The following is a 134,686-nucleotide window of genomic DNA, read 5'->3' as shown; positions in this document are numbered from 1 at the left end:
TCAAGACGTTTATATTATATTACAAAATAATGGTGAATAATAACATTTAAACCTTTGATCTTCTTTTTAATTCTTCATTTATTCTGCGTCCATGTTTTAGATGGAATAGGGAAAATATTTAAGGTAAAATTTTATTTGTTTCTCAAAATTAAGACCTTCAGAAAAAGTAGACACAAAAGAACAGAACATTTCTCTGAATTGCAAGGATGTGCTTGTATTCCTTTCCCTCACATTTGAATCCACTTGCTGAGGTGTCAGACTGGAAAAAGGAAGAAAACATGCTCCAATGACCACGTTAGGATAAAATAAAAGAAAGAAACCCCCTAGTCACAACAAACTTTCAGTTATTATTATTTCAATTATTGATAAACTTCTGTACTTCTTAGTCCAGGATGTTCAGAGCTCTTTATTTAATATATGTCTCCTTAAGGCCAATAATACATACAGATATATTAACTTTGCTAATAGATACCAAAGGGATTCTCAAAAACAAATTGACCTGCATTTTGATCACAAGCTCTAATAGTCTTATAAACAAGAACAGATAATAAGAACCCAGATGCTTGGTATTAACCGTGTAATTTCCATGTGATTATCCCCTTCTTTCTTTCTGCTTTTCTCACACCAGCAACTGACCCAAGTGAAGTTTAAGCAATATTTGCACCAGTTATGTCACAGCTTTCAGAAAAGCGCTCCTTTGCCCGAAAGCACTTGTCGCAAAATGCTAGAGTGCTTCATTGCAGTCTGGTCAGGGAGTTGCGTTTGCTCGGGCTTCATTTTGCAACATTTTGGACAAAACGTTACCTTTAAAAGCTGTTCCACCACAGTTACTTTACATTCTACTAATGGTTATAATGTAATTTCAGTAGGGTTTTTTTTATTATTATTCTTTTCTTTGCGTTGGCAACCAAAACCCGAGAGCTGAAGGCAGAGAAAAGGAACATTTCCCATCCTCCCACCCCATCCAAGTTCTGAATTACCGTTAAGTGAATTTTGCTAAGCCATTCGTTGGGGCTAGAAATAATTAAGACAAACAATTTAATCAATCAAGGTTTTCAGATCTTACAGCCTGTTTTAGCAGTACTTTAAAAACCATTCTGTGATAAAAAGACCTTTTCTGAAGTATATCAAGAACTAGATTACAGAAATCTTTATTGGAGTTGTTCTTGTTACCACTAATTGTACAGTCACGCTAATATATAGCAGTGAACTCCATGTGCAGAAAACCAAAGCAAATATTGAACCTTCCTTAGTACAAATTCAGAGACCCAGATCCAGGAGGCTTTAATCAAAATTCCAATTAACTTCAAAGAGTTTTACTTGAGTAAAAATTGCAAGCAGAATCTAGTACAGAAAAAAAATTACCATTTTAATTGCTGCTAGCCTGATTAAGTGATTCAGCTTTCAGTTGATACAAGCACTTACATTAACACTAAAAATTTATTAATGGTCATTTATATTCTACAAAGCCTAATCCTGCCAAAGATTTTTTTTTTTTTTCCCAGAAGACTGCAGCAAAGATCAGCATAGTTTCAAAACCACCCAGCACATCCCGAAGAACGCTGCTTGGTGAAGCTTCAAGAAACGACCTTGCAGCAGAAGCCAGCCCTGGCAGCCTCCGTAATGTCCCGGAGCTGGCAGCCCTGAGGAGCCGGACTGTCGGTGCCGGGTGCAAGGTATCGCTGAGCCGGGGGTGAACCGGCCTCTCGCACTGCGGTGCTGCGTGTCTCATTAGCAGCAGATGGCTCTCACCCTGCTGCCCTGCAAGTACAGGTCCGGTTCATTTGCACACTGCCGTTTCGGCAGGCAGCCTCCGAGCACATCTCGGGAGTAAAGAGCAGTAAACCGGCACAGTCGGTGTTGCCTGGCCCCGGGGAGCAGCCCTGTCTGCCCCATGGAAGTCGCACGCAGGATGCACTGGGTATCAGTGCAATCAAGCCCAAGGGCACCAGAAAAACTACCCTGTCGGTATGCTCACATCAATTAGTGTTTTTAATGTTAGATTCTTAAAACGCGTGGAAGGAATGCAGCCGCCCCCTACTGCCAGTTGGCAGCTCCTCGGCTTACCCGGAGCCCTTAGCACCAGCAGCCAGCAAACAGTGTGTTTAAACCTGTGCTGCTGTGTGTTCCTCACCTGCCTCTGATCTGCTCCCAGCACAAGGACTTCCCCCGGCTGGATGGCCAGTGATCCCCAGCCCAAAGCACTTCTCTGCCTCCGGGTGTGACACAGCAGACACAAGGAAAACAAATGTAGAAGTGCCCCAGCCTTGCCAAAGGAGATGGTCCTAGAGGGTAGAGGAAAGATCATCTGGCCCAAGCAGAGGACTCCTTGAGAGCTCTGGCTGAGATCTGTCATGGTTTCCGTGTCATTTTTTTTCCATTCATAACCCCTTTTTGCCCAGCATGAGGTTTCTCCTCTCCTCACACAGTGTACAGCACAGCTGTTGACTGCAGCCTTCCATCCTCTTTAGATGTGAGCACCCAGGACTCCTCTTGAAATGTGGCCATGCCTTGGATGCACATCTAAGGCCCTTAGAGGACCATTTTAGTGGGTTGGTAAGCCAGAATCCCAGACTGTGCTCCTCTCAATCCAACACAGCTGGCACTTGTCCTTTAGTATTAGATCAGCCTGGTGGGCAGCTGTTTTTGCACCTCTGCACCTTGTCTCACAGCCAGGTGTGGCTGGGAACCACAAGGTAGGTGTTTCTTCCCAGACTTCCTTGGAGAGCTCAGCTACTTCCCAGAGCAGGATCAGTGAAAAAAATAGCAGCCAGTATATTTGCAAATGCCACTGGAAGAGGGTTTGTTGTTTTCCTACCTTTTAAATGATAGCTCAGCAATTATTGCACAAACCCAGTAGTGTTGGTGATCGAGGTCCTGTCTCTCCTCTGTCTTCAGAGCCATAAAATCCCACCTCCTGGTAGACTACCCCCAAACACCAGATTATTCTCTTTTTTAAGAGCAAGGGCAATACATATTCACCACTGAATCACTTGCTCAGTGCAAGACAAACTCAGAGTTCACTGGACCATGGAGCAGCTGTGGCATGGTGCTGTTCCTGGACAAGATGAGATTTGTGTTCTGACCACAACTCCTGGCTGTGTGTACATGTCATTCAGTGCCTGACTCATGCAAAATTCCTAAACATGTCCTAGGGAAGGTGCTGAAACACTGATTTGTCCTTTCCAAGATAAACACTTAGCTAGAGATCAGTCTTCCTTCTTTCTGGGCCACTTTGACTGTCACAGCAAGAGTGAACCTTGCTGGTTTGGTACACAAAACACACACTTCAGATAAATTCCTCTAAAGGAAGCTGTAGTAGGATTTTCATTGCTCTGAAGCCTAGACTAGAAGTGTGGGTGGGCAAGAGAAAATAAGTGCTTTTGTGGTTTGTTTTCTTTAAAAATATTTTTGTGGTTTCAATGAAATTGAGTTTTGTTGTTTCAATTAATTTGAGTTTTGTTTTAGTGAAAGCCTGCCCATCTGTGGACATATGATATGTCTTTGAAAAGCCTTGGCTCCCACATGCTCTGTGGAAACTTCTTCAGCTGTTCATTGCTTAAAACTTCCAAAGACTCCCACTCTCACGTATGATCTTCTCCTGGCACCGCCTGTTTGTAGAGCATCCAGCCCTAAAAATGTTTATTTTCACGGAGGACTATTTGCATGTGAGACAGTGTATGTCCCCTGTTCATTCCTTTGTGAAGGGCCAGAGTGGCAGTTCTCACTTCCTTCACCCCTGAAGCACTCTGAAAAATTTGAAAGAGTTCAAAACCAACTATGGGGCTAGAGCCTGTTTCACACTTAGCTGAGTGTTCAGCATCTGTGCAGTCATGACATGATTGGCCTTTGTGGCCAGATCTGCTGCTTTGGTGCCAGAATCAGGCTCCCAGCCTTCACACCAAGATGTGTCTGGGTTATACCCTTGAGATGCTGAACCTGGGAGGTGCTTTCCACCCACAGACCTACCAGATTAAACCATACCCTGCCATACCATACTATGTGGGGTAGAGCAGACTGGGCTGCTGGAGAGAGTGTGTTACAATCCCTGAAGGCTGAGGAGAATACTCAGCTCAGACCCTCCATTTCTGGGGAAGGGGTCTGACCACATGGCTGCCATTCACACACATGCTGCACTCTGTGACAGCAACTTTACAGAGGCCTCTGCTCTGGTGGGTGCCTGACCTGAAATCATGACAGAAAAGGTAAAGGGAGAAGGAAGAATGCAGAGCCCTAACTCCGAAGCTCCAGGGGGAGACTGAACTCCCCACACTGTCTGCCTGCTGCCTAAAGGCAGCTCCCTGCCCTGGGTGATGGTTTGTCCCCTGGGATGCCTCCTTGTATCAGCAGAAGCCAGAAAAGAGAATGTAGTCCTGGGGGGTGCCTCAGTGTCTTGCTCTCTGGATCTGAGAAGGCAGATGCTGTGACCAGCATGAAGCTTACACTTTGTGTGGAATATTTGTTCTCCTTGACAATGTCCTCTGTAAAAGCCAACCACCAGCTGTTTTCTTCCTGAGAGAATGTCCTTTAGTATCTTGACAGCCATTCCTGATCCTCATGCCTGACCACTGTCCTCACAAACCAAACAGAACCAAGCTTCTGCCTCCCGAAAGATGGAGTTCATGGCTCATCACCCAGGTGGGTCCTGTTGGTACACTACGAACAAGCCAGTGAGTCCCAGGAGAAGAATGCAAATTGCAACAATGCATCATGTCACTGCTTTGCCCTGTCCCTTGGAAGCACTATTTCCAAAAGTGACATGGAACAAGGAGTTAACTCTCATTTGTTACTCAGCTACTTTTGGCTTGTTTTGTGTATTTGTGCTCAGCAAAAAGCTGTTCCTCAACTTGTTCACAGAACAGGGTAACTATTATCTGCTGCCTGACAGCAGGGTTGCGAGGATCAAATAAGTCGTTTTTGAAGCAATGGGAGAGGGATGAAAGGCATTTCAGAGTAATGAAGTGCTCTACCAAGTGCCTTTGCCTGGTTTCCCTGCACACAGGAGCATCCATGTGGGCTCTGAGCTGCGCCTGTTCATTAGGTGGCACTACAGGCCCAAGATTCCACGTGTGGGAGCGGTCTCCAGAGGGCTCTGCTGGGTCTGGACAGGGGTTTGTAGGCTCGGACACTTCACTACCCTATTGGCATATATGCTTTCCTGGGGAAACATGCTATCCTGACAAACAGTGGAAGAACACAGGCTTGGTATTGCAAGTACAAAGCAGCAGCAATTGAGACGTCTGATACAGATGTCTGGGATTGAAGTCTCCAAGAACTGCAGGGGGAGCCTGTAATTGCTTGGGGTAAATCCCATACCAGGGACCTGCAGCCCACCCTGCTCACCCTGGTTGCACCAAGGTAGTGCAAAGGGGCTGCTGCTTTCCTCTGAACTGGGAGACAGCACAATCAGTCTTCTCAAAGACCTCATCCATTCTCCACTGGCCTGTGGAGAGGCCTCAAAGATGATCCAGAGACACATGATCTTCAAGGAGAGGGCACCATGCCACTGTACCTGCTCCTTTTGCCTCTGCTGCATGGCTGGCAGTGGTGCCCAGCACCTGCCCCAGGGCCTGGAGCCTCCAGTGATTTTGAGTAAGAGATACACAACACATTTCAGGTTGTGCCTTTTCCACTGAAACATCCTGAGCTGAACTCAAACTGGGAAACTGCCTGTGTCCTCTTACAACCCTTCCAGCCACCTTCTTCCTCACCTTGATTTCCTTGGCATTTCCCTGGTTAAATGTTTACACAAGTTTTCAAAGCCAGGGAGTGTGTGGGCAAGATCTGGGAGTGCTTCCCTTGAACAATTTGGTTTGAGGTGTTTTAACTCCCTCCTGCCATGTTGCCAGTTTTTCCTGGCCTGGCACACTCCTGGCTCTGTTAGGGCACACCTGGCTTGGCTGACAACTGACACAGCTGTTCCCATCCCAGTGCTCCACTAGAGCTGAACCTGGGCTCCTCCATTCCAGCTGGCAGCTTAGTCATTCTCTAGCCCTGGGTCAGTAACCTGCAGTCTACTCAGTGCCCCTCTGTCTGAAGCTGAAAGATAAATGCCCTTGAAATCTGAAGTAACCACGATAATTTTATTTTGAACAGGAAAATGGACTGTTTTTTCCCCTTATCTAATTGATTAGGAATGTCAAATATTCTTTTCTGTGCACTATGCATGCCTCTTACTTATGTAGGAAGCAGCTGGTCTAGGGAAGGAGCCAAATGCTTTTTTTAACTAGAAAAAATTGAGCTTTCTTTTGGGACTTGGGGGGCTGTCACTGTATTTCATCGTGAGTTGACAGATAGAATCCATCTCTCTGCTTTTCCTTCTGCGTCCTGACATGTCTCTGGGAAATGCCTGCCATGTTCCTGCTTCAAAGAAAACTGCAGGTGTCTGGGAGAATGGAGGCGAGGAGGGGTCGCTGGGGCAGTCAGGCCAACGGGATGCTCACAGCTCTGGAGCCACATCTGGGCACCTGATTGACATTAGAAAAAAATCTGGGCTTTTGTCTGGATGGATTTCTGTCTACTTCTATTTTTGCACATTGCTGAGCAGCACTAGATGCAGCAGTTACTATCTAGAGGATGATATTAGCTTTGCATCCGCGTGACTTTCTAATTCTTTCTGTAATGGGCTTAAAATGGAGTGTATGTTCCCGTTTCTCTCAGTAGGCAGTTATGCTTCCCATCTGAAATTATTCAGCCTTACGCTGCACTTCAGAAAAACCTTTCTTAGGAAGAGCCTGAAACTTCAGCGTAGGTAGATTTGTTTCTGAGGAAAACTGTTGCTTCAGCAAGATTGACAGGTACAGTACAGACTACTTGCAAAACCCAATAGAAGGATGGTTCTTGGTACTGTTTGGCCAAATGGGTGATTGAACCCCCTTAAAAGATGTAGGACTCTGTAGGATCACTAGACATCGTAACCCCTGGAAATTCAGGTCGAGAAAGTCACCAATGAATAGAATTATTTTGTAGGCTAACTTGTAAAAAGTAAAGAAAAAGTAGACAGTCAGTGTTACAGATGTCACTGTAAAGCTGTCACAATACACGTGCCTTATCCCAAAGCAGACTGCCAGTGGTTTTCATAGAATCCTAGAATGGTTTGGGTTGGAAGGGACCTTTAAAGATCATCTAGTCCAACCCCCTTGCAATGAGCAGGGACATCTTCAACTAAATGAACCTGGTCAGGCACTTTTCCAAGCTAATTATGAATGTTTCCAAGGATATGTCATGTACCACCTTGCTAGACAACCTTTGCCAGTGTTTCACCACCTCACAAAGCCTTTTATCTAATCTGACTAGATCCTCTTTTAGTGTTGGGAGTTGGTAGTTTGTTATGAGGGGATGCACAAAAGACATAATAATGAAAACATTAAGAAGTAATTTTATCTCCAGTAACATCTCTGTTCACCAAAGGAGAGAGGAGCAAGGGGTCATACTCTGGTGGATCATTGAGCTACTGGGCTTGGCATCAGCTGCAGGAGGTTTGTACCTGAGTGAAGGGAGCAGGGAGATACCAAACAGATGGGGTAGTGTCCTACATCTCCTTTTATAAATGTTCACGTGAATTCTCAGCCCTCAGCCATGGCTGATGTCACTACCATTGCTTCCCAGTTTCTGTGATACAGATGAACTTGGCATCCAGATGAGCATCACACATCCCAGATGTGTACCTGGTGCACGTGGGGGACAAAATAGAGCTAGGGATGGACTTTCCCAGTCAAAATAGCACATATTCCATGTGACAGGTTGCTATGGGAAGTGATCATTCTGATAGTCACCTTGAAAATACCTCAGTTTGGTGAGCTGGCATGGCACTGACACAGCCCTGAACAGGATCACACGTGAGGTGACCAGCAAAACCCACCACTTATCTACACAGGCCTCCAAGGCTGAGTCCTGAGGAACATTAAAAATGGTTTAAAGAGCATATACACAGCCTGATCTGAATATACTCCTTTTGTATTCTAGTGGTCTGGTGCTTCCAAGTGCCATTTGAAATGTGGATTCATGGTTGTTATCAGGGCTATGGCCAGAATGACTCTTAAAGCTGAATAATCAGCAGTAACTGAGCTGCTGAATGCTGCTTGATGATCTTTTAAGGATCAGGGAGCTGAAAACCTTGATTTCACCTGGTCTGGCAGAAAACACTGGGATTTATTTAATCAGCTAGCCAAACAACTTTCAGCATCTGCTCCCTTAATAGATGAGGCCAAGCAACAAACATTTGCTGCATAAAAGTTTCCACCAAGGTCTCAGTGGCAGGAGAGAGATCTGCCAGCAGTGCTGCTCTTTGTCACTGAGACCTTGTGTCCAGGGGCTACCCTGGACATAGGGGCAAAAATGGTTGTTCCCACCAGGCATGAGGACACCTGTATGCACACAGTAATTTGACCTAAGTGTTTGGATTTGTCTTTTCCAGGTTTTTACATGTGTTATCAGGAGCTGGTGAATTGCCAAAGGTTTGGCAGCTGATAAAAACAAGTGCCATGCCAGATCCAGGGAAAACCCCCCTCTCAGATGTGAGTTGCTAGCCCCAGCAACTCTTTCCTGTGTTTTGAGGTCCCTGAGGGACATATTCTTTGACAGCACTGTTGAAGGACAAGGCATACTCTACATGTTGAGCAAGATGGATTTTGCTGAGACAGTGGTTCCCATGATCAAGTTTAAGCAATAACTGTAGCTGTTAAATAAATCACAAGAGGAGCTGTGCTCCTGGACTTGCTGCTGCTTGTCATACACTGGTACATTGTACTCCTGAGGTGGGATTCACTGTTCTTGGCATTTGCCAACTAAAATTTAAGCACCTTAAATTGAATTGAGTGAAAATGAAGCAGTCAAACACTAACAGCCTTTGTCTCCTTCTCTAGACAAAAGAGAGCATTGAGCACTGCCACAGCATGATTCATCCCAAACTTTAAAAGTTTAAGCCAGGGCATCAAGTTCTTTTCCTGGACATGCCCACCTCACTCTGTAGATTATTGAGGGAGATGAGACAGCTGACTGAGACTTCAGAGCCAGTGGTTAGACATCTATTGTAAGGTGAACCCCACTGATGTCCACCACATAGATCTGGGAATGCACAGAGGGCACAGCAAACACAGGGGCAGTACAAACACTCAGACTTCTGCAGGGTTGCATGCTATGTTCTAGCTCTGCCCCAATTTCCTTCCTAATTCCCACTAATCCGTTTCCAGCATCTCTTTGACACAGTTAACTTTGTTCAGAAACCATCTTTCACTGATCAACCTCTTGCTGATGTGACTGACTACATACACTCTTGTAGCAGGGGACAGGCTCATCTTCTGATGGGAGAAGAACAGACCAAAACAGTGCCAAGATGATCTCACCTTCACAAAGCATTTGTTTTTGCCCAGAACACAAATCCTTACTCAGAGGCAGGAACTGACATTTGAGCCCTGACAATGCAGGTAGGTGGGACCTTGGATCTGGCTCTCCTGGGTTGCCTCAGGAACCTCAATGCGCAAAGTCAATCCTTGAAACAAATGAGTTTGCTCAACTTCAAGTGTCATTGGGCAAGTACACCACATACCTACTGGACCTGCCACCTGCTGCTCCGCTGCTGCATCTGTCCCTCTTGCCTTGAGCCATGACAAGGCTGGCCAGTTGAGCGAGCTGTTGGCTGAGTGTTGAGGCACCGGGTCCGTTTTGCCCAGCAGCCTGTGACCTCTGTAAGAAAGTAGAAATCTGAGGAGATGCATATACAGCTGATGTCATTTTGTGTACAAAGGCCTCAGTTTGGTCTAAAGAAGAACAACTCCTTTCTTTCTTGCACCTGTTATTTAATCAGCAATCCCAACAATCTTCAAACAAAAGAGATATGGATCTGTTCATCCTTTTGGAGACTGTTGATTGACACTTCCAACAAATGAGAGGTGTGGTATCTCAGATGTTAAATTTTTCAGGGAAAAAAGTTAGAATAAACAAACCCGGTTGTACTTGGATTCTTCCACAACACAGACATTTAAATACAGCCAGTTGGGTGCCAGTGACACTGTCATTGGGAAGAGAAATCCCGAAGAAAGGAAAACTGACCACAAGCCAAACAGGAACTGAAGAGCCAAGGTGCAAGTAACAGGGAGTCCCCTTATCCCAGTCTGGAAGCCTGAAATGTCATGAAGCTGTTCATCCTCCATGTAATGTACATTGTTTCTTACTCTGTTACATTTAATCTGGCAATAAATCAGCATGTGTGAAATGGCCGCTGTGATTAGTTGGTATGGATGCCTGTGCAGCCTGAGAATGGTTACATGGCAGTGGTTTGGGATGGCTACCTAGCTTACCTGGGGGAGATGTTATCCTGCAAAGCAGTGGGAGAGGTCAGGAGAAGTGCTCAAGGGCCTGCTGCTCACACCAGAAAGCTGAGGGGGAGGCGAGCAGCCCAACCCCAGGGCAATCACTCCTCTGCAGTGCTGGGAATGGGCAATCCATGGCAGTGGGGATGAGCAGCAGCCCCCCAGTGCTGATGCTCTCCGGAGCCATTTGTGCTGACCCACCCCCACACAGCAGGGGAGAAAAACAAAAACCAGCCCAGGAGGGCCTTGTTGTGAGAAGGAAGTATTATTTAACGTGCATTGTGTTGGGAAAGGAAAACAAGGGTCCTGGCACTGAGCCAAGTCCATTGGCCTCTTTTTTTTTTTCTCTTTTCTATTCTTCTGGGCAATTGTTCTAGTGAGGACATTTTTTTTTGGTTGTTTTTTTGCTTTGTTTTGTTTTCTTTGGTGTTTTTGGAGTTGACAATGCACGGGGTAATTTCTTGGTGCTTTTCCTGTGTTTTGGCACAGGGACTGCCTGAACACTTGGCCGTGTTTCCTGTGGCAGGGACACCACTGCCACGTCCACTGGCACCAGCACCAGCACCGGTCCATGGGTTGCATCATCAGTTAAACAGGGGCTTCTCAACCACCCCAGAGCTGAGGGGCAGGAGGGAAAGGCAGAACTGTGGGCAGAGAGGTGAGTCAGTGTGGAAAGGCAGCACACATTTCTGCAGGGTGACTCACCAGCCCTTAGGAAGAAAAAAAATAATAAAAAAAAATTCCAGCCAAATTCTTTCAGGGAGGTAAACAAGGTCACACAGCGCAGCAAGATCCTGTTTACCTGAGACAGGACGTCTTTGCAGAGCCTGTGCTGGAAGCAGGGACATGTTGACATGACTGAGGGTGGCCAACGCAGGGAAATGGGGCTGGGGGCAGCTCTCAGCCTGAGGACCCCAACTTCATCACAGCAAGGAGGAGGTGAAACCTTGCACTGGGGTGGATGCTCTGCTCTGTACAGGCTCTCCCTGCCACCCTGTGGCCCTGCCAGGAGGGAGAGCAGGAGGAAAGGGACCACTGGGAGTGATGGCAGGGCTGTGCTGGCACTCGATGCTCACCTCCAGCCTTTGCCATGCTGGTGGCCTTGGAAGATCTGACCCACTGCTGCCCACTTGGCCGTATCCCATCATGAGCGAGTACTTTCCCCACGGTCCCACAGGGAAGTGCCGGTGGCCACACAGTTAATGAGAGCCCATTCCAGACGCTGACTGAGTGTTTTTTCCTGATAACAAGACGTGTGTGAGTGTATGTCGCTCGTCGCTCGGGTGAATATCCTGTTCTTGCGACGGGCCAGGGAAGCGGGGGGCAGCCGGGGGGGACAGACGGGACGGGACACAGGGCAATGTGCCGGGATTTCGCATTCCTGGCATTCCTATCTTGGCCTGCAGCTGCAAAACAGCCCAGTGGGAAGAACAGGGCACCCACTGGATGAGAAAGCCCAGCTCTCTTTCCCAATGGAGTGTGTGCATAGGGAGGACAGGTATATACAGGAGCAGAAGTTCCCCTGGTGTGAGCACTTGAATTCAGCTCGCAATGATCATATTTCTGTTGCTCCTTCCTCTTCCACAACCTGCAACTCATCAGCCAGACTGCACTTCTCACTATAGCCAGACAAGTGGAGGATGCTTGGCATTTCCCCTACTCCCAAGTGGCTGTTGGGAGCCATCATGATGATGGAGGACGCCACTCTCTTTCTTGCAGCATTGCTTCAGCTCTTGGGGGTGCAGGAAAGCCCCCACAGCCCTGCTTCACTCCCAAAGAAAGCTCAGGGCCCAAGAGCGCCCCTTCGTTGGCTGCCTCAACCTGCTCCCAGCTACTCCACCCTTGCAGAGGTGAGCCAGGATCAGCAATTCAGATATTCCTAGACCTCTTTTCTTTCTTTCTTGGATTTTTTTTTTTTCCCCTTTTTTTTCACTGACACACCAAACCAAACAAGGCCAGTGCTGACCTTTGGCCAAAGCTATGTCATGATGGTTTTGTCCCACAGTTAAATCACAATCCTCAGGTCTTGCACAACCAGGTACTTGGAAAAAAGAAAGAGTTCTTTCTTCTTTTAAAGCACACCCCTGTTCCACCTACTCCAGCTTCCCACTTTCCCCTTTCACAGCCTTCTGTGGTTTGGTACCTTTCTCAATGAAACAGGCACATGTCATAGCCCCACTGGATGCTGAAAAAGAAGGAAAAGGAGACTCCACGGCTCCCACCACCAGCTGCACACATGTGTTATTGGAAGGGGAAGGGACCCCAGGGAGGACAGAGGACAGTGCCTTTGGTCACATGCAGAACATTGTTTTTGAGGAATTGAAAGCATGTTATGTCTGCAAGATTGCAAAAGAAACCCCAAGGATGCTTCTACATTTTAGGAAGTGGCCAGCACAGCTATTCCTAGGCTTGGACAGGCTTTTGGGAAGCTCTCAAGGGAGTCTTGGTGACAGACCTCCCTGCAGCCATTGGGAAGAAAACCTGCCCGGTGCAGTTTCCATACCTATGGCTGGGCATGCAGCAGGGGTCTCAGCCTCACCCCAAGGCCTGGTGCCTCTGCCCTGGCACTGGTAGGGTGAGAAGCTGGTGAGGTTTGGGCTTTGCTTGTTGCTTGGTTGGGGGGTGGACACTTGCCACAAGCACTGTGATTTTGGTAGGTCTGTGTGTTTCTTTGCTGCATTGCTGGCAAGGGGAATCCCTGCAATACCAGGTCAGCGTCTCTGTGGGGACTGCAGTCAGCACCAGCTAAAATGCCTTTGCTCAGCAGGGAGGCAGATCCTTGCTGTGTCAGGGCCTCTTTCTGTAGGGAAGAGCTGCTGTGCATCAATCCCAGTTTCTTCCCAGCATGGAAGGCCTTTTTACCCCTCCCTGGGAGGGGACTAAGCCATGCTGCAGAGCAGCCCTGAGCACAGGACAAGGCAAAGGGGTCTTCTGCACTTAGAACTCAGCCTCCAGTGCTGCACAAAGCCTCCCTCCAGAGTTGTTTATTCCTAAATTCATTACATTCAACTTCTTGGGAAATGCCTTTCACACCTGAAGCTGAGGAGAGCCCTGTTACTGGGGAAAGGCAGGACGATTTTGGACAGCATATTGACAAGTGCCTTAAAAACATATTTGGGTCTGTAGGAGAAATGATGTCAAGGTCTGACACTTGCTGGCAAAGTCAGTCCCATCCTGAGATTGCTTGGGAAGGGGTGTGCACATGTCCTGTACTGCCCAGAGGAAAGGTCCAAAGATCAGGAGCTTAATCAGAGGCACAAAAGCTCCAGTCACTCAAGGACTTTAGCCCAGCCCAGAGCTCCCAAGCAAGCCAGCTCCTTGGGAATGGGAAAACCCCAGCAGGGATTTGCTGGACTCTCAGAGGATTACAGTGTGAATGACTAAACCTGTTAGGTCACTCCAATGATCTGATTCCTTTTATGGTCAAAATCAAGTGTCAGAAACACAGATTTCCTCTTTCCTTAGAACTGGGTTTTCTCAGTACCACAAATCAGAGGATGCAATGCTAAAATTAAGTGTCTGAAAGCACATGCATAGTGTTGCAATCGTGCTGCCTTGCCCACTGGTCTGTGTAATGCATGAGTTGGGTAACAAACAATAGAGGTTGGAAATAGCCAGGACGGAGATTTCCTCTTTCAGCTGGAGAATTGTTTCCTTGACTGGTGCGTGCATAAGCCAGGTGGCAAAATGCTTGCCCCGACCAAGTTTCTTGGCAAGCAGGAGGGGTCTTTGGGTGAGGGGTGGAAAGGAGTGAAAGAAAAAGTTCCCAAAAAGCAAATCCTTCCTTTGGGCTTTACCTTCATCCTCCCCCTTCTTTACAAGTTCACTGGGTCTCTCCATAACTGGTTCTGGCAGCTCCACACAAACTTCTCAGGTCCTTTCTAAGCCTGTGGATGGGAACTCTGGACATCCCATACCAGCCATGGAGAGCTGAGATGCAGATGCCTATATCCAAGGACCTCTGCTAGCTGCCAAAACCTGGTACTGTGACCTCTCCCATGCAGTGACACGTACCCCAGGGAGCCAGGTCCTGCCAGCACTGGGAAGCAGCAGACCTTGCTGCTCTCCCCAGTTCAAGCAGTGCAGTGCCCACCTCTCTTAGCCTGCAGAAGTGGCAGATGGAACCTGCTCTGGCTGAGCACGGACATCCAGGTCTCACGAGGCCCTTGCTTCCCTCTACTCCGGCTCCATGAGGACTGATCACATCTGAAGTTCAGGACCCACCCAACTTACTCCCAGCTCACACTGGTGACACTTTGGATTTGTGGCCACAAATGTTCCAAATGCCAGGGACACTGCCAGCAGCAATGACATCCTTCCCCATCTGCACCACAGCACAGACAATGCATCACAGTGGGCACAGCAGCACCATGCCAGCTCCCAGTGTTTGCTGCCTGAGGGCCTCCGTTTCCTGGATGGGTGTGCACATGCACCCAGATTCCTTAGAGGATGCTTTAATCCAAGCTCGTGAATATTCACGTTTTCCAGCTAGGGAAAAAAAAAAAAAAATCCCCAGTTGCTGGCTGTCCTTCTTCAGGGGTTTGTAGTGTCTGGCACCAGGAAGTCTCCAGGCACCCAAAGCTTCTCCTACACCCTTCCACCCAACCCTGGTCTTTCTCTGGAAAGAGGAGCAGCTCCTTAACCCAAACCACTCCAATCAGCTAACCTGTTGCTTGGGAAAAAAAACACACAGAATGAACTTGCAATGAAATATTCCACTTCCTAGTTTAGAGCAAGGAGAGAAGGGAACAGGGTTCAGTCCTGGGTTTGGGGGTTGCACCTGGCTTCTCATCTGTGTTCAAAGTGGGAAACTGAAGCAGATTTTGTGTCCCACATGGCAACAGCATCTGGCTGCTCCTTCCTGGCCATGAGCTTTGAAATCATCTACAAGACCTGAGTAAATAAATAAGTACAACAATAGGTCACAGCATACCCAGTGGGACTATCCATGGAAAAGGGAAAATACGTATCATGGGGAAAAAACTGCAGATCCTGCTCAGCTGCTCCTTTCTGTTTCATTTAACACACTTGAAGGTGGCCATGCTGGGAAAATGCCTTATTCAATTACTAGGCTGTTCACACCTGCCTCAGTGGAGCCAGGAGAGCCTCATCCCAGCCAAACCTGAATGCAAGGAACACCCATTTCAGTCCTTTTACAGCCATCTGACTGCATCTCACTGCAGCTGGAGAGATGCTCTGATGTGTAAAGCATCCCCCATCCCTCCCAGGGGACAAGCTGCACCACTGGCTGTCACCTCGCTGCCCTTCACAGTCCTGCCCTTCACGGACCAGGAGCCTCATCTGGATTTGTGCATCCTTCTGGGAGGGAGCTGCTCCTCATCCAGCCTGGGATGCTGGAAAGCAGGATCCCCTGTGAGTGAGAGGTGTGCTCCTGCTTCTCTCCACTGGCCAGAACTGCCTCAAACTTTCCAGGGCAAGGCTGTGCTGTGATTGTGGTGTTTTGTCCATGGCTACCAGGTTTATGGGACACCAGGGAGACCCCCCTTTCCTCCCATCCCCCTCCCAGTGCAGGCATTTTGTTTTTCTTCTTAATTAGTGGAAAAAATTCCTAAACCTGTTAGAGGGAAGGAAGGTCTTTCTCTCTCTCTTCCCCCTGCCGCCCCCATCTCTCTCTCTCTGTCTCTCCTCGGTCAATTACTGAAATATAAACAATATCCATGGTCATGGTGAAACATTTTTTTCCACCTAAATGCCACCTCTGCAGATTTTAAAGGCACAGGCCACTTTGCACAGCCCCTCAGCATGAGAGGTGCCCAGAAGGCATTGCAGGCACCCTGCAGAAATGCAGGCACTTCCCAGAACTTTTCCTCACAGACATCAAGCCATTGTGTGCAGTGTCACAGCAAATCCCCCTGCCCTCCTTTCTGGGAGAAGCTAAAACCCTAGCACGTCCAAATTTCAGCTCTCCTGAGTACCTTCCCAACCTGCTGATATCCATGAAGCCTGCTGACATCCCCACCCAAGGCCTGGGGAGTCCTGAAATCCCCTCCTGGTGAGTATGCAGGTGTGAGGAAGGGTTTCTTTCTGGAGCACACCTTGGTTCAGTCATCAGCACTTTTCCTGTGCTGACCTAATTTACTTTTGTCTCTGATGTTGCTGCTCACAGCTGAAGAGACCAACAGTAGCTGACACCATCTCCTCTGCTCTTCCCTTGGTCTGTGCCGAGATTCTTGCTGAAAAGATCATTTATTTTCATGCAGAAAACAGCCAAGCAGGGCCTGGGTTTGGGGACCAGAGCCTGCCTTCACTGACTGCATTGGTCAGCTTTGGCCAGGGCCAAAGGTTGGGACATTTGGGAACTTGGGAGTTTCCAAAGCTGCTGGGACAAGACCTATGGCCAAAGCTGCTTGCCTGGTGTTTCTGCACCATCCATTGAATTTTTGCAGCATGTGCAAAAAAAAATTCACAGCAAACATTTTGAAAAGTGCATCAACTGTCAAACCACAAACCTCCCTGCTGCCTGGGTCCCTGCCGCGTTTGGGTTGCTGCTTAATCCCTCGCAAACAGCTTTATTGAGATAGTAATAACACAGCAATAAAAAAGGGGTTGTTTCCCTTGAGGCTGCCTTTACGCCAGACTTTGCCGTGAATCCAAGGCAGTCCATCATGCCAGAGTCCTATGTGGAATCTGCCTGACTGGAGGAGGAAAAATAGTGTGTGAGTCCTGCCATAATTTTATATTTTAGTATCTTTAATCTCCTGGCTCCTCTGCCAAGAGCTTCATGAATCCACTGCTGTGCCTATTAACTCCTTGTGTTAACCCAGTGTCTGCACTCCTTGCAGGGAGGTCACAGCATTTGGGGTTACCTCCTGTTCCTCTTAGCACTCAGTTTTTCACTCTGCCCTGTGACAAAATCTACAAACAGCTGAGGCTGCCTGGCTTCCTTGCAGCGTCTTTTAAGATGGGAAATTCCCAAGCCTGCAACAAGTTCACTTGGTCACGGGCAGATCAGGGAGGGGCAGCACCCTTTGGTCACGGGCTGGCTGAAGACGAGTGAGGAACAGCTGCATGCTCAGGCAACGAGTTTTTGTTGTGGGGTTTTTTTTCTGAAATAGCTTTCAATTCTTCATATTTTCCTCCTCCTTTGTACCCTGATTTTCCCTTGGCACAGCTAGCTTCTCCATCCCTGGGGCCCAACAGATATTGGTGTGTGGACAATGAGACGGGGCCACACTCCAACGCATCCCTATCCCACCCTGGGATAAAGAGGGAAAGCACTGGTCTCCACTGAGCTGTCTCCAGCCAGGTCTGGATCCTGGGCAGGTGAGACAGGAGCTGAGCACAGGGAGAACGCCTGCATGGGCTTTGTGCCACATGGCTGGGCTGGAGAAGGCTCTTCCTTTGAGCCACAGCCAGGTGTGGGGGGAGTTTAAGCTCTTTGTATTCCTGAGTACCAATAAAATAATCAGTCAAGGGTTTTCCTGGGCCTGTTCTTGCAAACTGATTTTTCACTTCGTTTACCCTTGAGACAGATTGAGTGTTGCAAACTGCCAATGCTAAAAACCAGGAAGTCTGGCTCTAGACGACAGGGGTGTGCTCCTTGTGCCTGAATAGCCCCCAGCCTTGTTCTCCCATCTGTGTGCTGCTTTCAGGAGCCATGCTATCACAAGGGGATCCACTGCTGCAGCCTCTCTCACTGCCTGGAAGGCTGGATGAATTTCCTCCACCAAAAGATGAACCTCCTGTTGAATGACATATCCCAAGACTGGGCCTTTAGATAAAGTAGCAGTTGAGCAATTAAGCCAGAGAAAGTTGCCAAAACTGCCCGGCACATCTGAGATCACCTGTAGCAGTGGGTTCACCAAGCTGCAGGAGTCAGTTTCCAGCAGCATGCTGCCAGGATTTCTTTCCTGAGCCTGGCTTTGCAGGGTGGGTGTAAACTACCTGTTGCAGCCTTGAAAAGTGGCACGGGTCCCTCCTTCCTGTGCTCCATGCTGAGCTGTGCTGAATGTTGCTGTGGCGAGCAAGCAGCACCTCAGCAAGTCCCTGCACAAGCCCCTGGACAAGTGGCTGCTGCACGGGGGTGCCAGGCACTGGCCAGGGGATGGCTCCAGGTGCCAGGGCTTGCAGCCTTTCAGCACTAGTTCATTCCAAGCTGTTAAAAGCACAGGCTGCACTTGCAAATGGGGCTGCCTGGGGACCTCCATGGACAGGCAGTGTACTGGACCCTGGGACACTGAGTCCTTCCTCCCACTCCCCAGTCCAGGATGATGCTCCCATGTTTCCTTTGCCTTGTACCCCTCTTTGCACCCTTTTTTCCTCAAAGTCCCTGCTGACAGGCCTTCAAGCCCAAAGCAGTCTTGTGCCAAAAATCTTTCTTTTCCCTGAATTATCCCCTGAAAATCAAAGTGGGGATTGTGATTTTGCCTGTGTTACATTCTTTGGGGCAGATAGAGCTCACTGTTACTCCCTCCCTTTGGAGGATCTGAGAAAACAGGTCATCACCCCAAAACAAACCATGTCCAGCAAGGTGCACACCTGTGAGCATCAAGCTTGTCATTTAAGGACATCCTGGATTACTCCTACACACTGATGTCCTCAGGTTCATCACTGCAGCACAAGTCTCCACTTGGGTCTGTGCTCCCCACAGCTGAGCCATGGACTAAGGATGCTGTGCATGTGCTCGGGGGATGCCGAAATTGAGGCACAGGGCAGCACCTGCCTTTGCTCCCCACAGCACGGCACCCAGATCCAGATGTGTGACACCTCCCTTGCTGGGAGGAAAGGGAAATGCAGCGGCCTTCCTGACCAAGGGAAGGACTGCTGTTGTCTAGACGATGTGACTGAGGAGGGAAGGGGCCAACTGTTTGTACAGCTTTGGGAAGTGTAAACAGCACCGACTGTCCCAAGCCCTTCAAAGCAGAGGAATCTGGAGATGGGATGAAAGCACAGGGAAATTCTGGCCGGGTGTCCTAGCTGAGCAGCTAAGGAGAAGGAGACTTCTTCGAGAGAAAAATCCCAGCACCTGAGTCATTTCAAACCAGCCCAAGTGAGGACGGAGGAGCACAGCATGGCTGGCCTTGGGCAGGGCTGTGCATGGGCTCTCAGGATTTTCCCAGCTTTGGTTGCTTCTCTCTGCAATCTCAGAACAAGTGTCCTGAAAAGGAAACTGGAGGCCCTGAAAATCCTGCTGTGCCCTGCAGTGAGCTAGTTTGACCTCTGCTTTTCATTCAGCTCACAAAAGAAAGAGAAAATGCTGTTCAAGAGGTGATTCCTTTTTTTTTTTACAACTTTAAATACAGTACTGAGTATAAATTAATCTTACATTTTAAAAAAAGCAAAAAAATTAAAATAAAACAAAACCTCACCATATTTACAAACCAAAAGAAACAGATTTTGGAACAGGGTAAGAAAGTGTCTTAAGACTTGAGGGCTTGGGGCTGGAGGGAGGGAGCAACGTGCTGCCTTGGCAGTGGTATGAGAAGTGCTCTGGGCTTGCAGGAGGTGAGGCCTGGCTCCCTCCACAACTTGTAACAGCTCCCAGGCTGTGGCTTTGGCTACTTTCCCCATCTCCCTACAGAGCTTTACCCCACAACAGGGGTGTACGTACAAGGGGAGAAGCGCCATGTGATTGCTCTGGGCAGGCATTTTCTTCATGTATGCAGCACCCAGAACAGCACAATCCAAGACCCTGACTCCAAGGTGATGCTGGGAATTCCCATCATGTGTAACAGTTCTGCTAATGGTTACTGACTATTACCTGTGCAAAACCAGCCCTTGCCCACACAGTCCTCCTCCCTCCTCGAAGACAGGCAGTGGCCCAGGAGGGACTCTGCAACTGACCCTCCAGTTGTTCTCTGAGTCCTCCTCATTTAGAAGAGCTCATTTTTGTCTCAGACAGCTGCTGCCAACTGTGAAGACCACCCTCATTTCTTTCTCTATACCTACACAGAGCTATCCACATCGTGGATCAACTTTCAAACTAAGTGGGTTAGGAACATTGGCAGGGAAAGATTAGTGGAGGCATAGTATGCAGGACATCCAAGAAGGGGTTAAAAACCTCATGGGAATGACATGATTCTGCTTTCAAGACCACAGAGCAGGCAAGGACAGCTCACTGAGATTAAGTCATGCTTCTAAGTTTGGCTGTCCTTGGTCTTGTTGTGGTGCCACCTCACCTCCTGCAAGGAAGTTGTGCTGAGGAGGGGGGGTTGGTATAGAGTGAGAGAAAAGGGCAACAAGAAAGAGAGAGATCAGATGATGCCTCTGCCTGCCCCGTCCCCGGCCTCGCAGGCACATTGCAGTATCAGTGTGCTTTTCTGCCAGCCCAGCGAAGCCGATGCATGCACGTGCCTCTGAGCTTCCTGCCACTGGGGAATGAAATCCATTTAAGAACATATATATATTTTTTTTTATATATGTATGTATAAATACACATACACACGCACACACATGCACACGTATATATATATATATATACACACACACACATATACACACGCACACATCCCGAGTGAATTTAAAAAATAATTTGAGTCCGAGCCTGGAAAGTTGAATTCTCCACCAGCATGTGCAAAGATGGCTCTCCTTGGCAGGGGCCGGGGGCGTGGAGACGATTCTGCCACCTTGTGCTCCTTCCCCACGATCCAAACACCTTCCAGTCAGCACCAGGAGCAGGGGAAAGAGGGAGTGGGGGAATGCATTTGGCTTCTTTGTTTTGTTTCTTTGCTTCTTTGTTCTGTTCCCCGAGATGTTGTATACCTTAGTGGTTTTGGTTTTTCTTTTTAAAAATAAAATATACACACGCACATTAAAAATATATATCTGTCCGGGTAGGCCGGTAAAAGTCCTTAGTGCATTTTCCATCATTGGTCTCCGCTCGCAATCTGAGATTTGCCTGTTGCCAAAAGGTAGGTCCAATGCAAGAGCAGATCTCAGCTGGGCCCTTCCAGCCTTACCAGAAGCATGAGAGAAAGGGAGAATATTCCCCTTCTGGCCTCTGTCCATCTGTTTTTCTCCTTCTCTCAGAAGAAATTGGACCCGCTTTCCTTTTCACATTTTCCATCCTGTCCTTCGTAGCAGGGAAGGAATTGTCCTGTTCTCATTGCAAGTTGTGGCTGTTGGCATTCACGGTTTTATTTGTACTTTGTTCTTTTCTCATATATTATATATATGTAGGTCATCCTTGTCCTTTTTTGTGTGTGTGTGTAAAACTTCAAAATTGTACTAATAAATGAAAGGGAGGCTTTGGTGGGAGAAGGTCCACTGATGGAAAGGGAAGCACCAATTGCCGTCTAAATCAGACGTCGAGGCAGATGGACAGAGAGGAAAAGTTATCATTCCAAGGACCCCATGGGGGCTATACAGCAAATATATTAAATAAACCTGGAAGTGAAACAAAATCAGACACAGCATTAGAACACGTAACCTTTTCCCCCCTGCAATTACCCTCCTATCCCCTTTTTTCCTCTTGTGCCAAAGAGCCAGATTAGAAGCCTGGGAGAACTTTTGACCTCCTCAATTTTTTTTTTTCCCCTGAACAGCTTGAGCCAGAGCTGAGATTTGCATGGGTTTGCATAATTTCTACCCTGGGAACTTTAGGCTGGCCAGGAGAATCCTGGGATAATCAGAGCCCTTGTAGTGCTAAGCGTGGGAATCCCAGTCTCAAGACACTGCTCGGTGCCCCTTGTCCCCAGCTCCTGAAATGCCACACATGGAAGCCTGCTGTCCCCTCTCCTGGGGTGAGGGGAAGTGAATGTGAAGTGGTGGCCTGGTCTTATTCAAGTGGCTGTAGCAGAGCTGGAACTGCTGAGCTGTGGGCCAGGGCTCTCCCTGTTAAGCAGTGTCACAATTCAGCTCCCACCAATCTGCACCCTGACACTCTTTCTCTCTTTTCTGCACTTCTTCTTCTCATGGGGAACCAAGGCTTAGCCTCCTTTAGCTTGTACCAGTGAAATTCTTCTGATGATGAGGGAATTACTCCTGTTTACACAAGTCATGGAGAGAAGAATCAGAGCCTGGCCTGACAAAGTCCAGATCTCTTGCCAGAGATTCCAGTTCTCCTTTCCCCTAGTATGACCTTTCTCATGCACATAGGTTTCCCTATAGGAGAGTGATGAACCAGAAGTGTTGCTGCTTTTCAGTCTTTCTGCCAACTCAAGTAAAGAAATAAAATGAAAAGGGATCCCTAGAGCAACATTAATTCTCTGTTTTCAATGGAGAACCAATAGAGAAACTAGAACAGTAGTTGCTCCACAGAAGAGATGAATTATCTGGACCCCGAGGGGATTTAGGTGTAGTGAGAAGTCAGGCTTGTTCTCTGCCTGAAAGGGAGGCAGAGAAAGGAGAGGGCAGGGCCTGAGAGCAAGGATGGCTGCAGCATGATCATTCCAACTTTGTGAAGTTGCAAAGAGCCTTAATTCCATAAATAGAATGCACATGCTGGCACCCAACCTAGTTCTTCCTCCTCCTTCAACCCAGGTTTTATCTTGCAGCAGCCTCACACTGAACGAGTGGCCAGTGGTGTGGGAAGGGGCCCAGATGCCATGTCCCAGGAGGACATCTCTCCCAAATGGAAAAGCAGCTCACTGTTACCTGCCTTGTGCTCTCTCTCCCCTGCCAGCACTTCTATGCTATGAGGATTTCTTTCAGCACTTTCTTATCGTTGACATGCTTGTACTTCTTATGTTTCCTCTTCTGTGTCGGCGGCCGGCGTACTCGCCGCCTCTGTGAGACAGCGGCTGTGGTGAATGCCGGGGACAAGCCTGCCAAAACAGAGGGGAGAGTGTCTGTACAGCCAGGGGCAGACGGCTTCTGTTGAAATATCCTTCTCCACACACTGTCAACAAAGAGCTCTGCAACAGCAGGGCCACAAGGCCTCTTTCTATTCTTCTGTTCCTTGTCCTCTGTTCTCCACAATCTCTGCCTTCTCCCTTTTCCCACCATGCCCTTCCCCTCACCTCTCACCTTCCCCTCCTTCTTTTCTCTCAGTTTCAGCACCTTCCTGGCAGGAATACATCCTGGGAAAGGTCCCTAAGCTGCTATAAACCAGCGAAGGCCCTTGGGATTGACTGGAGCTAAGCAGATTGAAACCATGGGACGTCTCTTTTCTCTCTCCCCAGCCCTCTTTTCACACCTCCCTTCATTCTACTAATGCCAAGATCCTTACGCCTCTGTTCACGTGGCCCTGGACGGATGTTCCTGGGGGGTGGTCGGAACACGGCTTCACACCGACACTGCACATGGTCCTCCAAAGGCACAACGACTTTTGTGAATTTTGGCTTCCTCTGGACAAATTCGATCTTGTTCACCTATTTGCAAGAGGAAGGCAAGAAAAAGATTAGTACAGCCATGGCTCCCACTCTGTAAAATTAGTCAGTGTCAGTGCACTTTAACCTGCCTTTTTTCCTAAAGGGTCAGAAGGCAGCTTACAGAGCTTACAGAGCCAAGCTCAGACTCAGGGGTGGTGTGTATGGGAGACAATTCTGAACATGGGAGATAATTCTGAACAAAGCAGCAGAGCAGACCCAGACCAGGCAAGTTTCATGTCTCTGGTTGGTTCACCCGATCCTAACTATTGCCAGAGCTTAAGCAGTATGACTGGTTGATCAGAGACAGAAACATGGAACATGCAGGACATGCCAGCCTGTTTCTGACAGATGCTATGGCAGAGACCTGGGGCAACCAGGATAATTCCCACAGGAACCTACAGGAAGGGCAACAGGAGAAGAACTCAGGTCTGAAGCAAGCTATCGCAGCCTCACCAACTCTGCTGAGGCCTGTCTGAATTTGTCTCAAGCTCTTTAATAACTCATAGGGATGAAGACCTTGGCTCTTCATAGGAAAGGCGGCGCTCTGGAAATTCCCCCGGACTCTCCACCAGTGCTGACTCAGAGGGAAGACTCATTGCTCCACATCCCACCACAGGGCACAAGATTTCTAGGGAGTCCTCCCACTCCATCAGCAGCCAGGCCTGACCCCACTCAGCTTATCTAACAACTCTGTGGTCCCTGAAGTGCTCCACAAGCTATAAATACTCACTCTGCTGTGCTGGGATGGAATTCCTCTAAACCCACTGCCCCCAGCAGCATCCCTCACCCAGCGCCAAAGCAGCCAGGCTGTTTATCTTTCCTTGAAAGCCCACTCCACACGCTTCAGACCACACGCTGCCTGCTAGACAAACACTTCCAGCCAAACAATAGAGAGACCTCTGTCCTCAAAGAAACCATTTCCAGGTCACTTTTTCAGGCTGGCTTTTGACCTCTCACTTGTTTTTTTCCAGAAAAACAACTCCTGCTCCCCCCCATTTTTTCCTCATTCAGCCTGGCTTTTCTGAGAAAGGAATTTCCTGATGAAAAGGGCTGTGTGTGAATACAATCTCTCCCAGCCAACCTCTGCTGCCTGCCTGGGGGAGTCTCTTATGGCTCAGGCAGAGGATTAGTATGGGATGAATATTATTTTTAAACAAGCTGTCTAGGAGGAAGCTGTGAGGAGATCACTGGTAGCTGTGAGGGGAGGATCAGAGCAAGAGGTTAGCTGTCAGGTGTCTGCTGGCTGATGGAGCAGGTCAGAAGGAAACTGTGGGCTGAGAAAGAGAAGCTGTTCCAGAGCACATCTTGGAAAGAAGCTGCAGCAGCAGTGGGGGGATGGAGACTGACACTGCAAACCCTCTTCTTTTTGCATCAAAACCAGTTCTCGCAATGAAAGCACCTTGTTTCTTCTGCTCTAACACAGCAGACGAGGCCGCCTCGAGCCACAGGAAGGGCCGTGGTGTGGAGCTGCAGATGGGGACAGTGCCCTGTAGCTCTGCCTGGTGACGGTCCCCAGCTGCTGGACAGCACCAGCCCTTCCAGCAACTGGCATGGAGGTCACCCACGCCAGCGGCTGCAGCACTGCATGGCCAGCACAGCGGGGACAGATGGCTGCATGAGCCCAGCACCTGAGACCCGCCCGTGCTTGGCTTTGGGGCACGAGGACGGCAGTGGGCGGCAGGAGGAGGGAGCAGCGGAGGGCGCGTCCCTCACCTGGACGTGCCGGACACGGATCTGCGTGGGGCGGCACTGCACGTTGCGGTTGTTGCAACACCCGGAGCAGCGCTGCACCTCCACGCAGGGCGGCCACACCACGAAGTTGGCGTTTGTGCTGTCCACCATGTTGCGGGAGATTTCGAAGACCACTTCCCGTGTCTTGCACTCCGCCAGGACAGCTGTCTCTGCTGCTGCCAGAGCATCTACAGAGGGCCAAGAGAGAAACGGGATGAAATGAGCTTTGCAGCTGTCACCAACACGCCACAGCCACCTCTGCTGCAAGTGAAAGACCCCACAAGGCTCTCACATGCACAAGCACACACAAATATTCTTTCTCTTTCTCTCACTCCTCCGGCTCTCTCCCTATACAGAGCCATGTGGAGGAAGCCCCAGTACAGTGATGTTTCTCACTGCAGCCCAGTGAGAAGTGCAAACGAGCACTGTTTGGCTTGTTAAGGCAGAGCAGTCCACAGAAGTCCAGACTCCCTCTCCTGCCCTCCCAGGGTGAAGCACCCAGCTCCCACTCCAGGCCCAGACCCTCATTTTTATGCCTCCACACATTTAGGTGCACTATAACCTCTACCCCTACATCTGTATCTCAGACACATATCTGGACCACCCACAGCTGCTCCCCAACAATCTCAAGGTGCAAGACCCCCAGCTCACCTAGGCTTCGTCGCTCTCGAGACAGGGCCACAAGGTTTTGATCAGGCTGAGATGCATTCAGGTTCAGGCTCGAGCTGTCCCGCTCTGCAAAGGGGAAGACATGACCTAATGACCTAATAGCACCAGGTAGAGGCAGGAGAAGACAGCAGACACTTGTGCTCAGATCACCAGGCAAAGTGCAGGGACATGGGATAAGCCACGGACCCAGGACCTCATACTAGGTGTAAATCCATAAGCAAGGTCATAGCTGTTCTGGGACATGGACACTCTTTGCTCAGACTAGGCAGCTCAGAGCAACAAGCCTATCATGAAAGAGGGGACCCAGTCAGGTCTTGGAGAGGAAAACTCCAGCTCAAGAAAGATAAGGCTCATGTCAGGTGTCAGAGAGGAGTTGTCTTTCTGGTGTCAGAGGGATTCAGATTGGCCAGCTGAGACCAGGTTAACACCAAGGAGGATCAAAGACCAGATGGAACAAGCAGAACACTTGGTATTTAACACTCAGGTGCCTTGCTGGGATGGCTTGGGTCTGGGAGAGTTGGGAGGTGAGAGGGCTGGTGAAGGGGAGGATGGGTGGTAGGTAGGGTGCTTGCTTTCTTTCTCCTAGCTCACCTCAGCTGCTCTAGGTTAGAGAATTTTTAAGACAGAAGAACAGAAAAATAAAGTTAAAATTACTTTTCCTCTAGACTGCTCCAAGGTAAGAGGCAGGATCTGGAGGTGGTTCAGTCAGCGATGGGAGAGGAAGACCGATAGCATTCAGGCCAGCCCTGAGCCGTTCCCTCCCACCCCACTGCTTTTTCCCATAGGAAGTGCTGAATAGAGAAGTGCCCATAATCCCCATGGAGCACTCGAACACGCAGCCCCTCCTGAGCTCGGGACAATGGCTGCGCTCGAAGATAGCTCCCACCCAGCCACAGCTCTTTCCTTCTCTAACCTGCTTTAGCAGCTGAAGGAAACTGAATGGACGTCAGCATCAAGGGAGCAATTTTCTTAAAGGGAATTAGGGGCCAGTGGAAGATCTCTGTTTATCAGATGTGTGGTGGAGCAGACTTCCCTTACCTATCATGTCCCATTCCTCTTCCTCAGCCCTGCCCTAGTGCATAAAGGGCCTTCTCATAAAGGGAAGCAGGGACTTTTCTCCCTGCTCAGGTCTCAAGCAGTTGCTGATGGATTTGGGGTGGGTGCACAGAGGCTGCATTCAGAAGGCAGGAATCATGTGCCTGTCAATGAGCAGTCAGCATCTACGTGTGAGGTGGACAGACAGACACCCTTTAAAGTGGCTGGAAAGGTGTGATCAATTCTAGGCACCATTTGTCTCACCCTCAGGCAAAGTCCCAAAATGAGAACTGGTGGATCACACTTTAGAAGGGCCTGTAGTTCTCTTTGGGCTAGAGAAGGTGTCTGGATGACTGGTTTACATGGGCAGCCACTGCTTTGTGGGCAACCACAGTTAAGGAGATGACTCCCACTCTACACACTTCTGTTGCTGGGTCTGCAGTAGTGCCCAAGGTCAGGAGAGGACTATCTCAGCCCATCTGCCTCCTGGAGCTGCCTCATTCTGGCTCCTTGTGCTGTCAGTGGAGGGAGTCAGCTGTGACACACACAGGGTGCACAGACAGCACAGGGAATAGCTCCAGCCACTTTGGGATTATCTTGCTCACACACTAATTTGCTAATTCCTCACAGGGCAAGCGAATGCCAATGCTCCTCAGTCAGTACCTGGGAACAGATGAAAGCCACGGGGTGAAACAAAGAAACAGCTTCACAGCATCACTTTTCCCTTCCCTGACCAGCCTTCCCTATCTGGGACCTGAAGTGAAACCAGTGACCCAAAGCTCTGCAACCTTCTCTCATACCCCTGGGCTTCTGGAGCCAACCAGATAAACCCATTTTATTTCCTAATCATGAGGCCACGATAAAGATGTATCTGTTCTTTAGACACTGGGCCACGACAGATTGGATGCATCTTCTCAGCTGCTCCTTGCCCACCCCTCCACCCTGTGGCATTTCATCAAATGAAGGTGGGGGCTGCCTTTGGTGCACAAGTTGAGTTGATGAGAGGAGAGAAATGGGGGCAAAAAAATACCAACAACTGTTGACTCAAAACAAATCTGTTGAGAATCATGTCCCTCCCTCCTCTAGGTTGTCCTTCTACACCCTGGATCAGTACTGAAGACATCTGGGGTAGGGGGGGACCAGCCTGGGACAATCCAGCAAGGCTAATTTTGGAAGTTGCCCCATTGTGTGGCTCGTGGACAAGGAGGAGGGAACTGGTGAGGGCAGGGAGTGGCCCTGGCAGTGGTGGGGAGCCTCCTTGCCTCTTTCTAAGACAAACAATAGCTGAACGCAGCTGGTGCCCTCCCCCTCGCTTTCCCCCCCTGCCCCTCCAGGGCCGTTTTGAAAGGCAGCGGGAATGCTTTTGAGACTGCGCCAGTGGTTGGACTGGCATAGGAAACAAAAGCAGGAAATTCTGTTCCCCCGTAGATAGTGTCTCGGCAAGGATTACAAAGCTCAAAACAGACAAAACACGAGAGAGAAGTCGAGCTGGGGGGGCTGGGGGACGACGGGCGGGAGCAGGGTTAGAATAGAAAGGAATTTGCTCTGAAGAGACCGTTTATAAATAAATTCCTGGGCCAGCCCAGCCGCCGTGGCGCGTGCTCCAGTTCCCACACGTGCCGACCCCTCCACGCTTTGCCGCTCCTGCTGCTCATTGCAGCCAGCCCTGGCCAAGTGACCCCAAGGCCCTGCAGCCCCCGGAGCTCTTATCTACGGGCAGGAGGTGAAGCGACGCTACCCTGACTTAGCCCCTGCCCCGTAGCTCACCCACGGACACGTGCTCTGCTGCTCTCATCCTAAGGGCCTCTGAGAGCCCGCAGCCTTTTGTGGATGCCAAACCTGGAAACCCACACAGCTCTTTCCTCCTCTGTCACCGTATTTCCACCTCCCATTTTGCAGCCTCCTAAACTGATCTTGTCCAGTTCAAGCCCTGCTGACTGAGCATCTCCCAGGGTGAAGAATGGGGATCTCAGTTCCTTGCACTCACCTTGCCCATATCCTACCATTTCTGGAAGCCAGTGTCCAGACAGGAGATCTAAAAAAGCATCTAGCTGCCTCTAACTCCCATAAGTTTCAGGGGGACTAAGTCTGTAAACAGCCAGGTCTTGGCTCCTGAGTGGTTCCTATATTTATAATGAAGTCTGTTGATAGTGTGCCCGCTGAAGAACAGAATATCCCCTCCCAGCCCCCCCAAAGACTAAATTAAAAATAGAGGAGTGTTTGGCGGAGAGGAGATTTACCTACGGAGTCTGTCCGCAGGGCACGCTGGAGGTCACTGATGGAGCGCACTGAGCTGCCACCCAAAATCTCATAAATGTCTTCGGGTATGGGGTCCCCCTGCCAGACAACAAAAAAAGAAAAGAAAGGGAGAAACAAGCATTAGAGAGATGATCTGCAAATACTGGCTATGTCACAGAGCAGGAGCAGGGAATCAAGCATGGGGGAGACATGACAGAACCAGCAAAACGCAAAGACGTGCATTGTCCTGTGTTGGCTTTGAAACCTTGAGGGCTTTATTCCTCATGAAGACCTGAACCTGAAACCTAAACAAAAGCAAGAGAGACCCTCTTGCAGCCTCTCACAAAGCTGTCAGGAGACTAAAAAAGAAAAAAAATACCCAGGCTGTGCAGCAGAGCCCTGGACACTATGCAAGCAGCCAGCAAAGCTTCCTTCTCTGGTGGTGTATGACTTCTCCAGGTGGCTTCTCATTCCTGCTGCCTGCAGTAAAGGCGTTTTAACAGACTTCCCTTACACTATCAGATAAAACCTTCCTAATATTTCCCTCCGTTATGAAACTCCTTCACGGGCTTTGTCAGTTATCGTGTGTATGTGCGTGTGCGAGCGCGTGTGTTTTCAAACCACAGAGGCCCAATAATATACATCATTTGCATACTCTTTTTTAAGTAAAAAAAAAGGCAGGGGGTGGAGATGAAGATTGACCTTCACGGCTGAGGCTGCCCCAGCATGAGCCCGTGGTGAAATGACAAAAGCTGCAGGGAGGTGATGGGCTGAGGAGCTGATTTGGAGGAAGAAATATATGGGAGTTTGGATGTCACTGCACACCAGCATGAAAAAACCTTAAGTAAGAGCAGGTTTAGCAACATCAGACAATGGGCCAAATACAGAGTTTGTGCAGGCAGGTGCAGTGCCCTGAGTCTCTTGGGAATTTTACTCTGGCACTAGGCTAGAGCAGGCCCCAGTGACAGCGCTTAATAAGAGTACAAAGGAGTGGTGTGGGAAAGCAAGTGCTGATTAAAACATACTTCCGAAAGACTAGAAAAAGAGAAAGAGGAAAGTACTGGCCAAAGTGTTTGCTTAGCTCCCAGCTCTCTTCATTCAGGGCTACTCAAGCGGAAAAGCTGCTCTTTCAGCCGGGTGCTGGACGATGTCTGAGGCGCAGCCCTCCGCATGTCCCTGTAACTGAGAGGAGAGCTTGGCTTGTGTGCCTGTGAAATGCAGGGATTTTCGTGTGGGTTTTTATGGACAGTTGGTGGCATGTGTGTGGTCCTCCTACTGTACAGCTATTCCCTCCCTGCCTGCGTTCAGTGCAGAACATTTTCCTTCCATTCGCATCAGAGAAAAGCCACCAGGCAGGTGGCTAAGTGTTGGCTTTAAACCTTGAGAGCTTTGGCCCAAACCTGCAGCCACTTTTGGATGGCTGCTTGAGCCTGGCACTCTCTCACACATGCCTGTCCTTGGCCACCCACTGTTTGCTTCCATAGTAGGACAACAGGAGTGCTCCCTCCTCAGCCCTGCCAGACCACCCTCTAATACTATAACTTTAATTGGGATGCAGTGATGTGAAGGTTGTTGCAGCCCAAGGAGGCTCAGAAACCTCCTGAAGAGAGCTGCAGAGCAGACAACATCAGTGTCCTAAACCTCCACAGCCAGATCCACCAGACAGCTTCAGTCAGACCGAGCTTTCCTGCCCCGCTCCATCCCTGTCACTGCCACATCTCACCACAGATCTGACTGTCTGCCTGCAGCAAAAAGCAGATATTACATCCCCAAGCATTACTTCCTCAGTCTCTGAGGGAGGGGGAAGCAGCATCAGTGATGAATGCACAGCAAGAGAGAGACTTGTATAATTCAGGGATCACTGAATAGCTGTGAAATGAAGATGCCTTCTGACATCTCCTGCTGTGTGAAGAAGAGAGGGACCAACAGCCCAGTGCTGGAGAGGCTCTGCAGCACTTCCCTGCCTTGTGCCATACACATTTACTGGAAGAGGGATCATTTGCAATTCCCAGTACTTGCAGTCAGAGCTCAGTGCTGGGTGGTGAAATTGCAGGCTTTCAATGTTTGCACCTGTCAGCCAAATGCGTTTGTGTATAAATGCTGCTCTGCATGGATGCCTCTGGACCTTCCTGACACTTAATACATGTAGGAAATGGAACTTTATTTTAAACTCTTGCACTTGCTGGGGGGAGAGCGTGGGCAGGTGTTACGAGCCTCAGACTCGGTGACTTTGGAAGCGAGCTGGGAGGTGTCACCTTGCTAACTGAGCAGGAGGAACAGATAGGAATCAGGGATTGAAAATGCAGGCCCTCAGGAGCTGTACTTCTGGTGACTGCCTGCAGCAATAAGCTCCACTCCCTGCTCACGGCAGCAGTTTTAGATGCCAGTTTTTTCTTGTTACAGATACTACCAGCATGGCTATGGTGTAACACCAGCCCACATGGCTCACAATCCTGTTCTCCTCCCCCATTTTTGTAAGGCAGCTCTGCCAGTGACAACTGCAAGCCTGTGAAGCTCCTTACTTTACCCTTGTAAACCAAGGCCAAGACTGACCTAAGAGCTGCAACAAACCTGAGCTGCATGCCTTGTCCTTGCTCCCTCTGGGGTCTCTCACTGGGATCAGCCATGCCTCTGGCCCCTGCCCCAGCCCTGTGCCCTGTGTCTGAGATGGAGTGCTGCACACATCCAGACTCAGGGCACTTGTGGGATGAGACACAGGGAAGCAGAGGTCCATCAATCACCTCCACCTAATCCCATGAGGTCAGAAGGTAGAGGAGCATTGAGAGAGGTGGGATCCCCAAGAGACCAGCCCAAGCAGCTGGTGCTTTTCCTGCTCAGCAGCTCCTCTGGAATTATTTGTCTAACACAGGTTAACAATCTCCTTTTTTAACTGTGCGGCAGATCAAAGAAGACTTTTGTCTCAATGGACTCTTGGCTGGCTGTCAAGTGCCCCAAGGCCTGGCCTCATATTCCTGCAAGGCCCTGAATTCTTAGAAGAAAGTTTGTTCTTCCCTCCCTCCTTCTGCTCCCCAGTTCCTGACTCTGACTCTCCCCTGAGTTGCAAGGGCACCCCCCAATCTGCCAACTCCTTGGCAGGACATTCACTTCCCTTTCTTGTGCTGGTTGCTGGTGCTTGAAGAGCCATGGCACATCTGACAGAAAGCAGCAGAGCAGCTGCTGCCTGCACTGTGGCTGTTGCACTGGAGCCTCTCAGCACATCAGCTTTGCTCCCCTCCTCCCAGATGTCCAGCAGCACTGTTTGGCCACTGTATATAAATGCAGGTGCAGCAGCTCCCCTGTTCCCACTCCCCACACATGCACTTTCCCAAAATCTGCCTCCTCCTTAGCAACACCTCCTCTTGCTCTGGAGTTTTTTCCCAACTTATGCTTTTGAGCACCAGGGATGATGAAAGGTCCCCTTGTCATCAGAAGCTGCCAAGCTGGTGCAGGGAATACAAAGTGCTGTGGTGTGCACCCTCTGGCAAGAGTTTCACAGTCTTGTCTGAAGGTGTGTCTCTTGGTAGGTACAGAGGAGGAGCAGGGAGCAAAGATTGTGCAACCAGCAGGGAAGGCAGACCCTCAGGGCTCAAAGAAATCAGACAAGGATACTCCTGAGGTGAGGACTCCTCCAGTTGCTTTTTCCAAGCCGGTGCTGCTGCACATAGAAGAACAGAATGGTGTCAGCAGCACCAGTTTGTGAAGGGCAGGGAAGCACCCACCTATTCACCCCTCTGCCCAGGAGAGGAGAACTTTCTGAGCACCTCCACACCGACCATGGCAAGGGATCTTGGCAGCAGGGTCTTGAGTGATCAGCCAGGCAAAACCCACAAACAAACAGCATTTTTTAATTCCCTCTGAAGCTGATGTGTGGACCCTGAGGGGAGACTCCACCGCATTCCCTGGCAGAGGGCAAGACCAGCAGCACCTGCCACCAGCACTCCCCTGGCACAAGGCTTCCACCCTTCCAGCACCACTCCTGGCTACAGAGGGACCCTGACCAATGCCTGCCAGAGTACTATGCAGCAGGTACAACCCTCTTCACATGAACCCCTTCCACTTGGAATTGTGGTTTATGTTTCCCCCTCCTTAAAATAATTAAACAATGTTTGATCTAGTCCGTGTTCCTAAAATATAGCCAGACCCACCCACCCTTTTTCCATTTCAAGGGGGACTCCACTGCTCCTCCACACTCACCCCACATCTCCCCTGCGAGGGCTGGAGGCATTTCCACCCCCGGGGCTGGTTGTGTACCAGCAGCACTGGAAACAGCACAGGAGCCCTGTCATTCCCTCCTGCTGCTGCACATCAGCTGACAGTGAGAGGGAGGCAGGGACGACTCGCCTGGCTCCTTCCACAAGCTCACCCCAGACGTGTCATCCATCCCAGCTTCCACTGCTTTGTCCTTGTCACTGCCTCGTGCTAGGAAGACTAGGGAAGAACGCTGGAGCCTTGCAGCAGGAAGATGCAGTGGGGAGCTGGATCGAGGCTATAAGCAAGCGCCCAGCCGCACCCCATTCCTTGGGAATTCCAGAAAGCGCTGCCAGTGGGGCTTCACCCCGGCACAACCACGGCTGGCTCAGCCCATCTCTGTAAATGTTGCAAGGCAACTATTACAGCCCGTGGGGCAAATGCAAATAGATTTAGCATCCTCGCTTCCCAACTGGCAAATACCTTCCCGCTGAGGCTTGTACTCCCTCCGGCTGGAAGAGCTCCAGGGCCCTCCAGCTCCAGATGGGTGTGATCAAAGAGGGAGAGGGACTCAGGAGACTCCATATCTTTGCTCAGGGCCTCTGCTGATCTGGGTAGCTACTGCTCCTCATGCACTTTCTCCGGCACGGCTGGGGAGGAGCTGCAAGCCCTATTCAGAGGATGACTCTGGTTCAGCAGACTGGTGGGAGCTGTGCTGTGTGTGCCTGCTGCAGAGGGTGCAACACACCGCCCTCAAAGTAACTGTGAGCACTGGCTGCAGGCTGAAGCATCTACCCAAGCAGAAACGTTCTTGGTTCTCCTGTCATACAGTGACAAATATCACAATTCCTCCCATGAAACCTCGGGCCAGAATTACCAAACTCTAACTCTACTAGGCTGTCACAGAGCTGTGCAGTATTTCAATCTGATTATGGCAACTGAGTAACAGCTCTTTGGGATCAGACACTTCCACCTTCACCCTTCCCCAGTGCCAACCCTAGCTGATGCTTCATGCTGCATGGGAGAAAGAGATCTGAGCCATCCACAAAGGAAATACCATCCTCTGACCAAAACAAGCATGACCACTGGGTAGCCCACAGCTCTAACTGCTTCCTTTTGTGGCTTGGGCAAGGGCAAATGGGCCCACAGCGAGCTGACGTGATGCTTTGCACCCAGCCTCTTCTTTGCCATCTCACAAGGGGTGCACCCACTTACTCAGCTCAAAACTGAGGAAGGAAAAGAGAAAAATTATGCAAAGAAGGGAGGGTTTTGGTGGAAGGATATTTCCTGCCCCTGACAATCAAGCTGCAGATCCAACCCACAGTTTTGCCATCTTAGGTAGAGCTGAAGTGGGAACCCAGCACTGTGTGGGAATGTCAGGGGCTTTCTGATCCCCTCAATCTGCATACAATCAGATGATGAAATGTGACAGCAGAGGTCAAAGGATTTGGGGGTTTGGGGCTCCTTTTCCTCAACCAGGGCTGGGGATGAGGCATCAATTTCCACATAGGGAAACCGAAGTGGGTTGGGGTGTTTGTTCAAATCCACCACCTGGCCCTTACCCTCTGCTCGGCTTCTTCCTGAGCAGCCCATTCAGGACTGCAGGGTACGATGCTTGCGTGACCGTGGAAGCCCAGCAGACAGTCACCTCCTGCCCCTTCCCCCGGCTGGGCACACACTTTGCTGAATGACCATGCCACTCGGTGTCGGTGCTGTGTCTCTACTCACACGGTCCCTTTCCTCCCCCCTTTCCAAAGCCCCACGCCCTTGTTCCACTGCCCCCCTGGGCAATGCCAGGGTGGATTTCACACTGTGCGTTATTCCAGAGGTGTCAAGAGTCCCGGTCCCTGCTGCATCCGCACCGCCGTGATGCCAAAATCACGGGGTGGGGGTGAGAGGTTCGAAGGAGCCAGCACCCGCCCCGGGGTGACAGCCCTGGGCGAGGCAGGGCAGGAAGCTGCAGCTTCCCCGGGGCTCGCCAGCAGCATCCCTGCTCCCACATTAACCGGGGCCGCTTCAGCCTGGTCTCCCCTGGCCCTGGCAGCTGTGGGCAGAAACGGGGGTGGGTGTATTCCCAGGGGAGCCCCCCTCGGCGGGCCCGTCCCGACGGGAGCGCCCGCTCCAGAGGGGTGTTCACTCTGGAGGGGTGCCCGCTCCAGAGGGGTGCCCGCTTCAGAGGAGTGTTCACTCCAGAGGGGTGTTCACTCCAGAGGGGTGCCCGTTCCAGAGGGGTGCCCGCTCCAGAGGGGTGCCCGCTTCAGAGGAGTGTTCACTCCAGATGGGTGCCCGCTTCAGAGGGGCGTTCACTCCAGAGGGGTGTTCACTCCAGAGGGGTGCCCGTTCCAGAGGGGTGTTCACTCCAGAGGGGTGCCCGCTTCAGAGGGGCGTTCACTCCAGAGGGGTGTTCACTCCAGAGGGGTGTCCGCTCCAGCGGGCGCTGCCCTCCGGGAGGGGGGCAGCTGTCGCTGCCCGCCATTAGCGCGGCCGGGCCCCGCCGCAGCTCTTCCCGCGGAGCGGGGCCGGGACCGCGCCCCCGCCGCTCCGCGCCGCTCCCCGGCCCCCCCCGGGCTGCGCCCGCCGCACCTGCGGGCCGGAGCCGCCGCCGCCGCCGGCTCTCCCCCAGCGCGGGGCTGGCAGCTCGGCAGCACCGCCCGCTGCCCGCGGCGGAAACTCACCTCCATGCGGGCCAGGGGCAGCGAGAGGATGAACGCGAACACCACGCCGAAATTCATCCCGACTCCAGGCCCCGCCGGCTGCGGGCACATGGACGGCGAGCCCCGGGAGGGAAGCGCTTCCCGCAGACAGCCCCGCGGCCGCCCGGCCTCAGGCATCGAGGGCGCTGCGCGTTCCCATGTCCCCTGCGAGCCGGGAGGAGGTGGGAGAGTCGCAGTAACCCTTGGAAGAGGACGTGGAGGTGGTGGTGGTGGTGGTGGTGGTGAGAGGAGACCGAAGTAATTCTCGGTGATTTGTCTGCCTCTGCGCTATCTCATAAGCCCGGTGGGAAAAAAATGCAGTCCCTCGGAATTATACACATCCGGAGTCCGGGTCCCCCTTGCCGCAAGGGATGCTTCAGTGGTGCCTTTGGCTAGGTGGTCCACATGCTATTCTTCCTCTTGGTTTTCTTCCCTTTAAAAAAAAAATGTGTATCTGTAAAAGCTTTTACATGCAGGTAACAATGTCTCAATGTTCTTAGAAGAAGGTGCACAGAATAGTAACTAAAAGGAAAAAAAAAAAAAACTTTTCCAAAGTTTGGTGTGAAATCCAAATAATGAAATCTTCTTCCTTAAGTTGTCCTCTTCTTAAAATGCTCCTTTCCTTCCTTTTTGCCACTTGCTTTTTAGAGAAAAGTTGCCAGTGTACACTGAATTTTTTCCCTTTACATTAGATTCTGGCTCGGGTGCCTTCTCGTTCCAAGTGTTGGCACTTTGCTTGGACGGGAGGTTTGCTTTGGGCTTGGAGACAGGTGAGAGCAAATGTTTTTGCTCTGGGTTGTGAGTGTGTGTTTGTGTGCGTGCGCTGAGCCTTGACAAGCCTCAAAGTGGAGCCACTGATGCTGCCTCCCACAATCTGTTGCAACAAGAAAGGAAAAACAAAAAAAAAATGCAGAAAAGGTAAAATTGCAGGAGACGTGAGTGAGCTGACGGATCTTTATTTTCTGCGAGCTGTAAGAGAGACTAAGCTGGCACTCGGGGCTGCTCCTTTTATGAAGGAGAGGAGATGGGTGGAGCATAACTTGCCATCCTCCTCTTGGCTGGGTATCAAGGAACAAATCTAGTGAGGGAGTAGCAGTTCATTGCTGACAAAATAAAAAGTGTGTTAATTTAAATGATAAATTAATTAAAAATGACTAATGCTGCAGCAACCTGTATAATGTGGCTTTAATATCGCGTGAGGAATAGGGACAGAAATTCCTGCCTCCTCGGCAAGAGATAAGAAGAGAGGAGTTCCCGGCACGGTAGTTTGTTATTTTTTTTGGCCCCAGGTTCTTGCTGTTTCAGTCTGGAGCACATTTCTCTCAGATCCACTCGCTGCCTTCCCTGCCCTGCTACACCACTAGCTCCAGGGAGAGAGATGACTTTAATATCTTACATCTCTTTGTGTGCAGGGGAAAAAAAGAAGCCAGAGAAATTTACACCTTGCTATAAGACAATCTGGTGTTGCTCGTGGCACCCGGAGGTATTTTGCTGCATGATTATCTCCACAATGTAATAAACATCTGAAGGGAAATTAAGCCAGCAGATATTTGCTGTGGGGGGAGAGGGATGGGAAGGGGAAGGCTGCTAACAGGTGAGTTCAAGAAAGAGTCATATCCTATTGAAAAAACACCCTCTCACGTACATACGAGTGATCTCCCGGCGCCGACTCGCACACTCACAAAGCACACTCCAGGCACGACCAGGAGGGATCTCTGCACCATCTTTGTGCAGGCTCGTATCCACCGATACATTCCTGCACCGTCATGCACCGCAGGCGCTCGGCAGGCGTTCGCTCTGAATCCCAAGCATCTCCCCTGCTTTTCCTATGCTACGCACACGCTTCTGTTCGAGCTGCTCGCATGCACAGCTACGTGCAAATTTTGTCTCATTCACACATCCCTGGGCATCCATGTGTTCTCCTTCACTCTCCCCCTCTCTCTTCCCTTCTCACATACATACACCCACTGGCATACCAGTGGCCTCATCTCACAGCATCACACATGCTCCCTTACACTGTCTGGGTGCCTGTAAGTCTCCTGCAGCCAACCCTCTCTAGAACACATGGTCTCGCACCAGCACGCCCATTTGCACCATCCAAAGTGTCCGAGTGCAGGAGGAGCAGCCACTGGAACTGAGTGAGCAGCAGGCAGCCCCCCAAATGCTCCTCTGCAGCAAGCACCTGACAGCACATCCCAGCTTGGCTAGCTATGCCCCTGAACCTGACTTTGGTCTCATGGATATGGGTGTTGGTCAGGAAGCACAAGGACATGAGGAATACTGGGGGTCCTCCATATAGCTAGCTTAAAATAGCCTGGGTCCTCTGGGGCAGCATGTCAAGGTGCTCTTGGGTCACAAGGGATCACCTTCATTCACCATAACCCAGAAGAAGAGTGGGCAGACTTCTCTACATTTGGGGAGCTGGTCAGAGCCATGTCAGCTCCAAAGCCCAGGCCATCTGAGGTGCATGAGTGCAGGGATAAGGAAGGTCCTGGGAGTCCCTCAAACCAAGTCTCAAGTGGCTCGGTTCCAATATTGGAGCTCAAGGGGGAGGAAGTAGAAATGCAAGGCATACCTTTGCTCATTTCTACCGCCAGAGACCTTAACAAGACTTTATCTTAGATGCTCCAGCCGTGATAGCCCTGTCCCACCCCAAATTCCTCAGGACGCTCTTAGAATTCCCCTCATTCTCCATCCTGGCCCGCCAGCAGCGTACCAGCCATTTAAAGTGATGATAATGGAGCTGCAACCCTGATGTCCACCTGGGTGCTGAAACACTTTTTGAAATCTGTAGAGGGCTTCAAAAAATGAGTTTTAAAAGGGCCTCGGTCCTTTTCACCTCTTTCCAGATGGCACCAGCCAAAGAAACGCTGTAGCCTTGGGCTCCTTAGCAGTCAGCAGGGGAAAAGGTGAGGATTTGAGAAGTCCTTCTATCTCTGTAGAGAGCTCTGGGGACAGCTGGGTCCTGAATTTCCATAACTTTATTACATATTTAAGGTTCCCAAGGGGTCGGTGGAGGCCCAGGTGCCTTTTGAGGATCTCTGCCCTCAAATAAGCTGGCGTGGCTCCACCACCTTCACGCCACCTGTGTGGGGAGTCCCCCACGCTATAGTGGCTTCCTGGCCAGGACAGAACAGCCTGCATGTGGGAGGGCTGATCAAATTCCTCAGCAGGGAGAGATATTGCTGCCAGAGAGGAGAAGGTCTCAGCAGAAAGCTAGCAGGGACTGCTGCAAATTTCTTGCTTAGTAGCAACAAGAGCTGCTGCAGGGCCTGATTTTGGGGGGGATATGGGTGGTGTGGTTTTTTTTTTGTTTTTTTTTTTTTTGTTTTTTTTTTTTTTAATATCCGGCTCTATTACATGCTAGATGGGATAGAAATAGAGTTATTTATTTTCATGTGGATGATGCTGGGCAGTTTTTAGAAGCTCGACATCAGAAACAAAAAGCTAATCCCTGTTGAACCTCCAGACAGCAAGGAAGAGGATGTTTGGAATTTGACTAATCATCTACCTATGACCCTGCCTGGAAATAGAGCAAAGTGATACTCAAGCTGCTCAGGCTTCAGTGGTTTTTCTGTTTTTAAGACAGGGATAGATTTTTCTCTAGTGATGTCTTTAGACTGGCTGGGTCAGTCTCACTGGCACTGAGTTTGATAGGAGTGCATGCACCTAAAACTGCTGTGCCTTGGGCCTGATGGGGGCTCCTTTGACTCTCTTACTTCTGTGAAATTAGTTTGACATCTGTCCCATAAACCCCTAAAACTAATGGGGATAACTGGATCTCCCTCTCACCTGGCCTGTGGGGTAGGCATGCAGGCCTGCAGGGCTACTGGTGTCCCAGATGTCACAGGATAAGAGTATGAAACCACCATGGCATATATTGGGAAGGTATTTTGAGGGAAGCATCTGGACCATAAAAATGTCCCTCCCATTAGAGCATCATGACTTGACAAGATCTGGTTGCAACTGTGCTAGCTGGCAATGGCCCCACAGAGAAACCACAACAAAACAAGATTTCCTAAGAGCTTGCACCAGGGTTTCTTATTAAAACACTTTCACCACCACTACAGTTCTCAAACCTGCAAACAGCTGAACTCATCTCCCTGGTTATTCTCTTATCACTAGGAAGGAGAGCAGCACGTGTCTGAGGACAATAGGCAGTTCCTTGCTGCAAGGCTGCTGTCCCCTCATCTTGTGTTGATGGAAAAAATGATCGTACTAGCCACCATCCACAGCAGCATGAACTGAGGGGTGATCTATTTTTTTAAATTTATTGCATTTTTTTTTTCAGAGGGGATAGGTAGAGAATTATGAAACAACAGGAAGAAAAACAGGGCTTACAATGGAAAGCAAGACTCAGTCTGAACAGCTGAGGTGTCTCAGCCTCTCCATGATGAATCCTATTTTGAAAACAATCAATGGAAAGAAATTAGGAGGTGTTGACAGCCAACGTGTAGTCAGCCCGCCCACTCAAGGTATCTAACTTAGGTGCTGCTGCTGCTCCGGTCTCTAAGTTCAGGAGAAGGATGAGCAATCCCTGCGCCTACGCCGTGGGGCTGCCGCAGCCGTCAATGGAGGGGAGACGCCGCGGCACCGAAACGAGGCACCTGGAGTAAGTTTTACACCTCGTTTACACCCGGAGATCCGTTCTGTGGGCGAGTTGGTTTTACACCACAGCCCCCGATTGAATGGGGTTTATCCCGACTACCGCAGGTGATAAGGACAGGGTTACTGTGCGTAGCTCACGCTGTGTTTTACAGCATTTGCCCCAGAGGTGCTGACATGCGAGCTGCCCCGACTTCCTAAGGACTGAGTTCGGTTTAATGGAGGAAGAAGGAGGAAAGAAGAGAGACCAAAGGAAGGAGACAGAGACAGTCAAGGAGCTCGGTGTTTGTATTTGGGGCTGGAGAAAGGCAGAGCCTCAGGGTACCCAGGGCTTGCATAATTTGCCTTCCTGCCCCTGGCACTGGCAGGGAAAATGCTTTCCAAGGATGAGCAAAACCCTGACAGAGCCAGCGGCTCCAGGGGAAAGGGAAGGTGTCACCTGGGGAGCAGGCATTTGATGGGACCTGCCAGGCTTTCCCTGGGAACCACCCCCTCTGCCTATCTCTCTTCGTCAGAGGGATTCCCCCAGCCCCTCACCACCTCTTTCATCTCACCCATTCCTGGAAGGAACCTGGCAGAGAGGAGAGGATGGGGAAGGGGGACGAGCATGCAGACACATGCAGAGCCCAGCCCTGACAACGGCAGAGAGGGAGAGGGCTCCTGTTGGCTGTGCCTTCCTGCCCCGTGCTTTGAGATGAAGGAGAAGGCAAAGGCATTTCACATCTCTGCGGATGTGCAGCTCAAGCAGGATTCAAAGAGAAAAGGCAAGGCTGGGGGGCACCGATTTCCCAGCACTTTCCCGTGTGCACACACGTTCCTGCATCAAGTGGGGAGGAGGGGATGCAGCCTTCTCTGATCATACTGCCATATATTTCTCCCCCACCCCAACCCCCAAGTTTAGGGTAGAAGGGAACAATTTCCTTACACTGGCAACCATCCATTATGTCTATGGATCTGCTCCCCACCCCATTCCCCCTCTCTTTCCTGTTTTGATGAAAGGAAAAAATGTTCTGCTTTCCTTCTTTATTTTTCCAGACTGGTGAATAGCACTCGAAAGGAATTTCTCTCCCTCCCCCCTTCCCCTCTCCCAGTATAATAAATATATATGTATGTGTGTGTGAACACACCACACATCGCAGGTCATCTGTTGTTTTTCAAAAGGCATATACTATTTTTGTTTCCAAATTGATTAGGTGGGCACGGTCCCCCTTTCCACTGACACCACCCCAAACACTGCTTCCCCTGCCCTCGCCCTCTGCCACTCACCATGTCCCCATCCTTTGCCCCCGGGTCTGCATCGAGCGGTGGTGGCGGTGGCAGCAGCGAGAAGGAAGCTTTGCTGAGCTGAAGTAAAAATAGCCCCAGCAGTTACTCAGCTCAGAACGTAACATGACTCATGTGAAACGAAGATGAGGGTCGAAAACCAAAAGCAAGCGGCTCTCCCCCCCCCCGGCCCCCGCCACCTGCTGTTGCTGCTCACGTCACAGAGCAAAACCCACTCAAAGTGCTCCTCGCTGGGGGTCAGGGCATCAGCCAAGATGGAAAGCCCCGCTTGTGCTACCTGCAAGAACCGGTCCTCTTGCCTGCACCCCTCTGGTGGTACTGACACCAGCAGCAGGCGGATTTGGTGATGCTGCAGCCGACTTTCAGCTCATTTAACCTCCTTTAAGCTGCAGGCCCTGAGCAGAACTGACATCCCACTGACACAGTGGGACCGAACACTCCGCAGCGGCACCCTTGTACCAGCAGCACAACAGCACAAATGCAGCCAGGCACCCCAGCTGGCTGTGCCTGCCCTGGCCTGAGCCTGGAGAGACCAGCAAGGTCATGTCCACCCATAGCCCACCCTGCACCCCACCCCTGTCACTGGGCAGGGTGCCCCCCATGCCATGTGGGGGACAGCTTGTTCCCTGGGGCGGGTGGGAGAGCGGCACGCCTGACCTGGCAGGAGGCAGGCCGCTGCTATCTTCTGGCCTGTGTAATAAAGGAGGGAGTTTAAAAATAGACTTTGAGCTGCAATGCCGGAAAGGCAGTGAGACGTATAGAGCGGGTGTGTGTTTATCCTACACGCCCTGTGCCTGACGCCCTGCTGCCACGGGGACCTGCCCCAAAGCAGAGCCACAGCTCAGCGCTCACGGCTGCCCGCCTGGCCTGTGAGTGCGGGGCTGAGGGGAGCCCTGAGCTCTGCCTCACAGGTGCCAGAACTGCTCAGAGGTGCCCACCCACCACCCCATCCCAAAGCCATTTGGAACTGTGGGACACGCACCTCTCCCCCATGCCAGACCCACATGATGTGTGGCTCCTCCACCCCTATATATCCAGACAAAGTGGCATCTCTCAGGACAAAGCCTTTCAATAGATCCCCTGCCCTCTGCCCTCTCCTGAACAATGAGAAATCAAGGAATATTGTCCGAACTGAATAAAAAGATCTAAATTTAGAGTGTCTGATGTGTTCTTGGTTTCCTGCCATAACTCCCCTCCTCCCCGTCCTCCCTCTTCATTGCTTGCTTAGCCTTATGCACAGAAAGGTTTCTGATGGGGTGAGATCACCACCAAGACCCTGTCTCCCCAGTGATGAGACAGAGGGGAATTCCAAGTTTGACTCTAGTCTCTGTTTTTGTAAGACAGGGAGGAGGGGAGCACACTCGTTTTTTCCTCACCACCTTAGATGTGCAGAAAAGGGAGGGAAACCTAAGATGAGGAGAGAGGAATCTCTCTCCCACTTCAGCCTCCTCATGTTATGGCCCTGACCTGCCCCAAGCACTGTCCATATGTTTCCATCTGCTTATGGCATCCTCTCCTACTGCTCTGCCATGGTAAGTCCTCAGAGCAGCGCTGCCCCTGTGCTGTTCCAGCCTAGAAGCTCAAGCCTGTAGGACCCCCACTGCCCTCCCATTTTCTCCAAGAGGGCCTGGCTAGAAGCAAGAAGCTCAGAAAGAACAAATAAAAGCATAAAAAAGCCTGACACAACCCCCAAAAATGCCCAGAGGGGAGGGAGAGGAGGGGTGTTATCCAGCAATGTGCTCCTGATGTTTAAACAAGGGACTCCCTTGGGTTCCTGCCTGATAAGTCTGGGTGTCAGGGGAATCTATTCATTTGTTTTCTTTTTTAAACAAAAAGGCCTTCCCACAACCACAGTGAGGAGGGAGCCAACACCTCTTGACAAACAGTCATGTCTTAAGTGCACACATGGGAATCCTTTCAGCCTTGCTCCTGGAGAGGAAAAAAGCCTAGACTGCATACTGACCACATTGCTCAGTGTCAGTGGAAATGGAACCATGGGCCAGCAGCATTTTCTGCACAAAGATGGACACCAGCAGTTAACTCAAGCTTGCCAGCATGTCTGTGGGGTGTCTGGAGGTGCAGAGATCTTTTCCAATAGTGGAATCCAGGCAGGTGGGCTGGGAGACTGACTCAAAAGCAAGGAAAACTTTTCTCACCCTCCTTTGGCTTCAAACAGCGTCTCCCAAGAGCTTCCTCTGACCCTCCCCAGCTTGGTCACTGAGTTGACAAGCAGGTGGAACAGGACTTTGAGGCCAGCCAGGCCCTCCCTGCTTTGCTCTCTTTCCCTGGCTGCATAATGTGTCTGGGAGGATTATGAGTCTTTTTTATTACTATTATTGCTAATTTCCCTTTTGCCAAGCATTCAGGGACAGGGTCTTCAGAATGACAGCACACCAAGTGTGCCAGAGCCATTGCTGGGACAGGAGAGGGGAAGGAGCAGCAGTAGGTGCTCACAGGGAAGGGGAGAGCAGCCACAGCCCAGCCAACATAGTGTGAGCCTGCAGAGAAGCCAAGCAGGGCTGGACCCACTGGGGCAGAGAAAAATGCTCCCCTTCCTTCCCTCTCAGAAAGAGTGAACAGCACAGGGGGCTCAGGAAATGAGAGGGAGAGCCGGGACCCCTATGCTGCTGGAGACTGAGTTTAGTGCCCATTCCCAACTCGGATTGGCAGCGCTGGAGGCTGGAGAATGGAAAAGTTCAGGTCTCCAGTTCCATGTGCAGCTGCTGCCAGAAAGCATCAGACTAATGGATGCAGCAGGGTGGGAAGGGAAAAACCAGCACCAAGGCCCCTGGAGAGGAGGCTCCATGGTCTGGCTTGTCACTGTCAAGAAGAGGGTTGTTCCACAGGAGGGGACACTCCAGGTGTGACTCCAGCCCAGGTGTGACCCCCCTGTTCCAGATACAGCTCCTTGGTACCTAAGCAGAGACAGAGATGAGGCTGGAGATGAAGTGACCCACAAAGCAGGTGTCAAGTCTGTCTAGGAAAACTGGTCAGGAAGCCAGGACAGCCAGGGACAGGAACAGGCATGGATGTGCCTCCAGCACAGCTGGGCTAAATGGAGCGTAACATCAAGGTGTGTTCTCACACTTCGTGGAGGTCTGGGCTCCTTGTGAAATGCTGGACAGCACACAGCAAGGCCATGGAACTGGGCGAGGATGGTGGCACAGGACCAGTTTAAGGTCACAGTGCAGGGACAGGGAACTTGGAGCCAGGTTGGGATCATAACTTGGAAACAGTGCAGGCACATGAATATGCTTCAGAGACACAGAGATGAAAAAAGGCTCCCAGAGGCAGGCAGACATGGGGAGGAGTGCCAAAGCCCCACTGTGGAAAGCCAGGGAGTGGGAGGGGACATGGGAAAGCCAGTGTTGAGAAGCCATAGGGACAGAAAAAGGGGTGCAGTAGTACCGTAAGGTCACGAGGGAAGCATTGGGGTGCAAGGTCCATGGTCTTCCCCCCAAGAAGGAGGTGTGGGTCCAGGTCACACACAGCTCAGGAGCAGGATCCAGCACAGCTTGGGATGAGGAGAGCTCAGCTCAGGCCAAGCACACCCCCAACCTGGTCCCACAGGTGACAACAGGGACAAATTCCAGTCCCAGTCTTAGACAAGTGAAGATACTGTCAGGAGCAGCAGGAGACAGGGCTGCAGACAAGGCTGCAGCACAGGCCCAAGGTGCATCCTGGACACCAAGCTACCACCAGCTAAAGACTGGAGTCCACTTAGAACAACCAGTCAGGAAACCAGGACAGCTGAGGACAAGGCTGGGCACAGAGACACCTACAACAGAGCTCAGGCCAGGAAAGGGTACCTGGACCTGAGCCTAAATGGAGTTTATATGGGGTGAGGGTCCCAGGGGACCCTCATGAGCCTGTGCTCATGGCACTGCCAAGCATTAGCCATCCCCACGGCAGGATATTTTCAGCCTCTTTAGGGTGTGGGACCTGTAAATCTGTCCCTGGTGAGGCTCACCATCTGGGCAGGATGTTGATTACCTAAACCAGCCAGAGGGAAGAGGCTCAAAAGCCAAGACACACCTGAGCAACACGTAGTCATGCTGAACTATCCTTGCTTGGCCTAATCCTTCTTTCCCTCACTCTCTCTTACTCTCTGGAATGACAACGCAAGATACTGCCTCCATCTCTGAAACCTATGCCAAGAAACTTTTATTTTTAAATTCACAAACAATGACCTAGCAGCTGGTCCAAGGCTTTTTTTCCCCTTGCTAACGGAGTGGAAATTATATATATATTTAATTAGCTCATCGGAGCTAAATTTCCCTTCCCACCATTCTTCATTAAAGGCAGATGTAAAATGACCCCCGACTCCGACCCCTATTGAAGGGGGTGTGACCCCTCGCCATCTAACAGAAGTTTCCAGAAAGCCAGTTTCTCCCATCCTGCCTCTTTGCTTTGTCCAATTGTTGGTAAAGGGAGCCAAGAGTTTAAAATGCCATTTTGGCTGCCTCTCCATTATCTTGGGCAGACGGAGGGTTGAGATACCTCAGAGAATGGAAAAATCCTGATAAAGGGCTGTGGTACAGATATACCCTCACGTCTCACCAGCCCTTGGACCCAGCTGGGATCCAAAGATGCTTTCTTGCTGTTAAAAAAAAAAAAAACCCAAAACTATTTTTTTTTAAATACCACCCATCTCAAGTTCTGGATGGACTTGAAGTAAAGCCCAGCCTACAGGTCTTTAGCTTCTGCTCTCAAATATTAGCCCTTCCCTATGCACTGGCCATGTGCCATTCCAGGGCAACTCTCCTGACCTGACCTCAGGAGAGGGAGCTGCCTGCCACCTTCATGCACACCACACTGCTACCAGTGCCACCAGTGCCAGCAGAGGACCATGGTCACTGCACGAGGACTGTCTAACACAGGTGCATGCATTCAACCACCTGAGGCACAGCAAGGGGATTCAGTATTCTCTTCACACCTCTGAAAATTGTGTTGAAACCTGTAAAACCCTGTGTTTTCTTCATGTTCCCCCTGAAGATATTCCCTGAAGGCATTGCTTTTCTTCTCCTGGCCCCTTTTTTAGTTAAGGTACTGGGCTGACTGCCCTGTCCCCTAAAGTCCCGAAGTGGCGAAAAGAGCACACATCCCCTTTTTTCTGCCCTTTCCAGCCTGTCCAGATATTTGTGTGAGCAGCAGGAGACAGAATTCATGGCACAGGCATCCTGTACAACCACTGCTCCTCACCTTGAGAAGGGCCTTGTGCTCCAGGATTCAACAAGGCCTCCTCCTTTCTGCTGAAGCGACCAACCAGAGATACCTGAAACATGGATTCTGGTACCTTTGTTATACTTCAGTCTTTCTGCCATCCTTCTTCTCATTCCCTCCCCTCTCCCCACAATTATTTACGACCTGGATCTGGACCTGTCTTAACTAAGCAGAAAATAATAGCATGATGGATGCTTCTGGTATGTCTGGCTGCCACAGTGTCCTGGACTTGACTCTGAGCCATTGGTGGTGGTTGCCTCTTGCTTGGAGAGCATCCTCCAGGACTTTGAGATGAACAGTCCCTAGATGCATATGCTGTGAGTTAGACGCCCCCAGATGCCCCAGACTCCCCAGTCAATCTGCTTGGCATAGGTCCGGGACAGGACATTCCAGATGGGCTGTTTTGGACCTGGCAGCAAGTCTGGGCTTCTCTGCATCACTGGGGACCCATACTGGGAATGCCTCAAAGTTTGGGAATTGTTTGATCACTGCCTTAATCTCCTTCAATGTTTGAGCCACAATAGAAGGTCAAGACAGACGTAAAGGCCGGCTCCTGCTGCTGCTCTGGAGTGACTGTGAATAGGTCAGACTTATCTCAAGAAAACACAGCTCTAGGAATGGCACAGACCCTCTTGTCCACCTGTCTGGCCTCTCCTTCTCCTTCTCCTTCTCCTTCTCCTTCTCCTTCTCCTTCTCCTTCTCCTTCTCCTTCTCCTTCTCCTTCTCCTTCTCCTTCTCCTTCTTCCTCACTCCCTGCAGGACTCTCTGCAGGGCTGCCAGGGCCGCAGGAATCTCAGCAATGCTGGTCACACAAAGCCCTCTCCAGTGACAATAGCTCCTTCCTTCCTTCCCCCATTCTTCCTTCCTTACCCCATTCCTTCTTGCACCTCTGCAGCTCTCACACATTCCCAAAGTTGCTCCCAGGGGTTTCCAGAAACTCCTGAGCAAAATCCCGTTCCTGGCCTCCTCCCCCAGCATGGCAGGCCACAGCCATGCAGGGCAGCCAAAGGGGTGCTTTTGGGGAGGAGGGGTGTCCCCACGATGCAGCTCTGCTTGGGAACAGACATATTTACATGTCTGTCTGTGACTGAGGGTGTGGTTTCAAAAACTGGCACGAGTCACTTGGAAAAAAGCTTCTGGAGAAAGCAGCTCTCCTGCCTTCTCCCCTCTCCTTCCAGCTGTGCATTCTCTCTTTTTTTTTTTTTTTTTTTTTTTAATTTTTCCCCCTGGTTCATCCATTTTGCAGGGATTGTTTTCAGTCTGGTCAGCTCCAACTTGCCACCCTGCCACCTGCTCTCTCACGCTGACGTAGGAAGCTGGAGAGGGTATGGCTAGGCTGGAGGAACCAGCCCCTTTGCTGCCAGCAGAAGCCAAGACCAGCAGAAACCAATCCTAAAACCACTCACTCCCAATCCCTCTGTCTTCATACTGGGCAGTATCCCCACAGTTATGTGGGATAAATGTACCTGTGGCTGTGCCTCTGAGCAAAAGATGTTCCACACATCTCCAGAAGGCCACGTAAGTGTGTGCAGGGAGATTTTTGCTGCATAATTTCTTACATGGGAATGGATGCCATGCAAGTGGCCTCTCTATGGCCTCACATGTGTCCCTATATGGGACACAAGGCCAGTGGGATTATCTGTGTTTCTTGTGTGAGGCAGCCATACACAACTTTGCCTTTTCCTTACCCCAATAGAGTTTGGTGAGCCTGGAGCTGGGAATGAAACCCACACAAGCTGCTTTGTTCTTCTGAGACTAGGCTGAGGGAAGCGAGTCTGGAAGAAGCAGCAGGCTTGCTATAACCCACTCTCTTCTCCTCCTCCTCCTCAGCCTGTATAGGAGGCTGACACAGTTCCTATATAGGACAAGTTGCTGTTGCAATCAACTCTTAGGTTAATGAAACCCTGAATTAACCCCCATTTTCTCCCACCTCTTCGGGGAAACCGCCCAGCAGGCAAAACAAATCCTGAGTATCTCTTCCCTGCTCTGAGGGAGGTACATTCCCAAGGACACGTGTGGGAACTCAGGCTGGAGTGGCCTGAAGGTCAAGGACCAGTTGATAAGGACCTTTAAACCTTTAAACCCCACTGTGAGCACGTAAGAGCACCGGGACATTTACCACTCTCATGGAGGATGGTAGGAAGAGAGGGAGGGAAAGGCAGGCTTGTGTTTTTGGGATTCCTTCATCCAACAGACAGGGCAGCAGCAGATTAAGGGCAGTGAGATCTTTCAGCCATTGTCAGTGAGGTGTTTGCTGGCCCGGACATGCTGGTTCACTGGTGGTCTGAAGGGCAACCTGACTGACTGGTTTGGAATAAAACACTGGATTTGGAGAGAGGATAGTACCTTCCTTCTTGAGCTTTTATATCAGGTGCAGGAGGACTCCAGCTGCTGGCTTAGCCAGGGGTGGTAAGCACATTTAAAACCTGTCTATGCTGGACTGATCAGACCATTTTTCCAATATGGCATCTTTCCTCTTTTAAAGTTTGCACTGAGGTTCCTGCCTGACTCTACATGTTTCCAGGGCTATTTTTTTACCTTTAGCACTGATGGAAATCATCAATCTCGATATTTCAGTACATTAATACAATGTATGTGTTTTCCTGCCTCTTCTTCTGGATTGAGAGGTTGCATTTTAGATTGTGGTGGGGTTAGCAAAGTGCCTCTACCTGTGATGTTCATGCTAGGACACTGAGGGAGCAGGCCTCCCTCTCATTTGCACCTTTACTGCATCCTAGATCTGGAGTGATGCCTGACCTCCTTCTCCTGAGGGACTGAGCATGTCAGGAGCAAGGTGTTCCCTGGTCCTGTTTCAGCTCCAGGCAGGGATATAGCAATGGGTTCTGAATCATAAAGACCTGTGATTTTTGCCGAGAGGTGGTGCTAGGTAGAAATGTCAAACTTGGACTGATGTTTCTGAAAAAATGCAGGGAAGCTGGAAAGGGCCTGGGGGAGGGACCATGAGTTAAACAGAACAGATCCTTTGGTCCTGCCTGGCGTTAGCAGATTTAGCAACAATGGTAATATTCATCATCATCACAGCATTCAGATAGCAATTTCCATCTTGCAACTGCTGTGTGTGCCCTGACTCATTTATTTTCCCTGGTGAGACAGGGAGGAATTGTTAGTCCATGGCTAAGATGTGGGGAAACAGACATCCCAAGCCCTGCAGAGAGGGTCAGTTGTGGGGTTTAGTTGATAAAATGGTCCCTGCCTTCTAGCTCCACACCCAAAAGACTGTAAGAAAAATGCCCACTAAAACACAGCTACACTGTCACGGTACCCCAGCCACAAAGGATTTGATGATTCAAAGTGTGCATCTCTCCCAGACTATGTGAGATTTTTTTTTTTCCTAGCAAAGCTGTTTTGGTGCGTGGGCACATGGGAAGGATTTTACCACTACTGTAAGTTCCTAAAGTCCTGTTGTGGGTTTTAATTTCTAGTGCTGAGGCTCTGGCACCTTGCAGTGGGACTAAAGGGGCTAAGAAGCGTATCTAAGCACGGAGCCACCCGTGTGACGCACAGGCCACCGAGCACCATGAAAGGCAGGCTCGTGGCTGAAGCCTTTTTCCCAGGCCAGCCTCCCCCGCTCCCAGCTGTGCCGGGCCGGACCCTCTTTGCCGCGATGGGACCGCACGTCTGTGGCTCTGTGTCATCGCTGGCCATGCCTGCACCGAGTCAATAGCAGCCATTGTCCCGGGAAAGGTCACCCGAGCCAGGCACGCAGACTGCAGAGAGCGTGGAGGCTGCTGCTGGAGCAACTGAGCATGGGGAAGGGAAGCGGGGGCAGAGGGCAGAGGGGGATGAGGGGATAGAAGGAGCAAGGACGTCGGAGAAGGTCTGGGGTGCCTCCTGCTTGGGGGAGGTTTTGTGTCTGTACGCAGCGAGAAACTGGCCGATTTCCACAGGGTTAAACTTGCATTTGTGTGGGCAGCACCTGGACCCTTGTTGGGAAATACCTAACGCCATGAAGCTCAAGGCTTTCCTTGGCAATCTGCTTTTCCCATAGCTGGCTGTGCTTTTCTCTTCTTCCCATCCTGAACGCAGTGCTTGCAGGGCTTTAATGGCTTTAGCACCGCACCTACAGCCGACATCACCTAATCTCCTCTTACACGTCTCAGTCCCCAGACAAGTGCTGTGATTTACTCTGTCTGACCTCCTGCTGTGCCACACAGTGAAGGAATGTCCTCTGCACAGGATCCCATCACCTTTATCACCTTTATCATCCCAATGAAGTGCTATGTTCATAGTGCCAAGGATTTTTATGCCTGTTGAGCAAGACCTTCCGCTCCCTGGCCTGTTAGCATTGGGTCATTTGTGCTTTTTTCTGAAGCTTCACAAAGAAAGTGGAGCTGGAGCCATTCTGGCAGTCATTTCCTTTCCCCTCATCCCAGCTCTCTGGAAAACACACTGGAATTTCAGTAACAAATATTCCTCCAATTTCACGTTCAGATGTCTGGGTCGTAAGTCCCACCCCGGTTTCTGACACACAGGCTCCACTAGTCCAGAATGGGTGTCTGCCTCACCAGTTCCTGCGAGGATATCCATGAAACCCCTCACAAAGTCAAAGCAATTGCCAGCATTTTTTCCTAAACTATTCATAGTTCTGTAGGGTTTTAGTCAATGCTCTGGTAGCATATGCCATTGGGTGATCATCTTGCATTTGAACAGCTGCTAATCTCTGCAAATTTGCATTCACCGGGTTTTTTTAGCCTCCTCGTTAATCTCAAGGCATTTGGTTTTGGGGTTTCTGTAACAAGTATTTTTTAATTTTCGAGAGCAGTTCTCATTATCAGAGGGATCACCCTGGGACAACCATTCTCCAGGGAGAATAGAATGGAGATAAATTAGAGATGTGTTTAATTTTAATTCATTTAACATGCCCAGGATGAGCTGGAGGGTGGGCAGGGCAGCAGGCAGGGAGAAAGAAGAGTGAGAGCAGTTTGCCCCTGGGTACCTCTTGAGAGAGCCTGGCTCATTACGTTATAAGACATCCTCATTTAGGAAAGATCACAGTCCTGGGTTTTGCCTCAGACCCTGTGGAACCGCACTGTTCCCCTGGATATGCCTGCAAATCTCCACAAGGCTTTGGGATCCTTCTTCACAAACTATAGCCTCCCAACACTCTCCATACCCTTCTTCTGCAAGCCAGGGGAACAAAGAATAAGGGGGGGAGCAGAGCTGCTCTTCCAAAGTCAGCCTGCAGAAGGAGGTCCACCAAAGCGTGCTGCCAGCAGGAGACCCCGGGAGTGCAGAGCTCTCTGCTTGCACGGAGCTGGTAAAGCCTCCAGAGCCTGACTGCCCCTGGCTGAATCTGCTTGAACCTGCCCCTGTGCTCTGCCAGGCTTCTCTACATTGGCACCGTCTCCTGCTCAACGAAAAAAGAAGGGGACTTTCCCAGGCATTCTCCTGCAATGGTACCAAAATGAGGCAGCTCTGAGAGCAGACTGTTCTCAAAATTTCTCTCTGCCTTCCCCAGGCCTGACTCTGCAAGGAGCCCTGATGGCTGCAGTTACCGGGGTCAGAGTCACTCTCTTTGGCTGATATTTTCTTCAGGCTCCAGTTATGATTTCTGATCAATTTGATTCCAAATCAGTGTATCAACCACGGTCGTTCCTCAACTCTCAAGTCCTTCAGACACATGTTTCTTTGAGACACCTCAGTTACCAAGAAAAGGGTCAATTGCAACATCCAACATGGGAAAATGAGTGGAAATATTTGCACTTTCTTTGACTTTGGCTCTACAAAGATTTTCTCCCCCAACCCTGTGCTGAACAGACCCTTTCATTTTGGTTGATTTATGACTATTTCATTGGAGGTTTGCCTACCTAAAATCCCAAAGGCGCTGCCAGAAAAGGGCAAAAATTATGCAAAATTAAATATTTTCTTCAGTGTATTCATAATCCTGGGATCTTGTTGCCAAAATGAAGTGGTTCAGAGTCATATGAGATGTCTTAGGGTATCTGAGACACATGAATGGGGCTGGCAGATCTGCCATGGAAGTTACTGGAGCCTAAGACCGTCTGGAGTAGCAGCTGGAGGCCAGGCAGGATACACTACTGCATCTAAAATGAAACTGGAAACCAATATTTGGGCAACTGCATCAAATCCCAGCTGAGTGAGTTGTGAGTGTATCCTCAACTCGAGAGAAACAACCTCAGGATGGAGACAAATCTGAGAACTGAATAAATGTGCACTATCAAGCCTTGCAAGCACCCTGTCTTCTCTGCCAAATCAAATCCGGTTCTTGCACTAACTCTGAATTGAGCTGCTTGTCAGATCTGCTACAAAATAATTTCATCCCCGCTCAGGCTGGCCATCTGTTCACTCTTCGGATTCACATGATTTTATGCCACCACTCTGTAACCTGATGATCAATAGCTTCACCATTTCTGGCAGCTGGCGTGCTGCGTAAAATCTTTCCCAAGCACTCTTCTTACAGGGATGGGTGGAAGGGGCCTTGAGATTTCATGATGATGTTGACCAGCATTTTTTCCTGCCTCTGCTAGAACGGAGCATGGGTCTTTTTCATGTCTGCCTCTCCCTCATGTGGTGTCAGGGACTATTTCAGCTCTTCTGCCTGCCCTGAGGACCTCAGTGCTACAGGGGCATCCAACCACCTGCTGCTGCCTCCTCTCGCCCTCAGCCAGGGAGCCTGAGCCACTCTGCTTCTGTCGAGGGTTAATTGCTCTAGGCCACTGTGTAAACACCCTGTGACTTGCTGCAGGGCTGATAAGAGCCTGAGCTTTATTCCTCGGCCTCAGTTACCTGTTGCTGATCAATGCTGCCCTGAGCGGTGTCACTGTCGTGTGGCTGGGGCCAGCAGGCATTGTCTGTTCTGCCACCTGAGTGTGTGCTGGGAGCAGCATGAAACCACGGTATTCCCAAGATAAAGCAAAAGGCTCTCGGTTTCCTGCGGGGTCGTTGGTGTGTTGGATGAGGGCTGCAAAGCCCAGAGGTGCTGTGGTGGACACTTGGTAAGCACAGAGGTTCAGCTATGGCAGGGAATGTGTCCCTAAGGGTGTCTGGAGAGCTGCGGGGCCGGGAGCCCCCATCACACCCTCACACTGATGGGAGTAGGGAAGGAGAGGCCCCCTGAGGAACAACGGAGCATTGAGCTGCTGCCCTATCTCTCCAGGGGGAGGGAAGCGGAAAGGTGATAAGAGCCCTCTCAGATGAGGAATTCCTTCTCACTTTCCCCTTTTTGTTTGCCTTTCATCAGAGATAATGTGGGTCTTGGGCAGCTTACCTGGATGCTGAGCTGCAGCAGAAGAGGCAGCCAGAGCCAACCTGTCCCCCTGGGTACCCCTAGACCCATGGCTGCCACTGTCTCTGGTGGGTTCCCACAGCATCAGTCCAGCCATGGCCCCTCTCCTTCCCCACCAGCTGACCTGTGTCCTCGAGTCTGCTTGCATGACATCCCATTGATTTACATCAGTAGCTGTAACCTGAGGAGCAATTCGGAAAAGGGGAGCAAGATAATGGGCAGTAAAGCCGAGGCTGATAAAGGTGGCAGAATATTTGGGTAGCATTTCACAGCACAGGCACTAGCTTCCTGAGAGGGAGCAGGAAGCACCAGAATGCCTGACCATGCCATCCCCAGCCTGGGCTGTGCAGGCTTTGCGTGGCCAGGCCATGACCTTAATTCCCAGAGGCCCTGAGTCTGTCTCCTGTCCCCGCAGATGGGATGGGTTTGAACTGAGCAGAGCTCTGGGAAGAGAGGCACAGAGAAGCAGCACTACCAGACTCTAAGTCCCTTCTGCGACTGTGTGAACAATCTCCAGAAGGAGAGGCTGATTTCCAGCTGCCTTTTCTAAACCAAACCACTCTGATTGCTTAATCCAATCCCCTTGTCCTCTGCAGGACACAGACCAGGAAATCTTGCTTGCCAAGCCTTTTCCCCAGCCCATGTTTTTGTGGCTGTGGTGCCTCCAGTGACCAATCCTTGCAATGTGGCACAGTGAGGCACAAGCATGTTACAGGATCCCTGGGAAGTGGGAAGAAGATGGGAGACTTGCAAGCAGTCAGAGCCAGTGTCTTTTTTTCTGCAGAGAGGCTCAGCTGCACAGTGCTTGGGAACCCCAGAGCAAGGCTGGACTTGCCTCCTCAGCAGATGTGACTGACAAAGTTTGTCTGGAGATTTGGGCTGTGGTGGTGCCCCAGCTCCACACCTCCCTGCCTGCACCCCCTTGACAAGAGCTGGGATGTCAGTCATTGAGTCTGGCAGCTTGAGAGGGATACCCTGTCAACTTGAGGTGGGCACAGACATCCAGGCCAGGGTCTACCCATTGGTGTGAAGAAGAAAATGAGAGGGAAAAAAAAAACAAAGAGAAAAGTCTGGGTAATGGAGAAAGACCAAAGCATGAAGCTGGTGTTTTATCCTTGGCCTGGGCTCAAACCTTTGGAGCAGGAGAGGGATCCTTACTCTGTCCAGAGAAAGCTCTGGGAATGTCTCTTTGGTGCTGGAAAAGATCACAATTTGAATTCAGTCCTTTTAGGAAGGGACTTCTTCAGCACATCTTCCAGTGAGATGGCTTGGAGATTTCTCTGTCCCCTGGGATCACCAGTCCTTGTCACTCAGTGATGGGCAATGCCCAGTCCCCTGTGGTGCTGTAGATGGGACACATATGCTGGGATGCCCAGGGGTGGCCTTCTGGTCCCTCAGTTACTCTGGCCTCTGATTCATTCCTGCTGTTTGTTGCCAGTCCTTGCCAAAGGGAAGGCTGAGGAGAACATGGGAAGAGAGGGTGACTCATCCTTAAAGCCCAGGTGGCTGTCCTAGCTGAGGGACACCTGAAGGCTTCTGGCACCACAGGAAAGTGGTAGGAAGGGCAAACATTCCCAGAGAAGCCATGCAAAATAACGGTGGGAGAACAGGGTTTCCCTGCTGTATTGTGTGCCTGTGCATCTGGGAATCTCATCAAGCCCACGCGGCAGAATGAACTCATAGCCAGGGTGGGAAGGCAAACCCAGAGCCTTTGTCTGCCCTCAGGTCCCATCCAGCCACTGCTCTGGCTCCCTGTTGTGCTGCCAGTACTGGTAACTACTCAGTGGCATCCCCGACCCACTCGTGGTGGGATGGAAGGTAGGATGGTTCCCAGTTAGTACATTCCGGAAGGTGCAGGCATTCCTTCACCAGGATCTGTCACCTCCCTGCCACAGCCACCCCTGTGCCAGCACCTCCAGAGACCAAATGCTCAGAGGAAGAGGGGAGGATACATGATTTGGGAGAACAGAAAAAAGTGAGAAGGAACAAGAAGGTATGGATGAGGGCAGTGGAGATGGTGGGGCAGTTGAGGGAAGCTGGAGCCAGCCAGGGATAGCTTGGGGCTGGGTTATGGAGAAGTAGATGGGATGGAGGTGGAACCACTGCTAATGAATACTGTACTCGACCTAGCAATTGAGATAGATTGTACACAAGATTAGAGGTCATGGAAAGTGTATTACAAGCTCTGCATTGCTTTTATTCACTGGAGACTTTTGGAAAAACAAGCAGGAAGGCAGCACAATGGGTCCCCCAGCTACGGACATCTCAGCACACATTTGAAAGACAATGGAGAAAACTATTAACTCCAAGAGTCCTCTATCCTGTCTGCAGTAAGATGCATTCCTTGTTTGGCCTGGATAGGAACTAGGTATCAAACAGACAAAGCCAATTAAAAAAAAATCTCGTAGAAATTTCTTCAGGGGAAAAAGGGGGTTGGGTAGAGGGGAAGAATGACGCAGCTGCCAGGATTAAGCACAGCCTGAGTAAGGGCCTTCAGCAGATGTTGACTGGCAAAGGAAGGCAGGTTTTCACATAGCCTGGTGCTTTGGGATCTCTCTATCCTAGATATGGAATGCTTTGTTTTGGTCTGGCTACTGGTCCCCAGCATTCCCAGCCAGGGCTGCAGAGTGATCCCATTCAGCCCCAGAGCTGTTCAGGACAGCTGTTCAGGGCAGGGAGCAGCAAGGAGAGTCCTGGGGACCCTCAGCTTCTCTTCTTGCTCTGGCACTTGGCCTTGACTGGAAGGACAAGGTCAGAAGCTTCCTTGCTTAAGGTCTCCACAAACATCTCTCCAGAAGGGAAATCTGCATCCTGTCACCTGTCTTAATTAGAGAGATTATCTAATGAAATTGCTCTTCCATCAGTATTCCTCTTTCTGATAACAGATGGTGGCTTCCTTTCCCAGGAACCAGGAAAGCTGTGCGTCTCTCAAGTTCTACCATGTTCTTGCTCATGACCACAGCCCCCTCTCTTTGGATAACCACCAGCATTTCACAGGGCTCTACTGCGGATTTTAAAGTTCAAACAGTCCCATTTGTCCACTGGGTGACTGAAGGGACCCTAAGGGGCTGCACCACCTTCCCTGCCGGAGGTAACATGAGTCCTTCAGCCATAACTTTTCTGCTAGACAGAGGCAGGCCAAAAAGCATGGGCACAGACCCTCAGGACTTCTGATCCTTGTGCTGGCAGGGCTTCCCCCACCTCCCTGGGAAATTCCTGCTGGGGTTCACTTGAGCAATTGCAAACTCTTGCACAGATGGGCAGCGGAATTGGACAGGCTATCGTGCTTGAAGGGTTCAGCATGATGTTCAGGCTGGCTCCTGCTTCCTCTGCTGCTGCAGCACAAGCCTATTTACTCTTCCAAATCCCTAAAACCCATCGCATTGTCTCTTTGACTTCTTGGAGATCTGCAATCTCATGATCCTGCCATTACACCACCCCCTGCTCAGTCTTGACCCATGTTTATCCTGTTTGTTTGGGCTTAGAAGCTTTCATTTGCTGCTTCTCATGTTGAAAAAAAAAAAAAAAAAAAAAAAAAAGGGCAGGGGGAAACCAGTGCTGTAGTCAGAGGGAGACCAGGAAAAGTGATGGAGCTGGGGAAAGGTTTGGGGCAACCTCTCCTGCTGCAAGCGACCCTCTCACCTCTGCTCCCCATGGGGCCCTGGGGAGGTACTGTCACATCTTGGCTCTGGAGGAGAGGGGATATCCTTAACATAATTTCTTAAGGTATTTTGGCCAAGCATCCTGTCCCCTCTTCCTCTCCCTGAGTTCCTGTCATTTGCAATGGCCAGTGACCTCAGCTTGCACAACAGGTTGTTGAATTCAGAGGTATGAGACCATGAAACCTCCCCATGGTTCCTTCGGGGCCTGTGGGCTACTTGGTTAATTTCCTAAGTCTAGAAATAACCTGTTATTTCAAAAGATCAATCCCAACCTTGAAATTAGCCTCCTCAAGAGTGCTGTTTTTGTTGTTTTGACTCACATCCCCCCTTCCTGCCCCAGCCTGGAAGGTCTCAGACCCTAATTTAACCATGGGTTGGTGGGATGCTGTGAGGTTGCAAAGCACTGGAGAGTCTCTTGTTGAACAGATCCTCCCTGGAGAAAAACAAAGGTTTTGCCATTCTCTACCTTCCAGCTTTCCCTCACATACCTCAGCAGTCCATTTCCATTGCCCTCTATCCCTCAAGCTTGCTTTTGGGGGTACCTCTGAGGTCCCAGGAGGTATTCTGAGCACCTACTCAATTCCCAGCATGGTCACTGGAAGAGAAGTCTTCCCTGGCCCAAAAAGACCCCTGCTCTAACCTCCATTCCACACATGCCATTGCTGATCTCCCCTTCCTCTGCACACCCTTCCATGTGTCCTTTCCCAGCCCTGCTCCTGGACACACATGACAGTCCCAGGTTTGTTATGCAGTAAAATATGCCTCCATCCCTGCTCTCCAAAACACCCCAGCCCCTGACTACATCCTACTCCCTGGGAGCACCTTATCTTCATGATTCCCAGCCCTCCTGAGCTCGGCAGCCTGACCCCTCCTCCACCACTTGCCCCAGGAAAAACTGTTCAATATGAAGAGCAGCAGTGCTGGATCCTGCTTCCAGATTAGCATTTATCTCATGCTGGGCTCCATCCCTCAGAATCCAACACACATCCTTAAACCTTTTGTATTCTGCATAAACATTTTGCCCAGATCTTCTAAAGGGCCAGGCAAGAGAGGAAGCAATGGTCTCCAAAGAGTGTGAAACCTTTGCGTCATGGTCGTATCCCCTCATCCTTCACGGATGCTGAAAAGTCCGGCTGTGCAACACTGCATGAGGCTGCACAGGGAGCAGCATGAGGTATGTAGGATGGGAATGTGTGTGAAAGGCCAAGATGTGCCAGTGATAAATGCAGAGCATTGATTTCCTACATCCTGAGCCCCCAGTTTCCCACCTGGGTCCCACAGAGCATCCCACAGGACACCCCACACCTGCGGCATCCTCCCTGTAACTGGAAGCTCAGGAACCACCCACTCACCATGGCTTTCCCTGCCTTCCCAGGTGGCCAAGCCCTGCCTGCCTGGCAGAGCTGGGCTTCTGGATTCACATATGCAGAGTGAATGTGGCCCATCCAGGAGGAAGAGCAGGTGTGGATAAATTTGGAGCATAAGGAGGCGGAAGAGTCCTTGCAGCCTGGAGGAAACCAGCTGCCAGTGCTGGGGTAGCACAGGGGAGGCAGCAGCAGCAGAGCACAGGGCAAGATTGCAGGAGCTGGGGGAGGCTCAAACGAGGAAGTTAGTGAAAAGCATCTGGAGATTTGAGGTCAGGTAATTCCTCATATAGCAGTTCCTGCACCGCTCTGGGAACGGACAAACAAGGCCTTCCTTCCTCCCAGCTTCTTCCTCCTCAGCAGCTCTCCTTTTCAGGAGAGGCAGCCAGCCAGCCCTCTCCTCCCACATCGCTGGCTGCATCCCTTGGGGTGACTCACCTGGCCCTTGGTGTGATCCAGGGCTGTGCACACCTCCCTGCCTGCTGTGGGACGTGTGAGCAGTGTGGGCACAGGGACATGCCTGGGGCCACACAGCAAACGGTGGTGTCCCGCGGCAGCACAGGGTGGCCAGGCAACAGCTGGCACTGCTTTGGGCAAAAGCTGGAAAGCACCTGCCAGCCTCCCAGTGCAGTGAGGTGTGGCTGCTATTTTAGGCTGGGAAAGCACAGGAGAATGGATCTGAACTCTCCCTGCAAAGCTGCGGTGGGCACTCAACCAGGTGTCAGCTCCAGCACTGGTGAGCCCAAGTGATGGTGCTATTTTAGGAATGTATTCTTTTCCCCTGCTAGGCTATTTTTGGAGGCTGAGTAGGTACCAAAGGGACCCAGATATGTTGCAGATAAGGGACTGATGACATTTTGACGCTTATGTTCCAGCCACAAACACTGCTCACAAAGGCAGACCCTGGGGATTGGAGGCACTCCTGGCAGCAGCAGCAGCAGCATCCTGGCTGTGCTGCCCTTTCTGCAGGCAGCAGGGTAGGGGTGCTGTAAATTTCCCCCCGGCAGTGTTGCCCCAAATGGTTCCGTGGTCCCCAGTGTCCCACAGCATCACTCAACTTCATGACATCACTGGCGGGGGAAATCTTCCTCCTTGGCTCTGGAGCAGGCAGTGCACGTGCCATGGGGATGGGGTTCTACATCTGATGGAGCTGGAATGGGCTCTCACTCCTGAACCACAGAAGGATCTGAGATGCAAGCGCTGGCCCTTGTAACCGAAAATGTGTCTTCATTGCTTACAGCTTTGGTACACATCCTCTTCTTGGAATTAGGGATATGGGAGTTGGATGGGGCGAATTACCTTGGCACAAGTGTGTTGAGGAGAGGGCTGTGTCCACTGTCATCACACTCCACTGCCACATGCAAGGCCAGGACTTAGAGAGCGTCCCAGCCCAGCCTAGCTGAGGCTCTTGCACCCCATAGGGCCAGCAGCTAGGAGACCCAAGGGCTTTGCTCTGTTCTGGGAGAGTGGATTTCCTGCCCCAGAGCCACATGAAAGATCCCTTGGCACTCAGGATGCAGCACTCCTGACCTGCACCTCCAAGAGAGGAAGCACATGGGGGCTTCCTAAGGACCTGGAAGGTGCCATGGATGGGGATGAGGACAGGGACAGCTTGTGACCCTGCTAAGCAGGGGTTTGCATGCTCCTCCTGGCCCTGGGTGAGATTGATGCCAGGCCCTCTGACCTTTTTACTCAGAGTTTCCTTTTGTGCCTGTGGGACAGAGGGCCTGTTGTGTGTGCAAGGCACGGGGACAGCCCCCTGGCATTCGGGAGTGCTGGAGGGGACAGCTTTGAGGCAGCAGTGAGGCTGGCGCCCACGCTGCCACCAAGTGTTGTGCTGTTCCCATGGCCACCCTCGCTCCACCATGCCAGCCAAAGCTTTTGCAGCAGCTGGGGATAGAGTAGAGGACATGCCCCCAGGTCACCCTCTCCAGGGCTTCTCCATGGCAAGAACATCAGGCAGTGTTAGTTCACAGCTGCCTCCTCTCCTCACCTGGGGACCCCTCAAGGTCTCTTTGCACCCCAGAACTCAGTGCAGGAGGTTGGGCTGGGAGGTGCAGAGTGCTGGAGGAATGTGAGGTGTGCCGTAAGCTGGGACTGAGACTACTTGTCTGGGCTGTCTCCAGCACAAATTCATGTCTAACTCCTTCTGAATGTCTTTGTTCCCCTCAGTGGCGTCAGCAGCTCTTCGCTCTCTCCAGGAGATGATTCTGCTTCCGTCGCTAGCGTTTCCTGTGTTTCTCCCCCCTCACTCCTGTAGAGCCAGGCAACACCAGCACAAAAACAGGATTCGAGTGGCTGGAGAATTATCCTGATAACAATGACCAAGGAGACAGTGCTCTGGATGGGACCCTCCCTAGAGTCAGCCCTCCAAACAGCTCACACCAACCTTTGGCACCCCCTTCTTCCCTGCCCCCATGGCTACTTGTGCACAGGGGGGATTTCAAGCAGGGGAATGAGCAGCCAGAAAGGGGAACTGCTCCATGCTGGCAGGTCCTTCCATCCCCACACCTTGGCCATGGTGGCCAGGCAAAGCAGCTCTGACGCTGTCCCCAGCTGCTGTCCCCATCACCAGTCAGCAGAGCAGCAAGGTGCTGTCCCATGCCCTCCCTTGCCATCCCAGCTCCATTTCCCAGGGGATAGAGCATTTCTGGGAAGCAGGCAAGGATAATTGCAATCTGTCTTCATCCATGAACAGAGCTGAAGGCAGCTCAGGCTTACAGACAGGGCCAAGGGAGCTAATGCCTGCAGATGTGCCCCCATGCAGCAGGAGTCCTGGACCTGTATGTCCACCTCTCCACCCCAGGCACGCCCAAAGGAGAGCTGGGATTGCTTAGCATCCCACATGCAGATCTGAAATTTAGGGAACCCTCACTAATGGCCCAAAACGTTTGCCTGGATTTCCTGAAGAAGTTCCCATCCCCAGCTCTTGGCCACCACTTCCTGAGGAGGAGCTGCCGCCCTCCCAGCGCGCTGCCGGCGCAGCTGGGGCAGGGGAAGAAGGAGCCCGAGCGAGCCTGGCTGATGGTGCCTGGAGCGAGCGAAGGAGCACATGCACAGACTGATCTGCTGGCAGGTCTGGAGGCAGCAACAAACACTGGGAAGGAGCTGCAGAGCCGTGGCACAGCTGGAGCCTGAAGAAGGTGCATCTGCAGCCACGCTCCAGCTTGTTGAACAAGCTGGGTCTGTGTCTGCACCACCCTCCCCCTCCCAGGTGCTGGGCTGGTCCTTGACCGAGTGCTCCCTTTGCTTCGCACAGCAGGGACCTGTAGAGTGGGGGACAGCAAAAACTGACTCTGTGTGCACCTGAGTGGCACCCCCCTGACTTTATGGCCTGGAAACTTTTCCAGTGTGCTCCTCTCTAACACGGCATCTGCTTCCCGCTGGGGCTCTGGGTAGCTTGGAGGTGGTACAACCCGAGAGAAATTGAGGAAGTTCTGCCTGCTGCAACATCCAGTGAACACCAGACTTGCAGAGCTGATAGATGTAGAAAGATAGTACCTCCAGCCTTACTGATTCCTCCAGCCTTACTGGACCTTCCAGCCTCAGCCCTGGCCTTGCTGTTCCTCCACTGCCCTACCCTGTAGATGCCCAGTAGATGTGCTGGGCCTTGGAGCAACTGGTGGGACTGAGGCCAAGTGTAGACAAGAGTTTGTGCTGTCAGAGCCAGGGGTTTGTGATTCCCTTGTTACCATCAGTACTGCTGATCCATAAATTCCTGGCAAGGGAGGAAATCTGATTTTTGGCCAACACAGGAGGTCTCTGACCAACAGAGGCAGGAAATAGCTACAGTGAGCGAATAAATAAATGCTGCAACTGTAGCTCTGCCTTACATGGTCTTCATGGGGAGTTTTCCTTTGTTTTTCAGGATGGCTATTTATACCATGGAGTGTGAAAATGATGTCAGCAAAGCCTCTGCTACTCGCCACAAAGAAAACCAGACTTGAGAATTTTTGTAGGGCTGAGAGACCTCCTTGAGCAGAAAGGTTCAGAGGCTGTTCACAAGGCTGGTGGACCTGGCAGGAAACCCCAGCTGCTGTGCAATTCCTGAGGAGTCCCTTCTATTTCCACACATCCAGCTCAGGGGGACAGTGGTCCCAAACCCATCTAGAATATGGCTCTGCCCTGTAAAAGTCCATCTTGCCTAAAATGTACTCACAACCCCTTCCCAGAACATCTCTAACCCCTTCACAGCCTCCCTTTTATCACTGTCTTTCTCTTTTGCTCCCTTTATTTTCTATCCCATTCTCCATTGCAACCTTTAAGGGTTTTGGCACCTGCCTGCTCATTCTGGCAGTGTGGATCCAAGTCTACCCTCGAGGACAGGAGAAGAAGAAATGCTTTCCTTGTGGGACTTTGTTGCTCCCCTGGGAAATCCCAGGAGATATTTCAGAGAGCCAAACCCCAAGATGGGTCATCCCCATGCTCACAGGAGGTAGGATAGAACAAACTCAGCCCAGAAGACCACCAAGATCAAGCTGAGCTTGTTCAGCTGTGGATGGTGGGCAGCAATGGCCATGCTTTGGGAAAGGAAAAGAGGAATAAAACTTTCCTTCCCACCGTGTCTGACCCCTGCAATTAGGAGTGGCTACAACAAGCCCACACGAGTCGGAGCACTTGGTTGCCAGCAAAGCCTCGGTGGTGCCCATGGGCAGGGGCAGCCAGCGGGGTGGGAAGGGAAAAGCCAACATGAGTTCAAGGATTGCCGGTGTACTTGAGACAAGAAAAACTCTTTCTGGTGACACATGCATCAGGTGTTTCCAGACGATAACAAAACCTGCCTGAGGTCATCGATATTTAATTAGCAATGAGCTCGGTTAAACATTATCCCGGGGGCAGGAGGGAGGGAAAAGGTGCTGAATTGGAGAGAGGTTTAACTCTTTGCAGAGAAAGAGAAGGAAGAGGAAAGGTTGCCTGCAAGGAGAAAGGGTCTCCGTGGTTGGACCCCATCAGATTCGAACACTAGGCTGGACCCAGAGGTGGAAAATCTTTGGGGTACATGTGTCTCTTGGGTCTCCAGGGGAAAGAGGTGCTTTTTCCCATGGAAATGAAAAGCACTAAATTTGAAAGCTCAGTGCTCCTGCACTCCAGCAGCCCCAGGGCAGCCAGGCACGGCCGCTGGAGCAAAAGGCTGGTGAGCAGTGAGGCCAGTGGCGTGTCTGGTTTCCCCGCCAGAGCCCTCCCGGCCTCGGCCGTGCCAACAGCTGGGGAACCGCGGCGCTTTCTCTCGGATGGCTGAGTCACAGCCCTGCTACCTGTGTGGGTTCACACCTGAGTCCCTGCCCTGCCGCCGTCTCCATTGCTTCCTCTGGCACACATCCCACGCTCCGCACTGCAGAGACCCAGCTCAGCACCCTGGGGGCAAGGAGGAGGAGCAGCAAGGCATGGGGGGACAGTACTGAGGGTTGCCTTTTGGATGAAGGCTTGGGTTGAAGAAGGGATGCCAAAGGCTCAAAGTAGGGGTGACATGCATTTTGGGCCTCCAAGCTCAGCCTGAAACCCCAGCATGCTCCAGGAGGAGATGCTGCAAAGGTACCAAATATCCAGCTATGGACCACCCTGCTCTGTCCTTCCCCAGCCACTCACACGTGCTGCTCCCTGCTACCTCCCCGCTCCAAAATCCCCTCTTGGCTGCCCCAAACCTGACACCCATAATTTACCCCTAGATCACAGGGATCTGCTGAAAGATTGAGCATGAGCTGTGCTATGAGGGGGGACATGAAAAGCAGCTGTGTTTCCTGCCCACAGCCAGGCTCCACTGCCACGCCAGCAGCCCCTCAGTACCGGGGACACCTGGGAAGGCTCCTGCTTGGAGAAGGGAATGGAAACCTGCTTGGGAGATGGACAGGACAGCACAGCATGGCTTGGGGTATGGTCAGCCACAGTTTCCATCAGCTGGCTGGAATCCCTGGGGCCTGCTCCTGCCTGGCAGGAAAACCCCTCTTGGAGAGGAGGCAGGTGAATCTGGGCTGGTATTTGCCAGTGGCTGTGTGCCAGGGGATGATTCCACTCCACCTCAAGCAGAGCCTGGGGGACAGTCAGCCTTTGTCAATGTTCAGTGCCACCTCCCTTGGGATGCTGCATGCTGTCTCTCCTGCATCTCTGGCTGCAGTGGTGGTGGTGGGGGTCTCCCATTACTGAGCCCCTCGGAGGGATCCCTAGAACAAAATGGCCTTTGGTAGAAGGGTCGGATGAGATCTCCAACACAGACATGGTGAAGGCCTTGGGCTGGAATGAGGCCAGCAGCAAGAGGTTCCAGTAGCAAGGATGTACATCCTGCCTCCACATCGTCTGTGATGCAGACAACCTGCCCAGCACAGGTGTATTGCCTTCCTAGAACCTCATCCTCTCCTTATCCCTGCTTGTCACCAGGGACAGGCACCAAAGAAGAGGATGGATGTGTGGGACAGATACAAACTCCTGCCAGGCACTTTGCTCTTGGGTAAGGTGCCAACTCCTGCTTTCCTGCTCCAGTTGCTGTGACATCCATGGGCAAAGTCCACATGTGACACATCAAACACAGCTGAGGTCCTTCAGAAGTGGGAGAGGGAACGAAGATGAGGTGGGGAAGGTGCCACAGTCCAAGTCCTCTACTGCTCACCCATAAGCTCTGAAAATGGTGGGGTATAAGGTGGGAAAAATTAGCAAATCGCTAGTTTAGGGGCAGAATAAACAACAGCAGCAACCCTCCAGGTCTCTGAGCGAAGGAAGAGGCTGCAGCCCCAGGCAGGGCGGAGCAGGTCGGCAGATGCAAGAATTTCATCTGCAAGGAGCAAGGAAATGTCCCAGAGCTGTTTGATCTTATTGTATGAAGGGAAGCGGGAGTGGGCGTCCAGCCTTGCTGGAACCAAACAAAGATTATAAATACCTCTGCCATCAACAGCTCCTCGCCGACCTGGCCTGCCAGAGCCCAGGCTGCTGGCTGATTCCCAAGGGGAATAATGAGCTTTGGTTTCCATCTACCCCTTGAATACAGTGGCAGAGAGGAGCAGAGTACACAGCAGACAGCTCCAGCCACAAAGGTGAGGGGGAATTATCCTGTGGAATGATACATGTGGGGGTAGCTTCTCTCACTGAGTACCTGCACGGCTGTGCCCAGCAGCAACGGCCCCTGTTGGATTAATTCAGTCTCTATGGCCACTGGTGTCAATAAAGAAGTTAAGAAATACATGTTTTAAAAGCCCTGTGATGTGGCATTTGGGTGTGAAGTGATGCCTGAGCCCAGTGGACAGTCTCAGAGAGGTATCCCTTAGATGTCCAAGCCAGATCTAGGTATATGTCTTTCCCTGATTAAGTCCTTGGGTTTGAATTTGATGCCACACATGCTACCAAGAATGCTGCCTGACGTTGGAGTGCTTTGGGGCTTGTAGGGAACTGGGTGGCACCTAGGCATCCAGGGGACCCTGGCACAGGAGCTGTCCCTGCCAGGGAGGGAGGACAGCCTCACACAGTTTTGGGGAAGTTGGGAGCCTGTGGAAGATAAATTTAGTCTTCCTCCATGCGCCCATTGGTTGCCACAGAAACATGTGATTCCTCAGCACCGTGCTGAGGGAAGGAATGAAAAGACTTCCCAAAACTCATGTGGGCTCCTGTAAGTCCCGTGCCCAGCCAGGGAGCAGTGCTGCACCAGGACTACTGACATCTCCATGGCAAGAAGGCCCTGGTGGCCATGGGAATGGGCAAACTTCAGCTTTGGCTTTGCTTTTTGGCACAGGGAGCTGCAGTCATGGAGAGGGGCTGCCTGCCACCCCCTGGGCCCACGCTGGGAGTGCCTCTGCGGGGAACCACTCCCCACCACATCCATGCCCCCAGGTCCCACAGGCACTTCTAAGGGTTGGTGAGAAGCCAGCAAGTTGTCAGGTACAAAAGGAGTCCTCAGACCGGGGGGGCTGCAAATCAAACGCACGCCGCCCTCGGGACAGCGCAGTGGAGCTGCTCTGGCAGAAAAGCTGCTGCGGTGCGTGAACCCGGCTGCGGCTCCCCCGGGGCACCTTCGTCAACCCTTCTCCCCCATCGAGCATACTTGAAGCTCCCTGCTTGTCACTGGGATCAAAGGCAGGGGCCGGGGTGGGAATACAGGGTGTCAGCTGGGCCACTTGTGAAGCTGACTGCAGGAGCCAAGACCTCCAACTTGAACCCAATTTTTTTTCCCCCCCCCAGGCATCCTTACAAACTTCTAAGGTCTCTGCTCCGGCATCACAGCTGCATCTCGTTTCATCTTCGGCGAGGAAAAGAGGCAGCAACGCTGGCTGGGGCCAGATGCCGCTGGAAAAGCGGCCCCCCAGCCGGGAGCGCCGGGTCCCAGCCCTGCACCGCTGGCAGCTGGGGAGTGCCGGGTGCTGGGGGTGAAACCCAGTCCCGCTTCCCAGCCACAGCCCTCCCACCACCAGCTGGGACAGGGCACGTTCCCACGGCTTTTGCTGTTATTTCAGCAGGGCCAGGGCTGTCCCTGTCCTCCTGTGGCTCTCGGGTTGGTCTGAGCATCACCAGGGTGTGGGATCTTTTCTGACTGGACTGGGATGTGGTTAGACATTTTGGAGCAGGGAAGATACAGTCAAGCAGCACCACCACAGCATTCATGGAGCTGTGGGATATGAGATGACAGTGCCAAAAAGAAAAACTCAAAGTACTTAAAAATAAATGTAAGTCACCCTAAAAATGTTGGGGCTCAGGAGCTACTGGATCAATGTGTGATCTGCAGCCTGTTGCACTGGGGACTGTCCCCAAAATAGAGTATGCCTGCTTTGCAGGAGCAGGAAGGCTGGGAGATGAGCGTTGCAAGGTGGACCCAGGTTTTAGGAGTGGGAGGCTTTGCCAAAGCCAGCTTGGCATCTCATGGCTTCACTCCCCAGGCACATGGCTTGGCAGGGACCTCCCAGAGCAGGTTCCCAGGAGCTGCCCAGCAAGGGAGCCGGGTATTATCGTGGGGCTCCAGGGAGCCCTAAGCGGGGCTGAGAGGACTCGCACAGCCCGGGTGCCCCAGCTAAGCAGGGTTTTTCTCCAGGCCAATCCCACCAGCAAGCCCTAGGCGACAAGTGTCTACAGAGGAAGGAGCGCCACCTCCTGACGCTGGATGTCCCTAGGATTTCAGGAAACCGCTTTTGTGGGTTTTTTTTCCCCCTCACCATCCACTGTTTTATCAGTCAGCAACAATCGCTTCAAAAATAAACAAACCCAAGTCTGGCACTGGGTTCCAAGACAAAGTAACTCCTCCTGCCAGACACACGCCGAGCATCTTCAACAATGACATTCCTCCAGGACTGCTTCCACCTACTTAAGTGCCAGTATGACTAAAAATTCCCTCTGCTATCATTGCCACTTAGAATCAGCAACATCCCAGAGCTCCCACCACAAGGCATGGTAAAATTATGTGCTTTTAGAGATTTAGAGGTAGTCCACAGTTTGTCATGGATGCTCACCCCCAGCACAGCCATTTATCCTGATAATCCCAATTCCCTTGGATGCATCTGACTGGTGAGACAGAAGGCAGGGCTGGCTCAGAGCCATGCCCTCCCATGTCAGCTAGTACATACCAGCTTTAAAAAGTGAAAATCCCACCTAAGGCTAACACGTGGAGGAAAAAAAGCCTCACTCTAGAGCTGCCCATAAAACTGCAGGCTCAGGCTGGACAGAGGTTGGGAATTCCACTTTTCTGCATCAGAGGAATACTAATTTAAGGATCTTCTCCACTTACCTGCCAATTTGAGACAAGGGAAAAAAATGATTTCTTATTATTTCTCTCTTATTTCACTTGGCTGAAATCAGCCAGCAGGTTCATGTGTTAAATGAAGCTGACAGCAAGCCAGGCAGCTCTTTCAGTCACCCAGTCTGGTTTCTAGGGAAACAAGGTAAATGTTTTTCCTCCTTCTTGCCACCTTTTAACTCTTAGAAGGCTCTCATTCACCACCACACGAAAAAAATCTCTACATCCCACCTGTCTCCACTCTAAATAAGAGCAAATAGGGCCAACCCAAGTCTGTTTCAGGGCAGTGATACACTTCGGTGTGAAGGTCTGCAGTTATTGCTTCAATTGCTGCCACGTCTCCACTTATGGTCAGTGAAGGACACAGCAAACCATCTCCTCGGGAGCCAGCAGGGTATTTTAGGCCAGGCAGTAACACAATACCAGCAGCACTCACAGCCCTCCCACCTCCTCAGAGTGGGATGCAGATCATCCCCCTCCCCACGCAGGCAGGCCTGCTTCCTGTCACCTTTCAGCAGGGAAACTACATGCAATTCAGAAAAATCCAGCTGCTCTAAGGCTGGATTTTTCAGGATACCTGCTGCCTTCTGCTGCTCTCAGGGATAGCAACAAACTGCATTTGCAAAGTGTGCAGGCTACAGCTCCTGCCATACAGACACTGGAAGGTTTCCATGACAACAACCAGCACTCGCCAGCTACCTAAAATTTAGTGGTTTGAACGTCTGGTTTATCTCAAAACCCATTTTACTCAAAGCTCTCTGTCCACCCAGCTGGGGCTTGACAGGTGGACTAATACCTCAGCAATTGCAAACACATTTAGGGCCCCTGCTGCTTCACTATTTCACACCACCAGAGACATCCTGCTCTAATCCACAATCTTTGCTCTGCAAAAACAGCAATAGCAGCTTCATTTTTTTTTTAGAGCAACCCTGCTGCTATAAGGCAGATGCTCATGAGCTAAAACTTTACATAGTTCTTTTGTTTGATCCACATGTAGAATCTGTAGTCAGAGTACCAGGCTTGACACAGTGATGTATATACCAAGAGGCAAAATTAATTTCTTTAAAATATTTATTTTTTGGTCTGAGAGCACACAGGCCATAGGACCATTCCACCCATTAGGCTGCCTCCTCTTTTGCAATGCGATCCTTCTTGAGTGGTCCCTGAAAAAAACACACAAAAAACAAGTTATGTAAACAGCAGTCTGCACAAAAGACAAAACATCCCAACCACAAAAGCTGTAAAGAAACAAAGGCAAAAAAAGCCCTCCATGTTACAACCCACTGGAAACCCCATGTCCCATGGCCACAGCCAGAGGTTTTGGGAAAAGCTGAACCTGGCACAGCCGCACTGGGCTTGTCTGCGTGACTCCGGATGTGCCTGAGCAGCAACGCTGGTGCCACCTGGCGGGGAAGCTCCTGCTCGGCCCCAAGCACAGCACTGCTCTGACCCTGTCGGGACCTTCACAGAATTCCCTCTGCTTTCTCCAGCAAAGTGACAAACTGGGAATGCCACCACTGTGAGCACCCTCCTCCCGAGCTGCTCTTAAAGGAAATGGAGCAGTGCTTGTTCTGTGCTTCAACACTTAATAACCTGTGCCCTAACATGGCATCACCCCACAGAGAGCTGTCACTGGGGAAGTGAGACCCCAGGGCCCCTGCAGTTATAACCAAGTTGGCAGGAGGCCTCTCAAGTGAAGTTTGTGTTTCACAGGAACTCTGGCCACACGACAGCCCAAAGGCCAAGCTATCAGCTGCCATGAGCTCAAAGACAACACAGTGGTACACAATAAATGTGCCAGGAAGAGCCCTTACCATGAAAGCCTTCTTCTCCTCAGCTGTCTGGAAGCGGCCATGACCAAATTTGGAGGTTGTGTCAATGAACTTCAAGTCAATCTTCTCCAGGGCCCGGCGCTTGGTCTGCACAAGCAGGGACTGAACAGAGAGATGCCAGGTGAGTATGCAGCAGCAGTGCCCTTTTAGCCTCCAGTACACTGGCTACCTCTTGTCCCCTCAAAGGCTAATGCCTCCTCGGTCCCTCTGACCTCAGACTTCAGATGCTACCATGTGCAAGGAACACATGACCATAAGCCATTTGCCCTGCACCTCCCAGGTGCAGGTTCAGCCTCCTCAGGTGCAGGTTCAGCCTCCCCAGGCTGAGGACTGGTCAGCTCCCTGCAGCACAAGCCCCACTCTGCCAGTGTCCTTCTGATCACAAGATTTCTCAAGCCAAAACCATGTCCATTCCATCACTACACCTGCAGAAATGACCTTGTGCCACTCCCACAGCCAATACTACAAGGTGTGTTTAAGGCTTTCCTTTCTAGCACGCCTCATGATTCTCAGAACAGCACACACCACACCTGCACCAGAGGCAGCACAGCTCCCTTAAACCATTCCAGCCCACTACTCACCTTGCGCAGGGTCAGGACCCTCTTCTTGGTCCCCACAACACAGCCCTTCACCATGATGAAGTCATTGGTCACCTCACCGTAGTGGACAAAGCCTCCCTGAGCAAGGAGAGAACACTCAGTCTCTGTACCAAGCAGGACCAGTGATCACATCTGCCTACAGATCCACACCATTTCTGAGCCTTGCTCATTCCCACATCCACTGAAATCTTGTTTCCAGTATTGCCTTTCACTGGTGAAGTTTCTTGATGCAGCCATTTACTTGTTGCTGTAAGGCTTTTTAATAAGAACAGCAGAAGAGGCTGACAAAAAAGCAAAAGCTCATCTTGCTAAGTTATTCCTTGTACAAGTACCATTCAAGGTTTGCAACATCTGTCCTACTGCCACATAAATTCAATTTCCATGTCACACAAGACAATACTGCGGCTGACTAAACACCACCATCTCCAACAGCAGCTGACTTATTTAAGAGCTCTTCATTTAATCATTTTGTGACTTACACCAGGGCCCATTTGCCTCTTAGGATTGCAGCTCACAAGCAGACTCTTGGCACAGAGCTACAGCAACTCACCAGAGGGTTAATGCTCTTGTCAGACAAGTCATAATCAGTTGATGCATTGTTTTTGATCAGCTTTCCATCCTTGATTTGGTAACCTTGGCCAATCTTGTAAATCTAAAAACAGAAAGAAATTCTACTTAGCAGAAGGTAGGAGAAAAAGCCTGTCATCAAATAAAATGTAAGGAATTCTACAAAGCCTCAGGAAGCAGTCTGTTGCACTTGGGAAACACGTGGCCATGCCAGAATTTTAGTTACCCAACGTAACTAACCATAGCCACTATCCCCAAGACAACATTCTAACACAGCAAAACACCCCAAGCAAAACTCCCCACTGTTCACTGTCACAGAGCAAGTGACATCAGGCAGCTCTCGTTCTTCCTAGCAGCCGAGAGACACGAACCTTCTTGTTGATCTCAGTGCGGTGGTGGTAGCCCTTCTGGCCCGCACGGGCCACGGAGAAGGCCACGCGGGCAGGGTGCCAGGCACCAATGCAGGCCACCTTGCGCAGGCCCCGGTGAGTCTTGCGCGGCAGCTTCTTGGTGTGCCAGCGGCTGGTGACACCTGCAAGGGACCAAAGCAGTCTGCTGTCAAACTGAGATGTCACTGAAGTCTTCAATCACAGTTTAAGCCACCTTTTCAAGCTGCAGTCCCCAGGCAACAAAAGGGAAGCACAGACCAAGCATCCCCAGAATCAGCATTTCCTGGTGAAGCTCCCTCCCTGGCTGTGTTCTCAGAAGGAAGGCAGCATGGAATGACTCCTCATGGATGTCAGGCGCTGTGCCCAGCGCTCATTCCATGGTTTCATCATTGAACTGTGACAGCAGTATGGATTTACATACCCAGCTCTTGGCACATGCACTTGTGAAAATTCAATGCTAGGATTTCATTAAAAACTGTATCCTACCGCAGAGAAGGATTTCTGTGTGTTTACCTTTATATCCCTTGCCCTTGGTGACTCCAATGACATCTATCATCTCATCCTGGCCAAAGACCGTTGACACAGGCACCTGCTGTTCAAGCTTCTCCCGGGCCCAATCCACTTTCTCAGCAACAGTGCCACCATTCACCTGGATCTCCATCAGGTGAGACTTCTTCTGTCTCAGGGGGAGCAAACGCATCTAGAACACAGAAAACATGACTTTCAGCTCCTGCTCTTCTGAAATGGACCCTGTATTAATAAGCCAAACACCCTTTTAGCCCTGGCATAATCTATTTCTCTAGTATTCCCTTCCAAAATATAGAACTTGACGAAGGCCCTACAACAAGGGGGAAGTTGTATAGTGGCTTGCAGGTCATTGCACCTGGAAGTTGCGTGCCACCCATCAGAAAAATTCCAATGAGGAATAACAAGAAACAAGGGGCAACAGTTTTAAACTGAAAAGGAGGGGATTTAAATTTGACCTAAGAAGGATTATTTTTATTATGAAGGTTGTGAGTCACTGGCATGGGTTGCTCAGAAAAGCTCTGGAATGCCCGCCCCCCCCCCCCCACTACAACTGCTCAGTCAGGTTTGACAGGGGCCTGAGCAACCTGGTACAGTGGAAGGTGTCCTTGCCCATAACATGGGAGTTGGAACTGGATGATTCTTAAGGTCCCTTCCAACCCAAACTGTTTGATAAAGCCTGCCACACTTAAGGCCACTTTGGGTTGGATCACATTTGCAGCTACTTCTATTGTATTTAGTAGAGGGAACCGGTGAGAGAATCAATAGAGGTTGTAACACTACCTCTACTGTCTGCTACAGGAAATTAATTAGAGTAAAATTAGCCATCTTACTGCACTGAGAGCCAACTCAAAAGATTTAATCCATCGCCCAAGAAATTTAGTCAGAGCACTGACAGCTGGGGAGACACCACATCACTCAGCAGAACACCTCCTCCAGCTGAGCACAAGAAGCTGCCAAAAGTCTGACTGTTCACAATCTCACCAGAATGCAGCCTGAAATGATGCTGAGCACATAAACCCCTCGGTTCAATGTTCAGTCTGGTTTTATTTGTAGCTGAAATTGAGAGAATCTAGGTCTACACAGTATAAGCAAAGGACTGAGCACAAAAAGCTCCTACTACAGCTCAGTCTCTTTTAGATACTCCTTCAAAACCAGCCAGTGGTTGCCAAGGCTCCTGAAACATTCTGTGAGCACAGCTCTGCAGAAAATGAATGTGTAATGCATTGAATAGACAGCATCAAGCTGCAAGAGGGCAGAAATCTCCCTACAGAGATGGATCAAGTTTCAAGCCTGCTCTCTCAGCGGTTTCCAGCACACCTGAGCCCACAGGTACTTACCTGAGTGTGAGCCATGACTCTAATAACCTGGCAGTACTTCTTCATGCTATTAAAATCCTTCTCCAACTGCTTTTTGCCCTCCTCATCTTGCCACTTCTTGCAGTATTTGGTGAAGGCCTTCTTCTTGGACTTGTGCCTTCAGGAGCAGAGCAGAGACAAGGTTTGGCTAAGCCCTTCATCAATCCCCAGGGAAATGGGGTGAGCGGAAGGAGTTGCCACCTCAGTGGGCTTTGGCTCATTGCCAGCTTCTAATGACTCGTTTCCACTGGCAAGCGGAGCCAGGAGCTCATCAGACAGTGGCCAGATTGCCAAAGCTGAGCGGAGCTGCCACGAATTCCAAAGCACATTAAATTTCACGCTACAGAAAACAAAAGACTGTAAGGAGATGTCAAACAATTAACAGGAAAAAAACCCCAGATCTTTAAAGCAATTGTGAGATTACTGTGATCTACTTCAAAATACTCTAATTTCCCCCCCTTGTGTGCCCAACAGCAAAGTTGTTACTAAAACACCCTTGAGAACTCTATTACTCCACTCTGACGTCTTTTCAGCCTGCCAAGTTCATCAACAGGCTGGAAGCTCCAGACATGCTGGAGCCACACTTGGGCAAATGCACACTTTCAATCACAACAAGAGCACCTGGAATGGCAATCACAAGTGACACTTGTCTTCCCCTTTCCTGAGAAAACAGGGCTACAGTCAGGACTCGACACTCAACAACAAGCGCCAGAGGCGATTTCCTTATGTCCGCCCGTCGAAGTATCATCACATGTAGCCTGTTAGGGAGCTCTCCAGCAAACCCAAAGCCACCACACCCACACCAGCGCTACCTAAAGTTATGCTGCCACCCTCATGGAGCCATTCCTACAGCCTATCCCATTCTTAGGCCAGTCTGTCAAAGATAAACACGAATGGCTAAAAAGCCATGCTAGGATCATTGCAACCCAACGGTAAAAGCATGACCCATGGCCTGAGACCAGGCAAGGCCCTGCCCTCTCACCAGTTCTTGTAGAAGCGGCGCTTGCACTCATCGCTGATGTGCTCAGCAAAGATGGTCTTGAAGCTACGGAGACCGCGAGGAGTCTGCACGTATCCCACGATGCCCACGATGACCATGGGTGGAGTCTCTATAATAGTGACTGCCTCCACCACCTCCTTCTTGTTCACCTCTGAAGGGAAACAGAAATACAGCACAATTAATTCCAGCAGCAACTCTCTTAAAACCACCTGTTTTTTCTCACTCCCAAGTCTTCCGTGTGAAAGGTGAAATGACTCAAGCTCTTTTCACAGAGACGATGCAGGGTAAAGCCACCAACTCTGAAGTCATAATTTAATGCCTTGCAAAACTTTGAGGCTGGCTCAGGAGAAAGGTCAGCCAAGCTGGATGGCAACAAGTAATACATCCAGGACTGGATAATCTCCAAATAAACACTGAAGGCAGCTGACTGATGTCCCTCCATCCAGAAGAGCCATCCCAAGGAGTCTGTTACTGTGCAGCTAAACCAAACCAGTGGTTACAGCAGAAACACACCACCTACTTCAACTCTGAACAGGGTGAAGCCAAGCTAGGACTAAAATCCAGAGCTGCTTCTGAAGGGGCCACCTGTCACCATTCCTGACCAAACCCACCTCCTGTTCCAAGAGCAGTATTAATACATACTAGATCCAGGTCTGTCCACTTCCCGGACAATGTGGGTCATGCCAGCTTTGTAGCCCAGGAAGGCAGTGAGATGGACAGGCTTGCTGGGGTCATCTTTGGGAAAGCTCTTGACTTTGCCCCTGTGCCTGCTGCTGCGCTTGCGGGGCAGGAAGCCCAGGGAGCCGTGCCTCGGGGCCGAGAACTTGCGGTGAGACTGTGGAGACAAAACCAACACTCAGTGCTTGCTACAGAGACTTGCTTATGCCAGGGGGCCAAGGCCAGCTCTGTTCTTGCCTGAGAACACGAATATTACATATATCCAAGGTATTTTGCGTTCCAGAAATTCCCAGTATCACCTCCAGGGCTTCTGAATTCCATTATGTTACAGGAACGTAATCCCCATGCAATACCTATGTACTGCTCAGATTTCTTTAATGCCCCTTCCAAGTTTATTCTAAAATGCCACCAAGTCCCACTCTAGCCAGGGAACTACAGAAGGTGTAATTTGGTCACAGCGTGCCACCACAAGTTCAGTCCACCCCACAAGTCTAGAAAATGAAGCACAGACTGCTTCACATTTTTCAATGAATCGGTACCAAAATAAGCATTACAGAAACCACTGCAGTTTGAAAAACTGCAACACAGCAGCATCTCAACACCCGCCTTTGAGCCAGTCGCTCTGGGTGGAAGTGCAGTATTTTTTCCAAATATTTTCTCCTTGAGTAGCACCCCTGCAGCCTCAGAGCCAATAAAGACTGGGTTCCATCCGGAGAACTCTCAGCCCAAAGAAAGACTTACCCATCCAATCTCACACGCAAATTAAAGAAAAATACCGTGCAGCTGTATACGGAACTAAAAATAAACACGGCTCTATTTAAGGAAAAAAATACTCGGCACGAGTTACCCTAAGCGAACCCCAAAAAAAGCCATAACCACACAGAAGCCGTCCCCCCCCCCCCCCCCTTCTAGAAAAAAGAGCCCCAAATGCCCCCACAGCTGCCCGCACCACCCAAATCCCGCGCCCCGCCCGGAACCGCACCGGCCCGCCCGGCCTCCCCGCTCAACGCCTCGCCCGCGCCTCGAGATGAGCCCCGCACGGCGTCCCGCAGGTGCCGGGGGCGGCGGGCGCGGGGCCGCGCGGCGGGCGGGGCCGGGATGGCGGCGATGCCCGCGGGATGCGCGGCAAGGCCCGAGGCCTCCGCACCCACCATCTTGTCCACGCGCCGGGCCGGAAGGGCCGCCGGTCTCGCGCGCAGCCTTTATAAGCGCCCCGGCCCTCCCTCTCGCGAGAGGGCGCGCGGCGCTACGGGCAGCGAGCGCGTCCAGAAAGGTGCGCGGGCAGCGATGCGCGGAAAAACAAGGCGGCACAAACCATCTGGCGGGGCTTGTGGGGAACGTCGGTCATAACAGATAATGTTTATTTCACTTCATTCCATTCAACGACATTTCATTTGAAATTAATGAAATTTTGACATTTCATTTCATGTCATGAAAATTTGACATGTCATTTCGTTTCATTTCATCAAGCTTCATTTCATTGTTTCATTTTATTTCATTTAATTAAATTTTATTTCATTATGTTAACTTCATTTCGGGAAATTTCAAAATGTCACTCAGTTTCATGAAATTTTGAAATTTCATTCCATTAATTTTCATTTCATTTCCTTTTTTGAAATGGAGTTTCAAAATTTAATTTATTTTACTTTTGTGAAATTTCATCTGTCTTATTATAATGACCACGGGCCTTAATCCACCACAGCTTGTGGTGCAGAAGGGGATGCAAACCCAAGGCAATGGTATCAGTGGAACCCAGAGCTGGGTGGTTTGGAGCCTCCTGCACATGGGGCACCCAGAGTTTGCCCTCAGGATCTCCTGCGCCTGACAAATAAGGATGTGTTTGACACAACACCGTGAGGAGATTCCTGCAGCCAAAATGAAGTGGAGAGCTAAGGATCCAGCTGTGCTGGCACTGCAGCTCATCTTCCTAAAACAGCACAAAACATCCCTGGAAAGATCCAAAGTCAGCTTGGACAGGGCCCTGAGCAGGCTGATCTAGCTGAAGATGGCCCTGCTCATTGCAGGGAGGTTTGGACTAGATAACCTTTAATGTCCCTTCCAGCCCAAACCATTCTAGGATTCTGTGGCTGGATGTGGTGGAGGAATGTCCATCTTCTACCACCAACCCGCCCCTCAAAAGGAGCCCCACAAAAGGTGAGGAATGGCTGCTCGTTTTTTGGAACTCCCAATGGGAGCCCATGGGCTGGCTGTAAATGTTCTTCCATCTCCCTCGTACATTCACCTTTAGCTCTTGTACATTTTTGGCTTCCACTGCTGAGCTTAGGGAGCCATGTCACAACCCAAGGGCTTGCTTTCCATTTCAGATTATCAGGGGCTCTGCAGCAGCCAGCAGACCACTGGTATGCAGCTACTCTGCCCAACAGGCATGGGCCAAGGAGCTGGAATTGCCCCTAAGGCTGGAAGGCTTCTCCCCACACATCCCTTCCTGGCTGTGCCAGTGGCCATGGTGGTAATGTGGGCAATGGAAAAGCCCGAGTTACTCTCAAGGCTGCAGCCTCTGGAGTGCCAGGTGTGTATCTTGCAGCCTCTGCCTCCTAGAGTCAGGGGGTCTCCCCAAAATCAGGACTCCCCATGTTCACAGAGGGCCTTTCCCACCCTCTCCCAGGACACAGTGTGGGTAGGGTGGTGGGTGTTGGAAATGAGAGCCCCAGGCTTTGGTGCAGAGTGATCCTGAGGCTCACTGAGCATCTTTGTCCAGGGCAGGCATCTGGTGAGGGATAATGAGTTGTGCCCATGGGCCCAGCCTTACCCCTCTGTGGGGCAGCATCCCAGAATGACAGAGTTGCTAGGGTTGGAAGTGACCTCTGGAGATCACCTAGTCCTTTGCCAGGGACACCTAGAGCGGGTGACATGGGAAGGCACCCAGGTGTCTCCAGAGAGGGAGGTTCCATGACCTCCCTGGGCAGCCTGTTTCTGTGCCTCTGCCACCTTGAACGTAAAGAAGTTCTTCCTACGTTGAAGTGAAATTTCTCGTGTTTTAGCTTAGTGGTGCTCTGCTGGGCACCACTGAAAAGTGTCTGGCACATCCACCCACCTTTGAGATATTTATATGCATTAATGAGATCCCTCTCAGTCTTCTGTTCTCCAGACTAAACAGGCCCAGCTCCTGCAATCTCTCCGCCTAAGAGACGCTCCAGACTCCAAATTATCTTTGTGGCCTCTGTGGGACCCTCTCCGGCGGCTCTTTGTCTCCTACTTGGGAGTCCAGGACCGGACACAGCCTCACTAGGGCCGAGCAGAGGGTGTGGGCGGGCGGGGGTCTGGCCCTGCTGGGCCCCACAGAACCCAGGAGTGGCATCGCCCCCATCCCGCCCCCGGGGGTCTGCGGTGGCCTGCCTTAGTGCCGGGAGGTGTTCCCAGCCCCGCAGTGCCCGCACCCCGGGCACCCCCCGCACTCTCCAGCCCCACGGCCCCGCGTCTGTCCCCGCCGTGTGCCGCGGGCGGCAGCGGCGGCGGCGGCGGCGGCGGCGGCGGGGCGGGGGGAAGGGGTGGCTGCGCGCTCCCGGCGCGGCGCGTCCCCGTGGGCGGGCGCGCGCGGCTCGTCGCCGCCGGGCTGCCAGGCACGGCTCGGCTCGGCGCGGCTCGGCGCAGCCCGGCTCGGCTCGGCGCAGCCCGGCACCGCCCGCCGAGCCCCCCGCCTGCCTCCCGCCCACCCCCGCGCCGCCATGGACGGGGGCGCCTTCGGAGCGGGGAAAGCCGGCGGCGCCTTCGACCCGCAGGCCTTCATTCGGCAGCCGCAGACCATCCTGCGGTTCGTCTCCTGGGTAAGGCCCCGCTGCCCCCGCGGGCAGCACCGACACCGGCACCGGCACCGGGGCGGGGGGCGGCCCGCCGGGCTGCGGGGGGCGCGGGGCTCCCTCCCGGGCGGGCGGCTGCCACCGGCCCCGACCCTGACCTTCCTGCACACCTGCATACACACACACACACACACACACACACTCACACTCACACACACACGTAAAATCATAACGCTGTGCGTTATATACCATTATATGTTATTATATGTTACCATCATATGCTGCTATGTATTACATATTTATTATTACCTGGTTTATATATGCATGTGTATGCGCATGTATCCACATATATATATAATATGCATGTGTCCATCAATATGTCTGCACACAGCCTGAATCTGTACACAGAAATATGTATGTGTATGCTTCCATAGCATTTATGGCTATGTCTCTGTTATATATATGTTTGGATGTAGGGATCTGTCTCTGGGTTTATATATCTCTCTATGTAGAAACCTCCAGGTATATCCGTATGTATACATGCACATAGATGTACAGCTGTATGCACATATATCTGTGTGTGAGTGCAGGCCCATGTAGGGTGAGAGCAGACTGGCTTGGGGTTTCTTGTGTATGGAGGGAAAGGGTGAGTCAGGTTGGACCATGACCCTGTCTCTGTCTCTGGTGGTTTCCAGGGTGGGATGTCTTCTCACTCTTCCATGCCTGTGTGTTTATGGTGGATGCAGGGAGACAGCAGGATGTGGGGTGACAGGGGAAACCCGGGAGGGGGGATGCTGCAGTCCTGGAATTGCTTCCCTGTGGGTCAGAAGGTGCTGGGCTCAGGCCGTGCTGGGGTGAGTTGAAGGGGCTGTGGGGGCTGGATGTTGCTCTGCGTTTTACCCTTATCCTCTCAGCCCCCCAGCCTGCTTTCCCTGTAAGGTTTTCCTCTTAGTAATTCGGGGGGCAGGGGGAAAGAGGAGCCTAGCGGGGGTGTCATGGGAAGGTTTCTCCCTCTTCCCGTGACGCTGATCCATGGCTGCCCATGGGGCTGGCGCGTTTGTTCAAGAAGGTCATTGGGATTAAGGGAGCGAGAGCTGCAGCAGCGAGCTGGCGGGGGAGAGATTGAGGTCTGAGCCGGCAGCAGAGAAGGGAGGGCAGGGAGAGAGCGCAGGGGAGGCACATGCGCATGGGAGCTGGGAGGCAAAGCGGCAGACTGGCTTTGGGAAAATAAAATAAAAGCAATGCCAGGTGGGATCAAGGAGGAAAAGGGAAGGTGGCCTGGCTTGCTGGTGGTGGTGGAGAGGCAGCCCTTGCCTTCCCAACGGGGTGGGTGTGTGATATCCCCTCCGGGTGACTCAGAGGGTGGTTGGAAAGCCAAAGGACAGCTGAGGACTTGATTAATGCGGGCATTCTGTCTGTCTGTCCATCTGCCTGAGCTTGTTTACAGTACAGCACATCATGCTGGGAGCGGGTTGGCTGTGCCGGGGTTGCTGCTGGGTCCCAGGCAAGGGAGTACGCGTGCCCCCCGCCCCTGGGAGGCTGGAGTGGAGCCAGCCTGTGTGCCCAGGGATGATGGACGTGATGTGACCTACAAAGGCTCTCCCGTTGCTAATCTCTGTGGCAGAATTTTATCTTTCTCTATCTGCCTCTCAGTCTGGTGGGTTTTTTTCCCCTTCATCCAAGCACTGCAGGATTTTGGCTTCCCAGAGGCGCCAGGTGAGGAAGAGAGAATAAGAAATACATTTGTTTTTTAATTAGGCACCTAATCTGCTTCAGAGTATTTCAGATACTGTTGGCTTGATTGCTGAGCTCATTTCTGTGTCCTGCAAGGTCTCCCCTGGCAAGAAGCACTTTCTACAGAGCAGCATCTCCTTGGGACCCCATGCTATTTCTCCCTGCCCGTCTGACCTTGACAGAGGACAGGATGGGATTTACCTCAGGCACTTCACTTGGCCCTGGAAATAAAAGTTCTTTTGCAGAAGCTGGAGATACTTCAGGTCAGCAGTTCAGCAAGGGAGGGTGGCATGGCCATCAAGGTGCAAGGCTATGCCTTCCTTCTCCTTCTTTTCCACTGTCTTGGTCTTGTGTGTCCTCCTGAGCATCTCTCCTTTAACAAAGCAGGGGAACCAAAAGCTCATCCCAAATACTTGTAGTTTTGGTCTTTTCTTTAAACTTGAGACCAAGAGGGATCCCCTGTGGCAGTGAAATCCTCTCTCAAGATGTCACAAGCATCAGACCCTTTATGGCCCCTTCCATAAATTGGATGAGCTTTTCTGAAAAAAGACTAGTTTGTTGTTTTCTTCCCTTCTCACTTCCTCTGAGAGAGGGTTCCATGGGTCCAATGGTTAGAGGCTTTCCATTGTAAATCTGTTTGGTATCCGTTTACTTTTGTGATCTTTTGCCCTTCAGTTTAAATGGTGCTTTTCCATCCCTGGTGTTTTCCCCTATGTATTTATAAACTGTGATTGCATCCATACTTAGACTTTCTCATGCCAGGCTCTATGAGCCAAACTCTTCTGGTGGCCAAGGGCTCTCCCTCCTTGTGGTCTCTCTGAGAATCCTTCCTTTCACATGCTTTTGCACACACTGAAAGTGTTTTGCCTGTCATCTCCTGAGATCTCATTTGCTTTTATCCTACTCATGGCATGAATGGTCCATTATCTCTCCAGGGCAAGCTGGAGGCTCTTTTTGGCCTGTTTCACGTGATGAGCTTTCACTGAGCAGAAATTCTCATGATCGCTTCCTTAGGCAGTGACCTTGTGCTTGGGTCATGCTGCCTGTTAGCAGACTTCATGATGGCACAGAGGTGCATATGACTTTTTACCAAGAGGCACCAAAACTGGCTCCTGCCCAGGGAGTTTGCAGCCCAATTGAGGCAGCAGCAAATCTCCAGGGAGAACTGCAGGATCAAGAACAGATGGGATGACCAAAGATTATTTATGTTGCTCTTTGCTGAAGAGGACATAGGTTAAGTTTGGCAAGGAGAATGCTAAACCGTGGAAAGAGTTTAGCAATTCTGGAACATCTGTCCACCACAACAGTGTTGTGAGGCAGCTCAAGTTTCGTGGGTGCTTTGGAGGTCAGCAGGCACAGCAGAGTGAGTGTCTCTCTACAGAAAGGTTGTCTGGTTGCCTGGTGTTGTGTGCTGGTGATCAGTGATGGCTCTGTGGGGTTCTCATCTCAGGTTTGGATGTTTAGGTCACCCAGAAGCTGGAGCTATTGCTGTTACAGCTGAAGCAAATGTCATTGGGTGACCCACACTGAGCTAGGGCTGCATAGCTCCAGGATTGTTCTTGAAATAAAGCAGGCAAGTGTGAGCACATCCCTACATATTGCCACTGTGCTCTGACCCACAGGGCAGTGCAGCAGTGCTCTCCACAGCTGGTGCAGGGGAGCTGGGTGGCTCCTCTGCAACCCACAGGCGTTGGACATAGTGCTGGCGCCATAAATAAGTAAAATGCTAATTGAAACAGGTTGTTCCAGGTGCTCCTGTCTGCTTGGAAACCTGCTTGCTGGAGAAACTGAAGTGCTGCTTGATGTAAAAGCCTAACAAGGCAAAAGTAACTCAGTTTTTGGAAGCAGGCCCAGTTTGCTTTGATGTGGGCTTGAGTAAGAGTATTTCTAACCAGAGCTGCACAGACAAAGCAGCCCGTTAAAACTTGTCACATAGGTTGAGGTGCTGAGTCCCACTCTGACACCAAGGACGCTGCCTCTCCGAAGGGAGGTTCAGTGAGGAGAGGCACTCAGTCTCCTTTTCTATCACTTGCTGCTATTACCACCATGTCCTCTGGCTGATAGGTGCATCCAGAACATTTGAACTGGTACAGGAAAGGCTGTCCCCTAGCACATCCCAAGTGGCTCCAGCTGAGCAGACAAGGCAGGTAAAGGACAGGAACCACATTCCTGGCTTCCCCATGAGAGGCTGGCACCTGAAAGCTGGAGGATGGGAGCTAGCCACAGCATGGCAGAGAGCCCCATCTCCTGCCTTGCCAGCAGGTCCCTGGCTTGCCACACTCATGCTTGGCTTACAGCACCACTTGTCTCTTCCTAAGGACACGTAGTAGGGGCTTGCAATGGAAGTTAAACTGAGTCTTAAAGCCTGGAGGCCTTGTTAGTCTAAAACCAGCTGCAACTGTGTTCCCACCTTCTTTCTGTCCACAGTTAATTTAGCTGAGACCTTGCCCATGTTCCTGACCCATAGCTCATGCTTTCTGCCTCTGCTCCTCCACTCCATTTTTGCAGCAGCCCCCATGCTCACTGGCTGCTTCCTTGTGAGGTAAATTGGTGCAGATGAAAGGAGCATGGCGGTTCAAAGCACGTGCTCTCAGTCAAGCCCTAGGGACAGTTCTTCATGGGATGCCCTTGCCTAGGTCAGCTTCAAAAGGATTTTTGGGGTTTTGCTGTCATTAAGATTGGGTGAAAGGCTGTGTCACAAGATGAACAACAGATACACACAGTTGCTCAGTGATTCAGGTTGGATACAGCAGGTTGTGTTGCTTCCAGCACAGCAGTTCCAGGAAGGATCTGAAGCAGAAGCAAATCTCTCATTACTGATATTTCCAGATAAAAATCTAAGTAGCAATAGGGACCAAAGTCAGAAACATGGGCAAAAAATAAGACAACCATACAACCATATGTAATCTGCTGTTTCAAAGCACGAGAGGCATACAGGGGAGAAGCAGAGGAGCTGCATGGTGATGGGACATGGCTAATGCAAATATTTGTGTGAAACAAGGCAGCAGAGAAGACCTGGGTGGTTGCAAGAGGAGCAGGCACTGCAGGTGGCACGGCGTGCAGTTCTCTGCCTATGCTGGCACAGCCAAGCCAAGGAGGGAGAGATGTGTTGCTAGAAAGAAAACTGAGCTTTTTGTCTGGGAAAAAGATGCATCTTTTGGGCAGCCACTTCACTGACCAGTGGCACAGCAATGTAGGGACCATCTAGAAAGCACAGAAGAATCTGGATACCGTCATGGACATGTGACTGTGAAGGGCTGTCACCAGCAGCTGTGGGACAGAAGATGCTTTTTAACCATGGGAAGTGCATGAGACCTGAGCACAGGTCTGGTGGGAGGCAGAAGGGTTAATGGCCAGGCAGTCAGCTGCCAAACCACGTGTGAAAAAAAAGTCAGGAAAGTGTGTCCCAGATCCCATGGCAGGAATTAGGGATGTGGAGCCTTTCTCCCTTGAGTCACCTGCTCCGGCTGAGCCCTGGCTGGGGAGCTGGTGCCACTTGGCTGATGGCCAGGGAGGGTGAGCTGGGAGGGAAGTGCTGGCAGGGGAATGCTTTTCCCCTGCCCCATGTTCAGGGAAATGGGGTCCAGGGAGGCTGGCCTCCTCCAGCACCTGCACAAGGCTCAGACTGTCGAGACTGTGGGCAGGAGTTTGCTGCCTGTCTGGTGCTGGCTGGGGGGAATAAATAGAGGCCGCCTGTTTCCAAGCTGCCAGTCCCATGCATCTCAAAAGCTGCATGTGTTTTCTTCAAAATTAACTAAATACAAGTATATTTAATGACAATAATAATAATAATTATATTCCATGTCTGTGCAGGGCACTCCAAAGCTTTCCAGAGACTCCATTTGCAAGTGGCTGAATGAAAATGAAAGCCAGATCATCTCTGCCAGTTTATCATTTGCACCATCTCCTGCTCTTGCTTTCTTTTAAACAGATTTATTCCTGGTCATTACCAGATCAAACTCAGAAGAGGTTATGGTTCATTCTGCCAGAGGGGTATTTGATTTAAAGTCCCACGAGGAATATTATGTCATCAAACTATTTCCTCTCAATAACAATAAAAAACAGGGTATGTGAGAGGGAGAGGCAGCACGCAGTGCGACAGAGGCTGTGACTGGAGGGCATTGCAGCAAGCCCAAGCAGGCAGCTCAGCAGAAACCCTCTTCAGCCTCATCCCCACCACAGCCATCATGGGGATCTTGGGGATGAAGTCAGGAAGGCAGCACGACAAAGTCCTGGGATGAGGTACAGGAAAATCCTAGTGCACTGCCAGAGGCTGGCCGTGCTTTGCATCCATCACATGATGCTCAGGAGCATCTGATGCATGGCTGGGGATGGGCAGCATGGTAGAAAGCACCTCACATGATGCTCAGGAGGTTTTGCCTGACTTTCTGCAGGGTTGAGCCTACAGTGGGGAGGGACTGGAGAGCCTCTCTTCTCATCTTTCACCTTTGCCTTTGGCAAAATCAGATCACCTAATTTATCAAGGGGGAAAAAAGAAAGGTGTTTTATGAGAAGATGCAGAATTTTGCCTGGTTTGCACTTTTCTGACTGTAATGAGCCTTTATGTGCTTGTAATGGCCAGCATGAGCCCCTTGAGAAATGAGGAGAGGAAAACTCTCAGCTTCTCTGTCTCCTCCCCACAGTGCTAAGCATTAAGTTCATTTTGCTGTGTCTCTTGGCACATTGCTCTGCCTGTGTCAGCTTTGCAATGCACCGGGCTCTGGCTGCACTTGGTGTCCTCAAAACTCTTGGATGAAAACAGGAATCGAGGAAATGATTGCAACAACCTATGTGGACGTGGTGGGTAAGGAGCAGTGAAGTGGAGCAAAGCCCGGTCCCAGTAGCAGGGCTGAGTTGGTCAGATCTTTTCCAAGTGATCTTTTCTGTCCCTTTTTTGAGTGTAGCCAAATATATTACTGCTTATTAAGTGAGTACCTCCAGACAGGCCGCACACCTGCCCAATTAATGTTGCTCTTGGAGGCTTAAAGAAACCCTCTCAACCTAAAAATCTAGTTAGTTAACTGACTTAAGCAGCCTTGCTGAAGAAATGAGGCAGCTTAAGTGTACAGAGCTGGGGATGGTTGGCTGGTTTTCATTACCAAGCACAAGAAAGTGGCCGGTGATCTCCCTCTGCTGAGTGGAAGGATAGGCTGCATTTGGGAGCCTCGGGAGGCCTCCTGTTAGCCTGCAGACAAGCCACTTGCCTGTATCTCACTGCTCAGTCAGGAGAAGACTTCTGCCATCTTCTCCTTGCCTTCTCTTTGCAGTTGGATGTGTATTTTGGGCCACTTTATCAGTGGCCGTAGGCAAGGCTTTGTGCAGCAAGTGCCAAATGGGGGCAGAAGACACAAGCAGCAGTAACACAGAGCAGTAAGAGGCTTGTGCCAGTGCTGGCTGGTATTTCCTTACAAGTGCTGCAGATGTGATGGGAACAGGAACGTAAACACTTCATCCTTGAAAACTTGGTGCTTTGTTTGTTATCTAAGCAGTCATTCATTCTGCATCTGCTGCTTGGATCATCTTGCAGGGCATGGATTGTGAAATCAAGGAAATAAAATATATTTGCTCTTTCTAAGATGACTTGCCATATCAGTGAGCTTCCACCCAGCTGCTCCCTTACCAACAAGGAATAGCTGCCATGGATGAAGTGTGCAACTGTTTCTTCTAAAGGCTGCAAGATCTAAGCTCGTAACTATGATTTTTTTGTAGAAAATTGTTTGTCACAACAGTTTCCAGGTACAGACATGATGGGAATGAAAGAGGTGATGTTGCCTGTCAGCAGCAGCAGCAGCAGCAGCAGCAGTTGGCTCTTTTGCTGTCCATCTCTGCCTGGAATCTCTGGTTTGAGCCTGCCCATTCTTGCCCAGTCAATGTAACCCGGCCCAGCTCAAGGCTTCTGTACACAGTGGATCCTCACAGTGTTTTGCTGTGCCATCGGGATGGTGACAGGCTGGCAAAGGGAGCATACCCTCTCTTTGCCCTCTCTACAATGCCAGGGGGTGGAGCATGGATCAGAGCTGATGTCAGTGGTGAGGAAAACACAGAGAGAAGGAGACATCTTGTGAGCTTGTGTGCTTTGGTCCATAGAAAGCTTTCCTAAGGAGAAAGAGTACTTAGGGATGGCTTTTTCAGGACAGAGAAGAAAAGCATCCACAGTGTCTTATTCTGCTCACAAGTGAGAATAGGCGTAGTGGAATGTCCCCAGAGAACTCCTAAGATCATCTGAAATCAAATGCTTGCCTGTAAATACCTTGGGCACCTCCAGGCTGTGAGACAGGTTTCTCTTCATAGGAGAGAAGTCTGGCATCTTGCCTGCAGGTGGAGAAAGGAAGTTAGGAATGCCACCTCTGCTTGAAAATTAGGGAGAGGGAGATGTTCCTCTAGTCTTGTGACTCTGAGCTGTGCCTTTATGATGTGGCAGCATAAAAAGGTATGAAAGAGCAAATGCAAAAAGAAATTATTCTGTCCAGCCCAGCAGCAAACCCAAAGGTAGGAGCAGAGAGGAGATGTGTATCAGGATGTATCTCCACAGATGTGTCTCTGGGGAGAAACCATTAAAAAGTTCATTCATCCAAAATGAGTAAGCAGAGACTCACAATACAGTTCATTGCAGGGGTTTGTCTGACAGCGGGGAACAACATTTTACTACTTTTGAGTCCTAAACCAAAACTGAATGCCAGACTATGCTACTTTAGAGGCTGTTCCTCATCTTCCAAAGAGAAGATAAGCCTTATGTCTAATGCTGCAGAAAACAGGGCACCTGCTTTGTAAGCTCAATATATGGAGGTTGGTACTTCAGGTGTCAGCATCAGTGCTGGTCACAGCCTCACACTGGGATGTCACTTCAGGAGTCTGTCAGCTCTCCCTTGGGTCAGAGGAGCAGGATGTTATTGCCAATGACCCTAAGCAGATCTGCCAGCCCAGCCTGTTGTGAAGGTGTGTGAGACATCCCACTGAAAGAGCCTGGCTGTAATTGTCTGCAATTTAGCTGCTTTCCAAACCATTCAGGCTGAAATTTTGAGGACTAAATCTTTGCTTCTAACAGAAGAGATTCTTATTTAATTTTCACGGGCAATTTCTGCAAAATATGATCAATCTCAATTTGCAAGAAGAAGGAGGAGTAGGAGGAGGACAAATCGGTTATTCTACTTTAAACTTAAAAAGCTCTTATGATTTTCAGAGAACCCATATAGCTCCTACGCTTAGGAACACCAGCTTCCAGCTTTTTTTAGTTTGCTCTAGTGTGATACACTCAATTTCAACAACCCAAGTGTGACCCAATTATGAGACTTGAGGTGAAAAAATAATATTGGTGTCAGTGGATATTTGTTAGAGTTTGGCAGGTGAAATGTGGTTGATGTTGAGTATCAGCCCAAGGTCTGTTGGGGGGCTCTGAGTAAGGCTTTTCCTCTGGATCTTGATGCCACAGGCCAAGCAGCAGAGGTCTGTGCTTTGGATCTCAGGTGTCCAACCTCACTGGTAAGAGGTGGTGTATTGGGCTGGCATTAATCAACCATTTCCCTTACATTCAACAAAGCTGCTTCTCTGCTTTCTGGGTTGTCTTCTGGTGCTTGGTTGGGTTAAGTGGAACTGGGGTCCTGATCAGGCAAACACTCAGACCTAACTCCCCTTCCTACAGGAGACTTGGCCTCCTCATCTTCTGGTGTGCTACTTCTTGGGGATGGGAGGGTGGTTTCAAAGGTGCCAAGTCTTGTTGTGCAGACATCTCCCAGGCTGGCAGAGTACCCTGGTGATGTTCTAGTGCACTTCATATGTAATTTCATCCCATGCTTGAGGTCCCATTCCCACTTCCCTGAGGCTCTTCTTGCAGGCAGCATCCAGTCAGCTGTTCCTAGTAAGGGTCTCCAGATGACCTGCAAGGAAAAATCTGTACATGCTGCCTTAAGATTCCTCTCTTTCTTCTGTAGGGAAGGAGAAGCTGTTTATTTGAGATGAAAGGTGCAGGACTGGGGCTGCTGTAAATAGCTCTCTGCTTTGGTGAACCTGCTGTGTCAAAGAGGGACAGCCTTGTGGCAGGCAGCGAAGGCTAAGCCCATGAGCAAAGATTAGACCAGCAACTGCGGATTAGAGCATTTCTACCTGGACTCATCCTTAATTCTGCCTGATTTAAAATAACATGCAATGGCAGTGGTGGTTACAGGTAGGGAGGACTCAAAATGGCCTTGACAAGTGGACCTGGAGTAGGGATGTTTGGCCCCTGAAATCTGTGGGGAAGGTTGGAGGGTGTTGGCATATGGGTGGGTGGACAGAAGGATAGGTGATGTCATGGAGTGGGCTGATGGAAAACTGGTGGAGAGAGGTATGTGGTGTGGGGAAATAGGGAGAATGGAAGCCCAGCAGAATGGAGCTGCAGAGCAAGCAGGGCTGTGGATTGTGGGAGGGTGGATGGGGAAAAGAGTGTAGTAGCTTGATAGATAAAATCAGTGAACAGATGAATGTTAAAAACAATTAATCTCTGGAAGAGAAAGGAGTGAGTGGGAGAGTAAGTGCAGACTAAGAGGATTTCCACTACTTGAAGCCATTGTATGCAGGCACCCGCACCAAAACCATATCCCAGTTCACACTCCGTGTCACCTCCCTGTGTGTCTGTGGGAATCCACCCTTACTCCAGACTGCAACTGCTTTGCATCGCTTTAGGTCAGATGGATAAAAAGGTTCAATCTAAAAATGTCCTATTATAAGTTAATCCTCAGAAATAAAATTAGACCATGTTCCTGTGGTTACAACCCAGGCAAGGCAGGAGCTCAGCAGAGCAGAAAGGTGCTGGTGAAGGGTGTCCGTCCCCTGCAGAGCTCTGCTCCTTTCTTCTGGTCCAGAGAGATGGGGCTTGCCCTGATGTGTCTCTGGCCTCCCTCCCCACCAGGTGTTCTCTATCGTGGTGTTCGGCTCCATTGTCAATGAAGGGTACGTGAACCGCGTGGATGAGGTAGAAGAGCACTGCATTTTCAACCGCAATCACAATGCCTGCAACTATGGCATTACCGTGGGTGTCCTCGCCTTCCTCAGCTGCCTTCTTTACCTGGCTCTGGATGCCTACTTCCCGCAGATCAGCAGCGTCAAGGACCGCAAGAAGGCAGTGCTCTCGGACATCGGCGTCTCGGGTGAGCCTCCTGCCCTTTGGCCCTACTGGCTTATTCCAGCCATTCAGGCAAACTGCTCAATGTCAGGCTCTCCCCGGAGTATGTCAAAGAGGCCAGGAATGGAGTGAGGGCAGGATCAGGTGAAGCACCTGGATTTGCTAAGGACTCTGTGCTTGCAAGTTCTTTCACAGTTAGCCCCTTGCCTAGCAATCCTATGTACAGCTGACAAGAGAAGGGGAAGGATTGTGTCCTGTTTTTCTGTTGATTTGGAATGCCCCTTTCCCTCACTGCCAGGTGTCTGCCTGTACTTGGCAGAGGGTGGGGTGGGACTTCCTACCTTCACCCCTTTCCTGGGGGCACAGCATGTTAGTGATCTTTCAGCACCTTTCCTTGATGTGAGTCCCTGAGCTGTTCTGTCCTGAGCACAAGCTGGTCTCTGTGTAACTGCAGACCAGCTGCTTCCCACTCTTTTGCAGCTCCCGTGGAGGGGAGCTCTTTGCTTGTCCTTGCAGGACAGGATTGCGAAGCAGTGGCTGTTTCATAGAGCCCAGGTGACTGCTCTAGTACTGGAAGCCCTTCAGGCTCCCTCCCAAGGCCAAATGCAAGTCCTATGATCAATCCAAACACAAGCAAATGAACTCTCCTGAGGTGCTCTCTGCAGACACCTCTTGGTCACCTTGACAATTTGCTGTCAGGGAGCCTGCCAGCTCACTTGGGCTCAGCCTGGCTGAGCAGTCAGTTTGGCCCAGTCTGCAACACAGCGGTGGGTCTCAGAGGGTTGAAATTTCCAGAGAAATGTAATATGTATATGTTGTGCTCACACATATCTTCTTGTTGTCTTTGTCCTTCCCTTTGGCATGCCGGTGGTGGTCCATCCCAGCCTTTTGGGCATTCCTCTGGTTCGTTGGCTTCTGCTTTCTGACCAACCAGTGGCAAGCTTCGAAACCAGAGGACAACCCACTGAATGAGGGAGGGGATGCAGCCCGAGCAGCCATCACGTTCTCGTTCTTCTCCATCTTTACCTGGGTGAGTACAGTAGCCATGATGTTGGATAAAATGTCCTCTGTACTGTATTATCTTGTGGGGAATGAAAGGAGACTGAGTAAGAGTGGGGCCCCTGGGATTGCAGTTCACATGGCTTCCGAGAAGGAAAGCAGGAGAGGAGGTGGTTGGGAAGTAAACTTGGGAAACAGGGACTCAAAAACTTACATGGAAGATTTTAGAGCACTAATAAGCATAATGGTTAAGAGAGTCCCATATCCCAGTAAGAAGTGTTCTCAAGAGACCTTTAATATGACCTTGGACAAGCCAGCTCCCCAGCCCTCATTGTCATAGAATCATACAATAACTTGGGTTGGAAGGGACTTTTAAAGGCCATCTAGTCCAACCTCCCTGCAAAGAGCAGGGACATGTTCAACTAGATCAGGTGGCTCAGAGCCCAGTTCAATCTGCCTTTGAATGTTTGCAGGGATGGGGCATCCACCACCTCTCTGGACAACCTGTTACTGTTTTCTCTGTGAGTCAGAGGACTTCAACAGCATTTTCACCTTACAGACACTAAACAGAGAAGGGAGCTCTGCAGGCCAGGGGTTGCACCCATCTCCCTCCCACCTTTGCTCCCATCATGCAAGATGTCATGATTGTTCTTCTGGATTCTGCACCCACCACTGGAGTGCTACCTCACAGGGTCACCTTTTAGGAAGGTGATAGTGCTGTCTTAAGGCTACCCTTTCCCCAGCAGTTCTTTACTGCTAGTTTCCTGGAAAAACTGTTGAGTGAAATATAAATATCTCTGAAGACTTCCTCCTGCCTCTGAGAGCACCAAGCACGAGTGATTTTTTTTCTGAAGTGACAGGATAGTGCCAAGCAGGAAAGCATTTTAACCTTGTCTCCATGCATAAGCCCTTGTGGCTTTATCTTCTCTTCTTCCTACAAGCCCTGATGGTGGGCAAGGACCAGATAGGAAAGGTGCCATAAGACCATGGAGCTGTCAAAGAGGAAGAGGGGCTGCAAAGGGTTGTGCTGTCAGCACCCTCGGCACGGTGACACTGGGCAGGATTGAGGGACAGCAGTGTGTGTTCCCTTCATGAGCCGTGTCCTGCACTTGAGTGCTGCCAAAAGCCCCTTGCAAGCTCCATCAGAAAGTGAGATAAGGAGCAGGGTTTTTGCAAGGGGTCCCTCAGGACACTTTTGGAGGTGCCATCACCTGCAATGATCCTCTCCCATGCACAGGCTTGCAAGTGGCCAAAAAGGCATCCTCTTCCCGTGGTTCCTTGGGTTTTTTTTTTTATTTCAGTCAAACATTCTGGTTTGCTCTACATTACTGATTCTTCTTCCCACAACCCTCTCTCTCCTCACAGGGCTTCCTCGCATTTCTGGCTTTCCGGAGACTCAGAGACATTAATTTTCAGGAGGAATACAATACCCTGTTCCCTAACTCCCCATCCTTGCTGCCTTAGTGCCCCTTGCTGATGGGAGAATTTGGGGGAAGGGGTGGAGGGATGCAGCTGGAGGAGGTCACTGAGCAGAGCTGGTTCCAATGCCCTGACTATGAGTGTGTGGTCACTGCAGGGCATGGGATGGGAAGACATAGCCATTGAATTGGAGTGGGGTTGTCCATTGAATGGGGGATCTCCCTCTGGAGAGTTGGAACTGGCAATTTCTTCTCCTCTTCTGCTCCCTTCTCTCCCTCACCCGTACCCTAACTAATGCTATGTAACACCACTGTGCCTTTTTTGATGACTGCTCAGACCTAATACTTCAGACAGGAGATGCCTTCTGCCCCCACTATTTTATCTCTTCCATTTCTTCCCAGACCTCATTCCCCAAAAACCTCTCCCCCATCACTTGCTAGACTGCTCACCTCTCTCAGGGATGCTCTGGGACAATGAGCCATGCCTGCTGAACCCTGTGCCCAGGCTCCCACAGTCCACCAAAAGGTGTCTGAGGCAGGAGACAGCAGTTTGCTTGCTAACTGTCCCTTGGTCTGGGAAGCAGCTGCCTTGCTTCCTGCAGCTCCTTCCCAAGGTCTGTGCTACACTTTGCACATGTTGACTGGTGAAGGTGTTTCAGGGGTTGACCTCTACCTCAGTACTTGGTGTCAAATCCTGCTCTCCTTACTGGCTTTTACAAGTCAAATGGCCTCGTACACACAGCCCAGCAGCCGGGCCCTCTGGTGTTGCCGAGGCAGATTGCCTTCCCACAGCCAGGAGGGGCTGACTGGGCTAACCAGTGCCAACTGAGCCTCTGCCACCCGTGAGATGTTGGTGAAACCCCACTGGCAGACAGGAGGTGCCCTGAACATCCCAGAGAAAGCAGAGAGCCTTGGCAGGCTGCACACAGCCAGCTGGTCTTGCAGCCATCCCTGCCCAGTCCTCTTCTTTCCTTGTGGGCTTGTGCTTTCTGTGGGAGAGTGTGGACTTCCATGCTCATGGGGCGTTTCACCGGCGATCTGTCAGGTGGGCCTTGCACACTAATCCATAACCACTACTAACCCCACTTTTGTTTGTTTCTCTTTTTCGGTACGTTCCTCCTCTTTTTCCTCTTCCCTCTCTGCTTCCCATCTCTTCCCTTCACCTCCTCCCTTAAAGGTGGGCCAGGCATTCCTGGCGTATCAGCGTTTCCAGCTGGGTGCCGATTCGGCCCTCTTCTCCCAGGACTACATGGACCCAAGCCAGGACTCCGGCATGCCTTATGCTCCCTACACGAACGAGGAGGATGCTACAGATGCGGTGGGGACGTACCAGCAGCCCCCTCCAGCAGATGCTTTCGACACCGAGACACAGGGGTACCAAACGCAGAACTACTGAGCCACCAATGCCCCTTTCCCTTCCCCTTTCCCTTCTGCCCCCGTTCCCACTGCCGGCAGAAAGCCAAGGCACAAACAAGACACGTGCATAGTGGTACAAGAGGTGGCTCTCAGCTATGCTCCAGCCTTCTGGGTCATCTGTTTTTATTTATTGTTTTTAAAAAAGGCAAAAAAAAAAAAAAAGGTAAAAAGGTTTCCCCATCACCTATTCCTTCTCCTCTCCCACCAAGCTACCTGCCAGAACCAAATTTTTCCAAAATCTGCATTTTGACAGGAAGGTCCCTCCTTTCCTCCTCTCCCTCTGCCTTGTTACAGAGGGCAGAGTCTGTCTTGTGGATAGGAGAGGAGCTATGGCACTGGCAGGGCAGGGAAAAGGGTGTTGTAGGCAAAACAGAAGAAATGAGAGGGACCGAGGACCTTCCTAGAAGAGATGGTATTGCTCAAGGCTGGAGTAGATGTGGGAGCATCCAAATTGGTTTGGAGTACCTGGTGGCTCAGGGAGGAGAATGATGATGGAGTCAGCATTCAAGAGTGTGCGGAGGGGCCTGGAGGACAGAAGCATCCTCCATGTAAAGACAAGGGGGCTTTTCCCTGCCACATGCTAGTGAGGGAAGGGTGCTTTATTTTTAGAAGGTTTGGGAGAAGTGGTATTGGAGAGGAGGGGAGTACAAGAAGAAAAAATGGGAAGGGAAAAAGGAAGATTTGCAGGTACAATCAGAAATCACAGGTATGTCTGTAGGTTACAGCAAGAGACTGAGCAGAGCAAAGGGGTGGTGCCCTGAAATTCAGTCCTTCCTCAGCCCCCTTGGATTGAGGTGGACAGTGATTCCCCTCGCCTGTACGTCCTGCTAGTCACTGCTCTTCCCAGACCAGTGTTTGATGAGGCAGGAGGGGAGCCATGCCCAGTCTCTGGGCTCAGATACAGTACCTGTGGGAGGAAGGATGGAGGAGGTGGGCTTCTAGAGAGCCCTGAGAGCCTTCAACCCCAGCTGGGCTGGTTCGAGGGGGAGAGGGGAGCTTTGTCATTTCACCCAGAGCAGGAGAAAAAGAAAGACAGTTTTGCTCCTCAGGTCCTGCTGAACCTTCCTCTGTTCCTCTGTTCCTTTACATTAGTGCAAAGCCTTTTGCTGACACCATCTTTGTAGCACACAGGAATGGAGCAGGACCCCACTTAGGAAGAAATACTGCTGCTGGGATAGCCAGCACGTGTCTGGCTCTCACACAGGGGTGCAGCCAAGCAGGAGGGGTCCTGCCCTGTACAGCTGTGCTTTGCCTCCCACTCAGATAGGGAAAAGGTCTTGGTGTGCAGAGAATTGGTTGGGGCCAGACTGAGTTGTCTGAAACCTGGTCTTTCTGTACTTGCCATAGACCATACCTTAGTGCTCTTCTGCAGCATCTCAGATCCTGAGACTTTAAAGCCTCGCCTAGGTGGCAGCAGTGACTGTTAGATAGAGCTCTTATGGGTATCATTCCACACTCCTCATAATTTTGTTCCAAGTAAAGACAGAACTGTGGAAGCCCACTCTTTGTTCCAAGTTAGAAGTTGGGTCTGTGTGTGAAGACAGATTTCCAGATTTCCCCTAAATGGAAATAATTCAGCAACAGCCACCTAAACAATTCTCCTGGGCACAGACATCTCTCAGAACACAAGAAGCAGGTTTACCTTGCAGAAGTGAGGAGCTCCTTCCCCCACGCAGCTCCCCTGCTTGATGCAACACTGGTCCCAGTAGCAAAGATCAGGAGCAGATCCAAAATCTGTCATTGCACATCCAGCCTATTACTCATAGCCCCATTAGGAGTGGGGAGAATAGGATGCAGGTCTGACCTGTGGTTGTGTGAACATCTTATCTGGAGGACACCAAGGTTACCAGGCCTTCCCTCCTCCCAGTGCCCCACAAAGATAAGGAAGGGGTAGAAACTGTAGCGCAGCAGGGGGAAGTGGAGCACTGTTCTCCACTGTATATTCAGGCACTGTTTCTCCCTGTTCCTACCAGCACAACTTGTGCTGCTGGTGGCTGTCCCCATGGCTTCTCCTCCCCAGGCTTGCCTTGCCTTACTGGCGGTTACCCACTGGTGAGGACAGGAGCGGGGGATCAGGTAGCCCTAAGGACACAGCAGGAATGACTGGGCACAGGCACACATCCCTTGCTCTGTGCCTATAAGTGAATGCAATACTGTAAATAAAAGGGGTGCTTTTTGGAAGGAAGCCCCTTGAGCTTCATTTTCTGTGGGTTCAGCCTAATATTTAGGCTTGGGACGGGTTTACTTTATTGAGAGAGGTTTGTTGTGACTGGATGTGGGGGGGAGCACCCTCCTGTCTGTCTCCCACCAGGGGAGAAGAATGATTGAATGATGAGGTGGAGGAGGAGAGAAGTTAGTTGTACTCACCTAGATTCATCTGTGTCATCCTTCATGCTTTCCTTTGGGGTGTGGGAAGGGAACAGAGAGGAGGTGGAGGCTGTAAGTAACTATCCCTCAGCACAAAAATATGTTGTACCTTTTGGGAGGTGCCTCCTCTGTGAGTGACTAGGCACATAAGGAGAGGTACAGGCAGTGGGGGGGGGGGAAATCTACCTGGGGCTCTGTTTTGGGGTGTGGTGCAGGAGCATCTTGCATGCCCCTTCTCCCATCCGAGTTATGTAGGTGGCTAAACACCATTTGGGGCTGACTAATGAGCAAGCTTTTATTTATCCTCTTGGGCTTGCTTCCCTCATGTAACAAGCTGATGGGCTCAGGTGGGCTTGAGGCAGGAATGAGCCTCCCCCTCAGAGCCAGCACTTCAGTGGGACATAAGCCAAGTGACTTCATCTTGGGTTACGTCCCATCTCTCTGTTGTTCTCCTTGCTTTGTGTCATAAAAAAAGCATTGATGTGACACTACAACAGAAGATACTCGGACAACTTCTTGCTTTTGCTTATGGGAGAAGACATACTCTCCTTGGGTTCATGTGCTTTCAGCCTTTGCAGTGGAGGGTTGGTGGTGACAGACCTTGGAGTGGGACTCTGCTTGTTTGCGTGTAGCCCTTTAAAATGCAGAATGCAATTTCCAGTGGCACTTGGCTAGTTCTGTAGCTGATGAGACATACAGACCCACCCAAAGGGCTGGTTATCCTATCTGAGGTGCTTCTGATAACGTGCTGCCTATTTCTGGTGATCAGAGGTGAGACCTGAGCAGCTGACTGGAACATGTCCCTTTTACATTCTAACTGTGGGTGAGATCAGCCCCGGTCTAGAGATTAGGAGATCAGAGGGAAGGCTGTATAAGCAAAATGATAAGGCAGCTTTCTTTCCCCTCTGCCATTTGTTCTGATTACAGGGGATTACACATCCCTTGTTGGGAGCAATGGCCCCTTGAAGTCTTCTTATTTTACGAAGCCCCCAAGTAAGGGACTATTTTGTGGAAGCAGAGGCTGTGAAGGGTAAAGAGATGATGAAATGTTGCCCCAGTTCTGTCTGTGGATTCAGCCTCCTGATGTGTCCCCATCCCTGGATCACCTATATCCCCACAACCCTGTTCATCACCTCATCACACACCCTTCCTCTCTGCGTTATTTCTGGCAGTTCCCCCAGGGGAGGAGGTATCTTTGTCCCTGTACCCTTGCAAGCACTTGGGAGGACCCAGGAAGGCAGCATTGCAGGGTGATTCCCACAGGAGTCTCAGCTCCCATCCCCAGAGCAGGTACAAAGTAAGGAGCCCAGTGAGGCCGCCTCATGCAGCAAGTTCAAACCATCCATCCAGACAACTCCCTGTTGCCTGTGTGGCATTTGTAACACCACCTGGGCTGCCCTGCCCCTTCCCCTGCCACATTACTGCCTGTGTATAGTATATATATTATATATATATATTTAAAAAGATGTATAATATAAAGCTATACATATATACGTATATACGATGACTCATGGATGGCCTGCCGCATACAGGATCCTCTGAGTGGTCTTGTCTAAGCCCGAGTGTCCCTTCACTCCTCCTCCCCCTCCCCTGCTCCCGTCCGTTCCGAAATTCAACTACAACAAACCCCGCCACCTCGGCACCTGTGTTTACAATGTCCTATATATTTGTGGTTAACAAAGTGAAGGTGGTAACTACTGGTGTCTCAATAAAGTTATGACGTTCAAAATAACCATACTATATGGAAAAAAAAAATGGTCTGGATTTTCTTCTTTGGGGAGGGATGGCTTTTCTAGATTGGTTTGCTACAAGAGCATTGGCTCCTGTGCTCCTGCATGGCCAAGCTGGCAAGTTTAGTGACAATCAATGGCTTGGATGGAGGAAAGAAACCTAAAGAATTGCCCTTATTGAGATGTTGCAGTGGAAGCTAATGGTTACATGTTTTACTTGGCCTAAGTTTAAAACCAGATACACCATCAAGTGTCTCTCACCTAATCAGTAGGAAAACTTGAGGAACCTGACATGCCATGTTAGAAGTGGACTGTCACTGTAAAAAGGATGTGGCAGTAGGACGTGTGGATGGGGGACTTACAGGAATATAGGATACAAATCCTTCTGGAAATAAACACCTGTATTTCCACACCCAGGGAAGCAGAAGTGTTTAGTCCTTTGATGTGTCTTTATCTTTAATCATCTGTGTGTGACCATTGCTTGGGTGTCTGGTGTACTGCAGGTTTTCAAAACATAATCAAATCCTGGGAAAAGAGGTCTCAGGGCCATTGCCCACAGTGGGTGTCAGTGATTGGTAGGCCACCACTAAAAAGGATCTTGTTTCAACAGACTTTGCAATAAAAATTAAATTCAAAATCCCATCCTGTGCTGATGCTTAGGTAAAGCTTTCCTCTCATCCCCTTTTAATGAGTCTGTCACCCGAGTACCTGAGTATCACATTTCCCAACCTTTGTGGGGTTTGAGGACAGTAAACAGAGGCACATGACAGTGAATAGGCTCTAGCCAGTCCTTCAGACTGTCTCTTGGGGCCACTACTGAGCACACACTGCAGCTGCACATCAGATGATATGCAAAAGTGTTGGTGGACCAAACCATCTGTTTCATGATTAATCTTTGTTTGGACAAAGACCCTTCCTACAGTCACAGCTTTTGGGGTGGATGTTTTGTGGAGATACCAAGCCCACAGAAAGGCAAATATCTGTGTTGGCAACAGGTGGTGTTAAGAACTGGTGAGACAAGATGTTGCCAAAAGCAAACATTTTCAGCTGAGTAGGACTCCAACATTACTAGTTTGTTTGTGTTTTCTAATCGTTTGAAATCTCTTTAGTTTTGCTCTCTGGTATTTCACATGCTTATGAGTCATGTTTTGAAGCTTCTCCCTGCAGCCATGACATCTAGAAACAATTCTGTTATAAAGTTGTTTTCTTTTTATTTAAAGTTCACATCATCCCCGGACTCAAGGAGATGAAACTTTGTTTAGTGTATCAAGGAGATCAATAAAATTATATGAAAGAACCCATTTCCCTCCCTCCATCTGGCCTAAAACTGTATAAACTCTTTTGCAGAGGTATTTGACTCTTGGGGGGATCAGCACACTCTCTTCATTCCCACTTTCTCTGGCAGTAGCTCTCCACATTGGCTCTCCAACTCTCACAGAGGGTGCTGGGGGAAGAAATCTGTTTCCAGCTTTCCTTCCTTAACACTTTTTATTGCCCCATCTTATTTCTCTGCCCTTCCAGCATGTCTGGAAACAGTGGCCTGTGAAGAAGTGAGGAGTATTAGGGCACCTGTACCTGTGGGAAGCATCAAGCTGAAGTTGGTAAAGGCAGATGAGGTGACCTCGGGGTGGAGCTGTGTGAGGCCTCACAACACCACCCCCCCCACCATCCCTTTCTGTCTTCCATGGGAGCAGAGTGAGTATGGCAACCTGGCTCTGTCAGAGAGACCCTTCCTGTTTTCCATGTCACCTGCAAGCTTTGCCAAAAATTACGGCTTTCCTTTCCAGCCCCAGCCTCTGTTAGCATCAAAACAGAAAAAAAAAAACTCCCTAAACATATCTCACACATCATCAGTAGAGGGAAACGAAATGGTGTGATGGCTTCTGCCGGCAATCTGGTAAATGCTTCCCGGTTTCTGAGCGCCTACAAGAGCACTGTGCAGGGGCTGCCCCCAGCTCCCTGCTCCCCATGGCATGTTGCTCAGTCATGCTGTTCATCGTTCATCCAGCAGCCGAGTAGTGACCATGCTTCTTTCTTCCCTGCAGAGAAAGCTTCCATAAAACCAGGAAGGCAGCAGTACAGCTTGGAACCAGGAATACTCTGTGTATTATACCTGTCACTGGGAACAGAGAAAATGGGAGAGTAATTACAAAAAGAGAGAGAGGGAGGAATGAGAAATGTGGGAATTCAACATGAGAGGGAGAGCTGTGTATCTGGTAACCACTGAATCATATAATTCATTTACTTGTGCATGGATGGTGAGGTTCAGTGACCAATATCCTGCATTCCTGAGGAGATCTTGGCTGCATGGGAATATGGCACGGCAATTTCTGAGAGGATTTGCAGAAAGTAAGAAGCATAAAGAGAGGTTAAAATAAGTTTGATCAATACAGCCAACAGAAACTCAGTGCACTATTTCATCTTCCAAGTGCTGCATAAAGCTTTCGATGAGCAGACATTAATGGAGCAGCTCACCAGCTTCTGTAGCACTTTCCTTTGGAGGACTGTGAAATGCTGGACAAACATGCATTTAATGCTGCAAATGGCCTTGCTTGCTAAATTCTACTATCCACTTTTTTTTCCAGGTCAAGTAGTTTAATTGATTGACTCAAGTTTAGGGCAAAAGCTCAATGACAGACCACAGGAGTATCCAGGCAGAATCTGGTACAAGTATTTTCACCAAGAGAAAAACGCTTTGCACCAGGTCTGCATTCCAGCACAAACTGGCAGAAAAAAGGTAAACCCAAATGACAAAGATTAGTAACTACGAGCTGAAGCTAGATATTTAAATTAGGAACAGGGCACATTTTTAACTGCAAGAGGTGACAAGCCATTGTACAGACAAGGAAAGAGGCAGATTTTCTATCTTGTATCTTTAGGAAAGTTGTTTTTCTTTCTCATTGACTTCACATTCTGCCTTATCACACTCTCACACAGACTCTGCTCTTGTTAGTTTCAAAAGGATTCACTTATGGATAGAAGAAGACAGAAATTACTCCTAAATTCCCAGCCCTACAATGCAATACATGCTGACAGTGTCTAGGCACACCCAAAGCCTTGCTGATTTCAGTGTCGCTCTGAGCAAGGACAGAGTCTGGCTGTGCTCATCAAGGTGCATGACTGCAACCTTCAGTGGCATTAAATAACCATAAGCTGCTGCTGCAATGCTGAAAAAGTGTCATCCTGTTTTAAAGCAAAGACACTTGCCTGTACCTTTTTAATGACACGGACAATGCTGTGCTATGCATTTTTCTGCAGGACCGGGAATTCTTCTTTTGATACTGGCAAGAAAACAAATCTTTGTCAGTACTAAATCTGTCCATCCTACTTCTAATATAGACTTCAGACCTATTCCTATAATTATTTGTACCTATTCACAGCTTTACCCACAGGAATACTCTGAATGACATCACTGAGACCAAGCTTATACAGAAGCCTAAAACTGAGGAAACTTGTTTGTAGACCCAGGTTCTAAATCTAGCACTTTTCTTCTATCTTTGCATAATAGAAGCCTCTAAAAAAGTAATTCTGTCTGTGTACCTAATTCTGGTTGAATGTCTGTATATTTGTGAGCCTTGCATGAAGGGGAAGGATCCGTAATCTTTGTATATTTTGAAGAAAGAAATGTAGCAAAACAATAGACAGAGGATTTACAGGAAAGGAAGCTGGAATCCTCTGGCAAAAAACCCTGCAGCAAAAGCCATCATTCTATAGAATGAGGTTAATTAACTGGCAATTATTTCTGAAGTGCATCTGAATTGAATATATCTGCCACAAAGATGTCATTATAAGCATATCAAGCCACTGCTGGATGTCAAGACAATTTAATACTCCCACCCTCACTACAGCTGTGCTGCTGCCCATGACTGAAACTGCACGTCTCATGCTGGAGCCCCTGCAGCCACAATACACACAGGGAAACACACAGGGTTCTTCCCAAAGCCCTTGCTCCCACAGCCTGACTGCGGGCCATCACTCACACTAAGATACGCCATTCACGCTCCTGGAGGGCTCTTCTGCTGATTTATAATTTTGAGAAAGCAGTGAGATTGAATCTTGTGTCTTCCTTCCTCCTCCAGCTGAGTTGATTCTATGGAAACAGCCTATGTCTGCCAAGAAAGGATCTTAAATAAGAGCAAAATCAGTGCTCTCTGATTTTGTCTGTATTGCTCAAGCAGGCACGCAAGTGATTTTACTGTTGTGCCTGACTCTAGACTAGCAAGAACTGCTCCAAACTGTGGTGAGGATTGAGAACCACTTGTCATCTGTCCTAGACACCTTCCTACTGCTTCCCTGAGGACATGGTCCAACTACATCCTTGTTATGGCCTGCAAAAGAGAGAGGGAAAGGGCAGGACACAGAGCGCAAGCTGAGACACATGGATGCCGTGCATGTGGTGCCTATGGAACAGGGTGCAGCTGCGAGCTGGTACCTGGGCTGAGCCTTCCCTAGAGGTTGCTTGGAACATGATGCACTACTAAGAAAACTATTTCAACACCAGGCTACCTCAGGGCTCTCTGGCACTCAGGGTGACCCCATTTCACAGGATCCAGGATTCACAGTACCTCAAGGACTGTGTTCAGTTTTGGGCCCCTCACTTTAAAAAGGACATTGAGATACTGGAGTAGGTCCAGTGAAGGGCAACAAGGCTTGTTAAAGATCGAGAAAACATCCTATGTGGAACAGCTAAGGGAGCTGGGGTTTTATAATCTAAAGAGGAGGCTAAGAAGAGACCTCATTGCTCTCTACAACACATGAAAAGAGGTTGTAGTGAGGTTGGGGCTGGTCTCCTACTGTGCCTGCAGTGAGAGAACTAGAGGAAATGGCCTAAGCTGAGGCGGGAGATGTTTTCCCCCACTGTTAGGGTGGTCAGGCACTGGAATAGGCTGCCCACGGAGGTGATGGGGGTGTTCCCATCCCTGGGGTGTTCAAGCAGCATCTAGATTTGGCACTGGGTGATGTGGCTTAGGGCTTACAGTGGCAGTGTTGGGTGGATATTTGAACTGAACGATCTCAGACGTCTCTTCCAACTCTGATGATCCCATGATTATATGATCGTCACAACCCTGCCCCTCTTTCCTCCTCCTCCACACACACACGCTGCCAGTGGCGGCCAACAGGTGCTTCTTTCTCACACACTTGAAGGCCATAGGTAAGAAATGGAGATGCCTGCACTCCGCCTAGACCAGGAGGAAGGTGTAACGACAGGCACCCTTCCAAGCGCTCCAGTCCCGCGGCTTTCCCCCGGGCCCTGCCCGGCGCCGCCTGACGCGGGGGCGGGGCCTGAGCGGGCCCGAGCTGTGGCGGCGGAGGGCGGGCGGGAGGCGGCCGCTCCCGCTCCAAGATGGCGGCGCAGAGGAGGAGTCTGCTGCAGAGTGTGAGTGGCATCTTCCCCCCCTCCGTGCACACGCACCCCCCAGGTGGGTGCGAGGGAGTCCCCGGGCCTCCTCCTCACCCTCTCCCCGCGCTGCCGTGTGGGAAGGGGGAGGTTCCCCCGCCGTGGGGCGGTGGGTTGCTGCTCTCCCGCCCGCTGTGTCGCCTCAGGGCAGGGGGTTCCGGACTGCGGGGGTCCCTGCGTGGTCAGCGACCCGCACGCTGCGCTGACCGGCCGCTCTGCAGCGCACGGTGGGCGACAGGTGGCTGGGGAGGCCGTGCTAGTTCTGCGGGCTCCGGGGTGCCCCGCTGTGTGAGGGGGCAGCTGGCCTCTGCAGGCCTGGCTGGAGATGGCGGCCCCAGGGATGTCTCTCTAATTGCTGGCTGCAGCGTCAGACCCCGGTCCCTTGTCCTGGTTGAGTAGTCCTGGGAGAATCCAGAGCTTTCCCTGCACTCCCGTGCCAGGAGTGCGTGAGGATCTGATTCACCATAGGAGTATCTAAGGTAGTGCTGTGCTGTGCTCTATGGAGTGCAAAAGTTGCGTGCAAATTTCACATCTGGTTTCTTGTTAACAAGAGCCAGAGTACAGCCAGAGCTCAGCTTCAGAGGGAAGGGATGTGGTAAGTGATGCTGTTCTGCAGCAGGGAAATGTGGAGTTATTGGCTGTGCTATTAGTTAGCAAAGGGAGAAGGGTTGAGAAGAGGGTGTGAGTAGACTGGTGACCTGTACTGGACCATGAGCTTCACTTCAGCCTGCTTGGGGTTTACATGGTCTCTTTCCTCTTCCTGCCAGGAACAGCAGCCCAGTTGGACAGATGACTTACCATCCTGCCATCTCTCTGGGGTGGGCTCAGCTCCAAACCGTTCCTACAGTGCAGATGGCAAGGGGACAGAGGGTCACCCCTTGGAAGATAACTGGTTAAAATTCAGGTAAATGGGTTGCACCTGGGACACTGACTCCTGCTGGCACAAGTGTAGGTAGAAGAGGTATTTAATTTGTCACACAGGACATGGAAGAAGAGGGTGGGGCCTGAGCATGCAAGAGGTGTCTATGGGAACTTGCTACTTGTATCTGTGTCTTACAGAGATCTGTGACCTCTTTGCTTCTGCCCTCTTGGCAGGAGTGAGAACAACTGCTACCTCTATGGTGTCTTCAATGGTTATGATGGCAACCGAGTCACCAACTTCGTGGGTCAGAGGCTCTCTGCAGAACTGCTGCTGGGCCAGCTCCATGCAGATCACAGCGATGCTGACGTGCGTCGAGTTCTGTTGCAGGTAAAGAAGCTTTGAGTGGGAGCAGCTCCTGCTTCTTGCATTACCCTCCTCCTCTTTGCCATCAGGGGAGCAGCATCTGGTTTCTGTAGGGGTTGGAAACATCTGGTGGTTGCAGTTGCACTCATCCTGAGCATCTGTAGTGCTTTGTTTCATTCCTGCCTCATCCCATCTGTCCCCTGGCTCTGTCAGCACAGTGCTGAGAGCTCTCCAGGAAGCTGCAGCCAGTCTTCCCTGGACGTGTAGGAACAAGTCAGCCTGTGAAGGAGATGACAGTGAGTGAAGGGGAGAAGTTAATGTGTGAGGAGATGGATTTGTGAGCGTGCTTTCTTGAGTGACAGGATCAACACACAAGATCAGATAGGTCTCTGACATTGCTGTGAATGTAATTTTTATGGTGTTGTCTTCTGTTTTGAGTTGTTGCAGGTTGTTTTTACAAGCTGTTAACTAGTTGTGCTGAAACAATTGTGTTTCAATGTGCTGTAGTGGTCCTTGAAAGTCTGTATGTACAGTGATCATCCACTCTTATGAGCTGGTCTTAGAGAGGTGAGAATGAGTAGCCCCAAAGTCTGTAGGCATCGGATAAGTGCTTTGTTTCTCTTTATGGCCTTTTTTAGGCTTTTGATGTGGTGGAAAGGAGTTTCCTGGAGTCCATTGATGATGCCTTAGCAGAGAAGGCCAGCCTGCAGTCTCAGCTACCAGAGGTAATGTAACCTTAAGAACAGAGCTTGCTGGAGGTCCCACCTTCCAGCTTGCTGGATGAGGTTTGGGCATATTAGTCACTTTGATCCAAGGGAGGCTGTAAGTGAAAGTTACTTCTCTGTGGTTCTCTTCTGGAAACTTGCATGAAGTAAAGCAAGTGCCTTGGTCCATTTCCCGGAGCTCCCACTGTTTGTACTGGGACTGCTTAGACCTGACATTGGTTATCTGAGTAAGGAAATGAGTGTATCACAGAGAGGAGTTTGGCCTGTACATGTGGCTCTTCCAGGACAAAGCCATGCAGATAAGAGGAAAGGTCTCAAATCTGCATGGTGTCTGGGCAAGTATGGGCTCTGTTCTTCGAGTGTACTGGACTGTCCTCTCCAGAATTATGTCAAAGCTGTGTCATTCACTAGGACTGATCAGAAAATTTTATGTCATGACACAAGGCTAAGGCATGTCAAGATGAGTACCCTCCCTGCAGAATTTTTATTCCAGCTGTGATTTCTGTGTTGTGGACTGTGTGTTTAAGCTTCCTCCTTATTTTGGCTTCCAGGGTGTCCCCCACCACCAGCTCCCTTCTCAATACCAGAAGATTGTGGAGAGATTGAAGGTTGTAGAGCAGGAGATTTCTGGAGGAGCCATGGCTATTGTGGCTGTCGTTCTCAACAACAAACTCTACATCGCCAATGTGGGTGAGTTGTTTTTTGTCAGTGGCTCAGTCTCAGCATTCCTGAGGATGGCAGGGGTTCTAGGAAGTAAAAGACATTTGAATGTGGGGGACAGTTTCTTTGGTCTGTGGCCAAGCAGCAATATGCTTGCTGCTTACACAAGCACTTGAAATCAGCCTGGCTCTTCATCTCTGCAGATGTTGGCTGATGTGGTGTGTATGGCCAAAGAATGGAGGGAACACGAGAGGAGTAGTGGAGGTTCACTGTGAAATAGAGAACTTTCTTGGGAGGTAGCAGCTCAGGTCTGGATGGAGAGTTGCCTAGCAGGCCCGTACTATGCTGCTAGCAAGACTGCTTTTTGGAGATCATTATGAGACAGTACATGAGCCTTTCTCTTCTTTTCTGTCTCTATTCCCATCTCTGTTCCTTTTCCCTTTGGATATGTTCTCTGTGTTAATGGCAGAGCTATCTGGTGCCTCATCTCGCTGCTCCCACTGCAGGTACCAATCGGGCGCTGCTATGCAAGTCCACGGTGGATGGGCTGCAGGTGACTCAGCTCAACGTGGACCACACGACAGAGAATGAAGATGAACTTTTTCGGTTCTCTCAGCTGGGTGAGTATTTGGGTTTCATGTTCTTAGCTGAGAATATCGCATGACTGTTTATCTGGGGCACCAAGAATGACTCAAGCCACAGGAACAATAAATAACTACAGAAGAAGCTTACTATGTTTTCAGATGACAAGTTCAGTGCCTTCTTTTTGTGCCTTTCTAGCCATTCTGGGACTACAGGGTGAGTAAGCTCATCTCACTGACCCAGCAGAAAACTCCGCTTTTGTTTCAAGTTTTGAGTGTTAGTTTTGTGTCCAGCTGCCAAAGTGTCATTGATTTGCCCTCCAGCTGTTGCTGTAGTCGATAGGAAGGCAGAAGTGGAAGCACAGAGCCAGAGGCTAGAAGTGAAGCAGACAATGAATGATGACTCCTGTGGAGGCAAACCACAGTTATGCTGCTTTAAGTTCTGCATTATGCCTCATCCTCAGGATGATACATTTGAATTTGCCTTTGTACAAGCTGCTGCTGAAAAAAAGCAGCTTCACTTCAGACAGAGCCAGGCCAAGCACTGGCATTTACTTCTCTTACATCAGTAACTACAGAACTCTTAATGCTGACATTTTGCTTTAGGCAATTTCTCTTTTCCTTTAAAGCGTTTGACATGTTTGCTGTCTTGGTCTAGATCTAACCCAGACCACTTGTGTGATTGCCAGTACCAAATTCTTCTTATTGAGATACTTGGGTCCTATACTTTTTATTTAGGTAGATCTAAGGTGGCATTCTTCATTAGATTCACCTGGCAGATAGATGCTTATTGGGTGAGGCTGTTGATGTGGTAATTTCTGCTACTAGGTCTTGTTTTATTCTATTTCTCTTTCATTCCCACTTCTACTCCTGCTGTGAAACAGAACACTGAATACAAGAATCCAGGGAAAGAGACTTTTTGAGTGTTTTTACTACCAAAAATGCAGAATTTAGCTGCAGTCCATAGGAGAACAGGGATCTGTTAGATGTACCAACCTTAACTTGGTGCAGCACTGGTGCTCCTGTCTACAGTCCCAGCAGAAGGAAGATCCTGTGGAACAAGACAGTGTGCACAGGCTGTTTTGGGGGCCCAAGAGAGGTTGTTATTGGGCTAGGTTGAAGCACAGTGATAAGACGTAGTGGGGATAATATTTGTCATGATGGTGCTTGTGCCACCCCTGCCTTGGGGGAGAGGTCTTGTGATTTTGTGGTTCTTCAGCTGGCACATCCCAGCTTGTTCAGTACACTGGGAGAGTTGCTGTGGTTTAGACATGACTTCTCTTGGCATCCTGTGAGCTCCCTGTGCTTGTGTCTGTCAGTGGCATGTACCTCCCTGCCAGGAGCTGGCAAATGAGCCAGGCCATGTTGATGAGTCAGCTGTGGTCTGCACAGATGGAGGACTTATGTCCTACTGCTGGGGTAGGTGTGGAGCCATCTGTGCAGCAAGGCTTGGCTTGACTCAAAGGAAGAATTTCAGCTGGACCCCTGCCTTCACCTTGTACTGAGGACAGTCATCCCTAAATAAAATCTTAATGTTTTCCGGCTGATAGCTCTAGGTATAATGAGGAAAGGGAGGTTACCAGAACAGACCAGGTAAGTGGATCATCTGCTCCAAGTCCTGCCTCAAACAGTAGCAGCACTCAGATGGTCCCTGTTAGAACCTTCTTCCAGATGCAATTACTTCCTAGGCCCTATTTCACCATATTTATTTAAATAAATAAATATTTGCTTGAGCATTGTTCTTATTTTAGGAGTAGCCCACATCAATTTGAGCACTTGAGCAAAATCAGTGCCTCTTGTAGATAGTTCTCCTTTTCTCAGAATCACAGCATGGGTAAGGTTGGAAAGGACCACAGTGGATCATCTGGTCCAAGCTCCTGCTCAAGGAGGGTCATCCCTGAGCATATTGTACAGATTCTTGAATATTTTCAGTGAGGGAGACTCCACAGCTTCTCTCTGCAGTTTCATGTATTAGTGAAATTGCCATGTGGAGCTTAGGAGCAGGGGTCAGTTACAGGTGGAAGAAAAAGCAGAATCCTTCACATATGTTTTCCTCATTCCTGCCTTCTCCTCCCATCACGCAGTCCAGAGCTGTCAGGTGCAGATGTTCCCCTGCCTTTTTGGCAAATGCCTGTGCAACCAGGCCAGCTGCTGCTGGTGGCTTTGGACCAGGATGTGGACTTCGTCTCAGGGCCAGCTGTTGCATTCAGAATATGCCTGTTGGGTTGTGTGTGTCTCCCTCCTCTCTCCTTCCCAGCTTGGAACTAAAATGGAAAGGTGTCCCTTCAAACACAGATATTCCTTTTCTCCCTGTTTAGCTCCTGATCATTCTTCAGTGTCTCGTTTTGTCTTACAGTTCTATGTAACCGTGGATATTTCTTTTCTCAGAGGAAGTTCTGCAAGTTTCACAAAGTTAATGAAGCATTTTTGGTTTTCAATCTGACAGGCTTGGATGCAGGGAAAATAAAACAAGTGGGAACTATTCGTGGGCAGGAAAGCACTCGGCGCATTGGAGATTACAAAGTCAAGTACGGCTATACTGATATTGAACTACTCAGGTCAGAAAAACTCAACTGTGGGGTTTCAAAGCCTCCTTTTCTTCATGATCACTCCATTCTCACCTACTATGTCACCACTAAATGCTAAATTACTGTCTCTTTCCAGTGCTGCTAAATCTAAGCCCATCATAGCAGAGCCTGAAATCCACGGGGGGCACTCGCTGGATGGGGTGACAGGCTTCTTGGTGCTCATGTCCGAAGGGCTCTACAAAGCGCTGGAGGCAGCTCATGGGCCTGGGCAGGCCAACCAGGTGAGCCTGCTCACAAAGGAAACATTCCCGTGGCTATTGACTCACTCCAGCGGTGTCAGCTGCTCTCATACAGGCTGTCCTCCTCATCTGTGCTGTCACTGCTGGCCGGGCTGAATGCCTGTGCCACCTCATTCCAGTCCAATAATAAGGGAGTTGCTTTGCCAAGCCAGTTCTTCTAGGCAGCTGCCTGTCCCTTAGGAGTAGCCCATTAAAGGGAGTGAGATGACTCAAGGCACAAAGGCACGTTATCAGCAGGTAAGTATCACAGTCAGATGAGTTGCCATAAAAACTTAGATCAGATGGCAGGAAAAGGTTTCCTCCAAAATCTCCTAGAAATGTTTCCTCTGGTGATTTTTTATTTTTTTCCCCTTCTCTGCTCAGGAAATTGCAGCCATGATAGCCACAGAGTTTGCCAAGCAGACGTCACTGGATGCTGTGGCACAAGCAGTGGTGGACCGGGTTAAGCGCATTCACTGTGACACTTTTGCCAGTGGTGGGGAGCGGTCCAAGTTCTGTCCCCGTCACGAAGACATGACACTGCTTGTGAGGAATTTTGGGTACCCCCTGGGTGAGATGAGCCAGCCCACGCTGACACCAACGCAAGGTGTGTTGGGGAGAGAATGAAACAAAATGGGGTGAGGAAGATAAGATCTTTTGATTGATCCAACACTCACCTCACACTGGGAGAGGAGGTAGTTGGTGTAGAAGGAATTTTCTTATTAAACATGATTATTGGCTTTTGAGATGTGGAATGTGTGACTATTTGACAGGATACACTACAGCATCAAGGGCACTTTGATACAAATTCTTGGGGTATTTTGCTACTGTGCTGCACCCCCAGTTGCTCATGTCTGAACTGCATTTTATAACTCCTGTTTTCTCCCTTCTTAGGAGGCCGTGTCTACCCAGTCTCTGTGCCATATTCCAGCTCCCAAAGCACAAGCAAGACAAGTGTCACGCTGTCTCTTGTCATGCCTTCTCAAGGCCAGATGGTCAATGGTGCCCACAGCAGCTCAACTCTGGATGAAGCCACTCCCACCCTCACTAAGTAAAGTCCTGCTCTCTTGCTACCCAGAGTTTTCCCTGCACCTCACGCTGTATAAAGTGGTTGAAAAGCAGAGACAGCTGTCAATTACCTGTCAGTCAGTCCCTTATCTGGATTGTGCTCCCCCCCACTACAGTATTGACAGCCAGCATAATGTGTTAGCTGGAAAGTGATTGTGTGAGGAGTGGGAATGAGTGAAGCAACAGTTCTGAAGCCAGCTCTGGCAACATGCCTTGGGAGCAGCATCTGCTGCTGTTTGTGGAGGGCATTCTGGCAGTGAGCAGCCCTTCTCTTTGGACCTCGTGTGCAAAGTGTGTTGGGTGCTGTGCACAGAGGAGTGTGGGTGCCCTTCATTGCAGCAAGGAAGAGGGATTATGCAGGTCACCTGTAAGGCTCTTGTAGAGGCTGCACTGCTGAAATTGATTTGCTTACAGGCACAGCCAAGGAGGAAAAAAGTGGATAAAGGTTAGAATTGGGTCCTCTTTGGATCTATTCTACAGGGTCATACTAGTTAGTGGCTGTGGTTTAGGTTGAGCACAGCCTTGGCACAGCATGGTGTGTACATGCTGCACAGTGAAGAAGCTCTGTGGGTATTGTGCTCTGTAGCTCCAGAAACAATGAGGCTGACGCACTAGAGCTGCTTTGGCTGCAGCACAGGTCATGCAAGAATAGCTTTCCTTGCTGCCAGACTCTTCCCGTAAAACTCATACTGTTCTGGGTATGGGGATACCAGCAGAGTGCATGCCTGTTTTTTTCTGCTTCCTCTCTGTTCCTCAGATGCCTGGTTGTACTTAAGGCCTTCCAGTTAATCTGAATCAGATACCTTTGGTGTCTGTCAACTCCAGTCAGTTCTCAACACTTTGAGTGTTCTCACAGAGCAAGTGACTGCAACTTTTTACCTGTCTGCTAGGACAGCTTGATCTGTGGAGAAACTGGTGCTTTTTCTGGTGCTTTTCTTGTCCAGTGCATCAGGTGGAGTAGAATAAAGATGGTTATGTTCTCTCTTTTTCCCTCCTTAGCCAAAGCCCAACTGTGACGCTGCAGTCAACCAATACTCACACACAGAGCAGCAGCTCGAGTTCAGATGGAGGTCTCTTCCGCTCCCGACCCACCCACTCGCTCCAGCCAGACGAGGATGGGCGTGTGGAGCCCTACGTGGATTTTGCAGAGTTTTACCGGCTTTGGAACATGGACCATGGCGAGCAGGGAGCACTGACTGTGTCCTAACTTGTGTCTGCCTCCTGCAGACACTTTGTGCTCGTCTGTGTGAGCAAAGACTGAGGCAAGGGTGAGAGTGTTCCACTGAGGGCTGCGTTCTGCCCAGAGCTAACTCCTATCCAGGATGTGCTGCACACTGAGCAGGGGATCTTGTGCACTACACACCTGTTGCCTGTGCCGTGCTCCCAGTTCTGCCCAGCCCTGGGAAGTCCTGTGAATAGGGGAAGGGGTCTTGAATTCAGCCCTCACTGCCGGTTTTTGCAAATAAAGGTGTGAAGAGGGCTCCTTGTGGATCCTGCAGGAGTCAGGCCTGTACGAAGGCTGTGTGTGTGCGTGTGTGTAGGTGTACACGTGTGTGCCTGCGTGTGTGTGTGTGTGCTGTCATAATGTTTCCACAACTCAATTCATAATGCTGTGATTCCAATGTTCAACTCCATAGAAGATACCTCTATTTTGCAGAATAAATAACTTATAGCTACAGTCACTGGCACCCATGTGGCTTGCTCTCTTCCTTATAATGTCTTGTGTGGGTGTGACAGCTCCTCCTGGTGAAACCTTCTGTTCCTCCTGAACAGAAGCTTGCACCTTGCAGGAGAAAAGCTGCTGAAAAAGTGGCCTGAAGCCTTGCAGGTGACTTAAAAGCATAAGCTCTTTGTTTACTTACTTGCTGAGCTTTGGCACTGAATTATGGCTTAGAGTCAAACCATAAATACAGGTTATTGTTTTTTGTAGATAAAATGCACGTTTTTTCCTTTAATGTAGGCCATCTGGAAAGGTGTAGAGGGGCAGGTGGAGTTTGTAATGAAGTTTCTCTGTACAGGCACCTGGTGGTGCACAGCTGGAAGTCACAGCTCTCGTGGTGCCTTGAAGATGCAGATGGGCACCTTCGTGTGAAAGCGGGGAGGTGTGCAGTGAGAGGAGGGGTCCTGCTGGCTGCACACCGGCGTGGGCCCAGGCCTGGACTTGCTGGCCGAGGCGTCGGGATCACCGCAATCCTCTTCAGTTCAGATTTCTGACGGCAGGCGGCAAGCGAGGCTCTTCCCTCCCGGCTCCAGCCGTCCCCTCAAGCCTTCCTCGCTCTCTGCGAGCCTTTCCCCAGCAAACACGGGAGGCCTCGGGGGTGACCCGCAGCACCTGGTGCCTCTGGGGCATTGCGATGAGGCACCAGGAAGCCAGGAGAGGGCTGGAGGGGATCAGAGGAGAAGGGGCAAGAGGCAGAACTGGCCGGGGTTCTTTCCTGCGTTTATATTTGCATCCAAGCTTGTCAAGATGGATGGATGGATGGCTTCTTTAGGAAGAAGGAGAATGAGAGGGGATTAGGATGATGCAGCACGGGGTGCTGTAATTAAGGCCAGTGTGTAGCCAAGCCCTGATATATGGCGTGCAGGTTTGAGGCACTTGTGGCATGCCAGCCTGGAAAGCAGGAGAGGAGGATTTATCCCTTTGGATAAATTAAGTAGCACTGAGTGCCCAGAGGCAAGACCTGAGTTCACTGAGAAATATGTGGGCAGGATCAGAGTGGTGAGAAATGCCGGTTTTCTCGGAAGGCACAGCAGGGATCCCTTGGGTGGGTGGGTGGGTGGGTGTGTGGCTCTCTGCCTGTGCCTCTTCCGGGTCCTGCTGGCACGCCTTTGCCCTGCAGGTTTCTGTGTGCTGCCGGACTACCTGCAGAAGCTTGCATTTCCCTGCCCCCTCGTAGTTCCCAGGAAGAATGGGTGTGCTGAACCTGCCAGCACAGGCACCTCCTGTCGGGACTCTTCCAGCCCTGCCAGGGAGGTGATGTTCAGTGGCGTGGAGGCAAAGGCAGCAGAGTTGCGGGAGGTTTGGTGATTTGTCCCCAAGGCTGAACATCACAGGGGCTGGCAGTCCCTCAACCCTGTCCCCTGCTCTTGCCTCTGCCCTGCAAGGAGCAGAGAGTTCAGGTATCTGAGCCCAGCCTGGCCTTGCCGTCCAGGGCTGCTCCAAAATGTCATTTGACCTGGGGGTCATATCCTCCAGATGGTTGTGTGGCTATTTAACAGGATAGTGTGATCCTGGATTAAAATGGAGTTGAAAGGATCTTGTCCTATTCTATGTTCCCTAACCTGGCACAGATCTCAATAGCTATATAAACGAGTTTTTCTTGCTTATTCCCCCATCCCATTATCTCTGGTATTTGTGAACTTATACCGAGAACTGTTCCAATGGGAAATATTCCAGCAAGTGGATGCTCCAGATAAAAGTTTAAGAATTGCCAACACACTTATATAAAGCAGATCACACAAAATAAACTGATCCTTAGGCATCATTACCAGTTTAGGAAGTACAAAAAAGTAAAGTGGGTAGAAGTGGATGGATCACACTAAGCTGTGCCTGTACAGCCACTGGGAAAAAGATGAGGAAGGTAGGTTTTCTGTGCATGCTCTGTAAGCCATGGCTTAGGAGTCCAGGTCAAAGGAACAGACTGAACATTGTGTACATGGGCAAGAGGCTCATGAGCCAATATCAGTATTTAATATTATCCCCAGGAAGCGAGGGGAAGATGCAGGTTGTAACAACAGTGGAAAAACCTCCTCTCCCCTGTCCCTTTAAAATGAAGGAGTGGCTGGAAGAGGACAGACCCAGAGCGACCTCTAGAAACAAGATCAGGGGCCTTTTTGCATTGCAGTGAAATTCAAAACCACTAGAAATGTAAAGACCTAGACAGAGAAAAACAGTGCAGCTATGCTTCACAGGACTGCTGGAGAGAAGCTAGCAAATTAAGATCTGAATAAGCAGGATAAGTTTGTCTTAAAGGCAGCTAATATTATTTTTAAAAGCTATCCTCCTGCAAGACAAGGGTCAAAATGAGAAGTTCTATCCCTAGAATGGGAGTAGCGGGAATGCTTTGCATGTCCCTGATCTCTGGTCACTGGCTGAGGGTCATTGGAGGTGCTCAGGCCAGTGAGACAAGCCTTTGGATGCCACTAAAACTGAAGTTCTCAGCATCTCTGTGGCTAAAGGATCACCAGGGGCTTCTTTATTTTAAGCTCTCCATTAGCTGAACAGTGCACCCATTTATAACAAAATCTTTAAATAGCAGAGAATTGCTAGGAAGGGTCATGGCCAGCAGTTGCTCAGCCATGCTCAGCTCAGCTCCATTACATGGCCTGTGGGTAAATCACACAAGGCTTGGGTTTTCTTCAGCAGCCAAGGCATCAGCTGAAGCTAAGACAGGCTGTTTTTTTCCCATTCACTTTGTTGCTTTTGTCACACCTAAACTTTCCAATAGGGAAGAGGCATATGGTGAACGAGTGCCACTTGATGCCACCAATGCTCCCTGGATCACTCAAGGGTAATGCAGCATCCTCAACCAGAGTCCCTGCTCCCTCAGCCACCATGCTCAGAAGAGGAAGGAATGTGTTCCCCTCCCCTCTCCTCTTTTTTTTTCCCCCACCACATTAAGGCTTTTAGTGTTAGGACATCTAAGAGTTTGTGGCACCACTGAAAAAATGCCACAATTGGCCTGGTGTCTTCTCAGGGTGGAGATAGCCATAGCTGAAGGGTGAATCTGCCTAAAAGACATAAATATCATTTAATTTGATAGATAATATATAGTTGTTTATACAAAATAATCTGATTTTTCCTTCCTCAGAATGTCTGAGGAAGGGCTTTAGAGTAATCCTGTGCAGTTCATTACTGAAGTGGCTCGCCTTTCTCCAGTGAAGAGCATCACTGGCATCCTAAAACGTCCATGCCCTTAACGTGAGTTGCAAACCACCAGGGACGGGTTAGGTATTTTAAATCCTATAGCTTTTTCTGTAAGCATAGGAATGCTATTCAGAGCATTCTGGCAAAAATTCAGAATGAGCACTTATATTCTGCCAACTCCAATCCCCTCCTGGAGTTTCAAATGGATACGATATTTATCTTTACTTTCCGTCTTAACTATTGTGTATTGTCACTGTAGGTTGCTAAACAACTGCTGCCTCATCGGTGGCTGTATTTTGCTGGCGAATAAAGTGAGCCCCATGTGCGTATGAACCATAAAGCTATTTGGAGCCCTTGCATAAGAACCCCAAGATACGTGTAAGCTGTTAATATTTATTATGTGGAGCTGAGAACATCACTGAAGATGGAGGGATTACAGTAACTGAGTTCAGGCTGTTGAACAGCCAGACAGAATGAAAGAGAAAACAGATGCCCTGAAGGAATAAGAGCAAAATGCATGAGGAATTTTCTGCATGCAGGATTAGACTCCAGTGGAGCATGGAAAGAAAAAGGCTGGAAATGCTCCAGAGAGACAGGGTAGATAGGAGAGAGGCAGCACTACAGCTTCTTGCTTGAGGTGAATTTCCCCTCTATGTTTCCCCCAAGTAGGCATCAGTTCACCCATGGGCTTGCTGGGGTGCAAGCGGCAGGAGCCCTGTGAGAAGGGACAAGGTGTTTCCAAGGCACATGAAAGACGATTCAGTCTTCTGGGATGTGCAATGCTTGGCCATTGGCCCTCTCACTGCTAGGTGTTTCAAGAGTCTTCTAAGCTGCTTTTTGTCTCATCTCTCAAAAACAGCATGACCTAGAAACTCTGCATTTCTTCTGCTAGTTTTGCCTGAGCTGGGCAAAGAGTTTTTCTCTTCCTTATAAAAAACAATTGGTGGTGGAGAACAACACCAGGCCCTTTCTGCAGAGCAAGGTCCTCAGTGAATCAGCTGCTTTGATGTCCAAAGGATTGGAAACAAGGAAAGTCAAGACTCAGAGAGCGAGAGGTTCTGGAAGGGCAGGCAACCCCGCAGCACCCACTTCAGAATTTACAGAAATGCTTCTGCACAAACCCCTTGTGGTTACTACAGTACTAAGGTGGCCATCAGCCACCAAAATATCTTGGGAAGCCACTGTGGTTTGTTTCCAGAAGCAGCCACAAGCCCAGCCATCCAAAACTGAGGCTCCTTGAGGTAACTGGGCATTTCCAGACACACAGCTCAGAGAGTTCCCAACCAAAGTGAAAATGGGCAAAGGCGGCAGCCTCCAACCTCTGATGAGAGTTGGTTGCTTTTGGTGAGAGTTGGAAACTTCAGGACTCCTTTTAAAGTAGTGGGATCAAAACTGAGCTATTAGTGGTTTCATGCCTCACAGATTCGGAAAGTCCCTCACTCCAGTGGCTCCAGCTGGCATGGAAGCACAACAGGTAACTGCTCTTGTTCGCCTGTGCGCTCGGGGTTCCTCCTGCCCTTGTTGGTGCCGGAGCCCCTCGACGCCTGTCTTGGCTGCAAACCTGCTCAGCAAAATGGCCAAACCCCCGGTGCACCCATGACCTCTGAGGCAGCCAGGCAGGGCTGTACAGCTAGGGAGAGGCTTATCCCATGCACACGGGGAGTGTACAAGGGGAGGGGAGAGCCCCAAGGCCTTGTCTCCATCCAATCCCCAGATCTGCTGTGTGAGGGCCACTGCGCCAGGAAAGGGATACCTCTGTGCCTAGTTTTAGGCAAAGTAGAGCAAACTGGCCAGGTCACCCAGTGTAGCCTTGGCTAAAGGTGTGGCATGGGTGCTGCTGCAGGGTGGGTGTGAGGGCAGAAATAGAAGCTTATCTTTGAATGGACTTGCCAGGCTCTGCTTGTTGGTTCAGCGTGGAGGATGGCCCCCGTCCTGCAGACATTTCTTATGTAAGAGAGGGCTCATCCCTCTCTTTGAAGCAAGAAACATACAGAGAAGCAGCTTCAGAGCTCGTCTCTAAAACACTTACAGCTCTTAAATGCAAATGAGTCAGGCACTAAGGCAAAATAGGTTTTGATATGAATTCTTCATCCAGGTAGTTCAATAATTTACTGAACTCCCCACCCCTTAATCCCAATGCATTCTGGAGCCAATGCTTTTTCTTATTGTTCCTGTCATTAGCTCCTCCAGGATTTCTCAGCTGCTGCATTGAGGAATAGCTCCACAAGGGACTTCTTGGAGATCTGAAGACTTGAAACAACAACAGCAAAATAACAAAAAAAAAAAAAAAAAAAAAAAAAAAAAAAAAAAAAAAAAAAAAAAAAAGAAAAGGAAAAAAAAGAAAAAGCTAGAAAAGGTGAGGAGACAAAACCAACATGCAGTCAATAAAAGCTTTCAGAGAAGAGATAAGAGCAACAAAACATAGAATGGCTTACTGCTTGCTAAAGGTGTGATGGGAATATGAAAAGCGCTTTTGCAAATGTCTGGAGGGGGAAAGAAATTAGAGAAGTGTAACCATTAGTAAATGAGTATGTGAGTGTATTATTCATGGCTGCAAATATCTGAACTGCAAAAGTGTGACATTTTTGTTTCTGTGTGCTTTTAGTGGCAAATTTAAGAATTTTGGATAGCAAGGATGTAATTAAGACCTAATAAAGCAGCTTGTGCCTGCTGCAGCAAGCAAGGAACGTGGCAGCCTCCCTCCCAAACTCCAAAGAGCTGTTCACCTGCATGAAGTTACTCTGTGTTTGCAGAACTGCAGCTTGATTCAGCATGAAAAAAACCCAAAGAGATACCGCACTTAGGCAGAAATATGGTACAATATTCAATGATTTAGCTGAAGCACGTATTAGTTGGCGCTCTTCACCACGGGACTTCATTTGCGGTAAGTCACCAAGGTCCTGCAGCTGTTTGGCACCGAGGGGCCCTTGCTGTGACCTCCTTGACCACCGGCAGTGTCTCTTGGGGGGGTGCAAGAGGACTATGCCGTGCCTGGAAGCAAGGTGGGTGGCTGAACGTGCCTGCAGTTTGGAGCTGCCATTGCCAACCCCACCACGAAGCTGCTGTTAATTGTTATGCTTGGCACCTCCAGACAGCCTGGCTACATCTGGTCGGCCGCCTGCCAAGCGCGCGAGCGTATGCGTCGTTCTGGGGAGACACGTTGTTGTGCTAATGGACTTATGTGGAGTTTTAAGTGGGCTGGGGACCTGAGGCTCTCCAAGCAGGAGAAGCATTTCACTCTTCTCTAATTAGACCAATTTCTCGAGCCAGAGCATTGGAGCAGGGCTGTGATTCCTGGAGAAATAGATGGCCCCGTGGGCTGTTTGCCAAACTGGCTGCGGACTTAGCAGGATGCTCCATGCAGGGAAGCTGGGAGTCACGCTGGTGCTCTGAGCCTTTTGCTACAGCCTCTCCCACACTTCACTACCAGATGGACGCATGCTGGTTTTGTTGTCCTCAGGGCAGTCAAACCCCATGACACAAATCAAAACATGTGTCACACATGGCAGTGCTGGGTTGATGGTTGGACTTGATCTTGGAGGTATTTTCCAGCCTAAATGATTCTATGACTCTGTGACAAGGGAAAGGTGTGAAGTCCAAGAGTTAGTAAGGTTCGGCATCCACTGGGAAAGCAAATTTGGTGCCCAGTCGCACAGAAAGGAGGGTGGTTTCCAGAAGAAGAGCAGCCACAGCTAGTGGAGATCAAGGGATGAGAGAAGATTGTTGTGACAAACTTTGCTTGAGAGGTGGCTGGTGCTTATTGAACCACAGGTGGGTGGCAGCTTTGACAGGAAATTTCAGCAGAGGATATCAGTTCTTCTGTTTCTGAAAAAGAGAATGAAAATTGACAAGGCTATAAATACAGCTATGTGAAAGCACGCTGCCTGGAGGACCTGGGCTGCGATGATAAATGACTGCTGAGTGCTATTTAGGGCACAGAGGCCTAAGGAAGTGCCAGCAAACTAAATATCCAGTCAAGCCTTGGCATCTTCACTAATGAGTTCAAAGGAGGATGGCAAAGGGCTCCAGGCTCCCAACTTATCCGGTGCTGATGAAGTCCCTGTGGTGGAAAATAGCTCTGAGAGGCATGAACTGCAGCAGTGTCGCTGCAGAAACACTCCCAGGCAGCAGTGCTGGGGTTGTGATGGCCTCATTAGAAGGCATGTTCACCAAACCATGTTAAGCAGATCATCTGGCGTGGGCACGTGGCAGGGAGGTAGCACAAAAGGGGACTCTGGCACACAGACTCGGTGGGGACAGCCTACTGACACATTTGGAAAATATAATGGGCATCAAAACCAAAAGGGTTTGGGGCAACACACCATGTCAAACAACCTCCAGAGAGAAAGCCCTGTGGAGCTGGGATGGCCAAGCATCCTGATCTGCTGATTTCTCCATGCCCACTTCAGAGCCTCCGTTTATTTTTGCTAGCACGATCAAAAAAAACAAGTCACAAGAGAGTTTTCAAATCAGAATAATTCCCTGGCTGAACACCAATAAAATTCTGACTTTTTATTCCTGCCTGGTATGTAAACACATTTCAAAGGGCTTCAGCAGCAGAGGAGAAGGAATCTCTAATCTGAGCCAGCTCCTGTGAGCTGGGAGCAGTGGCCGTGCTCCCTGCGCACTGGCTATTCTGTGGGAAGGTGTCACCCCTGATCTATGGGGAAGAAGGGAAGGAAGTGGCTCCAGAGTTTGGTGTTTGAACTTGCCTTGGACTGCTGACATTGGAGCTCTGTCACTGGTGGGCTGAACTCTGCAGTGCCCCATCCTCCAGCCTACCCCCAGGCTGCCCTTTGGCTCTTTTGGAGGAACCGGAGGAAACCAGGTCGAGGAGCTCATCTGGATTAAAAAATAACCCAGGGAAAAAAGAAATTTAAAAAAAAAAAAAAAAAAAAGGATTTTTTCAGCCAGACCAGTTCCCCAGCTGGGCTTGGCGAGTGGACTCATGTGCAGCTGAGCTGCTAGCGGCACTGGGTTTTGGAGTCATTCCCACCGTGGGGGTTGTGCTGTGGATGCCAACTGCAGAAGTGCACGGGGCCTGGGAAACATCAGCAAGATGCAGCAAACCCTGCTCAGCCTTGCTGAGCTGGTACCTCGCAGGGACCATGCACATGAGGGGGCAGAGAGAGATACACATCTCTGAGGACTGGGGAAACTGGAGAGGAGCCAGCACAAGTAGTGGTAGGGTGATGATGTGGGCAAAACTAGGTTTTACTACCCTGAGGGTAGGAAAGGGCTGAAGAGTGGAGGGTAGAGAGGGATAGTACTGGCACAGAAAGCTGAGGAGGGACTGAGTGACTGTGCTGTGCTGCTTGTCCTGGTCCTGGCCACTTGTAGTGTTGGCCAAGGTGCCCTGAGCTTCCTCCCATCGAACAGCTCCCAGTGCTGGCTCTTGCCAACACACAGGGAGGGCTGCAATGTGCTAACACAGACTTGGGAGGCTGAGGACTACAAAATGGATTTAGTCCCCTTGTAATGGCTGAGATCTGAGAAAAGATTTGCAAACCACCCCATTAGTGGCAGAAACCCCTGTCTCCACAGAGCTAAGGACAGGCTCCCCAGTCTTCTGAACTCAGCTCCCATGTGCTGGTGGTGTCTGTTTGCAGAGATGAACAGCAATATCTTGCTCATCCCCAGCTCCCTCGCTCTCCTCTTGAATCCCCAAATACCTCTAGTTTATCACTCCAGCAGCAGTGGCATTCCCACAGGGGAGCAGGTGTCATCATTGGCCAACCGAGGCACGTCAGAGAGACACTCCTGCTCCCCCTTGTTCCGGTTACACTGAGCACAGAGGCTGGTTGGAAATGAGAGAAACCAGGGGAGATCAGCCCCCTGAGGAGTGTATCCTCCCCACAGCTCCCAGGGAGGATCCCAAACAGGGATAGAGTCAATTCTCCATTATCCGCAGCACAGGGAAGGCAGCTGGGGCTCATGAAAAGGTGGCAGGAAGATGGAGGAGCTGAAGGGATACAGCAGAGTTTGCACTGTGTTTACTCAACGTGTCTAAAACACGAGGCCAAACCATTTCATTATGACCTGGCTGATGTGCAGCATTTTGACCTCGGTGACTGCTGCTAGAGGGAGACCAGACACCCTCAGAAAGGCACCAGGACAAACCCCCTGCAGTTCCTCCTACACCAGTGCAAAAGGCCAGACAGCTTTGCAGGAGCAGCACTGCTGCACACAAAAGCGTGGTGCAAAAGCACGAGGATGCAAGTGTCAGCAAGAGGAAACCGTGCTTGGAGCCGAGCTGCTCTCGGCTGCTTTGCAGGAGCCTGACCCTTCGTGTGTGTCCTGCCCTGAAACTCCACAGCTTGTTCCTAAATACCTGTGATGTGCCATGCCTGGCCACTGCACTGAGCAGATTACCTGAAGGCAGGAGAGGGTGATCAGCCCTAGGGGGTATGTGGGTGGCATGAAGTAGTCGAAAAACACCGCCATGACCAACAACAGTAACACAGATCTTGCTAACTTAACTAAGCCCCTACATTAATTCATTGATCCATCATGCCTTGATTAGAGATTGGCTAGAAGATGTTTGTTTTAGATTATACACGGAAACTCCTGTGCTGCTGAGGAAGCTCTGCTGTGTATCATGCCCAGGTGTTCAAACACATGTATTAGATTGCTTAATATTCTTGTGTTTGGAGAAAATAATACCAGCTTCTTTCCATTTGTGCTCTGTTCTTCCAACCTCTGAGGTGCCTCAGGTAGCCTATCCAAGTGGTTCTTTGCAACCCCTAGGGCACAGAGCTCCCAGAAAAGTGAAAGGGGCTCAGCAGAGGTGATGCAGCCAACAGACATCATCTCCTCACCCTTCTCCCCACCTCATCAATTTTCCCCACCCCATTGACACTAAATGCAACTTCGCCAGGCCTGAGCTTGTTCTGTCCTCAAGGCATCTGTGGTATTTTGGACACATCCATGTTCTTCCCGCCCTCCAGCTCCCGAGACCCATCTAAAGGGCTGAGGAGGGGGCTGCAGCTGCCACCAAGCAGCAGCTCCCACAGCTGCTACTTGGCCCTGGGTGGGCAAGAGCTTCCCCTCAGCACCAACACATCTACTCAGCCTCGGCTGTGAGCAATGAGCTTCCTGAACACAGTCTGGCAGCCCTGGGGAGCTCAGACTGAAACTGAATCACAGAACATCATTCTGCATCCCCACCAGCTGCAAGGGCTGGGGAAGACCTTTTTAAATAGAGTCCGCTGATCCCTCTTCAGTCTGGAGGAAAGCTCCAGCAACATCTAAAAGCTGCCTGGTTTCACGTGCAAGGATTGTTCACTACAGGAAAAACAGGTTTAAATAAGTAAAAAGAAAAATAAAAGAGCACTTGAAAGGGAAATAGTTCTGCAAATTGAGACCCAAAGAATCCCGGAGGTATTTGATGCTTGAACAGCTGAATGAGATGCCATTCTGCAAGGTGAAGCATTCAGACTCATTTATTTATTTAAATTGGCATGGAGATGCTGCTCAAATTTGCTGCCTGCAGCCATCCATCAGCCAGGATCCAGCAGGCAGACAAAAGCACCTCAGGCACAGGGGGCTACAGAGCCCCCCTCACTGCTTTCCTCAGAAGGAATTTCTTCCATGAGATGGGCATGGCAGCGAGGGTGGGTGAAGCAGGGGGCAGCTTATCTTCCAGACCCCAGGAATGCATCACCCTCCATTCCAGCCATGGTTTCACAAGTCAGATGCAATTGCATGTGTGGTTCTTGGGAGACCCATGGGGATGGGACCATCCTTCGCTCCCCCCAGGCTGTGACACTTCTCATATCACATCAGATGTTGTAGAAACAGCCCAGCAGGAAGGAAAGCAATAATTCTCAGAGCGGTTTGGCCCTTGGCCAACAGTGTGTAAACACAGCAGGGAAACCCAGTTCTGGGGCACCTGTGAGATGGGGCAGCCTGTGGCAAGTTTCCCAAAATGAATTTGGGAGTGGGAGTTAGCAAAAGGCAGGAGCAGCCTGTCAAACCAGTCCTTAGAGGTGTTACAGTGCCGGTAACACCTGTACCTGCCCGGACAAGTCAGCAGGCTCTGGGGTGGGATGCAGGCTCCGGGGTGGGATGCAGGCTCCGGGGTGGGATGCAGGCTCCAGGGTGGGATGCAGGCTCCGGGGTGGGATGCAGGCTCCGGGGTGGGATGCAGGCTCCGGGGTGGGATGCAGACCCCATGCAGTGATCTGAAACTCAGGCTGATGGTCCAAACGCATTGCTGTCTTCTTAGAGGGAGGGCCCACAACTTGTATTACTGCTTTTCCCACCCTGTCGTAAGCAGGGACAGAGAAGTTTTAGCCCTGGCATGGGAGAAGAGCCGAGGGAAGAAGTCAATAACTCTTCTGAGCGTTCTCATTGCTTGCAAGGCAGGAGGGCTCCCAACACCAACCCACAGATGGAAAAGGTGTTGGTTTTGAGGGGTGGGTCTTCCAAACACAGGACCCACTTTGGAGGTACCTTCTAGCCCCTCTCCTGCTGCATGGCCCAAACAGAACTGCTGCAGCTGGTGAGGACAAATGGCTGTCAGGGCAGGAAGCAGCAGGAAATGGGAATTCATTGCATGAGGTTTGAAAAGTCGACATAGGACCACACCAGACCATTTTTGGCCACCAGCCTCTTCCTGGCTCCTCATGGCTCAGGATGTATAAAACACCCCATGGGTTACTGCACCCCATGGGTTACTGCAGGAATGACCCTCAAAAAATCAGGCAGCTGGGAAAAGGGGAATTTTGTTTCCCATTACCAGCAGGGCCTGAGATCAGCTGCAGTCAGAAAAGAGGTTTGTTGGTTGAAGCTGGAAATAAAGGTGAGCTAAACTCAATCCAGGCTTTGTTTAACTGTGTTATATTCCTCTCTTCAGGGCTCTGCTGACATTATACGTTGTTTTCCAGACTAGTGCCAGACATCTTCTGTGGGCACGTTCCGTACGGTTTTCCAGATGAAGAGTTGTGATAAAAACCTGACCTATTAAGTTGTAGGGCACTTCCTCTTCACCCTCACATGTTCCAGGAATGGGATTTATTTGGGATATTTACAGCTGTGAAGGAATGGCACCTGGGTAAACATCTCATGAATCAAAAAAGGAACCCTCTACAATTAAAATGCAGCTAAAGAAAACATGTGAAACCCAAGATATAGAACAAATCCCAGCTTGAATCATCTGGTTCCAAGACCTGCGAGGAGCCCATTGAGCTTGAGCTAATATCTATTCACAACATGCAAGAAGCAAAGACAAATAGGGGTGGCCTGGAGCTAAAGTTACACGGGCGCTGCATCCGGAGACGACACCAGCCCCCTGTTCTGCTCTGACAGCGGTCAGGGCACCGACCCTGCTCCCCCTGTGCATGCCTCTCTGGTGCTGGTACCATGCTGTCCTCACACCTCAAAGCCTTTCTCCAGGCAGGACAGGAACACCACAAATGGGAGCACACAGCCCTCTGCAAACTCAAGAGCTTTTTGGCAACAAGCCCTCGGGCTTGGAAAACGCCTTGGTGTTCTCCAGGCCCTGTGGCAGCCCGGCAGTGCCGGTGTGTGATGCACCCACAAGGCAAGAGGTTGAGTGAAGTACCTTCTGTCATCCTGACTCCCAGCTCATCCCCACCAGGAGCTGTCTGGTGACATGACAGCCCCTGGCCAGGTATTTGTCCCACAGGAACTTGTCTGAGGGGTACACGTGGCAGCCTCCTTCGCATGCCTCCCATGGAGGTGCCCCAAGCACAGCAATTGATTGTGACACCACACCCAGGAGGTGAGCTGAAGCCAGCCCTGTGTAGCACTTTGGAGCATGCAAATCTACCAAAGCCTCCTTTGCAGCCCTAACTGACCCACAGGGATCAGCTGGCAGCTGCACCCTGACATAAAGCCACTGCTTCCTCTGTCTCCCCTGGCTGGGACAGTGCTGATGCTGGCCAACCACCCCATGTGAAGCTCTGCTTGCACTGGCACAGGCAGCATGAGCTGGGCAAGCAAAGGCTGGCCGTGAAACAGTTGTGGTTAACTTGAGCCATTTTGGCAAAACAGGTCATTGGCTGACTCAGTAATTTTGAAAGTGCCCAGGAGGAAGCCAAGCCTGCTCATGAGGAGGCTGGTGGTGACAGCAAGTTGGGCTCAGTTACCTTTTAACCCTGCTCAGCTGCAGGCAACTCAGATGCAATCAGATCTTTCAGTGTCATTTCCTTTCCAGGTCTCGTTTTGCTTTCTGAATTTTGTGTTTCTGGGCAGTTGGGAATCTGCCCTGACTTGGAAGATGAGCAAGTCTCCATTGAGGGCTCTGTGGGGTCACAAGCCCCCGTGCAGGCAGGGACTGTGGGTCTCTGAGAGCATGCCAGGCCAGGCAGAGTGTGCAGCTCGCGGCAGCACAGCCACATTAGCCCTGCAATAAACCATCACCCCGAGCAGGGTTTAATGGTTCAGCCAGATTTATGAGCCTGGGAGAGCCGAGCCGGTTCACGCCTCACACGTGTGGTACACTCAGTGCAGCCCAGGAGAACACCATGATTAAGCCAATGCAGCCAAAATTTGCCAGCTAAGAGACTGCAGGGTCAGAGTAGTCCTGCTGGCGGTGGCTCCGTTGGCTTTCCTGCCTGTGCCTGCCACCCCTCCCAAGACATTTAAACATTTTTCTCTGGGATACTTTGAAGAAGCCTCTGTATCTCACAAGTAATTCAGGAAAGAGCAATAAAATGAGATGTAGTTAGGACAGGCACACAACGGGGGGAGCAAATGGCCCATGTGTTGTAGTTGCCAGTTCCAGACACAGACCACCTCCTTGGCCGTCCCCTTTGAAAGGAAAAGCAACTATTGGATTTCCAGGATGTCACTCTGCTCTGTGTCCCCATCTTCGCCAAGGGTGGATGGGCTGTGGGTCAATACGACCGAGGTGCAAGCAGGGGTGAGGCAAGCAGCCTGCCAGCACAGTGTGGGACAGGCTGAGGTCTCCCTCATGTCCTGATTGTTGCCCCCCATGGGGCTGCCCTGGCTGCTCACTACTTGCGAGGGACGTCTTACGAGCTGTAAGGGATGTCTTATGGGTGCTGTAAGCACCTTCTGGTACCTGCATCTATCTCCCCTCTACCCATGGTGAAGGAGCAATACCTTCAAGACAGTGCCACCCAACACTGATAACTTCTCTCCACAATGTTATCAAAGGCCTTATCAATGCATGCAGCTGGCACTGGTTGCAATAAAATTGGTTTCAAGCCTGTTTTCTTTACAGTTACCCATCTGGACATGCTTGAATCAGCCACAGGGGCTGGGAAAATCAGTCTGGCCCCAGTCAAAACCCATTCAGCCAGCAGCAGTTTACTGGTTGCATTTGGCTGCAAGTCCCATGGTTGCCTTTGCCTGTGCTGGAGGTTGGAGGGGAGAAGGTGAGGGGAGCTGTTGTGCTCCCAGGGGAGGTTGGCTGCAATGTGAGCCAGCCTCACCTGGCATGGGGCTTATCAGAGACTGCAGGACTTCTGGCCCTACCCTCACCTCCTTCCCAAATCCACTTGCCATGTCTCTGCAGGTCTGGGTGGCTTAAAGTCCAGCCTGTGACTTTTTGATAGATGTGATCACAACAAGAAAAGAAAAGATGCTGGAAAAGATGCCAAATCAAGGAAGCCTCAGAACAGCATCAAGGCCTAAGAGGGGAGGGCAAGGGAAAGCAGAAGGGATGGCTGGACTGTCGCCTCACCTGCAATCTTCAGGGCAAAGATGTGCTTTCAGGGAGGCGGTGGTAGAAACCACACCATGGGGAATGTTTCAAAGCTAGCTCCAGAAAACATTGTCCCAGGAGCAATTCTGTAAGTGTATAGGGATGGCTATGGTTTAATGTTGTTCTCCTGTCTCTGATTTATGGGAGGAAAAGTCACAATTCAGCGGTGTTGGGGCCATCCCCAAGCAACAGGCAGCCAGAGAAAATCCACAGTTTGAGGTGAGCCTGTCTGGTCCTGGCAACTCCCATAGAAAAGGCTCAGCAAGCATCCCCTCCTGAGTGCCCCAAGATAAATCTCTCCTGCTGCTGGTGAACACTTTAGGCCCCCACAGCATGCACAGAAGAGTTAACTGCTGCTTCACCATGCCACAGGGAGCTTCCTGTGGTTTCTCTCACTGTTTTCCATCCATGCCTTCACGACTATCTCACTCATGTGCTGCCCAAGCAGCTCTTGGCATCCCTCTGGCTGCAAGCTGAGCACAACCACTCGCTCAGCCAGCGGCTGCGCAGCCAAACAGCTGAGCTGCAGGTACAGGTGAGAGTTCCACTGCGGCTCGGGCTTCACGTCATGGAGAGGATGTGGGCTCTGGGATGTGGCCATGTCCAGTCTGACAGAACCTTCCCCCATTTTCCCAAGTTTCCTCCTTCAGCCCCAGAAGGTACTGCCTGCATTAGTCACTGAGATCAGCACCATGCTCTGGGTCAGAGGCACATGCCACTACAGTGCTGTGTCACTGGGGCTTTTCCTCCTCTGTGGGTGCTGGATATGGGCAGCATCAGACACACTGGGGGGCACCCCAGAAGCTGATGGAGGTGAAGATTTGTCTGGAGTGAATGCAAACAGCAAAGTAAAACTCCTCTAGATTACAGCCACCAGATGAAAACCACCCCAGCATGCCATTTTCCTTCCTGCCCTTGCTGGTAAAGTGACACTGACACACATCTCAGTATGCCCAAGCCCATGGCTGGTGCTGCGCTGGATGGGCCTTTGAAAGAAAGCATTTCTCGACAAATCCCTGTCTTGGCTGTGGTTACTGCCTGGGACAATGCTGGGAGGGAATATGCCTAGAGATACCATGACCGGTGAGTAACTTGACATGTAGGTGCTGGAATTCAGGTCTGGAAGAGGCATTGCAGTGAAGATTAAGGACAGCAAGGCTGGAGAGAGCATGCAATGGTCTTGGTCTTGTCTTCCCCCTCGGCACCTCCATGGGACCAGGACTTCCTTTTCTGATGACACAGCTCCCTTTTAGAGGATTTGGAAATTATACCCAAGTAGCAAATGAGAAAACTCCCTTTGCCTCTGCATTCCCCATGGTACTTTTCGGCTCTCCTTTGGGAGCTCCCAGCAGGCCAGAACTGCACCAGGGAGGGATAAGAAGAGCATGTGAGATGGGAAGGCAGCAGGCCCAGGGAAGCACAGAGGTGGATCTGTTTAACCTGAGCCTGGTTTAGTGAGGAGGAACACAGAGTGAGCGTCTGCAAAATCGCGAACCAGGGACTGGAGAAGGGTGACAGGTGATAGCTGTGGGTGCTGTGTGTGGAGAGAGAAGTGCAGTTCACTTTTCTCCAGTTTGTTTTTTTTTTTTCCCCTCATGTTGTGATAATTATGCTTGTAAAAGCAAATTAACACTCACGAGTGAAGAGCAAAACTCAGCCTCGGGAAGGAGGGAAGGAGCAAACTGCCTCCCTCCAACAAGGCACCTGCCTCTCCTTGAACGCAGTGACAGCTCCCTGTATCCCCAAGGCTCCCAGCCATTCCTTTGGGGCACACATGGCTTCCAACATGTTCCCAGAATCCTTCCACACCTGTTGTTGCATCATTCACAGAGATGTGTTCCTTTTGACTTCACTTTCACCTTTGCTTCGTCCAGTTCTGCACACTGGAGAAAAAAAAAAATCCTCTGGCTTATCTGGTTTTGAGAGCCAAATAGTGATCACCTGTTGGCTCATGTGTCCATCACTGGGAGAGCTGGCAGTTACTGATCCCCTGCACTCCGGAGGTGCAGGCTAACCCAAGCTTAAGCAGTGAAAAGAGCTAGAGAATTGAAGGTGGACAACATTCTCCTTTTCTGTTTGCTGTTGCTCCTGAGGGGAAGACACCAGAAAACACCCAGCCAGGCAGCATTTCTTCCACAAGAAGGGTTTGCTGTCATACTCAGAGCAGGTGATTCAGAACAGGAGCATGCAGTGACATCAGGATTCTCAGTGCTCTGAGCTGCTTATATTCGATTGCTGTTAAAAACCTCCTCTGCCTTGCTGCAGAGATGCCTCTGAAGCCACTTTCTTCTTCTGTTTTTCACGGTGAAGCTTTTTATCAAACTCACGTTGAAACATATTCAGTTGCTGCCAAACCAAATTTTTGCTTCACCTTTCCGACAAGCCACTACTGACTTGGTGTTACTTGCATTTCCGTTGTTGTTAGAGGCAGTGGTGGAAGCTCTGCTACATCAAGCGATCTGAAACTCTACCACAAAATACAGCTCCATGCTAAGGAGTTTGCAGGCTGGAGAGGCATTAGCAGGTACATGTGGTGTGAACTGGGCCTATCAGCATGCCAGTGGCAGCAAACACTCTTTGTCTCCATGCCCACTGCCCTCCTTTGCCCTCCTAGTTGCAGAAAGACTGGATTTTTCATGCTGCCCAGAATTGTTCTGTAGTAGGAGATGAGGATGAAACACAATCTCTTTGCCTTTAAGATTGCAAACTGAAAAATAGCCCAATGCTATTTGCATTTCAGCAAATAATCCAAGGAGCAAGGCTGCCAGAAACCCCTAAATGAGAGCAAACAGTCCTTATCTGGTAAAGTTTTATGTTACTTAACAACAGTGCAAGTTTAAGGGCATTTGTTTGTTTCTGTTGCACACAAGACATCTTTTCTGGGCGGATCCTGCTCTTAGGGTTAGTCCCTGATTATTTGTACCAGCACTTGTTCAACTTCACTCTTGCTCAACTACAGCCTGATTGCTAGAAATGGTGGTTGCCAGTGACTGTAATTTTCTTCGGATACAAGGCCTCAGAGCACTCAAGGAGGAGATAAATATCATTGTCTCAGGCCGTTTGCATTGTGACTGATAGAAATGTCACTTTGTTGTTTCCCTCCCTGCCACCAGCAGTGCAAAGTGAACAAGGGCATCGGATTTCAAGACTGGCTGGCTCAAAGGAGAACTTTGTTTGCAGAGTCTAGCTCCAAAGGGCATTAAAAGGACTCTAATTCCAAAGGGGAGGGGGGGAAAGACGTGACCTTTTGGTGATCTTCTGGAGAAAGGGTGACAGTGAAAGTCTGGCTCTGCCACCATTAACTCTGCTCTATAACTCAGTGCGAAGGAGTTAACCAAATGTCAGTGACTTGCACACAGAGAGACCAAGAATCACTTATCAGTATTAACCTCAGAGTGAAGAAAAGTTGCCTAATAGCAACTGAGCACATGTCCTTGGGTGCAAACCAGGTTTACCCAGAAATGATGGAGAAGGGCCTTTCCATCCCTTGCCTTTGGCTGGCAGGTTGGAGCTACCAGCTCCGCTGGGTTTGGAAAGCCCAGCATATGCCTGACACCCTGCCTAGAGGGTCTTGCCCACACCAGCCACTTTTGGCACTGCCCAAGAGGAAGAAAATAGGGCATCTCACAGATCATGGCCACCAAAATATAACAATGGCCACCATATAGAACAATATTTTGCTTCAAAGCCTCGTACCTGGCAAGGCAGAAGCATGGAGTGGGGAGGCGCAAATCGTCACAGGAGTGAGAGCACCACCTTGGCTTCAGCTGCAAACACAAAAGTGTCTCAGTTAGTAAACAGGCTCAGCTGTGGCTGGCTGGTGTTTTATCTTGCTGCTTCCATCAGAATTCATTTGCATGCAGACGTTTGGATTTTTAGACCATTTAAGGTTAACTCATTGCAATATGTTAATCGGCTGCTTTCCCCAGAGGAGCAGCCGGCGGGGGTTAGGGAGCGTGGAGAGGAGAAGTTGCTCTGCCAGCGGCAGGATGATCATCTCTGCTACATTCGTGCCTGGGGTTGCTGCATGCCCAGGACATCCCTGCAGTGTGCTCAGCTGCTTCCCGGCCTTACCAGCCCCACACATCAACCTGAGCTCAATCCCTCTCTCTTGCCCCGGAGAAGGGCTGGAAGCATCACATGCCATGCCAGAAATGGTGTTTGGATGCCGTGCAGCCCACAGGCACACACGAGCATTCTCTTCCTTCCTCTCTTCCCTCCTCTCTTTTGGCTCATCATGGAGCTCATCTGAATTGTTTTGCTGTAAAATCCCTTCCTTGCTGCTGGTGCTGGGTTGGGTTGAAATTGGCCAGTGGATTCAAACCGTATCGTGGGCGGCTGATAGACAGGCAGATAGACAACATGATTGTGAGAGCTTCATTTCTCTAAGGAATCAGGCTAAAAATGACTCCTTATCCCAAGGGAGCTTGTCCAGCATGTCTCAAACTGAAGTACACAAAACAGGGAGAAAACGTTCCACAGACAGCAATGGTTACAGTGCTAATTCAAGATCTACAGTCAGTTTTCTACCCTACCACAACCTCTCTGTTTGGCCTCCAGCAAATCACGTAACTTTTCTAATCCTCTGTTTCTTTCATGTAAAACAGTGCCAAAGGTTTGGGGTTTTACTTTTAGGAGAAGGGATGATGACTGAGTAAGTTAGAAATCATGAGGTGCTTGGATACTACATCTAAGACTACAGCCTCACTCTGGTGCCATCAAAGCCAATAATACCTTTAGTAAAAATATATAAAACCCCCAGCTTCTGTGTCTGGACCCGCAAACCCAGAACCACATGTTCTGGCTTTGGAAACCAGGTCCCCCTTTAGAGAAGGTACAGATGCAGTTGCACTGGTGTGGAGGAGATACCAGCATGCTGCTGCATCTGGCAGTGTAGTAGCACATACTGAAACAACAGCCTTCTGCATCATTCTGCTCTGGGGTTAGCTCAGGAAAGAAGAGCAAAATCTTGTCTTTCCTCACACAAAGATTCAGAGGCGAAGCTAAAATCCCACATTCTCCTTCACATTGTTGCATAGTGTAGCAGAGGGGCAGACACCTCAGTGAGGCTGCAGGAGCCTGTCTCCCTAGTTAGGAGTACTGAGCATGGCAAACACTGTCACAAGACCGAGGAGCTGTGGTATTGCAGGTGCCTCTCTGTGCACAGGATATTATTCTACCTCTAGGTTTGTGGTCTGATGCTCTTGAACATTTGCAATCTCTGGGTGAGCCCATAAGCCTTCAGTTTTATCACATTAACATGGAAAAGTGTTAGCTGTCTTCACATCACCCCAGGGGTAATATTTGCAGCAAGGGGATAATGTTTTATGAGGAAAGGAGGTCTGAAATAGTGATGTTTTCTTCCCTTTAGTGCCAACCATCCCTTCTTTGATGGGTGTTTGCTGACTGGGGGAAATGAATTGGTGATGGCTGCCCATCCCTAATAGGATTTATACTCCCAGAGCTGAAATCACCCACACATGCAAGGCTAATGCTGTCACTTGCCAGCCATCTCAAAAAAACCAAACCAAACCAAACAAACAGACAAAAAAAAAAAAAAAAAAAAAAAAAAAAAGGCAAAAAAAAAGCAGTCATGGACTCAATGCAAGTTGAATTATGGCTGTCAAATTCTTCCTAGGGATGTAGAAGCTCAGGACTCCCTTCAAGCCCAGTTCACTGCTAAGGACCCATGACTGTCTTAAAGAACATAGTCTTGTCAGAGAGCAACTTCATCCTGGACTCACAGAGATGGAGATGCTGTTGTCTTCCCAGTATGTTCCCACCAATATGATATTACTGTCATCGAGGTGGAGCCTTTCAGTGTTCTCAAGGACTTGTGCTGGTGCGGTGTTGTGTCTACCACAAAATGACCTCTCTCATGTCGTGAGAACTTCCCTTACTGTATTGTTGTCTTCCTCCTATGTCCTCATTCCTTTCCCTCAATACTTCTGCAATACTCTAGAGGCACTTCTGAATCCAGCTGACCTCTGGATGTCTTTACTCATCCTTCTAGCTGAGTTTGCATCAGGGAAAATTCCCCTTCAGTTTTGCTTTCTCTTTGCCTGAGACACATTCTCTATGTTAGCCTTAAAACTCAAAACTAGGGTGACCCTTCCCCACAGAAACCCTCTCTGGTGCTGGCCAGGCAGCAGATCAGAGTGTAGGGCAGACTCTTGTGCCACAAGTGCTCAGAAGAGGCAGTGGCAATTTGACAGAGCCACTTCTCACCTTCTCCCCAGCGAGCTGCCCAGTGTGCCCATGCGATAAACGGCAAGTTGAAGAGGTGTTGGCACCGAGGCTTTGTTTGTAACGTGCTGCTTTTCCAAATTCCCATGAAATGTCGAGGAAGGGTGTTCTCTAATTCTGCTTCCTTTGACCTTTTGTTCGCTCTTGGCCGCAAGGAGTGAGGTCCCATGGTCGTGTTTCAGCATGTTTGTAGCGGTGCTGTTCAGTCAGGGGAGAGAGGGTGGTGATATTATGGTTTGGCTTGGCTTTGTTTTCCTTTCTGAAGATGGGCACAACGTGGAAGAAGGCAGGGAAAAGTTGAATTGAAGAAAGATAGCTTTTGCGGTTAGGGTGCAAGACCGGGAGTCAGCAGATGCAGGTTCTATTTCTGGCACCGCAGCAAAACTTCCTGATGTCGCTGGGCAAGGCAGCTCACGCATCCCCACCTCGCCTCCCTCCCTCCCGCTCTCGCCAAGCAGCGAGCGCTCCCGCCCTCGCTGGCCCCCCGGGGCGCGGGGAGAGATGCCGAGGGGGCGGCTCTGCCGCGGGGCTGCGGGCGGCACGGCGGCTCTGCCTCGGTCCCGCGGCATCCTCGGGGGCACCGCCTGGCCCGGCACTCGCTACCGCAGCCCGCTCGAGAACCCAGCCCCGGCCCTGCGCGCCCCGCCGGCCCCGTCCGCGGGGCTCCTTTGTGCGGGGGGCGGGGGCGGCGGGGCCGTGCCCTGG

General features: G+C 50.4%; 4 protein-coding genes, 2 long non-coding RNA genes and 1 other non-coding gene across 11 annotated transcripts; 2 read left to right on the top strand and 5 right to left on the bottom strand.

Annotated features, from left to right (window-relative positions):
* Positions 1-20,664: 20,664 nt before the first annotated feature.
* PDGFB (platelet derived growth factor subunit B) lies at positions 20,665-42,047 on the bottom strand. Of its 2 annotated transcripts, XM_053978933.1 has the most exons (8): positions 42,007-42,047; positions 36,118-37,009; positions 29,257-29,353; positions 25,964-26,047; positions 25,295-25,500; positions 23,440-23,581; positions 22,866-23,035; positions 20,665-21,656 (listed from the first exon to the last, which is right to left on the bottom strand). In XM_053978933.1, the coding sequence occupies exons 2-7, from the start codon at positions 36,271-36,273 to the stop codon at positions 22,899-22,901; spliced, it is 822 nt and encodes a 273-aa protein (XP_053834908.1). In that variant the 5' UTR covers positions 36,274-37,009; positions 42,007-42,047; the 3' UTR covers positions 20,665-21,656; positions 22,866-22,898. The 2 variants fall into 2 exon arrangements, with proteins under 2 accessions (XP_053834908.1, XP_053834907.1); XM_053978932.1 differs by lacking the exon at positions 42,007-42,047 and having other exon boundaries at positions 36,118-37,085.
* A 28,249-nt stretch (positions 42,048-70,296) lies between these two features.
* Positions 70,297-77,426, bottom strand: RPL3 (ribosomal protein L3). The gene is made up of 10 exons (XM_053978115.1): positions 77,343-77,426; positions 76,156-76,348; positions 75,496-75,664; positions 74,496-74,631; positions 73,144-73,330; positions 72,613-72,773; positions 72,225-72,326; positions 71,657-71,752; positions 71,058-71,177; positions 70,297-70,406 (listed from the first exon to the last, which is right to left on the bottom strand). Exons 1-10 carry the CDS (start codon positions 77,343-77,345, stop codon positions 70,362-70,364), a joined length of 1,212 nt encoding a protein of 403 aa, XP_053834090.1. The 5' UTR covers positions 77,346-77,426; the 3' UTR covers positions 70,297-70,361.
* On the bottom strand, positions 72,936-73,028 carry LOC128808264 (small nucleolar RNA U83B). The gene has a single exon (XR_008437425.1). It is a non-coding gene; the product is annotated as a small nucleolar RNA U83B (small nucleolar RNA).
* Positions 77,427-79,794: 2,368 nt separating the features above from the next.
* SYNGR1 (synaptogyrin 1) lies at positions 79,795-97,973 on the top strand. 2 transcript variants are annotated; one of them, XM_053977285.1, is made up of 4 exons: positions 79,795-79,976; positions 90,568-90,805; positions 91,665-91,810; positions 94,375-97,973. In XM_053977285.1, the coding sequence occupies exons 1-4, from the start codon at positions 79,878-79,880 to the stop codon at positions 94,591-94,593; spliced, it is 702 nt and encodes a 233-aa protein (XP_053833260.1). In that variant the 5' UTR covers positions 79,795-79,877; the 3' UTR covers positions 94,594-97,973. The 2 variants fall into 2 exon arrangements, with proteins under 2 accessions (XP_053833260.1, XP_053833261.1); XM_053977286.1 differs by having other exon boundaries at positions 93,145-94,466.
* A 2,113-nt stretch (positions 97,974-100,086) lies between these two features.
* On the bottom strand, positions 100,087-103,146 carry LOC128807153 (uncharacterized). 3 transcript variants are annotated; one of them, XR_008437066.1, is made up of 4 exons: positions 102,691-103,146; positions 101,924-101,991; positions 100,956-101,040; positions 100,087-100,829 (listed from the first exon to the last, which is right to left on the bottom strand). It is a non-coding gene; the product is annotated as an uncharacterized LOC128807153 (long non-coding RNA). The 3 variants fall into 3 exon arrangements; XR_008437067.1 differs by having other exon boundaries at positions 100,087-101,040; positions 102,691-102,819; positions 102,907-103,146; XR_008437065.1 differs by having other exon boundaries at positions 100,087-101,040.
* Positions 103,147-103,985: 839 nt separating this feature from the next.
* Positions 103,986-112,851, top strand: TAB1 (TGF-beta activated kinase 1 (MAP3K7) binding protein 1). The gene is made up of 11 exons (XM_053977284.1): positions 103,986-104,087; positions 104,876-105,012; positions 105,204-105,357; positions 105,972-106,058; positions 106,610-106,748; positions 107,225-107,338; positions 109,746-109,857; positions 109,964-110,108; positions 110,490-110,712; positions 111,000-111,156; positions 112,173-112,851. The coding sequence occupies exons 1-11, from the start codon at positions 104,055-104,057 to the stop codon at positions 112,378-112,380; spliced, it is 1,509 nt and encodes a 502-aa protein (XP_053833259.1). The 5' UTR covers positions 103,986-104,054; the 3' UTR covers positions 112,381-112,851.
* A 10,613-nt stretch (positions 112,852-123,464) lies between these two features.
* Positions 123,465-125,747, bottom strand: LOC128807527 (uncharacterized). The gene is made up of 2 exons (XR_008437179.1): positions 125,606-125,747; positions 123,465-125,074 (listed from the first exon to the last, which is right to left on the bottom strand). It is a non-coding gene; the product is annotated as an uncharacterized LOC128807527 (long non-coding RNA).
* Positions 125,748-134,686: the final 8,939 nt, after the last annotated feature.

Source organism: Vidua macroura, chromosome 5, assembly GCF_024509145.1.
Source record: "Vidua macroura isolate BioBank_ID:100142 chromosome 5, ASM2450914v1, whole genome shotgun sequence".
Taxonomy (NCBI): domain Eukaryota; kingdom Metazoa; phylum Chordata; class Aves; order Passeriformes; family Viduidae; genus Vidua; species Vidua macroura.
This window is presented reverse-complemented; position numbering and strand designations above follow the sequence as displayed.

Bases quoted from the DNA above. Each gene is read 5' to 3' on its own strand.
- RPL3 (XM_053978115.1), bottom strand. The intron at 75,665-76,155 runs GTATGTATTAAT...GTTTCCCTTCAG, and splicing joins AGTGGACAGACCTGGATCTA to AGGTGAACAAGAAGGAGGTG. The intron at 71,178-71,656 runs GTGAGTAGTGGG...CTCTCTGTTCAG, and splicing joins GGGTCCTGACCCTGCGCAAG to TCCCTGCTTGTGCAGACCAA.
- PDGFB (XM_053978933.1), bottom strand. From the start codon at position 36,273: ATGCCTGAGGCCGGGCGGCCGCGGGGCTGTCTGCGGGAAGCGCTTCCC. The intron at 29,354-36,117 runs GTGAGTTTCCGC...GTTGTCTGGCAG, and splicing joins TGCCCCTGGCCCGCATGGAG to GGGGACCCCATACCCGAAGA. The intron at 23,582-25,294 runs GTGAGGGACGCG...TCTTGCAAATAG, and splicing joins TCCGTGTCCGGCACGTCCAG to GTGAACAAGATCGAATTTGT.
- TAB1 (XM_053977284.1), top strand. From the start codon at position 104,055: ATGGCGGCGCAGAGGAGGAGTCTGCTGCAGAGT. The intron at 107,339-109,745 runs GTGAGTATTTGG...TCAATCTGACAG, and splicing joins TTTTCGGTTCTCTCAGCTGG to GCTTGGATGCAGGGAAAATA. The intron at 111,157-112,172 runs GTAAAGTCCTGC...TTCCCTCCTTAG, and splicing joins GCCACTCCCACCCTCACTAA to CCAAAGCCCAACTGTGACGC.
- SYNGR1 (XM_053977285.1), top strand. From the start codon at position 79,878: ATGGACGGGGGCGCCTTCGGAGCGGGGAAAGCCGGCGGCGCCTTCGAC. The intron at 79,977-90,567 runs GTAAGGCCCCGC...CCTCCCCACCAG, and splicing joins TCCTGCGGTTCGTCTCCTGG to GTGTTCTCTATCGTGGTGTT. The intron at 90,806-91,664 runs GTGAGCCTCCTG...GGTCCATCCCAG, and splicing joins CTCGGACATCGGCGTCTCGG to CCTTTTGGGCATTCCTCTGG.